A 109,596-nucleotide genomic window follows, 5' to 3' on the forward strand; every position below is an offset into this window, starting at 1 on the left:
GGAAAGAGCAATCATTTTGAAATATGCCCAGAGGGTTCTTCACAACAGACGCCTACTCTCCAGCGACAGGGACTTACCAGACTTTCCCACCCTGGGGAAAGGGCATTTTTCCCACTGGAGGCCCCTCTGGTCTTCCTGTATCATCTAAGTGGAGAAAAAAGAAAAGGCTAAGAAACACCTGTGAAGGTCACAACCCAGGGACACAGGCCACTAACAGACTGAGATGTAATAATAAGATTGTAGAACACGTCCCCGTCCCTACACTTTACCAGCACACCGACCAGGCTCCAATCTAATAAGAGTGGATTACAGCTGTAAGAGCTGAGGTGTGTCAAACTCTATTTAAGGAGGAGTTCTTAGAGAAGCCCAAAGACAACAGTTGCAGCAAACATTAAACAAAGTCAATATTACCATGAAATCTCACACTAGAAGCATATTTACCCCAGTTTCTATTATCCCATACGTCACCTAGCTTTCAATAACAACAACAAAGTTACAAGGCATGTTAAGTAACAAGGATGAAACATGTCTGAATAGACAAAGCAAGCATCAGGACCAGACTCAGATTTGACACAGGTTCTGGAATTACCAGACAGGGAATTTAAAATAACTATAATTAATATGCTAATGGAACTAATGGAATAAGTAGACAACATGCTAGAGCAGATGGGCAATATAAGCAGGGAGGTGGAAACTCTAAGAAAGAATTCAAAGGAAATGCTAGAAGTTTTTTAAAAAAACCGAAACACTGTGACAGAAATGAAGAATGACCTTGATGGGCTCATCAACAGACTGGACATGGCCAAAACAGAATCAGTGAGCTTGAAGATAGGTCAATAGAAACTTCTCAAACTAAAAGGCAAAAAAAAAAAAAAATCCTCAGTCGCGTAAGGACTTGTGAGTTTCACCCAGCTTTGTCTTGGTGAACTATTGCTATTAATCATACAGACTAGTAGGCCCTCTGATACCACTTTTCAGGATGGCTAGTCTTGTAGAAGTTTAGGTCACTGCTTCAGCTCTGTTCAGCAACCCACAGTAGCATGCACATACCCTCTCACCTGCACAGTTCTGGGAAATCTTTTACCCCAGAGCTTCTGATTAATCTATGACTCAATTAACAATAGAGGGCTAGACAGAATCTGGGTAGGGGTCCAGCAGCAGGGCCAGCACTGAGAAGAGGCCTGACATCATGCTGTGTTCCACAGACAGATTCCAGCTGAGAAGTGGCAAGTGAGTGTGAGACAGGGCCTCCATCCTGTAGAATTGATAGAGGAACAGATTGTCAGTTGGGACCAGACACCAAAAGGGGTACAAGGTGGGGGCATATTCTCAGAAAAAGGGAGAATCCAAGTTGTCAGAAATGGGCACAAAGACTGGGTCACTCACGCGACAGTTGTGACTTTCAGCTGAGTCCCTCCCATGGTGATACTCTGGAGAATGTCAGAAGCCTCCTTTGTGCCTGACTCAATGCCTTGACAGAGCCCAAAGGTCAGGGTGGACCTGAGTCTGTGGATGGACTCAAGTGCTACTGACCATGGAGGAAGGATTTGCAAACCAGGCCATGGCTGCCACCTAATCATGCCCTCCTGTGGCTGAGCTCCAACACTGACTCCTATTCTGCCCTGCCCTGTGACCTGCTTGCTCCACGGAGAGACTCCCAAGTTTTGCCCAAACCAATGCATGTGACACTTTTGATCTTCCTGGGTTTTTTCTATCCTATCATACCCCCCCTCACTCCTCCTACCATACGTGTCTGTGACGGTTACTTTTCTATGACAACTGTCTAGGCTGTGGTGCCCAGTTGTTTGGTCCAATAGTAGTCTAAATGTTGCTGTGGAGACACTTTTAAGATATAACTAGTATTTATACTCAGTAAACTTTGAGTAAAGGAGATCTCCCTCCATAATGTGGCTGGGCCTCATCCAATCAGTTGAATGCCTTAAGAGCAAAGACTGAGGTTTGCAGAAGAAGGAATTTTGCCTCAAGACTGCAACATAAAAGCCCTACCTGAGTTTCCCACTTGCTGGCCTGTCTTACAGATTTTAGATTTGCCAACTCCCACAGTTGCCAATTCCTTAAAGTAGATAGATAGATAGATAGATCTTCTAGGTTCAGTATACACACACACACACACACACACACACACACACACGCACACGCACACGCACACACGCACCTTCTTGGTTCTGTTTCTCTGGAGAATTCTAACTGATACAGTGTCTCCACAAGTTTATTGACAGAAAAGAGTTAATCTTTTTGTAATAAATGCAAACCAACAGTTTTAAGCAAAAGGAATTTTTTTTTCAATGAAAAACAATCACTTTATCCATTTGCCTGATAGTGGACTTAACAAAAATATATACACTTCATTCAACTTCGCTGCTTTTCACTAATTCTCAGCTTCACAGAGTTGCAGCAGGATGTTGCCTTCTGGCATGCCGGCATTACAATTAATGCTTATTTTGAAAGAAGTCAGTATAACTCTAGCCAACCATTTCTAACTGCAGCCAAATGAGAGCTCCTACATCTTAAATGGCTTGTAGAGGTACCTATGGAAACAATCAACGGCCATGAAAACAAGTCAACCAGACCCAATCACAAACCATTACAATGTCACTTAGCCAGCTTGTGGAGACAAACTGACGCCTCTGCTTTTTGCTCTGTTTTGATTTTTGGAAAATAAAGAAAAATAAAGGACGCCACCATCTGAGACTCTCAGAAATACGCTGGCAAATAATGAGTGTCTTCACCCTCCAAGTACCTCTCCAGGAGAGGGCTGACAGGAAGACTTCCCCCTGGCTGCCTGCTACTATTATGTCTCAAACTCTATGTTAACTGAAGTCGGCTGTGGATGGCTTTCATACTACAGCATGAGGCAGGACTTTATTTTACTTTACTTTTCCTTGACTGGAAAATGAGAGTGTTTTGATGCTGTCGTTTGAAACCAAACTGCCATAAGCTAATTTAGGAAGTTCCTGATGGGATGGGCCCTGCATCCCGGATACTAAACACCACCATGGAAGGCAAACACACGCCACACAACAGCAAGAGGACACAGATGTGTCTAGAACAAATTTCTAACATTATCCCTTTTAGCAGAGAGACTCATACTTTATTTTGACAAATTTAAGATAGAAAAATATCATAAAGTGAATATAGCAGTTGCTCTTTTTGTAACACGGTTTGGATGTGCAGTGCAACTTGAAAGGCCTAGCTTAACAGAACGGTCTCACTTCTGTTTGGGTTTCAGTTAATATTGAATTATACGTCAGCCGTTGCATTTACTTGAGAGAATACTGGACACAGTAAAACTGTTTTTTAAAAAGGTTATGGCATTCAGTAATAAATATTATAAAGCAATGAACCAAAACCACCTCTCCAATTGTTTTTATAATTACTAAAAGCCAACTTTAAACTTCATGATTAAAGCTAAGGATTCATAGTTTCAAAATAGCTTTAACATTTTCTAACAATATATAATAGAATAGTAGAGCACTTATATATTTTTTAAAAGTGAGGAAATATTAGAGGAAACATATTTCAGATGACTACAAACAGTAAACATCAGTTCAGTGTATTTAAAAACTGTCATTTCAATAATATACTCTTCCCAGCTGGCCATAAAAACTATAGATCTAACTATCATCAAAAAGGTGCCCCTGCATGTAATCTTTGAGTTTACTAAGCGCTGCCATCATTTCTACCCTCCATCTTTGTAGGGGGTGGTTGAAGGACTCTTGGTACATGCAGATATGTGGTTATGGTCATAATGACAAAAAATGTGCCAGGAGTCCGCAGCCGGAAACCCTGCCTTAATTTGTTAGTCACCTTCACATTCTTTTGTCTCTGTGATGCCTCGGCTAAACTCGCGCTAAATTATTCACACGCCGTTGCTAATTTTGTTGCTGTCAGGCGTTTCAGCTTCTTTCTTTGCTTCCCTTCCCCACTCCTCAAAGCAAAATATTGGGCGGCTCCTCATTAAAATATGTCATCTCTAACATAGAAAATAAGTGTATGTACATATATACATACATGCATTTCCTTTTCAAGGACTGGGTAACTCTTCATTTTCTATCAAATAATCTCTCTTCATGTACTTGGTTCCCCTAACTAACCTCCACACTTCCAGGTAAGTATCCTTTAATGATCTCTTGCTCACTTCTTCAGGGCTGTCTGAGATCTGCGAGCTCCCAGCCACCAGCGGGACTCCTCTGGGGCTGCCCCTCGCCTCTTGCCCACCCTGCTGGGTGGAGCCACCTGCTCCCTTCCCACCTTCTGACCCCCCATTTCCACCCTCCGCGGGCAGCTCCTCCAAGCCGAACGGCAGCTGGTCTCCACTTGGCTGCGCCTCCTCTCCCCCAGGCTGCGTCTCCAAGTCCTCGTAATTGCTTTGCTTTCTGGTTTCCAAAAATTTGGCCACGCAGTAAATGATGGAGCCCAGGGTGTTCACCACGACTCCGGCAATGAATAGAGAGGTGGGCTCCACATCGCTGAAGGCCACCATACCCACCGTGATGGTGGCGATGCTCTTCACCACCCCCACGAAGCTGGTGGTCACCGCTGAGTTGATGTAGGTGCAGTGCAGCGTAGTGAAGTTCATGGCACAGCCGATCAGGATGCAGGCCACGAAGATGCACACCATGGCCGGGTCCTTCCAGCCGGGGAAGGTCCAGGCGTGGATAGAGTCGCTGCTGGCGAAGGAGAAGATGACCAGCAGCGGGGTGGCGGAGACAGCGATGACGTACTGCGCGGTGAGCGGCCCGTGCTCCGTGTCGGCGCTCGCCTTCTGGATGAGCACCAGGTAGGCGGCGTGCACCAGCACCGCCAGCACGCCCGTCACGTACCCGATGGGGTCGCCGGTCAGGTCGCCGGCTCCTGGAGCGCATCAAGAGGCCGGAGGAGCCAGGGCAGGAAGGAAAAAGAGGACACACCGGGTTGGCAAGGGTGGGTACCCACTGGGGCAACGGCGTCTGTTGGAAAGTAGACAGGGTTCGCGCCCCAGCTCTACCCACGCTTATCAAAAGGAAGAGCCAAGTTCACTCAATGCCCAGTTCGAGGCAGGAGGGGCGTGCCTTCCCTTCCTTATCCGCGGGGGTCTCTCGTCTATCTCTATCCAAGACAGAGGCCCAGGACAGCGCAGATGCCCTCGGGGTAGGCGCTGTGGCTTTCCGAGCTGGCACGGATGTCACCCAGGCGCGTGGTACGCCTGTCGCCTCCGTGGGGCACCGGAGGAGCGAGCGGGCCCCGGCTAGTGGCTTCTAACCGCGGGCGGGCTGGGAACCGGGCGAAGAACGCCCTCCCCTCGACCCTCGAATGAAAGCATCCCGCTTCGCCAGCTCCCATGTCGCTCAGTCCTCCAAGCCCGGCCCGCACGGGTCTCAATCCAGTTGCCTCTGCCTCGCGCCCGCAGCCCCCCGCGCGGCGCCGGAGATCCCAAACTAGCCCCGGGGCTCCAGCTTGGCTCCCGTCGTCCCTCCCTACCCCGGCACCGAGTGACCCAGGGAAGTTCACGGCCCCCTCCATCCGTCTTGGTCTGGGGACTCTAGCTCCCAGGCTCAGGCGGCTCTCCCACCCCTCCCGGAGGAAGGAACGAATAAAGGGGGAAGACGGAAGGGGGAGGGCGAGAACGGAAGGGCGATACGGAGTGAGACGGGTGGGGGTCGGAAGCCAGGACGGGGGGCGGGGGAGGGGGCTCTGAAAGGGGGAGGCCGGAACCCTGGGGAAGGCTCTGCTGGGTCTCAGAAGTACCGTTTTCGAGCCGAGCGACCACGTTCAAAGCTTTCCGCCTCTCTCTGCCTCAGTCTCCCCATCTGGAAGTGAGGGCTTTGCCCTAAGTGATCTCCGCGGTCTCTGACTGCTGGGGTGGGGTGTACCGGGGGTCCGCGCGGGTCCCGCTCACCTGCCAGCGCCGCGCCGCAAGTGGTGATGAGCACGGCCGCGAGCACCCCCGGCGAGGGCGCGCCGTTCTTGAGCACCAGGACGCCGATGAGCATGGTGACCAGGGGCAGGCAGCGCTTGAAGACCACGTACATAGGCAGGCTGAGGCCGCGCAGGGACCAGAGCGTGAGGCTGGACTGCAGCGTGGAGAGCACGGTGACCCCCGCGAAGGAGCGAGCCAGGCTCAGGCCAAAGCGGGGCACAGCGATGAACCCGAGGCGCCGCAGCAGCTCCAGGCTCAGCGCCGCGGTGGAGCTGGTCAGGCACTGCACCAGGGTCAGGAAGGTGAACTGGTAGCGGCTGATGAGGAACTTAAGCAGGATGTTGAGGGAGCCCGAGAAGACCCCGTGCGCGATGGCCACCGAGATGCCCAGCACGCGGCCCCGGCACAGCTGCCGCATCGCGCCTGCCCCGCCGCACCCGGCGGTGGTGGAGCTCCGAGAGCTGCGGAAGGAGAGCGGGGAAGAGAGCCGGGAGGACCAGAGCGAGGGCGGCAGGGGAGCCCGCCCAACACCACGGCGAAGGGCAGGGGGCGCCGGCTCGGCTGCAAAGGGCAGCTCCAGCCGGGCGTCCTCGCGGCTCTGCGTCTCCGCGTCCGACTGCCCCGCAGCTCCGGGGAGGCAGTGACGGGGGCGGAGGACTCCGAAAAGTGGCAGGGGTGGGGGGCTGGTCTGAGAGGAGTGGCGGGAATCCTAGCGACAGCGATTTGTAAGTAGGTGACGAGCTGCGTTGGGTTGTGTCCCGCGCGGTTTCCCCGTCAGGGAGGACGCTCTGCGGTTGGAAGCCCCGGCAGCGGCCGCAAGCGGGACCGGACCTGCGCCCCTCGGGCACCTAGCACCCACCCAGGCGGGCTCTCGGGGCGCGGTCCTCTCTTCTCCCGCATGGCCAGCTGCTCTCGCTTGCCCTTGCTTCCCGGCTCCGAGCTGAGGGGCGCGGGCTGGGGGCTCGTGGGCACAGCTAAAGATTTTAGAAACAACTGCGTTCCACGGTCGGGCACCGTTCATTAGCCGCAACAAGTGACAGCTCCCTCAGCCCCCTTCCCCCTGAGCTGCAGCGGCTTTTCCACCCACGGTTCCTCCCGGCGCAGCCGCGGGACCCCGTTCAGCTGCCGGCCAGGGAAGGGGAAAACGTCTGTGCCAGCGGGCTGCGGGGCTCCCGGATGCTCGGGCGCCAACGCCCCAACATCGAAGGAGCCCAGGGCCCCGGGCCGCCACCGGGACGTGCTTTATTTAGAGCGGGAAGCTGGTCCCTCCCAGTCCCGGGCGACGCGCTCTTCTGACTGTGCGCCTTCCGAGGAGGGACCTGGAATTACGCTCGCGGCTAGGGGCGGGGGGAGGTTCCCGGGGGTGCCGTGGCCTCGCGGGGCAGCCGAGCCTGGGGGCGGTGGCAGGGACACCTATTCCAAGTGAGGCAAAGACGTGAAATAGGCAAAACAGCAGAAACTAAGTCCAAGTAGCCTCTACTAGTTCCGGAGGATCGCCGGGGCAACGGTTCCCAGGGGTGAGCGGGGAGAGACTGGCCGCTCTGGGGAATGGGGTGTGGGTGGAGGCAGGGGAGGGAGGGCGTGGTCCCAGGGGCGGAAAGCGGACGTAGAGCCGAGACTGGGTGCAGCTTTCTCTGGATGCCCTGGAACCGACCGCCACCTGCGGAACCGTCACGGGCCGCTTTGGGGAGGACAACCCCCACCTCCTGCCTCAACGGCCCAGGGCATGTCTGTCTCCCACAGGACTTGTGAACTGTTTACTTCTTACTTGGCTAAGAGGAAAAAGAATGAAATTCTTATTTTCTGCAGGTGCAAGACTTCTGTGTCCCTCCGATCTGAATTTCGTTCCCTGGAAAGTACTGTCCGGACCGTAAACTCGGTAGCAACAGCGGGTTCGCTCAGCAGAGGTCATCACTAAGAGTCAGCACAGTTTAGTTTTCGCGCTGCTTAAAAATTACCGGCCTGGCCAGGGTTCCTGAGCGAGGAAGAGCGCGCGAGATCGCGGCGCCCTACCTCTCTTTTCCTTCACTTCTATTACCCACCCACCCCCACTGGGATCCCAACCTTCTAACCACCACATTGCCCTAATACACACGGCACATTTCCCTGCTAATTCTTTTGTTTTCTCCTCCATATTTCCACTTCTGTGCTAAACGCAACGCTTCCAGCCCAGATGTTGAAGCCGCGATTATTATTGCCGCAGCAGCAAAATAACAGTTCACATCAGGGATTGGTAGCATCACTACAGTCCTTCATCTGCGTCAGCTTTGTGTGTGCTGGGAGCTCCCTTTGGTGGGAGAGAGCTTGGTCTCGACCAGTCCTCCTGCTGGTATGCCCAGGGCCTAGTAGGGCCGCCAGAAGTGGGCACTCAAGAAAATGCTTGCGGAATGGCCCTCTGTGGCAACCGGAAAGCATTATACTGAAAACTGTGCTTCCGGTTCCCTGGCGAATTCTTAGGTTTTGTAGCTACAAGCTATGGTTACACACTATTGGCTATTTTCAGAGACTCTGTTTTTCAAGTGTTGATGTTCTTCCTTTAGAAAATAATGAGGTTTGAAGCAACAGTTGAAATTTATGTTTACATGTGTGGTGGTATAAGCATATATTCATAGTACACTCAGATAAAAACTTGGAAAATTAATTTTTTAAAGACAGCATCAGCAAATAACACATTTCTACTTCTGGGGACTATTCCAATTAAAGGATGGTTGTCTTAAGCCATATTAAGTGAATATAAAGAATTGTCTGCACAGACCTAGTTTGGGAATGATTCATTTCTGCCAGCAATTATAATTGCTTCCATTTGTGATACTAACATTAGGTAAAAGATTTGGGGCTGATTCAGCTCTCTTACCCTTCTCATTTAGGCAAGAATATTTAGCTTAATGTTTGAAACCTACATTGGCATGAAACAGTACATTTTCTCCATTTTACTGCATATAATTTTTTCCATTAGGGCTTTCATTAAAAAAAAAAAAATTTAATACCATCTCCCACACCAGTTACTAGATAATCTCCTAAAAGAAAAATGGGAAATCTTCTAAGGAAAAATGGGAAAAATAAGAATACTATGTTTAGCAAGGTTAACTGAACATGAATGTAGATCTGAAGGTCAAAAAGCTATTTGACCTACTGGTATCAAGGGTCAAGACTCAACCTCCATTACCTTTGGAGCTACACAATAAATTCTGATGGCATTAAATAAATCCTTTAGTTCATTCATTCAACAAACATATACAGAGCTAGTATTTTGTACCAGGCAGTCTGTTAGCCACAGAGGATTCAAAGATGAGCACTCATCATCTTAGTCCTTAGGGATTCACAGGGGGAGGTGAGGCAACACAATGACACTCATGCAACAGTGGGGGCCTGTGGCAGAAACTGGAGAGTGCTGAGGAGGGCAATAGCATCACCTTGAGAAGGGTGTCCTAGAAGGCTTCCTGGGGAAGGAAATACGGTCTTATTTCATTATTTTAATTGTAAAAGTAATACATGCTCATTATAGTACATAAAAGGAAAACAGACTTTGTAAGTAATAAGTGAACATGCTGTCTTCAATATTCCCCACTCCCAGCCCCACTACACGGAGCTGGCTACTGTTGAGAGTTTGGCGTGAACCTTTCAGTTTTTCTTGTGCATATATGTATACATACATAATTCTCCCTTTAAAAAAATAAAATTAGGATATCATACACATTTGTCTATAAAAGCATATTGTGGTAACCAGCCTCCAAGAGAGCCCCCAGAGATGGCTGGCTTCCTCATATTTACACTCCTGTTAACCCCGCCCACGTTGTACAACAGTAGGTCTGAGTGACCAGTAGAATGCAGCAGAGGTGATGGCGTTACTCCTGAGATTAGTGTGCAGAAGACGGAGGCTTCCATCTTGAATTTTCTCTTTCTCTTGTATCATTCAGTCTGGAGGAAAGCCAGATGCCATGTCGTAGGGACACTCAGCCAGCCAGTGCAGGGTTCTACAGTGAGCATCTGAGGCCAGCTAACAATCACGTAAGTGACTTTGGAAGCTGACCCTTCAGCCCCAGTTGAGCTTCAGATGTCTGCAGACCTAGGTGACGGCTTAACTGCAATGTCATGAGAAAACCTAAGCCTAAGCCAAAACAATGCAGCTAAACTACTGGATTCCAAACCTCTAGAAACTGTAAGATAAATAAATGTTTGTTGCTTTAAGCTGCTAAGTTTTGGGGTGATTTGTTACACAGAAATAGATAATACACATATCAATAACAATCTGTTTTCCCATGTCAGCACAGACAGTTCTACCTTATTCTTTTAAATACTGTTCTATCATATAATCTTTCTTCTCCAGACAGGCGTCTAGGTTTTACCAAACACTGATGTAATGATTTGGAAATTTGTTCTTAGATACTTCTATAAGGATTTGGTAGGTACACGCAGGGAATCCTAGACCTGAAACTGCTGGGTCAATGGCTAATTTAAAACCTTTGTTGCCAAACTGCCTTCCAAAAAGGTGTATAATGGTACTTTCGCTTTAACCGATATTGGATATTATCAATATTTTAAATGTCTGCCAAACTAATAAGCAAAAAAAGTCTTTGTCATCAATGAGACAAAGTTCAACTAAGTATCCTTTTGCAGTATATTAAACATTTGTTTTCCTATTGATATCCTTTGTTGCTTTTATGTTTGGTTGTCTTAGTGATTTTAAAGAGCTCTTTATAAATTCTGGATATTAAATCATTTGTTACATATGCTGCAAATATATCCTTCCAATATGTCTTCTTTTAGCTTTACTAAGAGTGTGTTTTGCTATTTTAATTTTTGTGTGTTGTCAAACTTTTTCTTTAGTCATTTCACATGACTTTCAAATAAATGATGGGTAAGAATTTGCCAAGCCAAGAGCAGGGTAATCCAGGCACCTGGACTACCTTAAGCTAAGACAGAAATGAAAACCTGCATTATTTACACAGGGAGTTAGTGAGCACACTGGTGCTGCTGGAGCACAAAGTTCGTGACCATGTGGAGAGAAGCCATGCTGCAGAGAGCGGCAAGGGCTAGCCCCAGAGGACTTTGGCTGCTTGGTTAGTGAGCTTGAACTTTTTCCCGTAGACACTCCTATAAGCAGAGAAAAGGTTTACACTGAAATTGATGTAGTCAGATTGCATTTCAGATCAGCCTCCGGCAGCTGTGTTGAAGAGGATGGCTCCAAGGGTACAGAACTTGAAACAGACACATCATTTAGGACGCTGTTGTGATCATCCAGAGAAGCTAATGACGGCTTGAACTAGGGCAGTGATGTTTGGATTGAGGGGAAGAGACAGAATGGAGAAGTATTTAGGGTGTGAAAGGGATAGGACTTAGTGACCTACTTGATGTGCCTTGGACTGGAGAGGTGGGAATAAGGAAAGGAACAAGGATGGCATTTAGGTCTTTAGCTTGAGAGCCTGGGTGGACAGTACTGACAACAAATGAAAAAAGCATGTGCAGGAGTAGCCCATTTGGTGAGCAAAATGAATTTGGTTGAAAGAAAACGAGCGCAAAGGCTGAGGGAGACCCAAGTGGGGAAGGCAGGAGATTTGGGAGTAGTCAGTATGGAAGTCAAAAACATGTAAGTGGATTATCTCTTTCAAGAAGAGGCCAGTTAAGTAAGAAATTAATGAGTTCATTGCTGGAAGAGCCAAATTATAGCTAAGATATGCAGAGAACACTCACTGCCAAAGGCAGAAGGGACAGCTGGCTCTCAGCCTGGGTCTCCCTGGGGGTGATATACCTTAGGGTCACCCCAGACCCAGGGTCAGCTTCTTAGCGCTTTAGACTTGGAAACACAATTTTGCCAGTTTTCTCAGGAACGATCAGGATCTAGTCACCAGAGTGTCCCACAGCTTTACTATTTCTCAGTGGGCCAATTTCTGTTATTCCTAGGAAAAGGTGGCCACATGGCAGGACCAGATCCAGTCATAGCAGATTTCAAATTCCAGCTCCACATTTCCTGGCTGCTATGACTCCTGAGAGCCTTCGTTTCCTTGTCTGGAAAATGGGAGGGCTTCCTTGCAGGGACGTTATAAAGATTAAAGGGGATTAGATACAGAAAGCATCTCACGTAATGCCCAGATCACAGAAGATGTTCAGTGACCTGAGTTCCCCTTTCCTGCATCCACTCCTCAGTGCTGTGTTGTCACTGCAGGTGCAGGAGGAACTTGGGGAGGCAGGCAGGATGAAACCCAAGAACTCAGTTGCCAGGAGACAAATTCTAATTTTCCCAGCTAGAAGAATGACTGGTTGTCCTCTAAAGTCCAGAGGCTGCTCGGTTTGTGAATTACCAAGAATTCAAAAATCGTGTGCATTCCCTTCCAGGACACAATCCAGCTCCTTTTCCTCTAGTTTGCCAATCCTAGCTCAAGGAACTCACTGAAGAAATGTTCACCCACCCTCCTTCAGATTGAGAGACTCCAAGCACCTGAGTTAAGTATTATGAAGTTAGGGTTCTAAACATCTCTAACATCCCTGAAATAGAGGGAAAATAAATCAAGAGGGATATTAGTTTTTAAATCACAAGTATTTGTTTCAAATGATACATGGTAGGTTATTTTAATAAAATCTCTTGCATTCTAAAAGAAAAATAAGTAATTTCATTTCACTGTAAATATGATCTGGGTTAGGTATTTAAAAAGGTCTATTATAAATTCTGCCGATACAGAGAACATTCACTGTGAACCCACTTTTATTGAACTGCATGCAACACAGAACAGCTCTATGAACCAACCTAATCATCGTGACACATCGAAGGATGTGTTTGAGCAACTTGTTCCTTACAAGACATTCATGTAAAGCAGTGTCCTCTCTATGGGGGCCTCTTAAAAACAATTAGCACTGATTGGTCTAAGAACTGAAAAGAGTTATACTTTCTGTGAGACCATTCATTCATTTGACAAATATTCATTGAGCACTTTCTATGTGCCAGGCATGGTGCTAGGGCCAAGCCAGGGACTAGGACGAAGTCCTTGCCCTCAGGCCTTGGGCAGCATTGTGTACTTGACCAGACTTCCCATTTATGCTGCCAGTAGCAACTTACTAGGACATTAAGGCATATATTTTCAAGCCCACTCCTGGCTCCACTTTATGTCTCCTTTTTTTCTTGTGGTCTTGTTTTTGTGTTTTGTAAGCTGTCTTAATATTTTTTCTGTAACAAGTAAACAGGGAAATATGTAAATTAGACAATATACATATATTTACATTTATTTTTGTTCTGATTACTACAAATATATTTTGCTCTTTAAAGAAAATCTCAAAAACTTGTTAAAAATTTAATGACAATTTTTGCCATTTATAACACGCTTTATTTTAATATTATATAAAAACATAAGTGTTATGCAAAGTTGTCTATTCTACTAATTTTTCCCTTTTAACCTAATTTTTTATAGGTCATCACACCTAAAGGTTTTTCAAGACTTAGGGAGGTAGTAAGGAGGGTTTACAGCATTACTTAGGGCTTTCATCACTTAGTTTCAAGGGTAATTGCTTGAAACCTTGGTGGACCTAAGACTTTTTGCCCAGTGACAAATTTTTTAAAAATTTGATTGTAGAGAAATAGGAAGAGAGACACAGGGTCATGAGTACAATATCTAAAAATATTTGAATAAATGTAAAATACATGTAAGCTCTTAACTCTCTGCATCCATGTTCTTAAAGCATGACAGACACCAGTCCTTGAAAGAATCTCATTCATTCTGTGTATCAAGCACACAGTAGATGCTCAATAAATAACTGCTGAATAAATCAGTGATTATTAGAGCCCTGTTACTGAACCATAGGTATATCTATATTATACAGTGTTATATATATATACTATATTAGAAAAAGTAACCTTGTTGGGGGTGTCATAAAATCATAAATGATCAAGGGATACAGTTTATTGTGATTTTTATCAACAGCAGTGATTATATTTTCATCAAAAATGGCAAATTAAAAATGAAATATATCACTATCAATATAATCTATAGGTCTCTCATATTTTAATCCATTTTATACTAGAAAGGTTATATTTTAATAGATACTACAAGATATATCATAACTTCAATATTCCTTAGGATTTTAAGAAATATGGCTCATGTACCAGAGGCTTAAATAGTGAGCCAAAGTCTTTATCAGCTTCCTCAAACCTGATTCCAGAATAAATTTTTAAATTTTGAAATCTGAATAGTATATAAAAACATAAACTCTATGTTATCAATCATTTATTTCCTGTTAATCAGTTCTTCAGTCACATCCTTTGTTTCTGAGTAGAGTAGTTTATCTCAAGCAGGCATGGTAAGACAAATAGGATCATATATCTTTATTGTTTCATCCCAAGCACAGTCAGCCACCTGAAAACAAAAAGGAAACATAATCTACAAATGTTCAAAACTGGCAGAAAAGCCTAAGTCTTTTAGAGTGTAAGTAGATCATCCACCAGGGAACATCTCTTTAAATAGGAAGTACACAGGGACACGTTTTTGAAAAAAGGTCTATTTTCCCTTTTTAAGATACACTTTGGGGACTGGTTCCAATTGACTGAAGTTGCCTGTAAGGATTTCCTGCCAGAGCTACATAATTCCCTATAGGTCCTGAGATAAAGATACAGGTCCTGTTGAAAAGATACATTCCTAAACTGTGAACCAAGGCATCATACTAGCTATTGTGGGGATAAAAAAGGAGGTAAAGTATAGCTCTTGCCTTCAAAGAATGGCTCATTCAAAACCAAAAGTGGAAAGTGTTCTAATAGAGAGTCTCAGGGGAGGAACTCTTTGAATCCAACTGGGGCAGTGTCAGAAGATTTCACAAATGCTGTGGCATTCACACTGGCCCTCTTTAGGAGCAGACATGGGAGATACGGACATTCAAGTCCAAAAAGTCACATAAAAACATGAAGGGAAGATAGTTCATGGTGCTCAGGAACTGTGTGTTAAAAATTTGGTAAGTGGGGCTTCCCTGGTGGCGCAGTGGTTGAGCGTCGCCTGCTGATGCAGGGGACACGGGTTCGTGCCCCGATCCGGGAGGATCCCACATGCCGCGGAGCAACTAAGCCCGTGAGCCACAACTACTGAGCCTGTGCGTCTTGAGCCTGTGCTCCACAACGGGAGAGGCCGTGACAGTGAGCGGCCCACGCACCATGATGAAGAGTGGCCTTCACTCGCCGCAACTGGAGAAAGCCCTCGCACAGAAACGAAGACCCAACAAAAATCAATCATATTTCTGTATACTAGCAAGAAAAAAATTTTAAATTACAATCAAAACATTCATTTACAATAGCATCAAATAACAAAATACTTAGCAACACATTTGACAACAGATTGCAAAATGTCCACACTAAAACACGGCTGAGAGAAATTAAAGAAGGCCCAAATAAATGGAAAATATACCATGTTCATGGGTTCAGTATTTAAGAAGTTAATTCTCCCCCCAAATAATTTATAAATAATTCATAATCCCAGCAGGCTTTTTAATAGAAATGGAGAAAGTGATTTTTAAAGTTTAAGTAGAAAGGCAGAGGACCTAAAATAACCACAAAAATCTTGACAAAGAACAACAAAGTTATACTACTTACACTGTCTGACTCAAGACTTATCATAAAACTACAGTAATCAAGACAATGCAATACTGGAATAAGGATATACAAGTAGGTCAAAGGAACAGAACATACTCAGGAATAGACCCCACACCTGGACAGCTGCTTTTCAACAAATGTACCGAAACAATCCAACAGGGAAAGAAAAGTCTTTTCAACAAATGATGCTAGAACTGGATGTCCATATGGAAAAAAATGAACTCAACCCCAACTTCACACCATAAACAAAATTCATTTGAGATGGATGGCCCACAGACTGAAATATAAAAGCTAATGGTATTAAGCTTTTAGAAGATAACACAGGAGAATATAGTCTCAATCTGAAGGTAAGTAAAGATTTCTTAAACAGGAAGCAATAACCATAAAAATTAGATAACTCAGACTCAATCAAAAATAAAATTTTTGCTCATCAAAAGACACTGCTAAGAAACCAAATAAGCAAAACACAGAGTGGGAGAAAATGTTCACAAAACATATATCTGGTAAGGAACTTGTATCCACAATACATAAAGAACAACTATAACTCAATAATAAAAAGACAACACAAATAAAAAATTTTTTATTAACAGATAAAAAAAGATATATGAATGACCAATAAGCACATAAAAATATTCACCATCATTAGGCATTAAGGAAATGCAAATAAAAACCACCATGAGATACCACTACTTACTCATGAGAATGGCTAAAATTTTAATTTTAGATAGACAGTATCATATGTTAGCAGGGATGCAGAGCAGCTCTAACTCTCATACCTTGCTGGTATAACCACTCTTTGGAAAACTGCCCATTCCTTATAAAGTTAAAAATATACCTAGTGATTCCATTCCTAGAGGGGTTTCCAACAGAAATGAAAACATCTTCACAAAGCAATGTATGCAAGAACGTACACAGCAACTTCATTCACAATACCGCATAACTGGAAACAACCAAAAGACAGACAAAAGAATGGGTAACAAATTGTAGTAAATTCATGCAACAGAATGTTGCTAAGCAACACAATGGAGGGAACTACGGATGGGCACGACAACGTGGATGAATCCCACAGATAAGAAGTGGAGTGAAAGAAGCCAGAAACGAAAGAGTACATTCAGGAGATTCCATCATATAAGTTCTAAAAGAGGCAAAACTAATCTAAGATGAAAAAAAAAAAAATTAGGGCTTTGGTTTGTTTTGTCTTTTCAGCTGGAGGGAGGGATGGGGCTAGGGAAAGTCTGGAAAGGGGTACAAGGGAATTTTGGAGGAAGATGCAAATGTTTTGTATTGAGATGGGATGTAGATTACACAAGAGTATCTGTCAAAAACCTATATCTAAGATTTGTACATTTCACTGTACGTAAATGATACCTAAAAATAGTAAGAATAATAATGACAACAACAATAATAGCAATAATAATAATAATGGATGAGAAGTGGGACATGAGTAGAGGAATAAACAAAACAAGAATGTTGATAATTGTTGAAGCTGGATAATGTAAGTGCATTATGCTATTGTCTGCTTTCTATACATTTGAAATTTTCCACAATAAAATAAGAAAATAAAAAATGTAGATAGTAACATGAAGGATGAAGTAGCAGGAGAGGGAACTGACCAAAGTTATTTGCACTGTATTTCCCGTCCTTTAATGGTTGCAAAGGCTGAAAGTTATATAAGGGAACTCACAGTCCTGGTCAATCTAATTACCTGGCTGTCACTATAGAATACAGGAACTGCTCAGATTAATCAGAACATATTAACTCCTTATCATTCATTAACAATATCTCAGATCAGAATCCAAGCTAGAGAAAGCATTAGAGACCTTTCAAACATTTTTTATTTAAGCATTAAAAACCAGACTCTTCAAGATTTGGTTGCTACCCACTTCTTTTATTCTCACTGCACCAGGCTCACACACTCAAATCTTCGCATCTTGTTCATGTCTCTGTGCTCTTATCCTCTCACTGATTCCCTCCCCTGAATAACCTCTTTCTCCTTCCCTTTCCCTCTGCCCCTAACCTTGTTTTGCCTGGAGATGACACCTCTTTTGGGAAGAATCCGTTTAAGCATTACCTCCTCTGTGAAGTCATTCACTGTACTTATAATAATCAGCTGTGCTTATTTATTGACACATGTGTCTTCAGCTCTTTGAGGGCATGGACCATGTCATGGCCCATGTCATAACAATGACACAATGAAGATTAGCTCAAAGAATGTATTTTATAGATTAAGATTGCAGAGATTAACTTTTTCTCATAACCACACTAGAGCAGCAGAGTTGGAACCAGAACTTAAATCTGTTGAGTCTGTCCACTGAAAATAGTGCCTCACAAAAAGGCCAGCTGACACTCATCATCTGCCTAATCCTGCAATTGTAAATTTTTATACCACGGAATACAAAGATCATTATACAAATTTATCCGTCTCATCTATGTATATTTTTTTCCAAGTGCTGGGCCTTTCTGTATGTTAAGTGTCAACTATTATGGAAAAGAGAATCAGAGAAATGAGACTTAAGCTTCTAATATAAGGTATCTGTAAATTACCTTTTGAATCCCTATTTAGCACCCTTCAATCCAGCTTCTTAATTACTCTGAACTTATAACTAACAGATGTCAAGGCCACTGAATCAGCAAATGTTCATAATTCTGTACTACATTAATTGGTAATATGAGAAAGACCGAAAACTGCAATGATACAGAATTATGAATAGATTGACTCAAATTAATGTAAACACTATTTCTCCATTAACTAATTAATTAAACCCCATCTAGTGCTATAAGTTTGAAAAAGCTAACAATTAAAAAAATAATAATAAGGTAAGAAGCACTTTAGTAAACTAACAATGCAGCTCCAGATTCTCTAAGGAAGGCACTGTAGAGACTTCCTGGTAAAGAAAGGTGACCGTGTGGTTGCTGTGGGTCTCGGGTTAGGGGGCACTCATTAATTACCATCACCACCCCAATGGCCTTAAAGGCATTCTATAACTTAGGGTAAACATGGGGCTTTTTCTTTCTCTTTCTTTTTTTTAAATTTTATTTATTTATTTATTTTTGGCTGTGTTGTGTCTTCGTTTCTATGCGTGAGCTTTCTCTAGTTGTGGCGAGCGGGGTCCACTCTTCATCGCGGTGCACGGGCCTCTCACTGTCACGGCCTCTCTTGTTGCGGAGCACAAGCTCCAGATGCGCAGGCTCAGTAGTTGTGGCTCACAGGCCTAGTTGCTCCACGGCATGTGGGATCTTCCCGGACCAGGGCTCAAACCCGTGTCCCCTGCATTGGCAGGCAGATTCTCAACCACTGCACCACCAGGGAAGCCCCTGGGGCTTTTTCTTAATTTCCCATACTACCTATCTGAGGCCAGCCTAAAAGACATGTAAAAAAAAAAAAGACTGCTAAAAATAAGGGTTAACAAAAAGACCAAAAAATAAAAAAACAGATGACATGATAATAAAAAATCTGCTTTACTGGATGAGATCCACTCATTGCTTTAGCTTGTCAAACACAGCAAGGAATCTTTCTCAGGTCCCATCCTGCTTCTCCACAAACAAGCCATCTTTCCCTCCCATCCCCGGGAATGCACTCCTGCCATGAAGACTCCTTCAAGGCCAGAGTCAGCATAGAGAATGAGAAGACGATAACAGGATATCTCCTTCCTCATCTACCGAAGATCCTCTTTCTCCGTTTCAGTCTCCTATATGAGGACTCATTTCTTTGCTCCTTACCTTGCTGTCAGGAAAAACTGTGAAAGATTGCAATCAGCAAAAGGATTGCTAGGTGTTCTTTCAGCAGAATGCTGGCATTGTCCTAGAGCCCCACAGGGTTACCTGATTCTATAGGGGTCTATGCCTTCCAATGTCTTTGACTGGATTATTTTACAACTCTAAAGTTATAGAAAACTGATAGTAATCAAATGATTCTCAGCCATTAAAATTGCAAATGAAGGTTGTCCTGTGGAGATGCAACTGATGCCTCATCCTGTCTCCCAAGAGATGATTCTAATCATTAAATGTTACTGCCTTATAGATACTGACCGGTTCCGCACCTATTAGTAAATTCATTTTCACATTCAGCAATTGCCTATATGTGTTTTTTCTTCGGCTCCTTTGAGCTAGTTTTAAAATCCTTCACAAGTTACATAAGGTCTTTGACACATGTTCACACTATATTTGTATGAGATCCATGACTGCCGTTTTGAAAATTATCCTTTAACATGGCCACAGAAAAGCCATTTCATTAAAAGAACACACATGAAATGGGGATAAGGGGCCAATAATTATACTAGGAAAAAGAGGCTAAGAATAACTGCTAAAATGGGGTATGAAATTGAGCTCTATCTCCACCTTCTGACAGCAAAGCTGACAAATGCAAACAATAATGTAAGATAAGCAAATAGCATAATAAATTTACCAGTTCATCAGGGGAGATAAAGTTTTTTCTAGAACTTGACTATAAGAGAAATATATAATAATATACCTCCACTACAAAAAGCATTCAATACCAAAAGAGTGGATTTACAAGAGATACAAGTCATTCTTCACATGGCTGTTTTTAAAATAAACATCTCAACCCTCAATTGAGACAAAAGCATACTATTAAACTGTAGTTTCCTAGAGGCATTTCTATTGGGCAGTAGTTCTCAAGCTTTGGCATGCATTAGAATCACCTGGAGGGCTTGGTAAGACAGATGACTGCCATCCTCATAGCACTGGTCCTCAAGGTGTGGTCCTGGGAGCAGCTTCATTGGTACCACCTAGGGCTGATCTACAGCCTGGGGTCTTTAAACCAGGGTCCACAGATGGGCTTCAGAAAGTCCACAATGCAATATTCTGTGGGTATATACATTTTGAGGGGAGGGGAGAGAAAATCAATCATTTCCTTCAGAGTCTCAACCCCTGGCCCCCCAAAAGTTAATCCAGAGCATTCACCAGCTGAGTATTATAAATACGTAGGGAAGATTCTAATATGCAGCCAGAAATGAGCACCTCTAATATAGAACCCCTGATATACAGTCCTCCCTTAGTATCTGTAGGGGACTGGTTCCAGGACCCCAACACACACCAAAATCCATGGATGCTATAGCTCCTTATATAAAATACTGTAGTATTTGCATGTAACCTATATACATTCTTCCATATACTTTTAAATCATCTCTAGATTACTTATAATGTCTAATACAATGTAAATGCCATGTATATAGTTGTAAATACAATGTAAACACTGCAGAAATAGTTGACAGTGTGTGGCAAATCAAGTTTTGTTCTTTGGAACTTTCTGGAATTTTTTTCCCCTAATATTCAATCCGCAGTTGGTTAAATGTGTGGATGGGGAACCCGTGGGTACAGAAGGCTGACTGTATATCAATTAACAGGACTTTTGTCCTGTGCACTAACCTGGACTTCTTTGGGAGTACTTTATGTGCAGGAATTTTTTGTTGTTGACGAAAAAGAAATTTAGCATTATTCAAATAATCTTCTAAAGGAAAATTTCTCTTCCTTTCTTGAGGAGAAAGAAGAGGTTAATTTGCCACTAATACAATGGAAAACACCTTGTGCCATATTTTCACATTTTTATTTAGAATCTAAGCTTCAAATCTGGTAGGTTGATATGTGGTAGGAAGACCGTGAATTGGGAGGAGGACTAAGAAAGAAGAAACATGACTGAACTATCTTTAAAGAAAAACACTAGTCCTACCCGAAGGGTTCTTAACCAAAAGTTTACATAGCTTCCCGATATTATTCTATTGATACGTAAGCAAGTATCCAGAATTTCTACTTAAACGCATTAGAAAATTTTATTACCCATTTAAACTATGGTTAATAACAATATTTTTATTTTACTCATTTTATTTTAGATTTGTACCCTGGTGAGCTCTAAACGGGCTAAAACCCACAGGGCCAAATTAAGGAAATACAGATTTTAAAAAAATCTGTTCTAAAGGGAACAAATGGAGCAAAATCTTTCAGGCTCAGAGCTGAGCACATTACCACACTTGCACAATCAATTAGGCTCTATGCTTTATGACAACTAAGAAGAAAGTGACAGTACTCTGGGCAATATAGCTTCTGTTTTCTAACAACATTCACATATGGATGTAAACACTTTTGTACAACTAAACCTAAACAGAATCTTTTTAGAGTCAGTGATTACATGTCTTGAGCGAATCTGTATTCCTTGTGTTTTTTATATAATAAACCTTTAATAAATGCTTGTTGAATAAATGAATGAATGAATGAATCCATGTATGCGCAGTGATTTTCCTCTTCCAAATATTTTCCTGAGTAGAGCCTCAAACATGGTAACGAGCACCTAATCAGGTGTGAGGTCAGAGATCTGGGTAAAGGCGAAAAGTTTTATAGGATTTGGGGGATAAATGGAATTTCTGAGCACCATGAATACAGGTATACCTCGTCTTATCGTGATTCGCTTTATTGTACTTTGAAGATACTGTGTTTTTTATAAATTGAAGGTGGCAACCCTGCATCAAGCAAGTCTACTGACACCATTTTTCTAACATTTGCTCACTTTGTGTGTGTCACATTTTGGTAATTCTTGCAATATTTCAAGTGTTTTCATTATTACTATATTTGTTATGGTCATCTGTGATCAGTGATCTTTGACATTCCTATTGTAATTGTTTTGGGGTGCCACGGCTGTGCCTATACGAGACAACAAACTTCATCAATAAATGTTGTTTGTGCTCTGACTGCTCCACCAACTGGCCATCTGCCCCATCTCGCTCCCTCTCCTCAGGCCTCTCTACTCCCCAAGACAGGTCAATTAACAACCCTACAATGGCCTCTAAGTGTCCAAGTGAAAGGAAAACTCGCATGTCTCTAACTTTAAACCAAAAGCTAGAAATGATTAAGCTTAGTAAGGAAGGCGTGTCAAAAGCCAAGACAGGGCTTCCCTGGTGGCGCAGTGGTTGGGAGTCCGCCTGCCGATGCAGGGGACGCGGGTTCGCGCTCCAGTCCGGGAGGATCCCACGTGCTGCAGAGCGGCTGGGCCCGTGAGCCACGGCCGCTAAGCCTGCGCGTCCAGAGCCTGTGCTCCACAACGGGAGAGGCCACAACAGTGAGAGGCCCGCATACCGAAAAAAAAAAAAAAAAAAAAACCAAGACAGGCCAAAAACCAGGCCTCTTTCAGCAGTTAGCCAAGCTGTGAATGCAAAAAAAAGAGTTCTTGAAGGAAATTAAAAGTGCTACTCCAGTGAGCACACGAATGATAAGGAAGCGAAACAGCTTTATTGCTGACATGGAGAAAGTTTTAGTGGTCTAGGTAGAAGATCAAACCAGTCACAACATTCCCTTAAGCCAAAGCCTAATCCAGAGCAAGGCCCTAACTCTCTTCAGTTCTATGAAGAAATGAAAGAGGTGAGGAAGTTGCAGAAGAGAAATTTGGAGGAGCAAAGGTTGGTTTACGAGGTTTAGGAAAAGAAGCCCTCTCCATAACATAAAAGTTGAAGCAGAGGGTGTTGATACAGAAGCTACAGCAAGTTAATCCAGAAGATCAAACTAAGATAATGATAACCACAGACTCCCAATGTTTAGACTACTAAACAGGCTACTTTTGGAAGAAGATGCCATCTTGGACTTTTATAGCTCAAGAAGAGAAGTCAATACCTGGCTTCAAAGCTTCAAAGGACAGACTGACTCTCTCATCAGGGGCTAATGTAGCTGGTGACTCTAAGTTGAAGCCAATGCTCATTTACCATACTGAAAATCCTAGGGCCCTTAAGAATTATGTTAAATTGACTCTGCCTGTTTTCCAGAAATGGAACAACAAAGCCTGGATGACAGCACCTCTGCTTACAAAATGGTTTGCTGAATATTTTAGGCCCACTGTTGAAAACTACTACTCAGAAAAAAGATTCCTTTCAAAATATTACTGCTCATTGGCAATGCACTTTGGCCACCCAAGAGCTTTGATGGAGATGTACAATAGATTAATGTTGTTTTCATGCCTAACACAGCATCCATTCTGCAGCTCATGGACCAAAGAGTAATTTTGACTTCTAAGTCTTATTATTTAAGAAGAACATTCCATAAGGCTACCATAGATAGTGACTCTTCTGATAGATCTGGGCAAAGTCAACTGAAAACATTCTGGAAAGGATTCACTATTCCAGATGCCATTAAGAACATCCATGACTCATGGTCAAACTATCATCAAGAACAGGAATGTGGAAGAAGCTGATTCCAGCCCTCATGGATGACTTTGAGGGGTTGAAGACTTCAGTGGAGGACGTATCTGCAGATGTGGTGGAAACAGCAAGAGAGCTAGAATTAGAAGTGGAGCCTGATTGAATTGTGATTCAATTGAATGAACTGCTGCAATTTCATGATAAAACTTTAACAGATGAGGAGTTGCTTCTTATGGATAAGCAAAGAAAGTGATTTCTTGAGATGGAATCTATTCCTGGTTGAAGATGCTGTGAAGACTGTTGAAATGACAACAAAGGATCTAGAATATTATATACACTTAGTTGACAAAGCAGCAGCAGGGTTTAAAAGGATTGACTCCAATTTTGAAAGAAGTTCTACTGTGGGTAAAAATGCTATCCAACAGCATTACATAGTATAAGAAGTTGTTTGTAAAAGGAAGAGTCAATCAATATGGCAAATTTCACTGCTACCTTATTTACGAAATTGTCACGGCCACCCCAGCCTTCAGCAGCCGTCACCACTGAGACAAGACCCTCCACCAGCAAAAAGATTACAACTCACTGAAGGCACAGATGATGGTTGGCATTTTTTAGCAATACAGTATTTTTAAAATTAATGTATGTACTTCTTTTTAGACCTAATGCTATTGCACACTTAACAGATTACAATAGAGGGTAAACATAACTTTTATATGCACCAGGAAACCAAAAAATTTGTGTGACTCACTTTATTGAGATATTCGCTTTATTGTGGTGGTCTGGAACCGTACCTGCAATATCTCCGAGGTCTGCCTGTATTAATTAGAGGTTTCATAGGGAGCTTTCTTTTATGTCCCAGGAGCTGTTAGTAAAATACTCCTCTGCACTACGAAGCTATCTAAAATATAATACACATATACATATATACTTATATTCATCCATTTATTCAACAAATATTTGCTGAGCACCTCTTCTGTGTCAGAAGTATGCTGGAGATATTACAGTAAACAAGATGGTCCTCGTCTCTGTCCCCACAGATCTGGAGTCCAGCAGAGAGATGAGTAAGTAAATAGATACCTACAGTGCAGAGTGATGTGAACAATGATAGAGGAATGACAGGGTCTAGTAGAAATAGGAAAAGGGTCACTATAACCAAATGTGAGGAAAGTGGATGCTTTCAGGAGGACATATTATCTAAGCTGTGGCTTAAAGAAGTATGCCTAAGCCAGAGAGCCTTTGTTTGAGGGGCAGGGATACAATGGAGAGAAGGAAAGTGTTCTAGGCAGTGGAATAAATAAGAATAAATGAAGATCAGAGAAAGAAAATACCATAGGATATCACTTACATGTGGAGACTAAAAAATACTACAAATGGGTATACATGCAAAATAGAAACAGACTCACAGATATAGAAAACAAACTTATGGTTACCAAAGGGAAGAGGGAAGAGAGGAGGGACACATTTGGAGTATGGGATTAACAGATACAAGCTACTACATATCAAACAGATAAACAACAAGGACATACTGTACAGCACAGGGAATTATACCCATTATCTTATAATAACCTGTAATGGAATACAATCTGCCAAACTACTGAACCACTATGCTGTACACCTGAAACTAACACAATTTTGTAAACCAACTATACTTCAACAACAAAAAAAGAAAAAATGAAAGACTACAAGTTCTAGCTTAAAGGTAACTAAATTGCATTATAAGTCCTCTAATGAAACTCTTAATCTTTTGAGAGAGGCTTTTTTCTGGCTCCTGTCTGACTCCCGTCTAGGGTTTCTTGAAGGCTGGCTGCCAAGGCCTATCTTGTGTGACCCTCTCCCCTTGCGGTGACTGTGCATGTGGACACCACAGGGTAGGAGCCTCCAGTCTCTACATCGTCTGCAAGGATATTCAAATGGAAAATTTATTTCTTAACCTGCAAGCCCCCACTGCAGTACATTTCACCCCCATCTCCTCTAAGTTTCCTTTAATTTGAGATCAAAACGCAAACCTTTTCAATAAAACTCAAAATGAAAATTATCGACATTACAGGAAAAATCGTTTGTCAAAAAGTTTTATACTTCTTTGTTTAGGGTAAAGTTTGAAGACAGGATCAGTCTTTTTCATTATTGTTTTTAAAAGCTGCTATTTCCTAGGGTAGTGGAAAATAATTAATAGGGTAAGAGTCCATATAACTTCTATTTTTAGTTATTTCAATTTTACTTTGAACAGCACAATAGATATTTCTAAGTTTTAAGAATAAGCACACTAACTAAAAATATGAATTTCTTGCTACTACCCTAATATGTTAATTTCTTTAAAACATATAATGAAACATTCCTGAAAAACTGAATAGAAATTTATTATCTATCACTATAGCCCATTAATTTCTGAATACAGCTATAGCATATACATCATGACATTGTTATACATGGAATGCTTGAGAGCAACTGTATTAAACAAATATTTTACCATTTCCTATGTGCAAAGTATTGGGCTAAGTTCTACAGTAGACCCAAGGGTATTAAAGAAACAAATCCAGTCAATAAGGAGTTTATAATAAAAATTTATCACTGATGGATCAAATAAGACTTGTTATAAAACATCCTCAATAATAATGATCCTATAAATGTAAATTCTGGAAAAGGAAACATTATAATGAAAATATCAGACTTTAAATACATGTATAATTTAGAAAATGAATTTATATTCCTTAATTTATCAATTTTCTCCATTTTATTAAAATGTTTACACATGCCACTGATAAGGTAACTTACTTCAAATGATTTAATATGGCTGTTAATATAACAAAGAAGCCCTACAGACCCATTAAGAGATTTACTTTATTGACAAGTTTTCCATTTCCTATTTATCCTTATACTCCTTTCTCTCAATTTTGTGGACAATTGCTTTTGCCCTTGGGAAACTTGTTCAAACTACTATAATTATCTGTATGACACATGACCTCTTTAGCAAAAATGAACAAGAAAAATAAGCAGAGGGATGTAAAGAGAACGAAAGAAATCACAGTCAACTCTAAATTTTGAAAAAGCAGCCCAGACATTATGTTGCAATGTATTAAATAACGGGCTAAAGAAAATACATCTTATTTACTCAACCAGCTTCCGGAAGGAAGTGACTACAGAGAAGAACATGGTTTATTATGTTAATCAGTATGGAGTTTAAGTAAAAGTAACGAAAGTGTTGACTAACATGCTAAAAAAAGGTCTTTTCATTCATTCATTGAACATTTATTTAGTACATACATATCAGGGAGTTTGCATAAATTCACTACGTAACTCCTGACACATGGCTGGCACTCGAATATTTACTGAAGAAAAAAAAGAGAAAGGAGAGAAGGAATAGAAGACCTTGTCCAGGACTTGGAAAGGCAGAAATACTTTGCCCAGGCAGAAGTGGAGGACAGTGAGGGAAAAAGTGGCAAACGCATGGAGATCACAAATAATAAAATATAATTGGTATGAAATAGGGAGATTATATAGGATGGTTGAGAAATAAAATTAGAAAGCAACATAGATTATATTGAGTCTTGAAAGTAAGATTAACAGTTCAGACTCTACTATGGAGGTAATAAGCTGCCTCTTGAAAGTTTTCTGAGAGGACATGATGAGGATGACAATTTAACTATGTTGATTTGTAAATTAAAACTGGTACGTAATTAGTATGGCAGAAAGTTAATGGTCAGACTAGTTAAACAGCAATCACAGGAGTGACTGACCACGCGTTCCAAAAAGAGAAAGGCCTGTTAGGAGGCAAACGTAATATCTTTATAAGATGAGAAAGGCCTAAAAAAATGTCAGCCATAAGAAAAAAAAAACGTGTTCTGTTGCAAGAACATGATATGTCTGTTCATTTATTCTAGAAAGTCCCTTAGTGAAGGTATATAATTTTCTTTGTCCTGCACATCTAAAAATTTTTATTCTTCTATGTATCATACATACACACACATACTTGTTGCCATGTAAAATTAATTTTTACCATTTTATTTTCTAACTGATGATTACTGGTATCCACATGGTATTCATTTTTGTATAACTTTATTGACCTTATTGAACACTTATTATTTTTAATAGGTTTAAAGTTGATGTTCTTGGATTATAACATTTGACAATAGTATGAAGTACAAATAATGATAAAATTTTCTACCTTTTAAAAATATTTATATTCCATTTTGTTTTCTCCTATTACTAATTGGCTACAATTTTTAGAACCATGTTGATTAACAGTAATAAGGGTGGCAAACCTCATCTTGTTGCTGCCTTTAATGGGGCCATTGATATATTTCAGGTCAAGAACTAACAAAATCAGACTTGCATTATGGAGAGCTCTCCCCATAAGCAGTGCTGAGAAATCAGTGGAATGATGGAAAGAGCTTAGAGACCAGTTAGGAGATTACTGCAGTCATCCATGGCAGAGATACTAATAAATGCTTATCTAAGGCAGTGGAGCTAGAATAGTATGGTCCACGTTTCAGAGATATTGGTGAGGAAAAATTCATAAGCTTGATGCCCATTTGAATTTAGGGATGCAAAGAGAAACAAGAAAACTAGGATGGTTTCCCAGGTCTCTAGTCTGGCCCCATCATGCAATCAATTGACCACGTTAGGAATACTGAAGGATAAGTATATAATAACATCTATTGAGATCACACAGTAAAGGCAATTGGATAAATGGGTCAAGCATCACTAACATATAATTAAACGCCAACTGCAAGAAGAAGATGCATAAAAGTTAGAGGACTAAGACTTGTATATTGGAGAATATCTGCTTTTGGAAGGATGGTAAGGAAGAAACTGGCCTAAGAGATGGAGATATTTAGCAAACAGGTAAGGAAAACTGCTTAGCATGGTTAGCATTAAAGCAATAGGAGGGGAAGATTTTTCTTTAAAAAAATTAACATTATATAGCTAAAAAAAGTCTGAGAAAAGGCTAACTTGGTTTTCATGAGCTTTTACTAGTGACCTTTTGGGGCTTAACTTCAATTGAATGATGAAAGGAAGACAGATGCAGGGGCTTAAAAGAGAGTGTTGACGTTGAGAAACTAAAAGCAACAGGTAAACTACTAATTCTTGATGTCTAATAATAGATGAGAAACTGAATTTACTGGTAGGGAGGTAAGACAGTGGGAACAAGTGAGTTTTGAAAATAGAGAAAAGAACTGACTGATGGTCTAAAAACAAAAAACAAAACAAAACAAAAACCAGTGGATTATTGACCTGGATGAAGAAGCCAGTGAGAAAATTAGGAACCTAATGGAAAGGGGAAGAAGAGAGATGGAACATAAATATTTTGAGGTGATAGAGCTGGCAGAAGATATTCATTCTTGTCTATTTTAACAATAAGATAGGAGGTAAGGACAAATGTCCGAAGTGTTAATGATACTGCAGAAGGTTGAGGAACGATATTGTGGAGAATGGGTTACAAAATCAAAAAGACTTCAGAGGTAAGTTGAGTAGGACCAAGAGCCCAAATGAAGTTTTTTTGAAAAGTAACTTGTTGTGTGTCAAGTCTCCTGTTTTTTAAGAAGCAATGCTCTATAGTCTAGAGAAAGAAAAATGAATAAGAGAGTAAATGACTGATTCAGGAATGGGAGCCCAGAGGCAGCAGAGGCTAAGGCGTCAACAATTTCGGAAGCTCTTACTGCAAGGGCAGCTCATGCAGTGCAGGGGGCAGTAGACACAGGGTTACACCAAGATCCTATGGAGCTGGGCCTGGGGAAGGTTTTATGGCTGGGGGAAAACAATCACTTGTTATACAGTTTTAAGCTAAAAATTACACAATTATGAAAGCATCAAAGAGGAAACAACAGAGACTAATGCCTGAGGACACTGGGTGCTTCTGGCACGTGTTCTTTTCAACTCTAAATCTAGTCTGCGACAGATGCAGAAAATATCACCTCAGATTAAAGGCGAACAGGACACATATATCCTAACTACCAGTAATGCTAGCCATCTTCAAAATCTGATTTTCCAACCTCATACTGAGAATTGTAAAATATTTTTTCCACTGTCAACCTGTAAACCTGATATCTAAGACTGTGGGAATAGGGATCTGAATCAAAACATAAGCTGAATTTTTAAATGATACCCTAATATTTTTGCTGTTGTTTCTTTATTATTTTATTTTAATTGAGATAGAACTGCCATATTATATCAGTTCCAGGTATACAGCGTAATGATTCTATGTATGTATGTGTATACACACACACACACACACACACACACACACACACACACACACACACACATTGCTAATATTTTTTACTAAAACATAATAAAGTCAGATATACTTTTAAAAACACACCTACAGGGCTTCCCTGGTGGCGCAGTGGTTGAGAGTCCGCCTGCCGATGCAGGGGACACGGGTTCGTGCCCCAGTCCGGGAAGATCCCACATGCCGCGGAGCGGCTGGGCCCGTGAGCCGTGGCCGCTGAGCCTGCGTGTCCGGAGCCTGTGCTCCGCAACGGGAGAGGCCACAACAGTGAGAGGCCCGCGTAACGCAAAAAACAAAACAAAACAAAACAAAACAACCACACCTACAGAACTAGTTTAAATCAGAACCAAATCTAAGCATCTTCCACTGAAACAAAATGAAAAGGAGAGTACTTACCTTTGGGAAGGAGAAAGGGGTTTAAGATTTGGGAGGAAACATGAGTGGGCTTTTTGGGATGCTGGTAGTGTGTTCCATACTTAACCTAAATGGTAGTTACTCAGGTATAGTTACTTCTTGATAACTTACTGAGTTGCACACTTTAAATATGTGCCTTTTTCAATATGGATGTTACACTTCAAATAAAAATTCCTAAAAAAGGGCTGAAAGAAACAAGTTAATATGGTATAATAGAGATTGTTTCTAGAGTGGCAAAACCATGGGTAATCTTTTTTCTTTCTTCTAAATATAATTTCATCATGGGGAAAAAAGACAAATTTATTAAACACATAGATGAGATGTCTTGGAATGAACTAATAATGCCTACTTTAAAGGGGATTTAAAAGAGAAATAACTATATTCCAAAAGGAATGTGTAATGATATATAAACCTGTACCCAGCTTAAAAATCCTAAACTAAATATCCATGAACATTCAAAAGAGCAGAGTTGATACTGCAGAGCACAAAGTCAGGGATTCTAAAAATACATTAATACAGAAAATCCCAATTATACAAATGGACATATTACAGGTCTAGAATCATAAGCCTAAAATCAGAAAAAAAGGTTTCCAATGTAGAGATAATAAGGATAAGAAAGAAAAGAGAAAATGCCAGGACTATACAAATCAAGATCAGAGGGAAAAAATTCAGAGAAAATTTTTCTGAAGTGAAAGATGATTTCAGCCTGGTTAACAAGAGGGCACAGAGTATTTCTCAGCAATTACCCTTAAAGAATGACCCCAGACACTTATTTGTCAAGTTTTAAACCTTTAAAGACAAGATCTTACACTCTGTCAAAAAGAAAGAAGCTTATAATACAAGAATGTCTTTGGATCTCATTTTTCAGATCTCTAAGAATGGAGAAGCTAAAAAGAAAATTATAAATATAAAATTATAAATACAAGAAAAATCTCTTTTAAGACAGGAAATATATTAAGACATGGGAGCCCAAAAGTAATATCAGCAAAGTCTCACAGCTGTTAAGATCACCACAGAGATGACAAGTATTTGAAAGCAGATGGAAAGGTACTTTCTAAGAGGTGAGAGAAAGATACTTTCTAAGAGAATAAACTATGAACAAAGAGTGAAATTAAATTAACATGCAACAAGTAAACTTGAATACATATTTGTGAGAATAAAGGATAAATATTATATGTCAAAAATAACTTAAACTACCAACTATACCAACAAAAGGTTAATGTGGTAGGTTTTAAACGGCTACAAATCCTTTGCAGCTACTCCCAACAAGGGGTGGTCTCTCTGTCACTCTCTGAATCTGAGCTGGCCTTGTAACCTGCTTTGCCACAGAAGGAACGTTGTGTGACTTCAAAGTCTAGCCCTGAAGACACCTTGCATCTTTTGCTCTCGCCCTCCTGGAAAGCTACAACTGCTAGGTGAAGAAACCTGAACTTATCTAGAGACACATGGATCAGAAGACAACCAGTGCTGCACCCTACACATCTATGTGAGGCCATCTTAGACCACCCAGTCCTGGTTAAGCCACCAGATGACTGGAGCCACATGAGACACCAACAGAGGAACTGCTTGGCTGAGCTCAGCCCAAACTGTTGACTCACAGAACTGTGAGCAAAGAAAATTGTTCTTTAAGCCAATAAATTGTGGCAGAGTTTGTTATATAGCAATAGGTAACTGAGATAAAATAAGTGAGAAAAAAATAGGGAGAGGCACTAAGAACTTGATTCTTACTTCCCCTAGAAAGGAGTTTAATGTTACTTGGTAAAACTATACATTAATAATAAAAATAAATGTTTGGGTTAAAATGTGTTAATGTTAGATATGTTTTTTAAAAAAAACATACTGGTTGGGATCATGATCTTAGTTTGAAAGGAAAGTTTAAAGTCCAAGACACAGTATAAATAAAATGGAAAAGAACAGGATAAACTAATCACTGAAAATGTTATACAGAAAGTAACCAAATCCTAGAACTTGGAGTCAGAAAACCTCTTCTTCAAACCCCCAATCTGATAGGTCACTAAATCTTGACCTAGTCTTCTCAAAGTCCCTTACATATCTATCACTTTTAATGTCTTTTAATTTCGGTGTTTAGACCATTTTCATTTAATATAATATATGATTGTTGAAATGGGTGGATTCAAAGGTTTCCACATATGAGATCATGTTATCTGAGAACAGATATAATTTTACTTCTTTCTTTCCAATTTAGAGGCCTTTTATTTCTTTTCCTTGACTAACTGCTCTGGCTAGGACTTTCAATATTATGTTGAATAGAAGTGGTAGAAGTGAACATCCTTGTCTTATCCCTGATCTTAAAGAAAACACTTTCAGTCTTTCACCAATGAGTGTGATGTTGGCTAAGTGTGATTTTTCTATGTGGCTTTTATTATGTTGAAGTAATTGATTTTTAAAATAATCATCTCCACCATTGGCTTATTAATGATAGCTCTTTTTAAAAAATTTCTTAGAGGGCTTCCCTAGTGGTGCAGTGGTTGAGAGTCCACCTGCCGATGCAGGGGACGTGGGTTCGTGCCCCAGTCCGGGAAGATCCCACATGCCGTGGAGCGGTTGGGCCCTGTGAGCCATGGCCGCTGAGCCTGCACGTCCGAAGCCTGTGCTCCGCAACGGGAGAGGACAAAACAGTGAGAGGCCCACGTACCACAAAAAAAAAAAAAAAAATTTCTTAGAGGTTACCATAGGGTTTACAATATACATCTTGAATTTATCACAATCTACCTTCAAATAGTATTATAGCACTTCACATGTAGTAATGCCTTTAAAACAGTATACTTCTAACTCCTCCCTCTCTTCCCTTGTTCTATTACTGTCCTATATTTTACTTTTGCAAATATTAAAAACTTTACAATATATTGTACATAAATGTATTGAATACAATACTACTTTTGCTTTAGGCAGTTAATTATTTTTCAGAGTGATAAAATTAACTTAAAAAGTGTCTTGTATATTTACTTCATTTTTGCCGTTTCCAGAGTTTCTTTTTCTCTCCTTCTTTCCCTCCCTTCCCTCCTCCCTTCCTTCCTCCCTCCCTCCCTTCCTCCCTCCCTCCCTTCCTTCCCTCCTTCCTTCCTCCCTCCCTCCCTTCCTCCCTCCCTCCCTTCCTTCCCTCCTTCCTTCCTTCCTCCCTCCCTCCCTCCCTCCTTTTCTCTCTTTCCATAGTTTCACGTTTTGGTCTGGGCTTATTTCTTTGCACAGAACTTCCTTTAACATTTCTTACAGCAGAGATGTGCTCTCAGCTTTCCTTTGTCTGAAAATTTCCTTATTTTCTCTTTATATTCAAATGGTACTTTCACTGGGTATAGAATTATGGGTTCACAGTTTTTTCATTCAGTACTTTAAAAAGACATTTCATCATCTTCTGGCCTATATGATTTATGATAAGAAGTCTGCTGTAATTCTTATCTTCAGTCTTCTGGATATGTTTCTTTTTTCCTCTGTCTGCCTTTAAAATTTTCTCCTTATCTTTGTTTTTTAGCAGTTCGAGTATGGGTATGCCTTGATGTTTTGATTCTTTGTTTAAATCCCGCTTGGGCTTCTCTGGACTTCTTGGATCTGTGGTTTGACAACTTCTACTATTTTGGAAATTTTTCTTTTTTCTTTTTTTTGGCCATGCCATGCAGCTTGCGGGATCTTCCCCAACCAGGGATTGAACCCGGGTCACAGTAGTGAAATCACTGAGTCCTAACCACTGAACCGCCAGGGAATTCCCTGGAAAATTTTCTTTAAATACTTCTTCCCTATTCTCTCCTTCCTTCTGGACTCCAATCTGACATCGTCCCATAGTTCCTGGATGTTCTGTTCTCTTTTACTTCCCTCATTCTTGTTTTCTCCTATTGTTTCAGCTTGGGTAGTTTCTAGTGACCTATCTCTAAATTTACTGATGAGTATATTGAAGGACTGTATCCCTTGTACTGTACTTCTAATTTTTTTCTACTATTTTCATTTGACTCTTTCTTATATTTTCATCTCTCTGCTGAAATCCCTCATTTGTTCACATGTTGTTCACTTTTTCCACTATACCCCTTTTGTATAGCAGCTGTGTCTTCTTCCTGTGCTTTGTCACAGGTAAAACAGTCCTAGTGTCCCAACTCTCCTTAGAGGAAGGGGTCTGTCTCTCTTTGGATTTCAGGCTTCTATTTTCCCTGCCACCTCAGCTCTCTGATGGGTTCACAAGTTCTGATTTTATAATTTATCTGCCTTTTTTCTTATTTTTACAGTGAAAAGATTTTCATCTTTTTACATCTTAGGAAAAATCAGACCTTCTTCCATTCTATCTCTCTTTTTTTAAACAGATTCACCGAGGTATTGGGTTGGCCAAAAAGTTCATTCAGGTTTTTTCAGAAACATCTTATGGAAAAACCCAAATGAACTTTTTGGCCAACCCAATATAAATTAAATACCATAAAATTCACTCATTTTAAGTGTACAATTCAATGATTTTTAGTGTCATTACACAGCTGTATAACTATTACCACAATCCAGTTTTAGAACATTTCCATCACCCCCTAAAGACCCTTTGTGTTCATCTGCAGATAATTCCCATTCTCAGCTCCTTCCCCAAGTAACCACTAATCTCTCTATCTTTATAGATTTGCATTTTCTGGACATTTTATATAAACAAAATTATACAATATGTAGTCTTTTGTATCTGGCTTCTTTCACTTACTATAATACTTTGGAGATTCACCCATGTTGTAGCACTGGTATACCACATTTCGTTTATTCATTCACCAGTTGATGGACATTTGGATTACTTCTACTTTCTGGCTACGAACATTCACATACAAGTCTTTACGTGGACATATATTTTCATTTCTTTTGAGTATATATCTAAGTGTAATTGCTGAGGTGTACGGTAAATTTACATTTAACTTTTTAAGAAACTGTCAAACTTTTCCAGAGTGATGGCAACATTTTATATTCCCACCAGCAGCATGTGTGATTTTCTCCTCCTTGAACTACTCTTTTCTTTGAACTTCAAAGATACCATACTTTTATAGTTTTTCTTCTACCTCACTAGTCATTCCTTCTCAATCCCCTTTGCTGGAATTCTCTTCTCTCAGGCTTCTAGTTTTTTCTGAGCCTCTTCTTCCACATATTCTCTCCAGATAATTTCACTCTGCCCCCAAAATTTTGAAGCCATTTATATGCTAAAAATTCCCATATTTGTGTCTCTAGCCCTAAACTCTTCCCTGAGGTGGACAGCCTCTATCCAACTGCTTATCTCCATTTGAATGTCTAACAGAAGACATTTGAAACACAACTCTTGACTGTTCCTATTTGAAGTTCCTTCCTCTTCCCCTATCTCACCTTGTTTTCCAGATCCAAAGCCAAATTGATTCTTCTGTTTTTCTCATAGCCTATTTCCAATCCAGCAGCAAATCCTACGATCACTATCTCCAAACTATTAAGTTGAACCATACGAAACATCCAGCAATTTATTCTGAATCTTTCCATCTCTACATCTCTTAGATTTAAGTCACCATTGTCTTTGCCTGATTACTCCGAGATGCTCCAATATGACCTCCCCGCTTCCAATCATACCTATGGTTTATTCTCCCACAACAGCCAGAATGATCTTTAAAAACACAAATCACTGGACAGCCACGTGCAAAAGAATGAAACTGGACCACTATCTTACACCATACACAAAAATTAACTCTAGGACTTCCCTGGTGGCACAGTGGTTAAGAATCCGCCTGCCAGCGCAGGGTACTTGGGTTCGATCCCTGGTCAGGGAAGATTCCACATGCCACGGAGCAACTAAGCCCGTGCGCCACAACTACTGAGTTTGTACTCTAGAGCCCACGGGTCACAACTACTGAGCCCATGTGGCATAACTACTGAAGCCCGCATGCTCTAGGGCCTGCGTGCCGCAATACTGAAGCTTGTGCGCCTAGAGCCCGTGCTCCGAAACAAGAGAAGCCACTGCAAAGAGAAGCCCATGCACCGCAACAAAGTGTAGCCCCCGCTCACCACAACTAGAGAAAGCCCGGCCACAGCAACGAAGACCCAACGTAGTTAAATAATAATTATAAGCGTTGGTGAGGATGTGGAGAAAAGGGAACCTTTATACACTGTTGGTGGGAGTGCAAACTGGTGTAGCCACTATGGAAAAAAATATTGGAGATTCCTCAGAAAATTAAAAATAGAACTACTATATGATCCAGGAATTACACTTCGAGGTACTTATCTGAAGAAAGTGAAAACACTAATTCGACATTTGGCTCTCTCCAAGACCTGGGTGAGGAACTGCCATGTGTCACGGAGGCACATGTGTTGCCTCAGGCCACAGTCTGGGGATCATAGAGATGGGTTAATAGAAATATACGAGAAGGAAGATATCTATTTAGGGTCATTTTTTGGGTATTGCCATATTTCAATAGGTACATTACAACTTTTTAAAACTGGGCTAGGTATAATTATTTTATTAAAACATCATCTATAATAAATGTTTTTCTCAGAAAAAGAACTAGTACATTTAGAGCACATTGTATACACATTAAAGATAATGCCATTTCACCCCTCACTATTTCAATTTGTTCTCTTCTTAGATGCTGTTAAGTCATTTTCAAATAATTATTCTAATGTTAATGAGAATATTCTAATGTCTAATGAAAACATTTTAAACTCAGAATTGTCTTGAACTCCTAAAATAAAAAGAAACCCATGTATCCACTTAAACTTAAGAATACAGTATTGAGAAATGTAATCTGCTTTTTGTCTAACTTCTAAAATTTTTCATAAATGTATAACTTCTCAGTCATATTGTAGAATTTTCACATATTACTTTGTTCCATCGATATGTTGGTGTTTTCACATAGTCTGTATTATAGAGCATCTTATCACTCAACATAGTCCAGTGTTTCTGACCTGAGTTTACAATTTTCAAAACTGAAACTGCTTTTTCAAAAAACCTGAAGAATATTTAAACTCTAAAATATTGACCCTGAAGTCCTCAAGAGAAAAAAAGGGGGGAAACAGGAACTTTAGTAATTAAGACAGTTGCCACTCTTCTCGACTTTGCTCTTCATGTACAGCCTCTCTTCCAGCGTGGGGTGTGGAGATGAGGGCGACAGTCCTGACAGGGAAATGACCTGCCAGTCATCTCAAATGCTTAGCAGGACAGCTGAATCCAGGACCACACACTCTTGACTCCCACCAACCTCCGGGGACGATCCTTCCTCATTCCATTCTTCTCTTGTTACCCATTGGAAGAGGTCTACAATGTTAAGCACAATACTTCTGGGGAAGTTTCCTTTTCCTCTCAGACAAGCCGATCTCTCAAAAGGAGAGAGGTATGCCAAGTTTCTGGACACCTCTTCTTCCCTAGTATTTCAAATGCTCAAGTTTATACAGCAAAAAAGATCAGGTTTATTAAGTAAATGTACTTTGCCCTGCCCTACAGGCAAGACTCTTGTTCATAAAAGCTACACATGCCACCCGTAGAGCTATTTGTAAACTGTATGGGTAGAAAAAACATGAGGAGATTGACCCATTACCTGAGTAGGACTCTGAAGACTTAAATCTAAACCGCAAGTAAATTCTGTATGATGTTCCACTGTTTCAAGAAGAGGGTCGGGCTTTGAAAAGTTCCAGAATCTGTGAACATAAAGAAAAAGAAACAATTTAAATATTAAAACTAAAAAAATTTTATCTAAGAAAAAATAGATATTTAACATAGCAGATTTCATCAAAACATGTTCAACCAATTCATAAATGCAGAGCCCCACTACTAATGTACATTTAAAAATCTAATAAGGAAAAAATGTGCTCTTTTCTGCTGTATATAAAAAGACAAAAACCAAATGGAATTATTAATCAGCCTACCCTTGCAAAAGTTTATTATATTCCCATTAGCATACTTTGTAGGGTGGAAGCTTAACACGTTTTGTTTGTTTTTTTATACAGTACAAGGACATTTGAGATGAGAGACCCTAGAGTGTTTTAGCAATTTCTAAAAGCACTCACGGCTACAAAATGAGGATATTGCATTACATGAACTCTAACGTTTTGTGTTTTTAAACTCTACTTCATTCCTCAACAACTGACATGAAAAGACTGCAGGTTTGATTTACATTTCAACAGCAACTCAAAGTCTTTAAAAAGAATCTGTTCTCTTATGAAAATCTCTGCCATTCTGAAACTACCTTTTTTCTGAGGAACAACCTTTCTTACAGAGTCCACGTCAATGTAATTTCTAGCGTAAAGAAAAACTGAAATATGTTTTCCTGGGCCAATATTAAGTATTCTATCTATCCTCTATAGACTGGGAGTGGTAATATTTATCATAATATATCTCTGATTTCTACTGTACGGAGAAGAATTTGGCCCTATTTTCAATGCACAAAATAGTACTTTATGTCTAAAGCTTTATTTGCTCATCATCTTTATTATTTGACTCTAAACACACCACAAAAATGGCATATTCAGAATCATAGAGTCATATTCAATTCAGCTTCCCTAATGATCTACAACATGGAACACACTGAAGGTTTAGCAGATCTCTTTGAAAGAGAGTAAATACACAGAACCAACAGTCAGTTTGTTTAACCTGGTGGTATTATTTCCCTAATAAATACAGAGTCGGTCTCATTAAGTTTGAAAAGGATTGTTGCTATGGATAATCCACTGTTCGGTACCAGAGAGACAATGAAAAAATAGCTCATTTATCAGATTACTGAAATCTACACAATACTTAAAGAGAGTGATTTTACTTTTGAAAATTTTCCCGTCCAAACAAATGAGGGAACAGGCTGCAGTCTCTCTCAGAAATCATAATAGTGGTCTCCACTGTCTATGCATATTTGTTCCTTTGGGTCTAAAGACAGAAATTGTACTGAAATTTAATGTTCCAGATTTTGAATAACCAAAAGTAAATATGTAATTGTGTAATTTCATTACTTAAACATGGTTATTCACTGATTTGCATCATTTGAAACAATAATCAAATGATTTTATATATACCCACTTTGTTCCAAAAACTATTCAAAATGGTTTTAAAATGTGCATTTAATATGGCAAAAATATATAAGTTAAATGAAAAGTAAGGATAGTAAATTCAAACCTGCAATGAGACTGGTAAACAAAAATATATTCATGAAGTTGTATATACCTCGACAGGGAGGACCTTGAGACGCTAAGCTTTCCATCAGCCAAAGAAGAAAGGGAGACACGATCAGGCCCTGAATTCATAGTGTCTACATCCAAATTGCTCTTGGAAGTCTCAGAAGGGAATTCATCCTTGGGAGTTCACAGAGAAGAGACCCTATGCTTAGGTAATGAAGAGCATCCTCAACAACTCTTAAGGAAACACAGAGATGCTGTTTCATGGGCTGTTACTCATGAGTCAATGGCATCACCCCAAAGGGTAGTTTAGCAGTCCTTCTACGGGAAGGTCAATTTAATCCAGGTATCAGGTCTCTGACTTCATTTGGGATTTAGATTGTATTTCAGTAGAATGGGTTACTCTTTAGACAAACCATAAAGATTGATTTCTTTTAGAATTTTTTAGGGATAATAAAAAGCAACAAGGATTCATTTATACCCTCCTGACAAGTTCCTAGAAAACAGTTTTTATTGTTATTTTAAGCTAGTTAAAGGATAAGGCTGCACTGAGGACAGGAGGTGGGCCTTATGAAAATTAGGTTACCTAATAAGGACACATGTGTGAAACCAAACAACCCGAGCTTGAATAAGTGTGATAGGGAAAGTCACACATGCAGGAGGGCTGAAATTCTACTCAAAAAGTCAATTTGAATTTGTGCTAATACATAGCTTGATGGGCAGTCACAGCCCCACCCAGTTCCACACCACAGATTCATACCATCCTAATTTTAACACAGGAAAAACTATCAAGTATTTATCTGCATTTTGCAAAAAAAAACTCATCAAACAAAATGCATGCTAAAACTCTAAGGTTAGTATTTGGTGAAGGGAGGGCTAGTCTAGTGAATGCCATAAAAGCGCCATTGGTTATGATACCATTTCATAGCTCTGTTAGAAACTATGTAATATGCAAAGTGTACATTATGCTGCAAAAATGATGGGAGCTTCATTCCCAGCAGAATAGCTGACTAGCTGCCTAGACCAACATTCTTACTGAAAAAAACCAAAATCCTACATAATACAGAAATACAAACACCACAAAAACTTCACAAAAGCATCAGTGAGGAACACTCAGGTAAAAACTATGGAAACACTGAAACCCAGAGGAGGACGTGGAACTGGAACCCAGCTTCTGCCTTAGAGGGTGTGTGAAACAGGGAGAACCTGAGCTTCAATTTTCTTAACCTCAGAGGGAGGAGTCAGGAAAACCAGAAAAAGCAATATTAATATGAATAATTTTCAGTAAATTAAAATGTCTTATCAAAAAATATCAAGTTGAATACAGTAAATTGCATAAGCTAAATAAACTGAGAAAACCAAAAGCTGAGCACTATGACTACAAACTATAATTTGTTTTTTCATCATAAATGGCCTTTGCAATAAATAACAAAAGAAATGTATGTCTTTCTTTCCTCATTCCCACCCTCCAAGGGCAACCACTGTTAACAGTTTGACATGTACACTGCCAGAATTTTCTTATCTATCTCCGTTCAAGTGCCAACAGGAAGGGGTGAACTGTGAGGAGGAGGCGAGCTTCTCTCCAGGTTTTCTCACGACTGCAATTAAGGGAGTGGGCAAGGTCTCTCCATGCAATCTTCCTCTGGACTCCAGGGCCCCAAAGGTTCTATATATCCGAGAGCCTTCATGTACCTATCACACAAGTAAAATGGGCTCCTTCTAATATGGGAGAAGTCAGGCTACATACATCATTAAGTGGTCAAATAAGGCACATTATTTTTAAGTGAAATGTTTGTTTTGGTCCAGCACATATACTACTTGGTGCCTTTTTGTCTCTTTGCTGATGAAATCACTGACTATTTAAGCTCTCTCATGGGAAGTAAATATACTGGACAGGCCTCCAATTGATTAAAAATATTACAGAACTGTAGGGACATTTTTCATTTAAATTGGAGATGGAAAGAGAGAAAAATTCATCATACTACAATGTCTTGGTTGAGTTCTTTTTTGCCTTCTGACTGCACAATTCTTGAACAAAGCAAGCATGTAGCACTGCGTCAAATAACACACCAAAATTATTTCAAAAATTAAGCTGAAATTACTTTTTACTTGATTAAAATGTAATTTGAAATCTCTATACCAATGCTTTTGAAATTAAGCCTACAGGTGAATTCAGCAGAGGGTTTGAAATATTTTTCAAAGTTCTTCCTTTTTCTTTCCTGTTTTCAACTTGAGTTAGTTATTAACTCTTTGTGAGTCTTTCCTAACTACAAGAAAAAGATGGGGAAGTGTTTTGGCAACTTTTCAATGCCTTGCATGTACATTAATTTAAATTAGTTATTAATTAGTAATCAGATAGTAATTGTGAGGTTTTTGTTCTCACACTGCTCATAATTTAATTTTTTAGGGACCAGAAGGCATTTTAGGTCCTTTATTGGTAACTCATAGTCATCTAGTGCTTTTGAAATTTTAAGCAAATTGCACCATTGTAATTCCCTCTGTTTGCACTATTTGGGTCCAGCACTCTCTAGAGTGATGAGCAAAAATGTAACAACAGCTTCTTTTCTCATTATTTAATTACTTACTCATTCAACAATTTATAAGCCCTAGAATGTGTGAGGTATAAGCACCAGAAGCAAGAGAGACCTGGCCTCAGCCCTTCCACAGCTCACAGTCCAGTGGGGTAGACTGACACTTTTTTTTTAATCACGAAAACACAAATGTAATTGCAATTGACAAATGCCCCAAAAGACAATGCAGAGGGATGTAAGAATGAACTCCCAAGGAAGTGACACTGAGCTGAAATCTGAAGGTTGAGGAGTTAGCCAAGTGGAAAGCAGAGAAAGCAGCTTGGATTTAAGGTGGTAACAGTGAAGATTAAGAAGGGTTCATGGATTGGAGATAAATTTAGGCAGAAGAATTAATAGGACAGAAGAAATCAAGAATGATTCCCATGTTTCTGGCTTCTATCATAATACTTACAATGCTTCCATGCATTTATTTATTTATAGATCTCTTTTCCTCTAATAGGCACCAAGCTCCTTGAATTCAGGGACAGTATCCTATTTGTATCTCTTACATGTATAAAAGTATCTGTCTGACACATGGACACTCAAAGAATATTTCATGAATGGATGAATAAAAAAATTAAGTGAGGATATTAAGGACAAGAGAGATAACTAAGGCCAACCTCACAAATAAGGTAACTTTTAAATCATCTTTTGATGTGGTTCCCAAATCATGGACCAAAAACTCCTTATACCAGACATTCAGAAAATACACATTCCCCAGCCTTGCTGAGGAATTTTTTCCTGAAAATTCCAATGGGCTGGGTCTGAAAGGAATCCAGAAAGCTTTTCACAGCAAATGTTGATGCTCAACGAGCTAGGTTTGGGAATCACCATCCAAAGCAGTACTTCTCAAACTTAACTTATTTCAAGATACAGATCTGATAAATTCCCACTAGAAACAGTAGTGATTTCAGGCAGAAGGTGAGGCCAATAAGGGCAGTTGTTCTCAACCTTGACTATACTGGAATCAACTGAGAAACTTTAAAAAAATACTGACCTGTGAGCACTATTCCTAGAAATCCTGATTTAATTGGCCTGGGGTACTTTGGGAGGTGCAAACATTCTCCAGGTGATTGTAATGTGCAGCCCAGGTTGAGAATGTCTGAACTCCGCATTACCCGAGAATCACTGATCTAGACCAGTGGCTCTCAAACTTAAGTTTGCATTAGAGTCACCTGGAGGGCTTGTTAAAACCAGATTCAGAAGTTCTGGAGTGTGGCTTGAGAATTTGCTTCAGAAACAAGTTCCCAGGTGAAGCTGATATTGCTGGTCTTAAGCCCACACTTTGAGAATCACTGATCACTGGTGGTGACAAATTACTGGGAATAACCTGTTAGTATATTAACAGCTGTTAGTTCCAGCTTACCAATAATAAAGAACAAAGATGATCCAAAACTGACTCCTTCACTTTACCCAATCCATCCTCAGCAACAAAGACTGACACAGTTTACACAGTACTTTCTCATTCTCTTGTACTGCTTTTGATTAGCACAAAAACTTTTTAAGGTAGATATACAGGGTATAATTATTCTCACTTCAGAGATGAGGAGAATATGGCCAAAGAAATTAAGCAATTCATGGTGACGTAGCTAATTAACGGCAGCCCCAAGGCATGAGACACTACTGGCTTCAAGTCCAGTACATTCTACTGAAAGATGCTCCCATTCCCTTTTTCTCTAGGCCTGGACCATGCCAGGGAATCTGGAATATAGCTGGGAAGGATCTGGGACTCTTCAGGTGGTTTTGATTAACATCCTGAAAATTCAAATGAACTGGACCAAGTCAGGCTTCCCCCAAACTCCTCAAACTGCATAGAAAATTTCATAAACCAAAGCCCACACCAAGACTCCATTAGCCTGCCAATTTACATTCAAAACCAATACCCCAAGGAAATCATGAATTAGAATAAATCTGCATTCCCATGGCAAGAAGCATAGGAATTTTCCTTTTCTCTCTTCTAATATTTTTGTATGTGCACTTACTGCATCCTCTCATCTACCTTGCTGTCTCTTCCTAACCTGGGTATCACTCAACCGATCAGCTCTTTTCGTAACCTCAGAGATTCCCATCCTTTTGAAGCCACAAGCCCCTGCGTAGAACACATGAAATCATGGCCTTATTATTTTATCATCTGTATCACTTTTGGAGGGGATTAAAATAATAGAAATTGTAGAGTATCAAAACAATTTTTTAAAGAGGTAAACTTTCATTAATTAATTCAAAAATACTTATTGAGTGCTAATGCTCATCTGAATGATTAGACTGGAGAGTTATTTGTGTTTTTTGTTTGTTTTTGGAACTGGTAATAACAAAAATAAAGTTTAAAACAGAAAAATATCAATTGCCTGCTAAATGAAGAATATATGATTAATTTTGAAGAATTATTTAACAATTTTCACAGCTGACTTTTAGAACACTGAATTACAGATATCCGGAAACCATACCATATTTACAAACTTTCAGGGTTAAATATGATAAAATTCTAGACTTAAGCTTCTTTATCTAAATGAATTAATAATAATATTTCAATTAAGATTTTAATTAGGTCAGTATTTTAGATGGGCTGACTCTACTTCCTCACAGTAAACATCAAGCCCAGGAACCATACACTGCAAGGCCTAGAGTACTTTGACGAATTAAAGAAAACCATTGAAGGAAGGCTTGTTCTGGAAGTATTTATGGCTGCGATCCATAGGCATGCAGATGACTTTCTGAAGAATGCCACACCTCAACAAGAGGAGATAAAGGAAAAAAGAAAAACTCACACTGGGTTTGTTTACTGCTTACTGGTACAAACTGAAGAACCATGAAATAATTTTGCAGTAAAGTTCCAAACAAATATCTGACTAAAAAAGAAACTAAAAAAGAAATGGTAAGAACGCTATCTACTCGTGAGGTAGTTATCAGTATCTCAGGGATAAGAATAGTCTAAGTATATCTCAACTGTAACTGGTGCCAACATGTGAGTACCTGGAGCAGAAGAGCATTCCACAGAAGTACAGACGATAACGTGATTAACACGATCAGATCAGGCTGCAGTAGAACCTCACTCCACTCCTCAGTGCTGAAGAACATTAAACTCACAGCAGCCGCCTGCCTGTACTCTGGTCATTGATTAGCTCTATAACCATGAAATACTTAATGTCTTCACCTCAGCAGCTAAGCATTTGTGAATAAACCCACTCGGGTTTATCAGGCCGTGAAACGTCTGCACAGATTACAAGGATCTCCTTTGTTGAACAACTCTCTCCTCAGAGGAGGATGGATACAGTGAAGGGGGTGAGGGGAAGAAGACAGACACGAATAAGGGTGGGACAGAGAAAAACAGAGACAGAGCAGACCAAGTAATTCTGTTTCTTTTCCGGTGATTGGACATGAAAGCTTAAGGGAAAAAAAGAGGAATGATGAAGCAGGCATTTGGAGTAAAGCAGTTTCAGTAGCTTCCTTAGGTTCTGCTATACTCCTAGCCTTGGACTCTGAGGGATCCCATATTTTGAGAAATATTCCCCTTTTCTACTGAAGCTAGTTCAAGATGGTTACTGTTTTACACACACATGTGCGCACACACACACACACACACATGATCTAATAGTGAAGAAAGAAAAGGGACGATGCTGAATTTTGTTTAAGATGAAAACAGATTAATAATTGGTTTTTATTCTCCATATAGTTCATTCTATTAGGTCAAATCTCTAAGAATTCAGTTTTAGAACATTTAGTATTCCCACATTCTACACTGGGGTTTCAGGACAGCCCTCAAGGGTGAATTATTTATCCCTGAGTTCTCAGGGGACAGAGTAAATGACTAACAGCTGACAGGTAGTACCCCATTGATCTAAATAAAGAGACTGACTATGCATGCAAGTCACTAAGAGAGGAAAACACTGAGGTTCCCTGCTCTATAACTTTTTTCTTAAAAACCATAATTGCACAGATTAGAGTCCATTACTTCTACAAGGTTCATGACAAAGAGCAGTTCACCTCAGAGGCGATCACTTTCAATTCATTTAGCTGTTTCTTCTGATATTTTAGTCCATATTTTCTAAATAATATGCACACAGAATTCATTGATTATTTTCATTTTCAGATTTTATCTTCTGACTTCCTACTATGGAAGATGAGGCAGAGCAACATTTACATTAGATGTTGCACAAATATATACAACAAAATCCACTCAGTTGCCTTTTGACACTGCACAACAGACTTTTAAAATTATAATGCAAATTAACTGACAAAATCCATAAATTTTCTGTTGGAACTAATCAGCACAATTCAGAGTTCAAAGCGGTGACTTCTACTGCATTAAGCTAAGGCTTAACATTCCTCATTCCTTTTATTTATTTATTTATTTATTTATTTATTTATTTATTTATTTTTACGGTTTCCCAGAGTGGCCTTTTTTTTTTAAACATCTTTATTGGAGTATAATTGCTTTACAATGTTGTGTTAGTTTCTGCTGTATAACAAAGTGAATCGGCTATATGTATACATATATCCCCATATACCCTCCCCCTTGCGTCTCCCTCCCACCCTCTCTATCCCACCCCTCTAAATGGTCACACAGCAGCAAGCTGATCTACCTGTGCTATGTGGCTGCTTCCCACTAGCTATCTATCTTACATTTGGTAGTATATATGTCGGTGCTACTCTCTCACTTCGTCCCAGCTTACCCTTCCCCCTCCCCGTGTCCTCAAGTCCATTCTCTACAACTGCATCTTTATTCCTGTCCTGCCCCTAGGTTCTTCAGAACCATTTTTTTTTTTAGATTCCATACATGTGTGTTAGCATACAGTATTTGTTTTTCTCTTTCTGACTTACTTCACTCTGTATGACAGACTCTAGGTCCATCCACCTCACTACAAATAACTCAAATTCATTTCTTTTTATGGCTGAGTAATATTCCATTTTATATATGTGCCACAGCTTCTTTATCTATTCATCTGTTGATGGACACTTAGGTTGCTTCCATGTCCTGGCTATTGTAAATAGTGCCGCAATGAACATTGTGGTACATGACTCCTTTTTTGTTTTGTTTTGTTTTGTTTTTTGTGGTACACGGGCCTCTCACTGTTGTGGCCTTTCCCGTTGCGGAGCACAGGCTCCGGACGTGCAGGCTCAGCGGCCATGGATCGTGGGCCCAGCCGCTTCACGGCATGTGGGATCTTCCCGGACCAGGGCACGAACCTGCGTCCCCTGCATCGGCAGTTGGACTCTCAACCACTGCGCCACCAGGGAAGCCCACATGACTCTTTTTGAATCATGGTTTTCTCAGGGTATGTGCCCAGTAGTGGGACTGCTGGGTCATATGGTAGTTCTGTTTTCAATTTTTTAAGGAACCTCCATACTGTTCTCCATAGTGGCTGTATCAATTTACATTCCCACTAACAGTGCAGGAGGGTTCCCTTTTCTCCACACCCTCTCCAGCATTTATTGTTTGTAGATTCTTTGATGATGGCCCTTCTGACCAGCGTCCTCACTCCTTTTAGATCTATTTCTTCATGTGCTTGCATTAGGTTTTGAATTACACATGGATTTGATGTGATTCTTAAAGAAAAATGTTAGTACTAAATAATTCTGAAAAACATTCTGCAGTTATCAGTCAAGGTATTTAAAATCCAAAGTCTTACACATTTTTTCTAATTAATGTGTATTGTTTCATTTTATAGGAAATTATTTTCATTTTTCACCTGGCATTTAACTAGCAAAGTTAAGTTTCACTTCATCAAAAGATATTTCCAGTATGAGAATAATTACCTTAAGAATTTTCTAATTTAAACAAGTCAAATGGAAAAAATCTTTGGGGACATATCAATGAACTTGGGAGTTACTGGTTCATACCTACAAATATCTTAAGCATTACGAATATAAAGCTTAAAGAGATTTAACAGTAAAGTGCATATTACAATTGATTGTAGAAAAAAATAAAACATGTTTCTGTAACTTTAGTTAACAATCAGGATACCAATAAAAGATTCCAAGTTTTGTTCAACAGTAAAAGTTTGCAATCTAGCCATTACTGAGTTAAATACAAGAGAACAGCAAGTTTTCTCCTTGAAAAATATCATTTTCTTATCTCAATAGGACTGTCTGTTTTAAATTTGGTTTTATTAATTACTACTTCAAACATAATTAAAGTGAAAACCTCATTTAAATACAATCTTTTGCAGGCTTTTAAGATCAGAGTGACCAAAGGATATCATGTATTTTCATATAATTTAAATTCACTTATATTTATAAACAATTATTTAGTGTATCCATGCCCCGGATGCCAGGGACAAAACAAGGAAACAGATAAGTCCTACCCTGTAATCAGGCTACATGCTTTATTAACATAAAATATATTTGGTACTAAAATATCCTTGCAAAAATTAAACAAAGGTGTGAATGCAAATATTCACACTATTAAAAAAGAAACCAAAGACGACTACATTAAGATGCTTTCTCAATATCAGTGATGAAGTTTAGTGAACCTTTGCTACAAAGCAAAAAATGTGACAGAGTTACAAAGACATTTGTATCTAAGATGTCTGAAAGGCATGGAACATTAAACAACTCTTGGATCATTTTAAGAATACAGTCGTAGTTCCTACAAATATTAACAGTTAGTATCATATCACACAATTTCTTGTGGTTTGAAGAACAAATGTAGAGGAATTAAAAGCAACTATCTTAAAAGATGAAGTAAAATGATCATTTGAAGCCTGCACAGGAGCTCACATTCAGCCACATTTCTTATCTATTTACTTTAACTGACCTTTTTTTGTGAGTAAGGGGGACTAGGTAAAGTTGAAATGAAAGGTTTGTGAGACAGAGTACATATTCAGCTATACTATCTGTTTACTTTGGCTGACCTTTTTTTATGGGGAAGGGGAAGAAAAAGAAGTATCAGCTAGTGAAAATCTCTGTACTAATAATCATAAGGATCAAAAAAAGCCCATCATGCACACCAAAGTAAAGACACTTACTGTATAAAGGCAAATCCCACGAGAGTAAATGTGACAAAGATAAAAGGTATTTCTGTGTCTGCTGCTTTGTTAGGCTTCTAAATTCACTACAATCCACCTAAAGGCCATTTTCACACTTATGCAACATAATAAAGCTATTTATCTTATTTTACAATTAAACATTATAATTAAATATCACATTTAATAATTAACTTAAAGGTATTGATAGTAAGAAACATTTTCAGCATCTTATTTTACATGAGCAAATACAGCTTATTTTTCTCTCAAATGTTTTTATTTTGAATTACCAACCCACAGAAAAATTCAAAGAATAATATACTGAACATCCATATACCCTTCATCTCGATTTACCAGTTAAAATTTTGCCACATTTGCTTTATCTTTCTCTCTCTACACATACGCATATAATATACTATCTGCTGAGCTACCTAAAAATAAACTACAGACAACATGACTTGAGTCTTTTAGTGATTCTGCTTGTTTTCAGCAATTTCGATCAGAAATATAAGAGCCCTAGGCTTACAAGATGTTTTCAGGTATCAAGTAACATAAAAAGACTGGAAATAGAAGATCTAAGTTCAAGTTGGCTCTATGTGACATCAGCCAGTCTTTCTCTCTCTCTGAGTCAATTGTCTTCTGGATAAAATGAGCACACGCCCCACAGCAGTGTGGTGTGAAAATATAAGTTAGACCCAGATAACCAAAACTAAGAAGTTAAATGTAAGAACAGATATTGATGTGGAAGGATTTTCGGCATAATAAAGACTCATCTTCTCTTGGCCCTATCCCACTCAGTGTTCCGACTGCCTGAAATCCAATCCAATCGGGGCACTTCTGACACTGGAGGAAGGGGAGCCAATTCCTAACTGTAGGGACTGTCATTGCCATTGCAGGACCTTATGCCTAGTCCCTGCCCACCAAATGCCAGTATTGTCTTCCACCATTGCCACAAAATCAAATATGTCCCCACTAAGAATTACTGAAGGTGTAACTTAAAGTGTAACTAGGAAAACATACACGTTAAGCCTTAAGCCCTTTTACCTCCATATAAATAAATGGCTGAGAATGTTCTTCTAGAAGCCCATGGAGACAATGTGAAAGTTCTAGAAATCTAAGATGCACTGAAGGGAAAAAACATTCTGCCAAGGGGGCAGAAAGCCCCTGAAAGGAGAGGAGGTAGAGAATGCTTAAGTAAAGTTTACCTTTCCTTTCTAGACATTTTTCAATGAAAATGTACAGAATGTACAGAAGTTTTTAAAAAATCAATAATTATTAAGATAGCAATAGATAGCATCTATTAAGATAGATGAGCTGGATGCGCACATCTCTTCCCGACCCCATGCTTACTGACATCATATCACACAGGTAGCTTGATACTGCCCTGGTGGAGGTATTGACACCACTGAACTCCTATCTCAAACACTACACATCAGGCTCCCCCCCCACCCACCTAAAGAGCTGGTTGTTAAATATCTATCAGCACACCACTGGTCAGCCCTCACTGTGTTTTATGTTGAATAATAAATTGTTAGTAAACTCAAATGGTGTCATTCATTATCAGGTCTACACACAAGAGAAGCACTGATAAAATACTCTTACCTTGTATTTATATTTTTAGAACTCAGAGCTAGAACTATGAATGTAAAAGTTATGTACTGGAGAACATGTTGACAGAAAGTTTCACACTTGTCACTAAGAAACCGAACTCCAAGGAGGCAGGGGCCAACAAAAGGCCAGGTTGAGGCTGCCTGTTTTGTTGTCGTAAAATAAAAATTATCTTACCCTTGAAGACTAGAGCTGAAATGGGCCTCAACCCCACAGAGATGCTCTCTGTCACCATCCATTCTGGCGATAATAATAATGACTATAGTAGCAAACACTTATATAGCATTTACTATGTGCCAGAATTTGTGTATATTAACTCACCTAATCCTCACAGTAATCTTAATGCAGTAGGTACTATCGTTATCTCCATCTTACAGATGAGGACATTGAGCCACACAGTTTTAAAATAACTTGTTCAAGCTTATACAGAGAGTTAAAGGCAGTCTGGCTTCATAGTCTGTGGCCCTAACTCCTGTGTTACCCGGGAATGTGCCAACCCACAGTTGGTCCCTTCAACATGTATCTTTCATTACCCCACATCTATTTTTGTGACTACATATCTCCCACTACGCCAACACAACTGACATGCGCGGGGTTCCTTTGTGTGCTTCTATTTCTCTTTAAGCCTTTGCTTTTATCATTTCCTCAGCAAGATATTCCAAACTGTCTACCACAATGGCTGACAGATAACAGCCATTCTGTAAAATATGCCTGAATTTTAAAACAGAGTACAGCTGTATCATTTTATATCCAAAAAGGAGCTTATCAGTTGAGTTGGAAACATTAAAATTGCTGGTATGGGCAAAGAGTCTCACATCATACAAACTGTAGATGAGCACAGTTTGAAAACACTGGAATTAAAATTCACTTCATATTTTTCTTGCCAAAGAAAAATCTGTAAGTCTAAAAATAACCCTGCTATTTGGTTTATTATTACCAAAGACCACTGATTTTAAAATGTTTTAAAGGTTAGAATATTTATAAAAGTATCATGAAACAGAAGAGTGTTACTCTGTTTGAGGCTAAGCTAATTGTTTTAGCTTTAGCAATTTATGAAAGCTATATTTTTATCTGAGAAATATTTGCTACAACATGGAAGAGACAAAATGTTCTTCCTAATGAAGAAACATAATTATAGCAGCTTTTATTTTTGTTTGGCTGTCATATATACCTGGTTTCTTGATTTCTGCCTGTGTTTATGAAATGATCTACTTGGTATAAAACCAAACACTAGCATTTAGAACTCAAACCATACTTAGGTGTGGCTGATACAGCAAACACGGCTTGACAGAAGCAGCAGTAACCTAATGGAAAGTACATCGGAAGAAAGATAATATGCTAAAACCTATGATGATAACATTCATAAAAGAATGGAAATAATCCACTCTGAAATATTTTAAATTTAGTACTATCTTCAGTGAAGTTTAGAAAGAACCAATGTCTATTTTTACAGAATATACTGCCCATCAGCTGAAGAGAGTTCTGATATATTTTCCAAAAGGTTGGAATTTTTATTTAACCTAAACCATACAAAATAATTTCAAATCTGTTTTATACATTACTTTCTAGATCTTTATTACTTACTTGATGAAGCATAATGAACTACTATACAAGTAAAGGACTTAAAGATTTTCCCTATTAGATATGATAATAGATCCATGTAAAAAAATATGGAATTTGCAATTTATAAAACTAAAATATCCATCATAGTGTCGGTTTTGATATAATGCCCACCATATAAACTATTTTAAAAGCTTAAAAAAATAAACAAAATATAAATTAGCAAGTAAGTGAAAACTTATATTTGAAGAGTTTACATTACAAAAACTAGCCATACAGAATCTAGAGTGATATCTGTATAATTATCAGTGCTAAAAACTAAACAGGTTACTGTTGGTCTTATGTCTCAAATCTTTTTTGTTTTAAAATAATTTTTCTGCTACTAAAAATATCATCAATCCACTGAGATTTAAAATTCTTCAGAGGATAAATTTAACTCATATCACATGGTGTAAAAATCTACCCAAAATGCACCTTCTCTGACCTTTCTAATGAGTGGTCACCACACAAAAGTAATGAGAGACTAAACTCACACAAGGCATTAGTACAATTAAAAGTCGTATTTTCAACATGTGATGAGAGGTACAAATATGCATACATATACACATACATTCAAAAATTAAAGTTTTTCAAATCATTTTTTTCTTTTCTCTATTCATTTTCCTTTGCATAAGAAAGTCTTTGATAATCCTACATTGGAATATACGATTAGTAGCCCCAGTTACATTTAGTATGAAGATGGAACAGTAATAGTAGCTATAATGTATGTTAAAATTAAAATCCTATTTCTGGAAGTAAAATGATGTCGCTTCTATATACTGCCAGTGAAGCAATTTGGTTTAAGTTTTCTTACTCCACTTCATACTGGGAAAATGTTTACCAATTTTGTAGGAAAGAAGGAGAACTCCAGGTTTCAGACTTGACTAGAGATACTGTTCTCATTAACTGAGACAAATAATGTAGATAAATAAGCAAGCCTTGCAGAGGGAAGGAAGGGAAGAAATAAAGAGCTCTCGGTGTGAGATGCTTGTTTGGACACTAGGTGCCTGAATCCAGCATTGAGCTGAATAAGCACGCCTGAAGCTCTCAACAGAGGTCAGAGCTGGAAGAGGGGGTTGGGCATTATCACTTAGAATGGACATGTAAAAAAGTACTAAACCAGAGTCTGCCAAGTTTAAGGGGGAGAGAAAGATTCCATGATGAAGTACAAAAAGGAAGGGTCAGGGAAGATGAGAAAAAAAAAAAAAGAACATGGAATCCCTGGGGTAAGGTGTTTCAAGAAGGAAGGTGTGATCAACAATTTGAAATACAGCAGCGAGGTCCAGTATGACAGGTCCTGACAAGTGGACTGGATGTGGTATTACTGAGGTCAATGATGGCTTTTGTCAGAACAATTTCAGTAAAGAAGTGTGGCTAAAGCCAGCTGTGGGCTTAGGAGTAAATGGACATATAGCCATAAGTGCCTAGGACTATACGCTTTCAAGGGTCTACAAAAATGTCTAAGAGCTGAAAATTAAAATCAATTTTTAATTAAGTGTATATAAATTAACATTATTAACTGATAAGTTTTGTATTAAACATTTCATTCCATTTGAAAACAATTTTTAAGTTAGAGTTTTTCACTTCACAAAAATTCCTAAGTAAGCATAATTGCCAAGAAATCATAATCAATCATAAGTGAGCCACTCACTGCCAAATGACTTCAAAAGCCAAAGTCTAAAAATCTTTTCAAGATTATTAGCCCTGCTTAATCAGTGATGTGGATCCATTTTATAGATTCAAATGATATAGGGTAAGACCTCCAAGCAGAGCACCCTAGGACTGCAGAGCTTTTATGGCCTTGGTGAATGGAGCTTAAGGCGACACTAAAAGCTTGGCTAAGAAGGAAAGAAAAGTTAAAGGAAAATACAGGATAAAGGAAGAAGTTACAGGCTGAGGAGAAAGTCAGTAGAGAGTTGGAGACTGAGGATATAACAGAGAGAAGAGGTAATTTAATGGAACAAAGTGCTGAAGGACACAGAAGTGTATGGGGTTAAGAGCACTCATGTGCAAGACTTCTGAATAGCAGAGGAGGAATGGATAGGTAGAGATTTAAATAAGTTTACAGGCTTGCAGTGAAAATAGATAATCTGTGCTTGCATCCTACAATTTTTTTTTTAAAGAGAGAGATAAGGTTGTTTGCTGAAAGTGCAGGGGATAGGGTTGGCGGGGCGGGGGGGTGGCGGTTCAAGTATGTTCTCTTATGCAGTTCTTATAATCACCTTGCAAGCTTATGAGGATATTACTAATTCCATTTTACATAGTAAAGAAACCTGAACTCTAAGTTATATAGAAAAATTGCCTATTTGAAGTCTTTTTCACCTATGTTTAAGATGTCATATTACCTAATTATAATCTCAATTTTTCCAAATGCTTACAAATCTAGCTGTGATGTTTTCGATCTTGTAGTATGTCACAGAACCATGACCTAAGCCATCTCTCTCTCCCCAGAAGCACTAAACATCTATCCCCCCAAACTCCAGTCTTGCTCAGAATTCAGGAAAGAATCAAAGCCTAATTCTTAAAAGTGGAGAGAAAAAATCTATAAAAATACTGAATCACTATGTTGTACACCTGAAACTAACATAATATTATAAATCAACTATACTTCAATAAAAAGTGGAGGGAATATTAAGACGCTGAGCCAAAAATTGTAATGATTTCTGAGCATAGTTAGGTACCTACAAGATTTTAGAGTACTGCAGTTTGCATTCAAAAGCCCAGTTTTAACATATTCCTGAGTTAAACCTACATCAACAAAGGTAAGGCATTTCCCAACTGGGTGTTTTAGGATACTTAAGTATATAGATAAAACAGGGAGTGGTCAGTAGAATTAAGATCATAATGACAATTCTGAAAAGAAAGAATAAGTAGTCACTAGGTTTTCCCCTTTGATTAGAAACAGAACAGTGAAATGGATGTAAGATGTCAAAAGATTAATGCTCCCACCTCAGTTGTCAAGACTTTGGCAATCAGCTTTAAACACCAGAAAAGACTTTGAAATCCGAGAACTAGATTCTATATTCGGAAATCCCTTTTGAGCCCACAGGCGACACTATGTAAGAGAGAAGATTCCAAGTTCACTCACTCTTCATCTTGCTCAGCCTACCTGGAGGATCTCACATTACTGGCCATCCACATCTGGTTGATATCCTCACCGGCAGTTTCTCTGACATACTGCATGTTCTGGGGTCTCCTCCTGTTTTGGGTGGGCTGTTCCCTTCTTCCTTCCAACATTAATTCCCTCCTGAAGATAGTTTTTTTGTTTTGTTTTGGTTTGGTTTTTTTGCTTTTCTTTCTCTAAACTTATCCCCCTTTGATTGATGCATTCCTATGGACCAAACCATCAGTAAGTTAATGGTCTTCAAAGCCATATTTACAGCCCTAACCTCCAGCCAATGATCTAGCTCCAGAGATGCACTTTGGAAAAGACTGGAGTGGGTGGTGAACAACTGATAAGTTTTCTTCCTGTCTGCCAGGTTGCCATTTTTTGGCTCCCATGCTGAAAATTCTATAATCATTCCATACTATTTTATACAGACTATTAAAGAAAAAAACTTGTTATGGTACCCTTTTAATTGAGAGCTGGAAGACAGTGTGATTATACTTCCCAGTTTGTCTGCCTGCTTGCATTGGATCAGTCAAAACAACCAAGTTAGAGCATGTAATTTCTCCCAAGGCATTGTTGTAATTTATTGTTATTCTACACTAACAAAGTTACATAGCTTCTGCCATATCAAATACTGACTCAGAAGTAAAGGGGAGAGGAATTCTGGGTAGTTTGAAGCAATGAGGCCATGTACATCCAAACCTCTTAGTGTATCCTCACAAAAACCAATTCAGAACAACAAAAAGAACAAATAAAACTACATAAAACTCAGGCTTCAACATATCCAAACTTGTAATTACATGTAAAAAAACAAAACAAAACAAAAAAATCCCCCAGAATCCCAATGTGCATTCTCCCATGTTCCAGATCTAAGCTTTATTGGACAGCAAGGGCAATTTAGGAAAAACTGAATAGAACAGAGAAGAGCTAGGATAAGGTCTAAAACTGATTTAGAGCTACCACCAGAAAGAAAAAGCCCATCCTATGAGGGAAAATACTGAAAAAAGCCTAGCATAGAGTAGAGTACAGATTTTAAAGTACATAGGACACAAGGAGTTATTTTAGGAAGTTAATAGTTTAAAGGGAAAAGAGGATTAAAAGGAAGCAAACAATCCCAAACCATCAATCCTGTACATGGATATGCAGAACCACATAAAGTCTTAATCTATTTTTAAAAAAACATAAAAATAAAATGGATACCATAAACTCAAACATTTCACCTGACAAAAGACCACCTCAAAAAAATAAATAGCAAAGTGTAAGAAAAACTGTAATATAACATTCTAAACTGAATTAATATCTCTAGACAAGCGTCTGGGGACAGGAAGGAAAAATAATTGACCTAGATCAGTGTAGTATAATGAGAAATATATTTGATCTTGGTCTGCAGTTCCTGGCACAGAGCTCCTAAAACCCCTGGAAGTTCCTGAATGATAGGAATGTCTTCTGTTATTCATAAGGAGTCCCTTTGGAACACACCTGAGTTTATGCTAATGAGGTGACTTAGGATGGAGTCCTTACATAGTCTCATGTGATTAGAGGGCTGGAATTTTCAGCTCTATAAAAACTCTTGAACAAGGTTTGATGAGCTTCAAGGTTGGTGAACTTACCCATGTGCTGGCAGGGTGGGGCACTCCAATTCCATACAGACAGAAGCTCCTGCACTCAGGACTCTTCCAGACCTCACCCTCTGTACCTCTTCATCTGGCTGTTCATTTTTATCCTTTATAATATCTTTTACAATAAACTAGTACACATAGTGAATGTTTCCCTGAGCTTTGTGAGCTATTCTAGCAAATTATCAAACCTGAGGAGGGGCTCTTGGGAACCCCAATTTACAGCTAGTCAGTCAGAAGTACAGGTGACAATCTAGGCTTGCAATTTGCATCTGAAGTAAGGGCAGTCTAGTGGAACTGAGCTCTTAATCTGTGGGATCTGATGTTATCTCCAGGTAGATAGATTAGAATTGAGTTAACTTTGTAGGACACACCATTGGTGTCTGCTGAGAATTAGAGAATTTCTTGGTGTGGGAAAATTCCACAAACATCTGGTGTCGGAAGTATAGAGCTTTCCCCTTACAATCAAGAATTCAAAAACAAAGAAAAGAAGTGGACAAAAACAGGAAAAAGTGAAATAGAGCTAACTGGACACAAGAAAGAAATAGAAGAAAAAAGGCAAATTCATATCAGAAATGAAGACAAAATTACATGGTGCTCAAAGAATAAATTTATACAAAAATATAAGGACATCAAAGACAGGAGAAAAATAACCAAGGAATGAAAATGAGACTAAAAACGTATCAGAGAGAAAGCATCTGATATAGAAGACAAGTAAGAGAGATTCAATTTATGTTTAACTGGAGTCCCTATAGGAAAGAAATGTAAATCAAGGAGTTCATGTTCAGCTAAGCTATCCTTCAAGCATCGAGACTACAGAGAAATAATTTTAAATATGCGAGAGCTCCTGAGAAGTCTGTACCCATGAGCCCTTCTTGAGGAATTTACTAGAATATAAACTTCATCAAACTAAAACATGATGAGGAAATTTTAGCAAAAAGATTGATGATGAGCATTTAATATATTTAGTCATGTACCTAAGATGAAAACAAAATTGGAAACGAGTGGAAGAATAATATATAATATGATATGTATTACATGTTATATGTGGTATGCTCTAACAAAATATAAATAAAACAACTCAAAATTTGATGCAAAAGGGAGGGTAAAAAAAAGGAAGGTAAAATAAGTTCATCAGTTATTGTACATGCAGTAAGTAGGAGCTAAAATAAATACCATTAAAAACTCACAAACCAGATAATAAATGGTTAAATTTTTTGAAAAACAAGGGACTAATGATAAGGATAGCATTAAATCTGTATATTGCTTTGGGTTGTATGGACAATTTAACAATAGTAATTCTTCCAATCCATGAGCACAGAATATCTCTCCATTTCTTTGTGTCTTCTTTAATTTCTTTCATTAATTTCTTGTAGTTTTCAATGAACAGGTACTTCAACCCCTATATTAAATTTACTCCTAAGTATTTTATTCTTTTTGATGCAATTGTAAGTGGGGTTATTTTCTTAATTTCTCTTTCTGATAGTTCATTATTAGTATATGGAAGTACAACAGATTTTTGTGTACTGATTTTATATCCTGCAACTTTACTGAATTTATTAGTTCTAACATTCTTTATGGAGTCTTTAGGGTTTTCTAGATACAATATCATGTCATCTGCAAATAATGACAATTTTACTTCTTCCTTTCCAATCTGAGTGCCTTTTATTTCTTTTTCTTATTTAATAGCTCTGACTAGGACTTCCAATATTATGTTGAAAAAAAGTGGCAAGAGTGGGCACCTTTGTCTTGTTCCTGATTTTAGAGGAAAAACTTTTAGCTTTTTTACTATTGAGTTTGATGGCCATTCCAATGGCATTTTTCACAGAATAAAACAAACAATCCTAAAATTTGTATGGAACCACAAAAGACCCTGAATAGCAAAAGTAATCTTGAGAAAGAAGAACAAAACTGGAGGCATCATGCTCCCTGATTTCAAACTATATTACAAAGCTATGGTAATTAGAACAGTATGGTACTGGTATTGTAAAAAGAAACAGGTAGGACTACACCAAACTGAAAAGCTTCTGCACAGTAAAGGAAACCATCAACAAAATGAAAAGGTGACCTACTGAATGGGAGGAAATATTTAAAAATCATATATCTGATGAAGGGCTAATATCCAAAATATATAAAGAATTCACACAACTCAATAGCAAAAAACCAAACTATCCAATTTTAATAATGGACAGAAGATCAGAACAGACATTTTTCCAAAGAAGACATAGAGAGGGCCAACAGGTACATGAAAAGTTGCTCAACATCATTAATCTAGGGAAATGCAAATCAAAACTACAATAGCTGTTATCAAAATGATAAAAAAAAATGACAAGAAATAGTAAGTGTTGGAAAGGATGTGGAGAAAAACGGAACCCTTGTGCACTGTTGGTGGGAATGCAAATTGGTGAGGCCACTATGGAAAACAGTACAGATGTTCCTCAAAAATCTTAAAATAGAATACCATATGATCCAACAATTCCACTTCTGGGTATTTATCTGAAGAAAACAAAAACATTAACACAAAAAGATATATGTATCCCCATGTTCCTTGCAGCACTATTTACAACAGTCAAAATATGGAAACAAACAAAGTGTCCATCAACAGACGAATGGATAAAGAAATTGTGGCCTATGTATACAATGGAATATTATTCAGTCATAACGAAAGAATGAAATTGTGCCATTTGCAACAACATGGATGGAAAAAAACAAAAACAAAACAAAACAGAAAACAAGTTCACAGAACAGAAGATTGGTGGTTGCCAGAGGCAGCAGATGGGGAGAAGGAGAAGTGGGTGAACTGTTTGGGGTGGGTTTTTTTTAAGTTTAGATAAAACAAAATAAAGGGAATAAAAGCATTACAAAATTTATAAGACCAAAGGAAACCAGTGAAACAAAGAAAAAAACTTACCTAAATATAAATTTTTTAATAAAAGATCAAAAAAAACCCCCAAAGCACAACAAAAAAATACACCACACACAGAAACAATGAACAGAACATAACACACATAATAATCATAACATAAAATAATATGACAGACTTGTTATCAAACATATTTTTTATCAAGAAATATGAATAGGTTAAACTTGCATATTATAATAAAAAGATTTTTGATTTAGCTTGCCAAGCAAAACCCAAATATATGCTCTGTATGAAAGACATACCAGAAACAACATGGTTCAAAAAAAATAAAAGTATGGAAAAAGGTATACCTGGAAGATGGGAATAGTATGAAAGCAGAGGCAATGATACTAATAAGAGATAAAGCATAATTAAAACTAAAAAGCAATTAGCTGTGTCAAAGAAAGAGTCTCTTTGATGGTAAAAAGTCTCAGTTCACTAATGTATGTTGAAAATATCTATGCACCAAATAATACAGCATATGGCTTTATGAACTCAAAACTAGAAGAGATTCAGGGAGACATAGATAGAAACCCACTGATAATAGGAGATTTTAACATTCCATTCTCAGTACAAAATGGATTAAGTGGACCAAAAATAAGAAAGGATACAGAAGATCCAAATAACATAATCAATTAGTAGAGCTTATGGTTATATATTTAACTTTACAATGTGATAACAGACAATATACCTTCTTCTCAATTGCATATGTAACATTCACAAAAATTGATCATTTATTAGGTTCTCCTCCACAAAAAAACAACATATTCCATAAAACAGAATGATTAATAACAGTGTTCTCTGATCACAGTAAAACTAGAAATTATTAACAAATTTTCAAAAATTAAAAGGCACTTTCATATGGAAATTAAATAACTTCCTACTAAACAACTTTTGGGAGAAAGATGAAATACAAATAGAAGTTACACATTTTTTTAATGATAATGAAAAAAATTATATATCAGAATTTATGAGTTACAACTGAAATGAAAACTAGAAGAAAATTCATAGCCTTAAACACTTTATTAACAAAATGAAACAATAAAAATAAGTAAATTCCCAGATCAAAAGCTGGAAAAAGAAAGTAAGCCAAAAGAAAGTATCAAGAAGGAAATAAAGATAAAAGCAGTAATTAATGAGGTACTGAATAGAAAAACAGTAGTTCTCATTCATAAATCAAAATCTTGTATGCTGAAGAAAAAATAACAAAATAAACATGCCATTAGATAACTTAAAGTAGGAATTACATATATACAAAATCAGAAATGACAATAGTGAAATAACCATTGAATCAGAAGAAATTATAAAGTCATGACTCTACAGACATCCATATAAATAAATGTGAAAACCTATAAGCAAAGGATGATTTCCTAAACTCTCATTAGAGATAGAAAGTTTAAACAGACAAATTTCCATAGAAGAAATAAAGTTATCAAGAAGTACTCCACAAAAAGAACCATGCCCGGATGGTTTCACAGGGAAAATCTACCAATGCTTCAGAAACCAAATACCCTCCGTGTTGCACAAATTGTTCCAGAGCTTAGAAAATGTAGAAAAACTTCTTAATTCTTTTTTATGAAGCAATTAAAACATTGATACAGAAACCAAAAATTTAAAAAAAGAAACAGAAAAAAAACCCTATATGAACCCTGTGTGGTGTGGGATCAGAATAAGGGGTATGATTAGAGGTACACATACACATATAAGTCAATATCACCTTCAAATATTGATGTAAAAGCTCTAAATAAAATATTAGCAGGCAAAATCCACCACCACAGTAAGATAACGATACACAAAGAACAAGAGGGATTTAGTCTAAGAATGCAAGGTTGGTTCAATCCATTAATATAATACATTATACTAATAGCTCAAAAAAAAAATCATGATCATCTCCATAGATGCTGAAAAAGCCTTCAACAAAACTTAAGATCAATTCCTGACTCTAAAAAAAAAACACTCAAGAAAACTGGAGTTGATGCATACTTTCTTAGCATGATAAATAAATATATACACTTTGTCTTAAAGTCAGTATCTTACTTTTAACAAGGAAACACTAGAGGCATTTTTACTAATCCAAGAATTAAGACATCCTCTATAACACTATTTAACACTGTAATATAGGTATTTGCCAATGCAATTAGATAAATCAGTTAGGGGCATCAGAATTGGAATTGAAGATGTCAGACTATATTTATAGATGATATGATCACAAACTTGGAAAACCCTAAAGAATCAATGATCTTGGGGCTTCTCTGGTGGCATAATGGTTAAGAATCTGCCTGCCAATGCAGGGGTCGGGTCATGGGTTCGAGCCCTGCTCTGGGAAGATCCCACATGCCACAGAGCAACTAAGCCCGTGCACCACAACTACTGAGCCTGAGCTCTAGAGCCCACATGCCACAACTACTGAAGTCTGAGTGGCAAGAGCCCGTGCTCCGCAACAAGAGAAGCCACCACAATGAGAAGCCCATGCACCGCAGCGAAGAGTAGCCCCCACTCGCCACAACTAAAAGAAAGCCCGCGCACAGCAACGAGGACCCAACACAGCCAAAAATAAAATTAATTTATTAATTAACTAAAAAAAAAGAATCAACAATCTTTAGATGGTAGAGAAACAGGGAGTCTCAAACACTGCTGCTTGGAATGGAAACTGGTATATTCCTTATGGACAGGAATTTGGTAATATCTAACAAAACTATATATATTTTACCTTTTAATCCAGCAATCGCACATCTGGGAATATATTCTGAAGCTAATTCTCTAGTGATGTGAATGTATGTACTTACAAGGTTATTGTTCATTGTGATGTGAATGTATGTACTTACAAGGTTATTGTTCATTGTGGCACTGTTTATTTATAAAATATTTGTAACAAGCTAAATGCCCATATGTAGGAAACTAGTTGAATAAACTATAGTACATCTACATAATGAAGTATTATGCAGAATGAAAAAGATCTCTATGAACTGATATACAGTGATTTCTAAACTACTTTCTGAGAATTCTAGGGTAGCAAATATATTGTGAATAATAAGGATCAGGAGTTTTAAATCTGGAAAAGGAGAAAAAGTAGAATGAACCCTGTGTGGTATGGGATCAGAACTGGGGGTATGATTAGAGATACACATACACATATTAATACATAGATATACACACATACACAGTCATATATATATATTCACAAACATACATACACTCATGCTGATTTTTTTCATATATAACAATCTTAGCCTTAAGATTCACATAATTAGACTGAAGAAATAAAATTTCGTAATTTTTAAAATTTTAATTTAAAAGATACTGGCTATTCAATTTATAGCACAGGAAGATCTTACGAGGAACAACTGTCAGGAAAAAAGGCTTTTAAACAGAGCAATCAAGCTAACCTTTAAATAGTAAAGAATTTACTCATATATGTGGCCAGATCATAAAAACAAAAATATAATATTAATCTCAATGGCAAATACTCTTATGTGCCCAGCTCAGATTATTTTTATATTAGTAAGATAACATATCACCCTTCAGAAAAGCTGCAAAGAGGCAAATGGTACTTTGTATTTCACAATGAAACATATCAAAAGCCACTGTACCTTACAGTAAAATCATAGGAGCAAGAGGCCAACACGGAAGCATGAAATGGTGAAAACTACAAAAAAAAACACAAAAAAACCTTTTTGAGGTTAACTGTAATTATAACATGCTACCTCATAAGGTCATTCCCATGAACATTATAATAAAGGTCATCTAACTTAACCAATGTGGTGAATACATATTATGATTGCTATTAGCATAAGTATCAAATAAACATTTAAATGTTAAAAGTTTTAAAATAATTTTTGTGTTCTTTGTATATCACATCTAATGAAAATGATATCAAGGTCAAAAGCTGCAAATTTAAAGACAAGTAGTATTTAGTAATAAACATGTTTTACCAGGCTGCCCATTGCAATTTTATTTCTTCCATGTTTTTCTTACCAGTACTTTAATAGTTATACACACATAATATAATTACATTTGAATGCTCTTCATAATTTGCAAAATACTTTCACTACATTACCCTATTTCATTCTCAGAAGCACTGTGAAATATATATAGAAAACATTTTTTAACTACTAAAACCTGTGTGCCATGAAAAAAAAATCAGGGCACTGTGTCTCATATGTTGAGTTGTAACCAGTAAAATTTAAACTATTAACTACAATTTAGAATCTTAAAAATAGGAATAACATAATTATCTTAATGAAAAGATCAAAAAGGTACCTTTTTATCCTTAATGTAAAAAACAAAGAATGAAATTGGGAAATGTCCTTTAATAAGATGTTTTCCACAGTGACTTAGCAAAATTTACCTAAATAAAAGCTGGGAAACTAACTTAAGTCACCTTATGCCTGACAAATTTGAGGGGATCAGCAGAAAAAAGTTACCTCATCCTCTGCTGTTTAGAAAGTGGAAAACTGTCTCTACCCTAAACTTCTGAGAACATTCATATATACAATCATGTTAGGGAAAATAAAGAATTAACTCTCTCTCTGTGCAAGTTTCAACAAAATAAAGAAATCTTCCCACTGAATGAAAAATTGTAAAGAATATAATACTAAAAGTAAATTACTATAGTTAAAAAATATTAAAAGTAATAGTAGAATGGGGATGACAGAATGAGAAAAACATTTTTATTTAATCCTAAGTACTGCTTGACTACATTATTACAATTCATTCAATAATTATTCCAGTATTTTACCCAATTTTAGCTTTCAATATTCATTATCATTCATTGGATAACAAAAACATGCATAAAAAAGCATCAATAACCCATCCCCTAAACACCTTTAATATATACTTCATTAAATATATTTATATTTTTGTTCTATGTATAAAAAGAAAAGATAAAAACTTACTTTCACTCTCCTAATAGCATAGGTGTGACCAAGAAGTTCAAATACTGGTTGTCGTACATTCCTCAAGTCCCAGCCTCTCAAACTACAATCAACTGCCCCTGTCACCAGCAAATTCTGAAAACAATTCAGAGAAAAGTAAAGTGTGACATCTTTGCAATTAAGCAGTACCCAAGCTTTCCTACTACAAACAGTGTCTATTTTCTGGTATTTATTTAATCTGATCCCAGGAGTCATTCTTGAAAAGTTATATAACATTATAGAAAGGAGTCAAAATATAAATCAAAAAGCAAAAATTAGTAGGACTTGAGAGAAAAGGAACTCAATATGCTTTAGGCATATGATGGAACACTGTACACAACAGAAAAAGGCATAGGCTCAAACAGCATTGTAGATTTTCCAATCTACTTTTAGGAATATTAATAAGAACATAAGATTTTAAAAATTATACCTGACAAATGAGCCCACCCTTCTTTTCAGCATCCTCTGAGGTTTCTACCAAGCATTAAAAGGCAAGAGGCCTGCTAATTTACAAATATTTGAAAAAAGTATAAATTAAATTTTTATGTTTTTCTAATTCTAAGTCAATCACTGCTCTCAACTCTCATGGGCCATGTCTTAATATAATATGTAACACTATCTGAGAATTTATGCAGAAAGTGGTAAGTCTCCTATCTAGTCAGGTTTTATAAATTCTGCTATCTAGAACCCTAGGTGAACCCAGAGTTCATGGCTCAAGAGGCCAAGAGCTGCGTCCACACTCAGCCCCATTCCACATCAACCAGGGCAGTAATCCATTGTCTGAACATTTTTGGCTTCAATATAAGCTCATCTGAAAAAAAGCTGCAATGATTTAAAAAAAATTTTTTTAACTACTCTCAAGTATATATCAGCAACTTTTTTAGAATTCCCAAAAGTATAACACACAGTCCACAATTTCATTTTCCTATTTGGAAAATTCATGAGAGAGATTTGAACTGTAGTCATCAGCACTGAAAATTTTATTAAAATCAAGTATTATTTTGAATATGTTCTATATTTTTAAATCTATTTTATTTCTTTCTATTTAAAGAACTCAGCTGATACAATGTTCTCTTAACCTTCACTGATTACTTTAAAAGTGGGAAAAACAAGGCATATGTTATACTTATTTGTCATAGTCAACAGACTACTTCAGGTACATAAATACATTTAAACAGCATATCAACACATATTTAATCCATTTCTATTTCTAATTCATATGCTCATATGTTTAGCTGAAGCTCTGCAAAAAGTTACAAATGGACACTGCTATCTTACAGAAACATGAAGCTTGGTTAGGCTTATAAGGGAAGATAAAACAGAAAATTCTAAAAACTGATGGACTGTCAAATTAAAAATCAAGTTACAAATAGTTCAGCAGCCTCACTAGCAAAAGGAACAAAAAATGAAAGCAAAAGATGATACAAACTGGCAGGGTTAAGAGCAATAAAGTAAAAAATTACGTAAGTTGTAAAGCAGTTTCCCAAATAAACAAGTAAGGCTGCACTATTGAACTTTTGAGAATTTCTGTTTCTTATTCAGCCTGTTTTATGTGCACTTAAATCCAATTAATGCTAATGCAGGTCACTCACAATCATCAATTAGAAACAAAACGGACTGAATTTAACTTAATGGTCCATAAACACTATCAAAGTCCACATAAACAAAGATAAAATAAAATCTAAAACATTTCAACATTAGGAAGGGCTCAGCAGCTCAGGATAGAACCAGACAAGGTACCTCATTGTATTTACACCAGTCACAACTCAGAATTTCTGCCTGATGTGCTGGAACAACAGTTCTGACTCCTGTTGTCTTCACATCCCAAATTCTCAAAGTCTGATCACCTGGTGAAAGAGGAAGACTTGATCACTTTCCATCACACCACTTGGATACTCGGTACCCATGACTACAAGTCAGGGGAAAACACACCACTTTCACTATCAGGATACTGCCACCTATATATCATATACACAAATACATTGCTTTTGTTCTATAATAATGCATAAGACCTACTAAAAGTGATGAACTACAAAAAAAAGGCACAATGATAATGTGTTTAGATCTACGCAAAGCAGGAAAATCTAAATCTCACACTAAGACAAACATAGCAGTGATTAAACACACACCCAATGCATTTTTCTTCAGGATAGGAAAAGGCCCTGAAAATCTTTGTTTCTTGTAAATAAAGTTAGCACCCTATACCAGCATATTCTCTAAGAAACAAAATGGTAATAGTTTTACTGTTAAATGTGTGCAAAATCTACCAAGTTGAAACGGATAATTTTCAAATCTTAGCTTTTACATTTATTACATTTTAAAGGGCCATCCAAAGGTATATTTTTCACCTTGGAAAAAACAAGTTGAGAAAATTTGTCATTATACTCTGAATTACTACAAAAATGATTATACTCTGAATTATTATACTCTGAATTACTCTGATTACTACACATAATAGTCTAATTACTACAAAAATGATTTATATCACAAAGCTGCACAAAGTCAACCCTGATTAAGTGTTTTACATGCTGTTTGCCTTCAATTTTGTAAACTATGAGGAAATAACAATGACCAGATGAAAAACCATGAATATACGTATACCTACATCAAAATTAAATTACAAACAATAACTGATCGTGTGAGAAAGCTAGTTCAGCTTAATGAAAAAAAAACAAAAACAATGTGATGGCAGGCATAGTCTTGATTCCATTTAGTAGTTGTGTGACCCTGCAGAAGTTATATAATATCTCTGAGACTGATTCCTCATTTCTAAAAAAGAAACAGAATGACTACATGCAGGATGGTATAAGAATTTAGTGTAACAAAGTTTCTGTAAATCGTTAGCGTGGTCTCTAGAATATAGTCGATACGCTAATATGTGGTATATAAAAATGCTAAATTTTAAAAATTTCCTTTAGTTACCTACATACAATTTCCTATCATCCCAATTCTAAATCATATGTCATTTACCTAAGTTCAAGAGTTTTAGACCATTTTTTTCTGATTTCTTTGCAAGTTGTTTAAGAAAGATAAGAATGAAATTGCTGGTGGTAATGAAATGTAGAAGTTAAGAATGGGGGTTTTGGAGCTCCAGAGCTTGGTTCTAATCCAGCTCAATCATTTGGTAGCTGTTGACGTTTAGTCAAGTTACTTAACATCCTGGATTCTTACCTTCCTCACCTATGATAAAATATCCGTCTTATACAGACCCACAGACGTGAAGGACAAATTAGTGGTCACCAGTGGGGTGAGAGAGGGCAGAGGGGCAATATAGGGGTAGGGGATTAAGAGGTACAAGCTATTAGGCATAAAATAAGCTACAAGGATATATTGTACAACACAGGGAATATAGCCAATATTTTATAATAATTATAAATGGTGTATAACCTTTAAAAATCGTGAATCACTATATTGTACACCTGCAACTTATGTAACATTGTACCTCAACTATACTTCAAAAAAAACAACAAAAACAAATCTGCCTTATAAAGTTGAAATGAGATAAAGTTTTAAAAATAAAATAACAAAACATAACCATGATTAGAAGTCATTCCTGTCCCTATTAATAACATGAATAAATAATAGCTAATATTTATTGAGTGCTTACTATATGCCAAATGCTGGTCAGCATTTTACATGTACAGTCAGTCCTCCATATTCGTGGGTTCCAAATCTGTGAATTCAACCAACCATGGGCCAAAAATATTCAGGAAAAAAAAATTCCAGAAAGTTCCAAAAAGCAAAACTTGAATTTGCTGTGCTGGCAACTATTTACACAGCATTTACATTGTATTAGGTATTTTAAATAATTTGGGGATGATTTAAAGTATACAGGAGGATATGCATAGATTATGTGCAAATATGATGACAATTTATACAAGGGACTTGAGCATCTAGGGATTTTGATATCCTGAGAGGGTCCTGGAGCCAATCCCCAACAGATACCAAGAGATGAATATATTAACTTTAAAAACATCACAACAAGTGAGGTAAAAATTTTGATAACATAAAAAGTAATTTTTGTAGTAATTTACAAATGAGGAAACTGAAGCACATGGAGCTGAAGTCAGCCAGCAGAGAAGAAACAAAGGAATCAGGGCCTAGAATCAGAACCCAGGCTGCCTGGCTTCCTAGCCTGCGTGAACTATAACTACACAACGTTGCCCCCTAATGCTGTCGAAGGAGAAGTGCCACGTGATCAATGTTGGCGAAACCTTGAGCAATTATTCTTTTAATTTATACATTAATTATTTTATAAATTGGGGAAATTTTTAATAGACACACACACATAACATTCTGTCATATTTGCCCCACAATGATTTTAGAAGTAAAAGTAACAAAACACAACAGATAGCATTGAAACCTCTACTGTATTTCCAACCCCATTCCCCACCCTCCTTGCCCAAGGCTACCACAATCCTGAATTCGGTATATGCATCCCCGTAGGTTGTGTTTTGGTAATACTTCTACAACATTTTTATGTATTGATAAATATGTACTATTGTTTGTGTGTGAGATTAAAATTTTTTTATATTTAAAAAGCACCATCCTCCTACTTTACAAAAGGGTGAAAACCACTCTGATAGAAGAGAGTGACTAACGTTTTTGAATCTAGCCAAGGACAGTGGGGATGAGACGGAATGATGAGTTTGAAAGTACCAAACGGAAATGGTTCAGAATTGGTATAGACTAGAACTCCCAAAATTTCAGGGGTCCTAATTATAATCACTGTCTGTGGTCTAGCCACCAGTCAGTAGAATTTCTTTCAGAAGTCTAAGTAGCTTTGATTAAATGATCTTTCATGACTTTCCCTAACCTTCAGAGTTTACAGCAGGGTGGTGTGGATGTCCAGAGTTGGGTCTGCCCAGCAATACCCTTCCAGGAACAGCACCCTCTCTTCACCATGTGATTCTAGAAAGACCTATGGCTCAACACAATCGACTGGCCAAGGACAGGTCTAAGCAAGACCAGTCATACTATCTCATTTTCTGCCCCTGCCACAGCTGACAGGTCTAAAGTATCTACTTGGGATTTTTCTGAAGCATAACTGAAAAAATAATGTCAGTCCCTCTCTCACAGTAGAATTTACAGGTTATAAAATTGAGAAGCTGCTGGTGGTCCTGTGTTTCACTGTATGGAGAAAGCCGGCCTACAGAGTCAAGTCAACAAGCAGAGAAAAGTCCAGGTTAGAGTCAGAGAATGTGTCCGGGGGTCATTTAAGCATCCCTTCCCCTTCTGGGGTTGCTTTTCAACAAATTCTACAAAGACCTAAGATTGCTCAAGTTCTATCACCTATAGGCAAAGGCGAGCCCTTATCATCATGGAAGCAGTGAATGGAATTCACCTGAAGCTTCAAACTCTATAAAGCCTAGCCCCAGGGAAAAAGATTTGATTTGGCACAAGCCTTCCACTAAAACATAGGAAATGCCTAAATGATGTATACTTTCAAAAATTTATATGTAATATCAGGTCTGAAATCATAAAGTCTGCTATAACCATGACTAAGCTTTGTTTAAAGTTCAATGAGCTTGTGTTCATCCTAATAATTACATTCCTAATAATTACATTTTATGGGTGTATGTGAATGCTTTCAAGTACCAAAATATTACAATAAATGTGGACTAGGAGATTAAGAAACAACTAGTTAATTCTAGCAACAATATGCATGAATCTCACAAAACATAATGTTGAGCAAAAGAAACTAGACATGAAAATATAAAAACAGGTAACATTAATCTATGCTATTACAAGGCAGTTCAGTAGTCACCCTCGGGTGGGGGGGTGGGTAATGACTGGAAGGATGTGAGGGAGGCCTCTGGGATGCTCTGTTTCTTGATCTGGGTGCTGGTACACAGATGTGTTCATTGTGAAAATTCATCACATGCTTAAGATTATGCACTGTTCTGTATGTGTATTATATAATATATTGTTATATTATGTATATAATATACCTTATATATGTGTATTTCAAATTACTCTGGGACAATATTTTGGTTCTTCACCATCATATTCAAGCAATGCTTTTTAAAAACACCATGGCTTTGGTTGTCCCCTCTTGCAGTTAACTTAAAGGGCACAAAAAAGTGAGAACTGCTCTGAATGAGCTGAGAATTCCACTTCTGCTGCACACATTCGTCACTTCCTCCTCATCACTTTGTTTTCCAGGTAGGAGAGGGACCTTCTGGCCCACTAGTACCAGGACTCATTAAACTCTTTTAGCCACCAGGACATCTATATCTATATATTTTTCAAATTGTATTTTCCAGACAACTGGCCTTTCATTGTCAGCCAGATGTGATAGTGCCATAGAACCACCTGAATTACCAGCTTCTCTTATCAGTTGCAGACTTGCCACTGGCAGCAGAACCAGTGAATTTAAGTGCAGAATATGGTATAGGATGTGCTGGGTACTATTATGTCTAATTCAAGTTGCAGCGTTAAGAAACTGGGTAAGGAGAATAAGTGTAAACAGTGAATCTGAAACTGTGAAGTGAAATGAGTAGAAAAAGGATGCATATTGGGCCCAAATAATTTATTTGAAATGCCAGATGCCTATCAGATGTAATATGACTTTTTTCTTAGAGTAGAATGATTTTTTTTTTAACTACTGGACTCCACATATTCAGGCATGGCTATGATTTATGCAATTATATGGGGTCTGTAATAGCAGTAATTTAGTTTTCATGGTTCAAAAGAAAGTTACTTCATATTAATCCTCTTTATGTAAAGAGCTCAAATATTCTTCCCTTTCATCTCATATAATTTAGAAATATGAGTTCTGTACTAATACAACTTTCATGAACTAAACAAAACCAATGGCCTTAGAGAACTCTGCTAAGGAAGATCTAAATCTCTATATATTCCTCCCTTTTGGTCTGTCTTAACTTAGCTAATGATATATTTAGGTCTAGATTTGCAAATACCATACAACTTTGAAGGTGACCAGATTCTTGGAAAAACTCAAATGCTATATTCGCATATACTATCTTAAAATATAAACTGTTATAAGCAGTTGAAAGACATAATTAGCTATACATGTGCCACAGGATTCGACATAAAACTACGTCTTGACTGCCTATCATATAAACGTCTACCATTTGTAATATTTGTGAAGAAAAATATTTTACAGTACTGGGTTTCTCAACCATGAATTCTGCAGTTGAAACTATTTTTATGCAAAGATTATGGTATGTTTTATGGCAAGCTCTTGTCTGTAAGCAAGAAGACAAAGTAGGAGAATTAATTGATAAAGACCATAATATAACTCAAACTATAACCGACAAAACTGAGGAAAAAAACGAAAGAGTTCTCAATCTAAGGAAACCACTTCCTCTCTGAATTCAGCACTGAAACCATTCTGTCGTTTTTTTTTTTTAAAGAGATGAGTATATTTCTATTAAAACAAACATGCAATTTCCATTACATCAACAGAAATAAGCTATTTATTTAGGCATCTTAAACAGAGTGACACCACAGACTAGTACAGTGCTTTCCAAATTAGGCTGATCACTAGACTCAGCTGCGGTGATTAAAAAATATACTTCTGGGGCTTCCCTGGTGGTGCAGTGGTTAAGAATCCACCTGCCAATGCAGGGGACACGGGTTCGAGCCCTGGTCCGGGAAGATCCCACATGCTGTGGAACAACTAAGCCCGTGCGCCACGACTACTGAGTCTGCAAGCCACAACTACTGAAGCCCACGCACCTAGAGCCCGTGCTCTGCAACAAGAGAAGCCACCGCAATGAGAAGCCTGCACACCACAATGAAGAGTAGCCCCTGCTCACTGCAAATAAAGAAAGCCTGTGCACAGCGAGGAAGACCCAACATAGCCAAAAATAAATAAACACATACATACATACATACACTTCTCAGAGGTATCTGATTCAGTAGGACTAAGATGAAGGCTAGAATTCTGTTGTTTTTTCAAGATTCCCAATGACTCTGTTGTTGGGCCAGGTTTCAGGATCACTGGACTAGTATGTTACTACACAAGCATGCATTCCAGATTCTACCTGGAGGAAGTTACAATAAAACTCCATTCTCAGAGTTTTAGTTTCTAGACAAGCACTGTCTTAATCCTTACAGCACATATGTATGCAAAGGCCATTCAGATCTTCCTCAAATACGCCCTGCTCTCTCCACATCCCCTCCCTCTGCTTCCCACTTCTCAGCTCCTAACTCTTACTTGTTCATAAGGTAGCAGTTGAAACACTATTTCCTCAGAGAAGCTTCTCTGACCAGCCAACTTTGACAAGCTCAAGAATCCTTCGTTACGTTTCCACAGAATTCTGAGCACACAGGTTAATCATAGGAGTCACCACTCAGAGAGCCCTTACTCTGTGCCAAGCACTGTCCTAAGCCTTTTGCTCATACCAATCCACTTAATCCTCATCAAAACTCCATGATGTGGGTATTATTATCACCCTTATTTTTTAAATGAGGAATGAAGAGACAGAAGTTAAGTAGCATGACCAAAGTCACGTTAACAGTGGTGAAAGCGGAATTTGACCACAGGGAGGCTGGCTGCAGAGTCCATGTCCCTAACCACTGTGCTGTGCCCTCGTCCTCAAAGAGCTTCATGCTCCTTACCATTATTGTTGCTAGGCTTTTTCTTAGCATCTCTCTTTCCCACTGGACTATACACTCACTGTATCTTCAGTGCCCAGACACAGGTGGACATTCACTAAATATCTGACTGACTCACTGACAATGTCCCTGTCAACAATCAAAATTAACCTTAAATATGTTTTTAAAATTCTGGTAAGATGGTTATTCCCATATATTATATAATAATAATCAAAAAATTTTAGTGTTTGCTTGTGTAAGATGCTCAGCTATGTCAAAGAATATACATGTCCTATAGGAAATATACAAAAACAAGTCAAGCAAAGAAAACATGCAAAGAAGTGCACTGTACACAGCTCGGTAAGCAAATTTTCTTCTCTCTCTTGAAATGGCAAAGGCACAATGAGAGCTTTAGAGCTTACCCCAACTTTTACTATGCCACAAACCCTCCTTTTGTAGAGTGGAAGAAAAACTTTAAGTCTTTTCAACTTTATTAAGTAGGCAAATATTGGAAAAATCATCATGAAGAAATATTTCAGGAAAATGTCAAATGGTTGATAAATAAACCTTCCAATGAGTTTCCAAAATCATAAAATCTGGCAGAAAATAGCTTTACTGTATTCAATTTATTTTAAGGAACATAGGTTACAGCTCACAGGTCCAGGGCTAGGTTTTTGTCAAATCCCTTCTGATTTATTCCAAGCCTTGGATGTGCAGACAATTTAGTTCATATTGACCCCCTAGCCATCTTCTTCACCTAACCAGGATTCACTCTTGCCATTCTCAGTGTATGTAGCTGGGTACCACCCTCTCTCCCACTTCCCATTCTCAACTGCAGGAGCTGAGCCAGGCCCAAGCCAATCAACACATTACAGCCTCCTCTCCCAGGCACAGTGATTAGTTTAGGAACATCCACACAGGCCATCAGAGCCCATGAGAGAAAATGAAACATTTTTAGATGTCTGAAAAGGAATCTCCCACTTTCTCCTACTGGACAGAAACAAGAAAGGATGCAGGGGCTAGAGCTACTGCCATCTTGCTATCATGTGGTACCAGATACTGAAACCAACTTAACAGAACACAGAACAAAAGAGATAGCAAGAACAGTCTTTGAGCCCTACATCCAGCTGTGTGTACATAGCCAGGTGTAATTCTGGACATTTCAACTATGTGAGCAAACAAATTATCTTCTACCTAAAGGCAGTTTGGGTCAGAATTTCTTTCACTTTCAACCAAAGATGTGCTGGCTGGTATGACCACAATTTACATTCATTTCTAATATAACACACGAAGGTAATGTCATTAAACTGTCTCTTTTTTCTGTTAAAGCAAATGGACATTCTGTTGATAAAAGACTCTTTATATACTATCTATTTACAAAGTAGAGATACTTAAGTTTTGTAATTATACTGCTAACACTCTACAAACAGTCTTTTTTTGCTACTCAGTCTCACACACTGAATACTCTATATATAACATCCAGAGTCAATATTATGTATAATATGCTACACAAAAGGCCAATGTAATACAAAGAAGTGTGTGTGACTCAGCCTGAATAAAGGGCTAATATATACAATTCTGGCTTATTTATTTTTAACATATTTATTGGAGTATAATTGCTTTACAATGTTCTGTTAGTTTCTGCTGTGTAACAAAGTGAATCAGCTATGTGTATATATATATATTGCCATATCCTCTCCCTCTTGCGTCTCCCTCCCACCCTACCTATCCCACCCCTCTAGCTAGTAACACAGCACCGAGCTGAGCTCCCTGTGCGATACAGCTGCTTCCCATTAGCTATTTTACATTTGGTAGTGTATATATGTCAATGCTACTCTCTCACTTCGTCCCAGCTTACCCATCCCCCTCCCCGTGTCTGCAAGTCCATTCTCTACGTCTGCGTCTGTATTCCTGTCCTGCCCCTAGGTTCATCAGAACCTTTTTTTTTTTTTAGATTCTATATATGTGTGTTAGCATACAGTATTTTTCTTTCTGACTTACTTCACTCTGTATTACAGACTCTAGGTCCATACACCTCACTACAAATAACTCAATTTCGTTTCTTTTTATGGCTGAGCAATATTCCATTGTATATACGTGCCACATCTTCTTTATCCATTCATCTGTCGATGGACACTTAGGTTGCTTCCATGTCCTGGCTACTGTAACTGGTGCGGCAATGAACATTGTGGTACGTGACTCTTTTTGAATTATGGTTTTCTCAGGGTATATGCCCAGTAGTGGGACTGCTGGGTCTACTGCTGGTAGTTCTGTTTTCAATTTTTTAAGGAACCTCCATACTGTCCTAAATAGTGGCTGTATCACTTTACATTCCCACCAACAGTACAAGAGGGTTCCCTTTTCTCCACACCCTCTCCAGCATTTATTGCTTGTGGATTTTTTTTTTTTTTTCCAGTCCGCGGGCCTCTCACTGCTGTGGCATCTCCCGTTGCGGAGCACGGCCTCCGGACACGCAGGCTCAGCGGCCATCGCCCAAGGGCCCAGCCGCCCCGCGGCATGTGGGATCCTCCCGGACCAGGGCACGAACCCGAGTCCCCTGCATCGGCAGGCGGACTCCCAACCACTGCGCCACCAGGGAAGCCCTGCTTGTGGATTTTTTGATGATGGCCATTCTGCCTGGTATGAGGTGATACCTCATTGTAGTTTTGATTTGCATTTCTCTAATGATTAGTGAGGCTGAGCATCCTTTCATGTGTTTGCTGGCAATCTGTATATCTCCTTTGGAGAAATATCTGTTTAGGTATTCTGCCCATTTTTGGATTGGGTTGTTTGTTTTTGTGATATTGACCTGCATGAGCTGCTTGTATGTTTTGCAGATTAATCCTTTGTCAGTTACTTCGTTTGCAAATATTTTCTACCATTCTGAGGGTTGTCTTTTCGCCTTATTTATGGTTTCCTTTGCTGTGCAAAAGCTTTTAACTTTCATTAAGTCCCATTTTTTTTACTTTTGTTTTTATTTCCATTTCTCTAGGAGGTGGGTCAAAAAGGATCTTGATGTGATTTATGTCATAGAGTGTTCTGCCTATGTTTTCCTCTAAGTTTTATAGTGTCTGGCCTTACATTTAGGTCTTTAATCCATTTTGAGTTTATTTTTGTATATGGTGTTAGGGAGTGTACTAATTTTATTCTTTGACATGTGGCTGTTCAGGTTTCCCAGCACCTCTTACTGAAGAGGTTGTCTTTTCTCTACTGTATATTTGTGCCTCCTTTATCAAAGATACAGTGACCATATGTGTGTGGGTTTATCTCTGGTATTTCTATCCTGTTCCATTGATCTATATTTCTGTTTTTGTGCCAGTACCATACTGTCTTGATTACTGTAGCTTTGTAGTATAGTCTGAAGTCAGGGAGTCTGATTCCTCCAGTTCTGTTTTTCTTTCTCAAGACGACTTTGGCTGTTCGGGGTCTTTTGTGTTTCCATAAAAACTGTGAAATTTTTTGTTCTAGTTCTGTGAAAAATGCCATTAGTAGTTTGACAGGGATTGCATTGAAACTGTAGATTGCTTTGGGTAGTATAGTCATTTTCACGATGTTGATTCTTCCAATCCAAGAACATGGTATATCTCTCCATCTGTTTGTATCACCTGTAGTTTCCTTCATCAGTGTCTTATAGTTTTCTGCATACAGATCTTTTGTCTCCTTAGGAAGGTTTATTCCTAGGTGTTTTATTCTTTTTGTTGCAATGGTAAATGGGAGTGTTTCCTTAATTTCTCTTTCAGATTTTGCATCATCAGTGTATAGGAATGCAAGAGATTTCTGTGCATTAATTTTGTATCCTGCTACTTTACCAAATTCATTGATTAGCTCTAGTAGTTTTCTGGTAGCATCTTCAGGATTCTCTATGTATAGTATCATGTCATCTGCAAAGAGTGACAGTTTTACTTCTTTTCCAATTTGGTTCTTTTTATTTCTTTTTCTTCTCTGATTGCTGTGGCTAAAACTTCCAAAACTGTGTTGAATAATAGCGGTGACAGTGGGCAACTTTGTCTTGTTCCTGATCTTAGAGGAAATGGTTTCAGTTTTTCACCATTGAGAATGATGTTGGCTGTGGGTCTGTCATATATGGGCTCTATTATGTTGAGGTAGGTTCCCTCTATGCCTACTTTACGGAGAGTTTTTATCATAAATTGGTGTTGGATTTTGTCCAAAGTTTCTTCTGCATCTATTGAGATGATCACATGGTTTTTATCCTTCAATTTGTTAATATGGTGTATCACATGGATTGATTTGCGTATATTGAAGAATCCTTGCATTCCTGGGATAAACCCCACTTGATCATGGTGTATGATCCTTTTAATGTGCTGTTGGATTCTGTTTGCTAGTATTTTGTTGAGGATTTTTGCATCTATGTTCATCAGTGATATTGGCCTGTGGTTTTCTTTTTTTGTGACATCTTTGTCTGGATTTGGCATCAGAGTGATGGTGGCCTCGTAGAATGAGTTTGGGAGTGTTCCTCCCTCTGCTATACTTTGGAAGAGTTTGAGAAGGAAAGGTGTCAGCGCTTCTCTAAATGTTTGATAGAATTCGCCTCTGAAGCCACCTGTTCCTGGGCTTTTGTTTGTTGGAAGATTTTTAATCACAGTTTCAATTTCAGTGTTTGTGATTGGTCTGTTTATATTTTCTAGTTCTTCCTGATTCAGCCTCAGAAGGTTGTGCTTTTCTAAGAATTTGTCCATTTCTTCCAGGTTGTCCACTTTATTAGCATATAGTTGCTTGTAGTAATCTCTCAAGACCCTTTGTATTTCTGCAGTGTCAGTTGTTACTTCTCCTTTTTCATTTCTAATTCTGTTGATCTGAGTCTTCTCCCTTTTTTCGTGATGAGTCTGGCTAATGGTTTATCAATTTTGTTTATCTTCTCAAAGAACCAGCTTTTAGTTTTACTGATCTTTGAAACTGTTCCCTTCATTCCTTTTTCATTTATTTCTACTCTGATCTTTATGATTTCTTTCGTTCTGCTAACTTTGGGGTTTTTTGTTCTCCTTTCTCTAATTGCTTTTGGTGTAACGTTAGGTTGTTTATTTGAGACTTTTCTTGTTTCTTGAGGTAGGATTGCATTGCTATAAACTTCCCTCTTAGAACTGCTTTTGCTTTATCTCATAGGTTTGGGTCATTGTGTTTTCATTGTCATTTGTTTCTAGGTATTTTTTGATTTCCTCTGATTTCTTCAGTGATCTCTTGGTTATTTAGTAGCATATTGTTTAGCCTCCATGTGTTTGTATTTTTTACAGTTTCTTTCTGTAATTGGGATCTAGTCTTATAGTGTTGTGGTTGGAAAATATACTTGATATGATCTCAGTTTTCTTAAATTTTCCAAGGCTTGATTTGTAACCCAAGATATGATCTATCCTGGAGAATGTTCCATGAGCACTTGAGAATAAAGTGTATTCTGTTGTTTTTTGATAAATAAATATCAATTAAGTCCATCTTGTTTAATGTGTCATTTAATGTTTGTGTTTCCTTATTTATTTTCATTTTGGATGATCTGTCCATTGGTGAAAGTGGGGTGTTAAACTCCCCTACTTTTATTGTGTTACTGTCAGTTTCCCCTTTTATGGCTGTTAGTATTTGCCTTATGTGTTGAGGTGCTCCTATGCTGGGTGCATAAATATTTACAATTGTTATCTCTTCTTCTTGGATTGATCCCTTGATCATTATGTAGTGTCTTTGTCTCTTGTAACAGTCTTTATTTTAAAGTCTGTTTTGTCTGATATGAGAATTGCTACTCCAGCTTTCTTTTGATTTCCATTTGCATGGAATATCTTTTTCCATCCCCTCACTTTCAGTCTGTCTGTGTCCCTAGGTCTGAAGTGGATCTCTTGTAGACAGCATATATATGGGTCTTGTTTGTGTATCCATTCAGCCAGCCTATGTCTTTTAGTTGGAGCATTTAATCCATTTATATTTAAGGTAATTATCAATATATATGTCCCTATGACCATTTTCTTAATTGTTTTGGGTTTGTTTTTGTAGATCTTTCCTTCTCATGTGTTTCCTGACTAGAGAAGTTCCTTTAGCATTTGTTGTAAAGCTTGTTTGGTGGTGCTGAATTCTCTTAGCTTTTGCTTGTCTGTAAAGGTTTTAATTTCTCCATTGAATCTGAATGAGATCCTTGCTGGGTAATCTTGATTGTAGGTTTTTCCCTTTCATCACTTTAAATATGTCCTGCCACTCCCTTCTGGCTTGCAGAGTTTCTGCTGAAAGATCAGCTGTTTAGCTTATGGGGACTCCCTTGTATGTTATTTGTTGCTTTTCCTTTGCTGCTTTTAATAGTTTTTCTTTGTATTTATTTTTTGATACTTTGGTTAATATGTGTCATGGCATGTTTCTCCTTGGATTTATCCTGTATGGGACTCTCTGTGCTTGCTGGACTTGATTGAATATTTCCTTTCTCATATTAGGGAAGTTTTCAACTATAATCTCTTCAAATATTTTCTCAGTTCCTTTCTTTTTCTCTTATTCTTCTGGGACCCCTATAATTCAAATGTTGATGCACTTAATGTTGTCCCAGAAGTCTCTGAGACTGTCATCAATTCTTTTCATTCCTTTTTCTTTATTCTGCTCTACAGTAGTTATTTCCACTATTTTACCTTCCAGGTCACTTATCCATTCTTCTGCCTCAGTTATTCTGCTATTGATTCCTTCTAGAGAATATTTAATTTTGTTTTTTGTGTTGTTCATCATTGTTTGTTTGCTCTTTTGTTCTTCTAGGTCCTTGTTAAAAGTTTCCTGTATTTTCTCCATTCTATTTCCAAGATTTTGGATCATCTTTACTCTCATTACTCTGAATTCTTTTTCAGGTAGATTGCCTATTTCCTCTTCATTTGTTTGGTCTGGTGGGTTTTTACCTTGCTCCTTCATCTGCTGCATATTTCTCTGTCTTCTCATTTTGTTTAACTTACTGTGTCTGTGGTCTCCTTTTCGTAGGTTGCAGGTCCACACAATGAGAAGTTCATGCACTGCAACGAACAGTAGCCCCTGCTCACCGCAACTAGAGAAGGCCTGCGTGCAGCAATGAAGACTCAATAATGAAGACCCAATGCAGCCAAAAATAAATAAATATTTTTTAAAAAGAAGAAAAGGGAGAAAAAAGAAAAAAATTAAAAAATAATAAATTTAAAAAATAATTATTAAAATAAAAGTAATGAAAAAAAAAAGAGAGCAACCAAACCAATAAACAAATCCACCAACAATAACAAGGCTAAAAACTATACTAAGATAAACATAAAAATCAAAAACAAATCAGTCACAGACAGCAAACCCCAAGTCTACAGTTGCTCCCCAAATCCACTGCCTCAATTTTGGGATGATTTGTTGTCTATTCAGGCATTCCACAGATGCTGGGTACATCAAGTTGATTGTGAGGATTTAACTCACTGCTCCTGTGGTTGCCCGGAGAAATTTCCCTTTCTCTTCTTTGTTCACACAGCTCCTGGGGTTCAACTTTGGTTTTGGCCCCACCTCTGCATGTAGGTTGCCCTCAGGCATCTTTTGGGAAGTCTGAGGTCTTCTGCCAGCATTCAGTAGGTATTCTGCAGGAGCTGTTCCACATGTAGATGTATTTTTGATGTATTTGTGGGGAGGAAGGTGATCTCCACGTCTTACTCCTCCGCCATCTTGTAGGTGCCCCCTGCCTGACTTTGTCGCTATCAGATTTTACCTTTGGTCATGGTCAGTAAAAGGACAATTAAAAACAAAGAAAGATAATTTGGGGACCTTAAATAATAATACAAATTAATAAAATTACATGCAATAGTAAGGTAAAGGAAGTTTTTAAAATGTATCAGTAATTTATGATTTTATTTATCAATACTTTTCCAAATTATACTCATTATTAATTCTAGTTTATTACAAATGCTACCAATTAGAGCTCCTAGCAGACATGCCTTCACTGCTTCACTAGAAGAGAAGTATGTTTCAGTTCATTCTGAAGATGGATCTATTCTATACCACTAATTCCTTCCAGAGTTTGAGGCAAATACTTTGAAACTGTAGAATATAAGACCAAAGGGCATCCCTACACTAAAAAAAATGATGTTAATGTCAAACTAATTCATATCCTTACAAGAATTTTAATTGAACTTTTACTAACAGTCTCTGTATTAGGGCTTTTCACCAATAGTAAAATTATAAAATGGTCAAATTATAACCATTATGCTTAACTGCAGTCATCTTGCAGATCTGATTCACTATCAACATGAAACTCATTAGCATTTCCATTAAAAGCATAAAAATGACTAAATCAAGTTATATATGCAGGCTAAAGGGTTAGTTAATTCAAACAAGTGTGTTAATATTGCTATCATTTACTTAATACACACCCAGCCTTATGGCTAGTTGTGCCAAAGAAAGACTGAAAAAAATCAAAGAAATTTAGGCTTGGAAAAGGAAATGTGACAAGGAAAAATATATTACTGGTCCCATCCCCAAAGACTTGATATTTCAGAAAAGATCTGGTTCAAATTATGGACTGAGAAACTACAACTTATACAACTTAGAAATTTTAAAAACAGTAGGAATAATTTTATCAGTGTACCTTTCTTCATTCTAGAAAATACTATTAATTTTAATCAGCAAATAAAACATTTTCTGATTTAACTGAACCTCTACACACAGAAGTTATTATAATTCACTATTATCTTAGGATCTAAAAAAATTGCTTAATCTAAATGGGACGTACTTGTCTGTTCACAATTTACCTGAAGGTTTCCACTTCTGAGGTTCTCCAACCTAGTCATACTTCAGAATTCAGGGACATTTGGTCATTTTTAAGTTTTAGAATTAAAAAACATAACAAATAGAAAGGATTTCTGTGATATTATATTTCCTGTGGAACCCACTCAACATGATTCAACATCTCAGGGCATTGATTTAGCTTATTAGCAAGAAAGGAGCAATTATCCTACCGATTGCCTATCTTCAGAGGCTAGATAATGAAACGAGGAGACAATACAGGAAGCACTCTTCCCCTCCCCTGCTATTGTGCCTTCTCTCCTCCCCTAAATAACCACACTGTGCAAAAGACCTTCCATCCCTTTATCTCCCCTCAAATGAGACTTATACCTGGGGTCAGCAAACATTTTCTGTAATGAGCCCAACTGTAAGTATTTTTGGCTTTGAGCGTCATTCAGTCTCTGTCATAACTACTCAACTCTGCCACTATAGCCTGAAAACAGACACAGACAGACAATATATAAATGAATGGGCATGACTGTGTTCCAATAAAACTTTATTTACATAAATTGTCAGTGGGTCATTTGATTTGAGGGCAATAGTTTGCCAACTTGTGCTCTATTCTAAGCTTTCTTCTATTTAGTCTTTCCTGGGTGCTCTGATGTACTGCAATGGCTTTAGATCCCATTTATGAGCCAACAACACAATTTTTATTCATAAGGCCTGATTTCTCAGCTCCAAACTCCACCTGCTATTGACAACCCCACATGTGTGTCCCACAGGCTCAATGTGCTCTAAAACTAACTCAAGATCTTTGTTTGCAAATGTATTTCTTATCTCAGTTATGACATTACCATCCATGAATTTGTCCTTGCCAAGAATCTAGGACTTATTCTTTATTCATCCCTCTCCCACCTCTTCCACATCTTATAAAATCATCTCGAAATACCACTCAAATCAGCCTACTTTATTCCATCCCTTCTGCCACTATCATTATCCATGCCTTCATCTCTCTCTTAATTGTTCCTCTGCATCCACTCTGGCTCACCTCCAAACTATTCTCTACACGACAGCCAAAATGGGTTTTTAAAAATGCAAGCCTAATCATATCACTCCCAGGCTTAAACCTCTTCAATGTCTTCCCACTGTCCATAGGATAAAATCCAGAGTCTTGAATCCAGCCCACAAGGCATGATCTGGGCCCCTGCCTGTGATCCTGACCTCATTTTTACTACCCTTTTCCTCTTTGGCAACAGTCCCTCTGGCCCTCTTTCAGTTTCTCAAACGCATCAAGTTCTTAATTTTGAATATACTACTCTGCTTGGAATGTTCTCTCTTGCTATGCCATCTAAGGCCTCGCACTTTTCACTGAGCCAACTCCTTATTCATCCTAAATGAAAGTCAGAAACCTGTCAAGCAAAAAATTGATAGTTTTGACTACCAAAAAGTTTCAATGCTTATACAGTAAAAATTAAAATATAATAAATAGGTCAAAGGACAGAAAAAAATTGGGAAAATATTTGTAACAGACGTAAGATACAGAGAACTAATTCATAAATATAAAAAGAACTCAGGGCTTCCCTGGTGGCACAGCTGTTGAGAGTCCGTCTGCCGATGCAGGGCACATGGGTTCGTGCCCCAGTCCACGAAGATCCCACATGCCGCGGAGTGGCTGGGCCCGTGAGCCATGGCTGCTGAGCCTGTGCGTCCGGAGCCTGTGCTCCGCAACGGGAGAGGCCACGGCAGTGAGAGGCCCGCGTATCGCAAAAAAAAAAAAGAACTCATACATCAATACAGAAAAACAACAACAAACAGCTCTCAGTAGCAAAATAGCCCAAAGATGTGAACAGGTGACTCACAAAAGAACAACTACGGCAGTCAGTTGACATACTGAATGTGTTCACTAATCCTAGTAATCAAATACACAATCAAAACAACAATTAGTTGTAATTTTTCATTCATGGAATTGGCAAACCTTTAACAGATGGAGGAGACACATCCATTCACCATTTCAAGGTCCAAACCTTAAAACAACTGTTGCCTTGACACTATCAGCATTCTCATTATCAGAATAAACTGACATCATCTAGACCGGGAAAGTTGTTATTGTTCTGTCTAATCTATAAGGTGTTGCTGCCCTGAAATAGACACATTGGAAAATAACAAGTGTCATATAGATTATATTTATGTATACATTTTCCTCAATGGTCTAACTGAATCATTCCTTACATTGGAATACCCTGAGCAGATACCAGTTTCTCCTTCCCAGTATGTGTCTTCGGAGGCAGATGAAGGCAGATGAAGGCTGCCTTCAAAAAGGCAGCCTTAGAAAAGAAACTCTGCCCTTGCTTACGCCAATTAAATTGCTCACCTTTGTTTTATTTCTACGCTTTTTACAGCTTTAATTGCACTCAATACCTTATACAAATTATCTAAAAGAAAAGTGAAGCAATGTATATTAAGGTATCAGAGCTTTTAGGAAGGAAATAGTATCAAAAATCTTTCTTTAGCCAAATGTTTATTGGTGGTATATCAAATAAAAGAAACTGTTGTACCTCTTTTTCTACTTTAGATTTGTTTTAATTTTATAAACTTAAATATATAATATAAATGCATATGTATAATTCATAATATATAATTGGGAGATGTTCTCTTCCATCAAGTGTATTTAAACCTATAGTCTAAGAACTCTTTCTGAGTGGTGGTATGATTCACTCAATTCAGTTGTAATACTGGACTACAGCTACTAAGAAATCTCCACAATCAAAAATTGTTTTATAATAACAATGTTTTCAGTGGGGAAAATGAATTTGGGACAGGAGATTTTCTGACTCAAAATTGCAAAATTATTTTCCTGTACAATTTCAACAAAAGTTTTATACCTATAAGCATGTAAAACCTAACATCACTAAGCAAATTCAGCCTTTAAAGATATCTGACTTTTTCCTGAAGAATATTCCCCATTAATATTTTTAATTTTTTGAACATATATTCTGGAATGAGCATAAGAATTTTTATGGAAGAATACAAGCAAATGTTAGCAGTGGTTCTATAGGAGGAGGGGAATGAGCACTTACTTTTTGCTTGGCATGTTTCTGTTTTGTTTGAATTTCTTTACTACGTATATGCTCAAACAGGAATTATCGAGATACCATTTCTGTTTTCTCTTCATAAATTTATTTTTTGAAAGTTATAAAAGAAGCAAGAAATAAAGAGTGCTGGTATTATCTTGTCAATCACCACAAATATTTATGATTAATTAACACATTCTAATAACTGTTACTCAACCTTTGTTGTGATAAACCAACCAAAAATAAAGCCATCTAAGCAAAGCAGCTCAGTAGCTAATAAAAGGAGCTAGACTGGTTCCCAACTTTGAAAAATTTATAACTGGTTATGATCTGCCTAAGACAGACCATTAATCATTAATTAGTCATTAATTAACCATATTTATTCATTAATAGTTGTGCTTATAAAATTCACAGTATGAAAAGTCATACTGTGGCAGATATTATAATATCACTGAGAATTACTATTCCAGATCCTTAGCCACATGAATATAACCTCTAAATGCCTTCCAACATACTGTTTCCCCACTGGGAATGACTCTGCCTTCTAACCATGGGAAGAAGGGAGTGTTATTCTTGTTATCTCAGCTTCTTCTCCCCATCACCTTATGGAAGGACCCTTCCACTGAACTTGTTCATGCAAAGTCAGGACAACAGAAGGGGGACAGGATAGACTGGCAGAAAGAAAAGGTAAGAGGAGGAAAGTACAAGAGCTGTGACGGCAGGGTTACAGGGTGTGAGAAGAAGGTAAATGGCCAGGGGAGACCCACTCCAGAGCAGCCAGGGGCGAGTGAAGATGAGGACAGCTATTTAAATGACCATTTGGCAGGTGGACCAAGCTGTTTTAAATAGCACTGCAGAGAAACTGTGCAATGTTTCTCTTCAAATTATATATAAAGTAGATTGTTCAGATTATACATGATTTAGGAATCGGCCAACAAACCAAATTTGTAAATCCTTATGCAAACAGTACAAAGTGTAATTTTAAATTTCTATAAAATGACTTTTCTCTACAAAAAACATAGAGACATATAAATGTAAGTATCCGCTTTACCTTAGAATTGCTGACATGAATCAAAAGTAAACAGTTAGGAAAAAAGATCATACCAAACATATTCTTGCTATGGCTTAGTGGCAATGAATTAAAGTGACTATCCCTAAAAAGAGGGTAAATATCAAGCAAAGGAGGTTGACTGTGTGCTAGACATTTTACATGTTTCCTTATTTCATGCTGACAACAACCCCGTAAGTTAGACATTCTTAGCCCCATATTACTGATGCGAAAACCCATCACATCACCCTGACGCCCCGCAATCGGCCACTGAAGAGAGTTTCCAAATTCAATCAAGTCTGATGCCAAAGCCCTCACTTTGTCCCTTACCTCTCACCTCACCAAAAAGGCACACATTAAGTCAAAGGTTTAGGAGCAGGCCGGGCTAATTCTTACCTAGAGACTGAGAAAGAATGAAATAGTCTCAAGAGTTCAAATAGGAATGTAGTCCCTTTTCTTCTCCAAATCTAAGGTACACAGTGCCACCTACTGGGGAAAGTGAGGCCACCATTCCCTACAAATAACGCTTTTGGTAAGTGAATTCTTTACCTGAGGCTGAAGCAAAGCAACCAGGGATGTGGGGTGACCAGATCGTGCTATAAATGACACTTTCATGGCCTCTAAAGGTGCAAAGAGACTTTCCAACAGTTGGATCCCACTAAAAATAAATGAATAGATCAATTACTTAACAGAGGCAAATTCATTATGCTTTATATTACCATATATATGTATCTATATACACACACAATATACATATATATCTCAAGGATTTCTTTAAAGTCTTTTTTTTTTTTTTTTTTTTGGGGTACGCGGGCCTCTCACTGTTGTGGCCTCCCCCGCTGCGGAGCACAGACTCAGCGGCCATGGCTCACGGGCCCAGCCACTCCGCGGCATGTGGGATCCTCCCGGACCGGGGCACGAACCCGTGTCCCCTGCATCGGCAGGTGGACTCTCAACCACTGCGCCACCAGGGAAGCCCAAAAGTCTATTTTTATATAAAGCAAGATGGTATTTAAGGGGCCAAAATAATCAACACTGAGCTAATTATCAGTTTATAGCTAGAAGATTAGAAAATTTTAGATTCTAATAAATGCTTTAGTATATTTTTTGAAAAGAAAATTTACTGCCTAACTGAAAAGCAATAGAAGTATCTTCCAGAAAAGAAAAAACTTCAGTGGAAGCTTTGAGGAAGGGAATATTTGGTTCTAAGTACAGTAATGCAGACATACCAGTTTGATAGTTTGATCCCACGAGCCAGACACCACAAGCTGTTCACATCTGGTTTGACTCCAATCAACACTGTACACCTAAAAACATTTTAAAGTGTCATTTAGAATGCAAAAGAGCATCAAGTTCAATATTACATTTATCTGTTTGTAACAGTGACAGCCAGTTAGAACAACTAATTCACTTCGTTGAAACATCAAATAAAGTCCTGCAAATCTCAATATGGTGTCTGAGAAAGGGAAAGGTCATCTTGTCCGTTCCTCCAGCCTTACCCGTAACAGATAAGACTCCATTCTCCTTTAGCAGAGGATCCTACAGAATATTTCCAAAACCTTCACTAAAACAAATTATACATATTTCTAAACCTACCAACAAATCACTGTTTGCAGCACCCTGAAGAAATGTCAGAGCAGATTAGAAAGTTAGTCATCTAAAAAAGCTTGCCAGGTCAATGTTTATCAGAAAGCATTAAAATTCAATTAATATCCCTTTCTGGCCTCTCTTTGAAAAAGCTTATCGGAATGACGTGATACTGTCAGATCTCTTGGTAAACAGCTTTAGTTATCCAATGCTGCTCTCAGTAAACCACTTCAAATGAATTATATGAAAACTTATGGAAATACTTTTAATTCTGTTATTTGATACAACGGATTATATACAGATCACTACTGGAAGCTAAGTTCAACCAAATATGTGTATAATTAAACTTTACAAAAGTAGTCCTGCCACAGACCTGAGTATGCCATTAAATGTGATCAGCCAGCAGGTTATTTTGAATCTAAAAACTCTACCATATTTATGCAGGAAGCATGACTGTCTGGGGTTTGTTGTGGCTTAAGTATGGATTCCCTGTTCTCTGCTGCCTAGTGCTATGCCTAGCCATGTTGGAACCTGAGTTTAAAACAAAAAATAATTAGTAATACCGATTATGTCCTTACTTAAAACTTTGTTCATTGTAGATTTTTCTTACATTAATTTTGATTTTTTAAATACTGCATTAAGAGATTATTTATCTTGACTACTGAGCTTTTGGGGCCCCCTTAAATTACGTACTTAAATCATGCACTAAGGTGAGTGTTTCACCACCCAGTTCTGGCCCTGCTGCGGCCCATATTCTTGCACAAGAGAGAAAAGCAGCTGGAACACTAAAGAAATCATGATCCAGCAACAGAGAGTAGCTCATAAACTATACAGAAGGGTCAGCAAAATCCAAAGTGCTGCTGCAGCCATCTGTCAGTTATGGATGGAAAAAGGCAGGCTCGGAAGCAATCAGGGAAGAGCTTGAGACCTAAAGAGGTTGATTTTACCCTCTAGGCCAGGGCTCAGCAAGTTTCTTCTGTAAAGGGCCATATAAATATTTTAGGCCTTAAATACTTATATAATAACTATATTAATATATTTATTATATTCATAATAAATATATTATGGGCCATTTGGTCTCTGTCACAACTACTAAACTCAGCCTTGTAGAGCACAAAGTAGCCATAGATGATACTTAATAAATGGGCATGGCTGTGTTCCAATAAAACTTTACAAATCAGACAGTGGGCTGGATTTGGCTCTGGCCCACGAGTACTAACTGGCCAACCCCTGCTCCAAGCTGATGTGAACAGTCAAAAATAACCACAATAGGAAATGTTTATTGAGCACCTACTGTTTGCCAGATGTTGTCATAAGCACTTTACATATTTTATCTCATTTCATCTTCACTTCTGTGCAGTAGATACCGTGCCAAGGCCCAAAGAGGTTAAGTAACTTGTCCAAATCCCCACAGCTGGTAAGCTGCAGAGCTGAAGTCTGAACCTGGGCAGCCTAATCGCAGAGTCCACCTTTAATCATGATGCTAGGCTGTCTCTACAATATGTTGCATGACGGCGCTTTAAAATGGAATTTTTCAGTGACCTTGGACTGTGATATTAAGGAAATAAAACCCTGTCCTTGTTGGTATCACCCTTCACTGGAGCTCCATTTGGGCCCAGACTGATTGCATTTTGTTTTCATGAATTATCCATACCCATATTAAAGCCCCTACCTATCTATCTACTTGGTGAACCCCCGCTCATCTGTCAAGACTCAGCCCCTTTAAATCTTCTGTGAAGTAAGCCTCCCCTGATGAACCCCTCAAGCATCGAGGAGTCAGATGCTTCCTTCTGTGCACTCCGACAGCATCTTACACCTACTCCTAGTTCAGCATTTACCATGTTTTACTAAATTTAGTGTTAAATAACTGCCATACCTGCTATATTTTGGAAGAACCATCATAAACAAAACCATCTTGTTTATGCTCATTGCAATATAATAGGCACTGAAGAAACTGAGTTAAAATGATTTAACCAACCAAATTTAGCTCCACAACCTGTGCTGTTGCTAAGTAGTTATAAAGAGCTACTGTTTTCATTTTAGAGGATAACTGAACAAATACAATTAAAAGATAACATCATTAGCTCAGACTCCTCTACCTCTACACATTTCCAACATGACAGAGGACTTGAAACCTGACAACTTCTCACCTTTTAAAACTGCAAGAGGCTCCGCGGGCTCAGAGAGAACCCAGCCCCAGTGAGAACAAAAGACATGACATAAGAAAACTATGGGGCTTCCCTGGTGGCGCGGTGGTTGGGAGTCCGCCTGCCGATGCGGGGGACGCGGGTTCGTGCCCCGGTCCGGGAAGATCCCGCATGCCGCGGAGCGGCTGCGCCCGTGAGCCATGGCCGCTGGGCCTGCGCGTCCGGAGCCTGTGCTCCGCAGCGGGAGAGGGCACAGCAGTGAGAGGCCCGCGTACCGCAAAAAAAAAAAAAAAAAAAAAAAAAAAAATATGCTTATACCAGGGGGGCGTAAATTATTTAAGAAAATTATTTTAGGGCTTCCCTGGTGGTGCAGTGATTGAGAGTCTGCCTGCCGATGCAGGCAACACGGGTTTGTGTCCCGGTCCAGGAAGATCCCACATGCTGTGGAGCGGCTGGGCCCTTGAACCATGGCCGCTGAGCCTGCACGTCTGGAGCCTGTGCTCTTCAATGGGAGATGCCACAAGAGTGAGAGGTCTGCATACTGCAAAAAAAAAAAAAAAAAAAAAGAAAACTATGCTGATACCAGGGCTGCTGCCAGCTCTTCTATGTGACTCATAACAAAGTGGCAAGCATCAGGGTGTAGGACAAAATCAAGCATAGGACATACATGGTGAGGTTAAAAATGGGATAAAAAAACAAGGAAATAAAGGTGACTCAATCAACATATACTTTTTGTTTGTTTGTTTTACTGTGCTTAATATACTAGGACATGGGAAAGAAACTAACAGTATAAGCCAGGATATTGTGTTTAAAACACAAAAACGAAAACTGTAGACCATAAATACAAAAGCTGGTGGGATGGAAAATTCAGCTTGATGCCCAGAAGAGAGGTATCCTAGCAGGGCCCTGAGGGCTGGCTAAAACATCAATAGCAGAAATCAGAGGTGAAAATAGTGACCAGAAACTCCCCCAAAGACATAAACGGGGACATAAAGCACCCTAGGGATTAGGACTAGTGAACAATTGCAAGATAACACCAAGGTTTTGTGCCTCAGAACTGTCAGTGACGGTGGCATTAACAAAACTGGAAGACTGGAGGAAGGGAGATAACGTGTAATTTTAGACACAGTGAGTTTGAGGTGACAGCCTGACAGTCAAGTGGAAATGTCTAGGAAGAACAGGGTTTGGGCATTAACCTCAAGCCCTGAAAAAAGTTTACAACCAGAGAGATGTTTGGGAGACAGCTGAAAAGGGATGACTAGATTCCATTATCCCAACCTCAAGTCAAATAACTATTCAATACGTATTTATTAAGCACTTACTATGAACAAGGCATGTGGGAGGGAGAGTATAGTGTTAGACAAGACAGATAAAGCCCCAGCCTTCATGGGTCTTATACTTTAGCAAGGGAAGATAGGCTGTAAGTATAAATACACAATTTCAGGTTGTGATTTTTTAAAAACTACTAAGAAAAATAATGTAAAGTAAGAAGACTAGAAAATAATAACAAGGGCGGGAGACTAGAAAAGCACATCTCACATTAGTCTACTCTTACATCTTTTCCCTATTCCCAATTCCCCCCTCCACTCCCACTCAAATAGTGGACACGGGAAATATAAAAAGAAGAGAGATATGCAGCTATGCTTTAAAAGCAGGGTCCTCTAAAGGCCTATCTTAATGAAATTACTCTTGGTAGAGGTGAAGAAAATTAATTGGGAAACTACACAAAGAAACAAGAAAAACACTGAAGAATATTTTGTGCTGCTTTATGAAATCTGAACTTCATCAGAACCACAGTTTGAGGAGGACAAATTTTATTACTGAATCCAATTCCCAAAGAGCTCATTTTTAATCTACTGTACAGTGTTGCCCTTTTTAAGTTGGTCTATTTAATTAAAAATCATCAAATAAAAACTGTGTCCAGAATGTTCATACTTATCTGTATTAATACAAAGGAAAGGGACACTGACTTTTAATTACTGAGCGATTAGAAAGGGCTACATATTTCTTTTAATGTGAAACTTAAATTTTTTTTCATTATAGATATTTTAAAATGCACATAAGAGTAGAGAGAATAGCATAATAAACCCCCAGGTATCCATCACATACCTTCCATAATTATCAATATTTTACCCATACTGTTTCATCTGTTCCGTTACTTACTGGAGTATTTTAACATCAGATCATTTCACTCACAAATACTTCAGGAGAAAGAATGTCTTCACCTTTTACATGAGCACAAGGCCATTTTCACATCTTAGATTAACAACCGTTCCTTAACATCATCTAATACTCAGTCCATATTCATATTTCCCTGATTGTCTCAGAAACATCCTTTTATAGTTCATTTATCTGAATAGGATCCAAACAAAATCCATATTTTATACTTAGCTGTTATGTCTCTTAAGTTATTTCTAATCTAGGAAAGTTCCCTTTCCCACCTTGGTTCAGGTCCCCCTACCCCACCAATGACATTTACTTGTTGAAGAAACAAGTTATTGGTCCTATGGAATGTTCTAAATACATTCTGGATTTAGCTAATTGTTTCCTCATGGTGGTGTCCAACTTTTTCCTCTACCCTTCCTATTTTCCTTAAATTGGAAGTTAGATCTAGAGGCTTGATTTGATTCAGTTCAATCTTTTTTTTAGCTTTCTATTGTATTAGGAGGTGTGTAATTTCTGGTTGGTCCACTTTTAGTGATCCTAAGATTGTTCATAAGATGGATCACTCTTAAATTAATGGTTTTAGCATCCACAGATAACCCTTGCCTAGGGTCATTATTTCATTAGGGGCTACTAAATGGTGAATTTTTAATTCTATTATCCCTTCTACATTTACTAGGTAGAATTCTATTACGAGAAAATTTCTGCACCAATGATTTGATTACCCCACAGTGAAATTCATACAGGAAAAGCAGGATAAATGCCTTGATTCTTTACCTTTATTCATAAATTCATGATCAAAAACTTTAAATGGATCAAATATCTTTTAAAATTTTTCAGCAAACTGATAAGCCTCACTATTTGACAATGAAGACAAATTTTAACTATTTTTAAAAACTGTAATAACACTGAGAATTAGATGCTGAAATGAATATTAAACTGAGTCTATCATCTTTAAAGTCACTTTTAACTCACTCTCAACAGCACAGTGCTATAAGCCATGAAGTCAGAAACAAAATTCTCAATTACTCTTTTTTCTCCTTCTTGCTGAACTTTTTAAAATTTTCTTATTCTTCCATTCTTATCATATATTCAGCAGCAGGCTAAGCTGAAGGCATTTTATGGGGCTCAAAAGACATAATGGCCTCTGCAGTTAAATAATACAGAGAAGAATCTGATTCCTGCTTTGATGCTAAGTTTAGAAGCCATGCAAAGGGAAACTTTCCATGTTTTTCTTTCTTTCATTTCACCAGGACCTTTATTCCTTAAGGCCTAAAATATATCTAGGTCTTGGAATTTTCCTTTTTGCTTCAGTAAGTACTTGTCTGACTACCTGAAAACTGACTTGGACTTTATCCAACATTTGTTGAATATTCAACAAATATTTATTAGCTCCTCAAAACTCTATTTGACCTTAAATCAATCCTTTTAAGTGTTTCTGTATATTTGGTATAAGAGACAAACTTTAAATAAATGCTGTATTTCTCTTTAATGAAAAATGCCAAATATTTGGTATTATAATACTGAGCTTTCGATTGATCACCAGAAATTCTTTAACAATCTCATGGAGGACAACCTTTTGGAGGGTCCTACAGTTCTCTACTCATCATCCGGCTTGGTGTGGTTTGACTTTTACTAACAATCATGAGAAAGACAAGAAGTAACATTGTGGCACACAGTGATGGGGACTCCCCAACCACCAATCTCCCTTTCTCCTTGCTCACAGAACCCCAGTTTTGCCCTTCAGGAAAACTCTGTCCTTTCCTCATCCCAGGGGTGAATCTTACTTAGATGAAAGTACGAGTGGTGACTTGTTTCCCTCACAAGTGACAGAGTTACGACTGGGCATGTGATGAGATGATAACTGGAATTCTATGGAGCGTTAGAAGAAAGAAACCCACCAAGGAGAGCAGAGCGGAAAGGCAGGAGAAACCCGGGTATCTGATGACATTGCCAAGCCTAAATTAAACAAACCTGGACCCATTCCCAGCTCCATATCCTTGGTTATGTGAAATAAAAAAACTCAGATCGTTGAAAGCACTTTTAGTTTGGTTTTCTCTTATGGTAACAGCCAAGGCATCTAACTGATACAAAATGCTTATCAAAAACTGCACTTGAAAAGAAAATGAGGAAGAACAACCTAGAAAAACAGTCTGAAAAAACAATAAAATAAGTCTTCAGTTCAAAAAACCAGTTACATAATTATAGAATGATGTAAACCACTGGTTTAACAATAGTACAAGGATCTTTACAAGTGGACTGAAAGTAACCCAGCACTACAACATGGCTGAGGAAAATGCACAGCCATGTTAGGTAATATTATTAGAAATAGAGGCTCAAGATCATGGTGGCGAAGTCATATAAAGCTCAGCACTAATAAACACATTTCTGGAATAAATTAGGTTTACAACATTAAAAGCAACACTGTAAAACAAGAGATTACCCAAAGGAGTTTACCAGGACAGAGAAAGATATAGAGACCGTGTAACCTGAGGACAGGTCGAAGGAATTACAAATGTACAGTCTGGAAGAGGGAAGACTTACAGGGGGCATGACAGCTATTTTCAAGGATTCTCCTGGAAAAGAGGGACTGGACTTGGTCTCACCATGTCAGAGAAAGGAATTTGAAGCAACGGTTCGTTGATATTGAAGGCAGATTTAGGCCTAAGAGAGCAATTATCTAGCCAATAGAGCAATCAAAAAGTCAAATAAGTTATCACATGAGATAGTGAAATTCACTTTCACTGAGGTGAAGTAAAGACTGCGTGACCATCACACGAAACATTCTCGAACAGTATTTTCCAGAGTAGTAGCAGTACAAACACCATTGGTTGTACGAGAGATGATTTTAACTGGTACATACATTTTATTTTATTCGTTATATATTTATTTTCCCATACATGAAATAAATGTACATACTAAGCTATCAATTCCATGGTTTCATGAATATGTGCTGTTTTAGAATAAGTGAAATAACTATGTAAAGTTCATTTAAAGAAAAACATTAAATCAGTATCTACCATTTAATAAAACTGGATATATTATTTTATGATTTGTTAGCTACAGCCCTAGAATTTATATAGATAAGCAATACAAGGCCCAAAGATTTAAGGAAAAGAAAGAAAACTTTTGAGAGGAAAAATATTTTTAAAAAAGAAAGAAAAACATTAAGTTAATCATAATCTAAGTGGTATAAGAAAATGGCAAAAATCATGAAGGTACCACGAAAATGTCTGAATTTTGGACATGCTGCTTTGTGGGGATTTTTGCATTGAACATGCTGAAACTAAAGTTCCTCCTTTACCAAAGTTGTCTTGGTAAAGACAACTTTACCAACTTTACAACAATACCACTGTCTTGGTATTCAGTGGTTCATTTATAACTACATTTATTCAAAGAGCCTCCTTTACAATAAAATGGAGGAACTAAAATTTTCTATTATTTTCAGTCAGATCTTAGAGATATTCATTTTTAATAGCTAGAACTATAAAATGATGTCTAGAATCCTCATATAACCAGTCTATTATTACAAAATACTAACATTCTTGTACCTAATAAGCATTTACTGAGGTCTTTCCATGAGCCAGGCACAAATTTGAAAGTAAATTTGCAAGTTTTCATTTGAAGCATCTATTGCTACCTTGAGAAAATTCTTAAAACATTTAAGGTAAAATACCAAAAGAGAATGTCTTTACCATCATGTTCATGAAAAGTATATATGTATTTTAATACGACTGAAGGCCAAACTATTCCCTATGCTACCCATACACACACACAATATCTAGCACATGTAAGAGATTTAGTTTTTAAACTTCTTTGGTAAGCTCTGCCTTATAGTCAGTATTTCAAGCTCTTGCTTCCATATATTCTGAAAATCCTTAGGAATCATAGTGAAGTCCTAAAGGCAACCTTATGATGCCTCTGTGAAAAGTCCACCTACCTCTATCTTAAGGCAGAGTATGGAGGCATATCCTTCCTTACAGCGTAAAGAAAGCAATGCGCCTCTGCAGGAACCGGTGCCACGGTATACTTCCTACCGGAGGGATTTTTACTGACTAATGAGAAGCCTGACCTTTTCTCCTTTCCCAGCTCCTTAGGCTAAAGGGTACTTTATGTTTGAATAATCAAATAACAAGTGACATCTAACATGTACAAGAAACACTAAAGCTTAAACTTCTTGTCCCCTGAAGACATCCCCCCATGTTTCCACCCCCAAATGGATTTCAACCAGAGAAAAACAATCAGCCCAGAAAGATTCCCTTCCTACCTCCTGAGAGTGTTCCTTGTAGACCTGCAGTGGCCCTGTGGCTCTGGTGGTGTCCCAGAGCTGTAACGAGCCATCACCACTACAGGTGACCAAGATATGCTCATTGTTCTCACTCCAGGTCACGTCAAACAAACCATCGTTCCAGTCAAAGCTACACCAGGAAAATTAAAACAAAAAAATCTAGTTACATAGGCAGCTGAACATAAAATAACAATCATTGCTTTTTTTTTTTTTTTTAGTTTATCTCCTATTTTAACACACATTTATCTCACATGGTCTTCACAAATATGGGAGATTCGTAGAGCAGGCACTTGCCAGATTCAGAAACAACTTCAGAGAGCTTAAAAGAACAGCCCAGTCATACAGCCAGAAAACTGCACAGCTAGGTTAAAATCAGGGCTCCCAACTAGAAATATGGCGCCATTTACATGAGGACATGCTGCCACACCTGGGTGCTCACTGCTTTCTGTGTTTCATAGGAGGGAAGAACAAGCACTTGAAAGTACTAATTTAGATCAATAATTTCAGTGTTTCCCATAAATCTTTCACCTGAGCTATCAGCAGGTAGTTATTTTCTGATGAAATTTCCTTTCCTTTCTCTACCCTTGACTAACTCTGATGGAGACGTTAATGAGTCTAACAGTCACACAGACAAGACAGGCATGGGAAGAAGAAAGGGAAAGAAGCGATAATCCACAAAATGGATAATTAGTTCCTGAATGAGTAAAGCTAAAGTACATTAAGAAGAAAGCAAAGATAGGAATGTCAAACAGCATACCAACTAGCTTACATTTTTTTATGTTTAAGTTTTACAATGTATAAGTGAATACTAAGAGACAAGAACTGTAGAAGAAAAGTGACCTCATCACAAGTTCACGGCAAAAATAAGCTCTATACTATGCAAATCCTGAAGGTGCTTTTATACTACAAATTAAAACATCTTGTGGATCGCAAAGATTCAAAACTAATTCTATTAAGGTCTTAAAAGTAACAGAGAACACACAAGTTTAATAGTTAGAGTCATCTTACCTTCTAAAAAGCCTAAGCCCAGATTCATTTTGATCCAGTATTAGCAGGGTTCCACAGCCTAAGGAGAAAAATGCTGAGGTCATGCTGTTGAACCTGCTGGGGGACCATGTCAAGGCAAAGAGGTATCAAGTACTGAGTACCTAATTTTACAGTCACAAATTTCAAGTTACTTGAGGCCATGTATACAAAATGATCAGGACCGTGCTCTCCATTTCTGTCTCTCTCTCTACATTGCGTTTAATTAAATATTAAGCTTACCATCTCACCTATGCTTGGAATCCAGACACAGCTCTAACAGGGGAGAGATATTTAAGTGCATACGCTGTGGCCAGGCACACAAACCTCCCAAACAGGTGTTATCATCCCTATTTACAGGTGAGAAACCTCAGGCTAACAGACCCCAGGGATTGTGTACCTTCTACATCACACTGCCTTCACAATACATCTACAATACATTCTGGGACTTCCCTGGTGGCACACTGGTTAAGAATCTCCCTGCCAATGCAGGGGACATTGGTTCAATCCCTGGTCCAGGAAGATCCCACATGCCACGGAACTACTGAGCCTGCGCTCTAGAGCCGACAAGCCACAACAACCGAGCCCGTGCACCTAGAGCCCACGCTCCACAAGAGAAGCCACCGCAATGAGAAGCCTGTGCACCGCAACAAAGAGTAGCCCCCTCTCGGTGCAACTAAAGAAAGCCCGCGCACAGCAACGAAGACCCAACACAGCCAAAAATAAATAAATAATTTTTTAAAAAAATAAAATAAAATAAAGAGTACTGGTTCCATACTTTAAAAAATAAATTCAGCATGGAATTTTAAAACAAAATGCCTAGTGGAACTCACCACGTACTTGGTAAAATGCTGAACACAACATATCATTATCTACCAAAGAGGAATTATTTTACTAAAGGATCATCATATTTTAAAAGTTATATTTGTTATTGGGTTGAAGGAAAGAAAACTATTAAACATGACTGACTTAATAAAAACGTATCAATTCCTCTTAAGGCGTTTTTTTTTAAGGATCTAATTTAAAATATCATTACAAACTCACGAGTCTTCAACCTAAACGGTAGGCAAGTATTGTAAACCTGAATTTGCAACCACTAAAAGCTAATGGTGAAAATATTAAGGCAAATATTTCTCTCCCTCTCAGTTTTAGAAATCACTAAATCACTGTAGGACCCAACAAAAAATACTGTCGAGAGCTGACATTATGCAATGAATTTTTTCATAGACCTTCAGTGCGTATACAACAGCTACGAGATGAATTAAAAGAAAGCCCGTAAATCAAGAACAGAACCCCGCCTTTCAACCTAGTCCAGGACCAGAGACCATTAACCTGAACCTCTTAACTGCCTGCAAATGTTTGTATTCCTCCGGAGACAAGAAAAAGCGAGAAAATAACGTGACCAATTTCGTGTTGGCACTTCTGGGGAAACTCCTGGCGTCTGCTCAGGAGCATCCTTAAGACGCACAGCCGGAATGCAGCCTGTGGGGAATGTGGTCCAATTAGTGGGTACTGGGGTGACCCTGCAGACCGTCTTCCAAGAACTGTTGGTCCCGTCGGACCGGTAGAAGGGGCCCCACAGGTTCAGCCCGCTCTCCGCAGGGCCACGTGTACCTGGAGGGGTGTGTGTCACTAGGGGCAATGGTGTCGGTGCGCTCTAAGGCATAAGAACTAGGGGCACTAGGCATCTTCCAGACGCTACTTCCGCACTGTAACTGGAAAAGATGATGGACTCGACTCTAAACCAACTCCCCATACTGGACAAAGGCGGTCAGGGAGCCAGGCGTTCCTCTGCTTCCCCTGGTGTTCTTTTCTGGCGCCGTCTACTGTCGGAAGTGCTTTTGGACCATTAGAGGGAGCTGGAGCTCAGCTGGAACCCGCCCCCGCCCCGGCGGCTCAGCGCGGCCCGGCCTCACCCGCGATGCCGTAGTGCTGCGCGGTGGCGCAGGCCAGGCGGCCCGGCAAGTACGGGGAAAACTCGGCTGCATAGCCGTGGCGGCCGGGCACCCGCAGCGTCCGCACCGCTCCGCCACGCGCCGCGCTCATCCCGCCCGCCGCCTGAGTGCCTGGCCGCCCCAGCCGCCGAAGCCCTTCGGAGTTGAAGGCGGCCGGTCCGGACTCGCTAAGAGAATTAGGGATCCTAGCAGCTGAGACGGAAGTGAGGACACTGGGTGCCCTGAATGCTAGGTTTCGATTGGTCCGCAAAGGAAAGGGAATTGACTCTGACGGAGGCCATTTTTGTCTTGGGCAAAACAGATGCTTGGCGCCCGCTGTGACGAAGTGGATGTGAGGGCAGTATTTCTACAGTTAGGTGGTGATTATGACACCTTTTGTTTTTGCATATCAGCCTCCACTGCGGGCTATCTGGTTTTTATTAATTTATTGACCTTTGGAAAGACTGGCATCAGGAAATGTGGCTGATGATTACAAAATGAGACAAGTTACAGCAAAGTCTGAAACCATGCTGTGAGTCCAGAAGGCAATTGAGCGCCGTGTTGCCCAAGGTAAATTAAATCAAAGTTAAATCAGCGGTAGTCAAGCTAAGGAAAAAGACATCATAAGAAACTAACTTAAAATTTTTTTTTAATTCTTCCTATATTTATTGTATAGTAGTAAGTGCTCAGATGCCAGAGCTGAAAACGAAGGCTCCTTCATCCATTCAAATATTTACCAGGCATATACCATGTAGAGGGTGGCCATATATTGCTTATCTGCCAAACAAGACCCTTCTGCGAATAAAAGAGAGTGCAGTTAATAATTAAGCCAGGTCAACAGGTACAAACCTAGTCATATGGCCACTTTATACACCAAGTACAGTGCTAGGCACTGGGGATTCAAATGCAATAAGATATAGTTTGTGTCATCAGTTAAGTGTAATCAAAAAAATTGTAGGTTCTATGAGAAATATATAGGGGCTATTTTTAAAAGGAATTGTCAGTGCTGGAAGATGGGGGATGGGAGAAAAACCTTCAGAAAGCAAGTAATGTTTGTGTAAATGATTATAAGGTTTTCTTTAAATAGACAAGGAGATGGAGGTCATTATAGGAGCAGGAATAACAGGAGACCTAAAACAGCATAACCCATACGAGATTGTGGCTGCCAGGTATCAGCCTGCCCAGGTGAAAGAGGTATGGTGAAGAGTATTGGACGGAGAGACTAGAATATTGTATTGGTTCATGAAGAGTCTTGTGTGCAATACCAAGGGAATTTGACTTCTACTGTAATGTAAACAATGGGGAACCATCAAAGTTTTCTAATGTGAGAAATTAGATGACCAAGTTTTCATTTTAAAAGATCTTCTGGCAACACAAAACTGAAAAACAGATTGGAAATGGGGAAGCCAGTTAAGACTTTAGGAATAGTTCAAGCAAAAGATAAGAATTTAAACAAAGATTATGGTAATGGGAGTGAAAAGAGTCATGCTCTACAGTATTGTGAGATTTACGCCTAGGAGGCCAGCCAGTTTCTCACAGTAAATATCGGGGAAAAAACACTTTGTGCTTCCTGCAGGGGGAAGAGAAAAGGAACCATTTTGAAATAAACCAGCGCTTTCTGTTCTTCTTAACAAGGCCTGGTCTCAGGGAAAACTAGTTAACCAGAGCCTAACCTAGTAGGATATTTTCAGAGCCTAACTAACCTGAAACTTCCCTTGTGCCCGTTTTCAATCAAACCCACCCCTACCCGCTGATCCACCAGTGACCTGGTTTTTCCTGTTAAGGACTGCCTGAAATTCCAGTACTAGAAATGTATTCCCCGTGAGTTTTTTTTTTTTTTAATTTAATTTTGGCTGTGTTGTGTCTTCGCTGCTGCGTGTGGGCTCTCTCCAGTTGCGGCGAGTGGGGGCCACTCCTCGCCGCGGTGTACGGGCCGCTCACCACAGCGGCCCCTCCCGTTACAGAGCACAGGCTCCAGGAGCATGGGCCTCAGCAGTTGCGTCACTCAGGCTCAGCAGCTGTGGCACGCGGGCTCCAGAGCACAGGCTCAGCAGCTGTGGCGCACAGGGCTCAGTTGCTCTGCGGCATGCGGGATCTTCCCAGACCAGGTATTAAACCCGTGTCCCCTGCATTGGCAGGTGGACCCCCAACCACTGCACCACCAGGGAAGCCCTTCCCATGAGTTTTTTAATTGATTACTTGAAGACTCCTCTTTTAAAGGCAAGTAGGCTATAGGACAAAGAATACTGAGGTTCAATCTCAATTTGCCCTTTACTTTTCAGTAATATACTTTCCCTAGATTCTTGTTTCTTCCTATGTAAAAAGGAAAGGTTTCAACTGAATCAATCATTTCTAGCCAGGAGGTCTTTAAAACTAAAACAGGATTAGATAAACTAATCTAAATATTTCAAAAGCCAAACAGGAGCTGCACATTTATAATTCTGCATCAAAGGCCAGCCTGAAATTCTAATTTTCTTTGTTTTTAGGCTGAGATTATATGAATGCAGTGTGGTTACACTCATTCCCTAATGTTGATATTAACTTCTGATTGATTGCTTATGAAATCGTACTGTTTCTGGAGCTCATGAAGAAAAAAACTTTGCAAAGGTTTATAGATATTGAACAGGTTGATCTCTAAGGTTCTGTGCAGCCAAGAGGATTGAGGAATGTAGTTGCTGGCTGTCATGCACACCTTATTGGGATAATTGAAAACTATGAATGGTAGTTAGATAAAAACTATTGTATCCATTTGTGTCCCAAATTTGATGACTGTGCTGTAGCTACATAAGAAAATGCCCTTATTCTTAGGAAATACTTAGGAAGTAATACGAGGTAAAGGGAATTATAAAAAGATAACTCTTCAAATGGTGCAGAAAAAATAAATAATAAAGACAGGCACAGTAGAGAGAAAGATAAAACAAGTGTGGTTTAAAATGTTAAAAATTTGGTAATCTGGGTAAAACATATATGGGCATTTCAAGTATTATTCTTATAATTTTTCTGTAGGTTTGAAATTATTACAATTAAAAGGTTTTCTTAAGTATATGATTAAAGATTTTACTAATTCAGACTTTTCTTTGTCCAATTAGTTTGAATTAGTAAGAAATGGCTCTAATTTTTTTTTTTTTTTTTTTGCGGTATGTGGGCCTCTCACTGTTGTGGCCTCTCCCGTTGCGGAGCACAGGCTCCGGACGCGCAGGCTCAGCGGCCATGGCTCACGGGGCCAGCTGCTCCGCGGCATGTGGGATCCTCCCGGACCGGGGCACGAACCCGTGTCCCCTGCATCGGCAGGCGGACTCTCAACCACTGCGCCACCAGGGAAGCCCGGCTCTAATTTTTTAAGTAACACCTGGGGGGGCCTGTGAAAAATTCCTATACTGATGCCCACATAGTCCCTATGGGTGAATCACATACCAGAAATGTCTGTTGTGTGATTCTGCTAGGACTTCTGACTTCTATAGATTTGAGAGCATATGTCTGAGAAGAAAAACAGAAGTTTCCTCCTACTTAAGTCTACAATAAAACAGAACTCATACACTTTATATTTCAGAGCTAATCAAGTGTAAATGTCAATGGGGAAATCCAGGTCAACTATAACTCCCATCATGACTAAGTGGCATAAAGACTCAGAATACAGTGACCTAGAGCTGACCTCAGGGAGAAATCACAGTCAGATCAGGATCACTCATTTCCAGGATTCTTTGTAAGGCTGACTCGACAATTCATAAATCTTACCATTTACAATGAACACAAACCTAGGTCACTATATATATTTCATTCTCTTAGACAAATATGCACAATAGTACCAAGCTATTTCTCAGGGCTGTGTATGTGTTTATATATTCTTAAGAAAGATAAGTTCAGATAGAGAAACAACTTACCAAGTACAAAAGGAATATGCATGGTCATCTTAAAAGTGAGTATCAGACATTAAAAACCTAGTATGTTCATTACCTGCCTTGGATTTCTTAGCTCTGGAAAATAGCATATTCTTCAAAAGCTATCATTTTCATTAACTAAGAAGTAGAAACAGCACTGATTTCCTTCAAACCTGTGCAAAAAGGCAGGCATGCTTTCATGTGAAAGAGAAATCTTAGAAGTTGTCTGGCATTCTTCTCATAGTCCCCAGACTGCGTGATGATTTACGGTACAGCATTATTCACAGTAAAAAAAAAAAAAAAAAAAAGTGGCTGCATTGTGAGTCAATTCATTGCAAATAATGATGAATACAAATTTTAGCTCAGGTGTGGTTGACGATATGATTCTGAGCAAATAATTTATCTCTTCGAGCCTCAGTTTCTTCATAAAATAGAGCTTCTGAGAAGAGCAAGCAGAGCAGTGAGGGATCTGGAAGCCATATGACTTAGAGAATTGTTAAGAGTACTGGGATACCACTACACACCTATAAGAATGACCAAAATCCAGAACACTGACAACATCAAATGTTGGTGAGGATGTGGAGCAGCAGGAACTCTCATCCATTGCTGGTGGAGTACAAAATGGTACAGATACTTTGGAAGACAGTTTGGTGGTTTCTTACAAAACTAAACATACTCTTATAATACAACCCAGCAGTTGTGCTCCTTGGTATTTACCCACAGGAGCTGAAAACTTATGTCCACAGAAAAACCTGCACATGGTTGTTTATAGCAGCTTTATTTATAATTGCCCAAACTTGGAAGCAACCAAGATGTCTTTCAATAGGTGAATGGATAAATAAGCTGTGGTGTATCCAGACAATGGAATATTATTCAGCACTAAAAATAAATGAGCCATCAAGTCATGAAAAGATATGGAGGGACTATACATACATAATACTTAGTAAAAGAAGCCAATCTTACTGTATGATTCCAACTATGGCATTCTGGAGAAAGCAAAATTATGGAGACAGTAAAAAGATCCATGGATGCCAGGGGGTGGAGATTGAGGGGGTTGGAAAAGATGAATAGGCAGAGTACAGAGGATTTTTAGGGCAGTGAAAATATTCTGTATGATTCCATAATGATGGATACATGTCATTATACATTTGTCCAAACCCACAGAATGTACAACACCAAGACTGAACCCTGATGTAAACTATGGACTTTGAGTGATTATGATGTGTAAATGTAGGTTCATCAGTTTTAACTAATGTACCACTCTGGTGGGACATGTTCATAGCAGGAGAGGCAATACATGTGCGGGGTCAGGGAATGTATAGGAAATCTCCGTACCTTCCCCTCAGTTTTGCTGTGAACCTAAAACTGCTCTAAAAAATAGTCTTAATTTTACAGAAAGTCTGGTGCATTAAAAACAAACTTTAATGTTCTTAAGTAAATTGAAAAGTTTTATAATTTAATTTTATTCTCACCACTCTTCAGAGAGAAAACTTTCAAAAAGCTAAAAAAGAAAATAAAATCTCCCCTCCCCCACCTCACTAACACGGATTGCCTACAGATTTCTTCTGAAAGATTCTTTTGTTCCCTCTACACCCACTAACTTTTCTGGGTGTTCTTTAATGCTACCCTCTACGCAGGAAACGTCTTTGCTTTGTTATCCCACAAGCTCTCCATCCTCTTTCATATTCTCCCTTGAGGTTGAATACTTCCAGAAGTTCTAACTCATCTCTAGAACTTAACTTCTGAATATGAAAAGAACACTCATCTAATATCATTTTTAAGAATTGTAATTGCTTTTCTTATTTTCTCTTTTTTTTGGAGGGTGTTTTGCAGGTCATATCCTTTTTATGACAAGTTTAATGAATAAAATATTTATAAGGATAATGATTATTAAGGTTTTTTTTTTTTAATGGAAACGGCAGTGGACTGAATGTCAGGAATCTTTGTTTTATGTTTTGGGACACATTGCTTTACATTTTGGTACTCTCTTTCTCAGGTGTAAAATAAGTGTGATAGATTCTGACTCTTTTTATCTCTTAATATCATGACTCCAAGATTTGTCTTAAAGAAAAGTGATTGTAAATGAAGGTTTTTTTAATTCAAAGTAAGACCACCAGGCTGTAGCCACACTTTATTCCAAAACTTGGATTCTATATTTCATAGACAACAGAGTAACATTTCCTGTTAGAGGTGAGTTGATTTTAGGTAGCATCACAACCCAAAGCTTAATTCAGAAAGTAAATATTGCTGAAAATCATGCTCCTCAAGAAGAAGAAATTGTGCCACAAAATTAAAAGAGACATAAAATGGCCTTGAGTTGGTTTTCTTTAAAATCTTACTATTTGTTTTTAAGATCTTTATCCAAATATTTAAAATATGCAGACGTTTTCTTGTATGGACGTTTTACAACTGAGAAAAATAATACATGCACATGGTTAAAAAAATTATTCAAGAGTATATAGTGAGAAGCAGTGTCCTTCTCACTCTAACTTTTCAGTGCCCCTGGTCAGAGAGCAATATAGTGTTTACTAAAAAAAAAAGTGCAGAACAGGGCTTTAATATGCCACCATTTGTGTTTTCAAAATGTGTGTATGTGTGTAGATGTCCTGTTATTCAATTCATAGAATATCTCAAAAGAAACACAAGGAAACTGGTAATAGTGGTTGCCACTGGGAAGCAATATTGGAGACACTAGGAGATAAGATGGAATCAAGACTTGCTAGTCACTGGATATTTCTTTTAAATCTTTTAATTTTAAACCATATGCAACTATCAGTTAAAAATTCACACAGTATATCTTGGAGACCATTCCATAACCACACACAGTTTTAATCCCATGCTTTTTAACAACATAGAAGTTTCTTAATCTACTTGAAATTATGTATATTCAGTTTTACCCCAAATAATATTGCTGAGAACAGGCTTTGGAAATAAGCAGATCTGGTTTGAAATCCGGGTTCCACCCTCTCAGTTCAACTGTGGGCAAGCCACTTCAATTTTCTTCTCTGTAAATGGATATAATAATAGCCTCTAGGGCTGTTGTAAGGATTTAGTGGTCAGTTTATGCAAAGGGCCTAGTATTATGCCAGGTACATAGTAAGCGCTCAGTGAAGTTTAGATTTCTTTCTCTCTTGGCTTTTTAGTCATTTGAAAAAGTTAGTTAAATGCCTGAAATAGAAAGACAAAAGTATGTTGTTATTGTTGTTATTAACTATTTCTGTCTTTGTGTTCGTCGTAGACTTCTGCTCTGAAGAAATAAATTCTGAAGAGTAAGTGTTAAATTAAATGGGATCTAAGACCATGTACCTTTTGAAAGGAAGCTTGTTTTTTTTATTTTTCAGGTAGTTAAATCAGGGAAATGAGAGCGCATGGAGCAATTATCCAGTCTTATAGTCAGTTAAGCTATCCAATTTGAATAATTTAGGCCCAAAAAGAAGAAGCAATTTGAGACATTAAGCTAACATATAGCTTATGTATTTCATCTACTGCATTGCCACAGTTATCAAGAAATGATGGTAGAGCACGGCTCTCTGTGTTACTGTTTGTGGTGGTCTGAACTGTGTTCCCCCTCCCCCCACCCCCAGTTTATATGTTCAAGCCCCAACCCCCAATGTGACCGAATTTGAAGATAGAGCCTTTATGGAGGTGATTAAGGTTAAATGAAGTCATAAGGGTGGGGCCCTAATCCAAAAGGATTGGAGTCCTTATAAGAAGAGGAAAAGATATGAGAGTTCTTTTCTCTCTGCACGTACGCAGCAAGATAGCCATGTGAGGGTACAGCAAGAGGGTGGCCATTTGCAAGCCGGAAAAAGACCCCTCACCAGAAACTAAATTTGCCAGAACCTTGATCATGGACTTCCAGTCTCCAGAACTGTGAGAAAATGAATGGCTATTGTTTAAGCCACCCAATCAGTGGTGTTTTGTTACAGCAGTCTGTGTAGACTAATATACTAGTGAAGGAATTTCCCCCCTGTCAAGACATCTGGAAAATATGCTGTTGCTTTTGTTGGTATATATACCAGTCTTTCAATCAAAAGTGTTTCTAATTTTGGTTTTCTCAGGGTGTATGCCCAGTAGTGGGATTGCTGGGTCATATGGTAGTTCTATTTGTAGTTTTTTAAGGAACCTCCATACTGTTCTCCATAGTGGCTGAACCAATTCACATTCCCACCAGCAGTGCAAGAGTGTTCCCTTTTCTCCACACCCTCTCCAGCATTTATTGTTTCTAGATTTTTTGATGATGGCCATTCTGACTGGTGTGAGATGATATCTCATTGTAGTTTTGATTTGCATTTCTCTAATGATTAATGATGTTGAGCATTCTTTCATGTGTTTGTTGGCAGTCTGTATATCTTCTTTGGAGAAATGTCTATTTAGGTCTTCTGCCCATTTTTGGATTGGGTTGTTTATTTTTTTGTTATTGAGCTGCATGAGCTGCCTGTAAATTTTAGAGATTAATCCTTTGTCAGTTGATTCATTTGCAAATATTTTCTCCCATTCTGAGGGCTGTCTTTTGGTCTTGTTTATGGTTTCCTTTGCTGTGCAAAAGCTTTGAAGTTTCATTAGGTCCCATTTGTTTATTTTTGTTTTTATCTCCATTACTCTAGGAGATGGGTCAAGAAGGATCTTGCTGTGATTTATGTCATAGAGTGTTCTGCCTATGTTTTCCTCTAAGAGTTTGATAGTTTCTACTTTGTGACCGCCTGGAGGGGTGGGATAGGGAGGGTGGGAGGGAGGGAGACGCAAGAGGGAAGAGATATGGGAACATATGTATATGTATAACTGATTCACTTTGTTATAAAGCAGAAACTAACACACCATTGTAAAGAAATTATACCCCAATAAAGAGGTTAAACAAAAAAAGTGTTTCTAAGACAAAAACAAACCAGAGATATAGTACAAATTCAGAATTCTTTCAAGAAGTTATTTACTGTTACTCTAGCAGTTAAATAAAATGCTGTGACAGTAATTGAACTTAATCACTGTCATTTTACAAATTAGGAAACTCAGGCCAAAAAAAAGGAAGTCGGCTCTTCCACAGCTGAGCCAGAACTGAGCGTATTCCAGGTGCACAGAGCTCTTACCATTACACCCACTACTTTAGAGCCACGGGTCTCTTCCATTCCTGGGGCTACAGGGCGTGGTAAAGAGGAGAGGAAGGGAGAAGCTGACTGCACTCTCACCTTCCGCTTACATCATTAAGAGGTCAAAGGTTTAAGGACACAAACTCTTTTACCTGAACCAAATACAGGACCTCTCAGAGGAGTCCTTTTTTTTCCTCTTATTTACGAAATCAGGGAGATCTTTTTGACTCAGATTATAAATACAGTTAAGGAATCGGCAGATTATTTTGAGAACTAAGTATAGTGGATTTCACTCAGTGAAATGAGTGACAGCCCATACTCCACACTCCTTAAACAATAACTGTCTAGGTGGGATAATTAATCACTGTAAAAATTTAAAGATGGGTAGAAGTCTAATATTTAAAGTTAGGTTTTATATATATGATTTTTTACAAGGGTAAAAGCAGTCCACAAAGTACTACATATATATGATGAGTCCCCTTTATGATGCTCTAAAATTTCTCCTTGTACATCTGTCTATCCATCTATCTACCTACCTACCTACCTACCTATCATCTCTCTATTTATAGATACATACACACACATGCACACACATTATATTGAAGATTAAGATATATGTGACAAAGGCTATTGCTTATCCAACATCCATTCTCTCCTTATTCCTGGTAACAAAACCTCTAAATTGTTGGCTGCATATACTTGCCATGTTTAAAGCTACAGTTTCCAGGCTCCCTAGCAGATATCCCTTCTCTAAGTGGGTATAATTGGGCGAGGCTTCTAAGAAAGCTATTTTAAAAGAGCTGATTAGCGTGAAGTCATGGTCTTTTGCCTGCACTCCCCTCCTTCCTGCTGCCTGGAATATAGACATGATGACTGGACTACATCAGCTATTTTCTGAGTATGAGGTGATCCTGAGGATGAAAGCTATGAGAAAAGGCTGAGAAAGAACGAATAGTGAAGGAGTCAAGATCCTTAGTGACAATGGAGCCACCAATGGAGCCTTGGACTGACTAAATCTGGACCTATTTTATACGAGAGAAAAAATTATATTTTGAACCTCAATTATTTCAGATTTTTATTATATGTAGTAACTGGAGTATATGTTCCACGAGGGCAGGAATCTTTGCCTGTTATGTTCAATGGTGTATCCCAGGGACCTGAGATAGGCATTCAGGAAATATTATTATTGAGTGATTGCAGCATAATACAAGCCTAAACCCTCACTGTATCTTTTGTAATAGTGCAAAGAGTAAATTAGGAAATTTCTGGAGTTTTTCGCAATGCTAAAGAGAAGTTAAGAAAATATTGAAGTGAGCAAACACAAAACAGCTGGAACCTTGGCCAAGAGTGGTACAGGAAAATTTCCAGTCTAAGCTAAAAATAGTGTGGTCTCTCTGGAAAGGACAAAGGCTGGTTCCAACTGGGGTAAATTGTTTATGATAATCCTGACCATGGAAAAAATTCTGAGGGACTCTGTGATATTAGCCACTCTTT

The 109,596-nt window shown here is 38.3% G+C and overlaps 2 protein-coding genes across 2 annotated transcripts; both read right to left on the minus strand.

The window, feature by feature from the left end:
- Nucleotides 1-3,101: 3,101 nt before the first annotated feature.
- SLC35D3 (solute carrier family 35 member D3) lies at nucleotides 3,102-6,532 on the minus strand. Its single transcript, XM_007452046.1, has 2 exons — nucleotides 5,900-6,532; nucleotides 3,102-4,875 (listed from the first exon to the last, which is right to left on the minus strand). Exons 1-2 carry the CDS (start codon nucleotides 6,336-6,338, stop codon nucleotides 4,046-4,048), a joined length of 1,269 nt encoding a protein of 422 aa, XP_007452108.1. The 5' UTR covers nucleotides 6,339-6,532; the 3' UTR covers nucleotides 3,102-4,045.
- A 7,247-nt stretch (nucleotides 6,533-13,779) lies between these two features.
- Nucleotides 13,780-99,313, minus strand: PEX7 (peroxisomal biogenesis factor 7). Its single transcript, XM_007452047.1, has 10 exons — nucleotides 99,123-99,313; nucleotides 97,192-97,249; nucleotides 96,163-96,313; nucleotides 87,228-87,305; nucleotides 86,548-86,656; nucleotides 66,364-66,470; nucleotides 64,606-64,719; nucleotides 63,301-63,356; nucleotides 37,781-37,880; nucleotides 13,780-14,262 (listed from the first exon to the last, which is right to left on the minus strand). Exons 1-10 carry the CDS (start codon nucleotides 99,250-99,252, stop codon nucleotides 14,194-14,196), a joined length of 972 nt encoding a protein of 323 aa, XP_007452109.1. The 5' UTR covers nucleotides 99,253-99,313; the 3' UTR covers nucleotides 13,780-14,193.
- Between the last annotated feature and the right edge of the window lie 10,283 nt (nucleotides 99,314-109,596).

This window comes from Lipotes vexillifer, unplaced genomic scaffold (genome assembly GCF_000442215.2).
Source record: "Lipotes vexillifer unplaced genomic scaffold, Lipotes_vexillifer_v1.1 scaffold16, whole genome shotgun sequence".
Taxonomy (NCBI): domain Eukaryota; kingdom Metazoa; phylum Chordata; class Mammalia; order Artiodactyla; family Lipotidae; genus Lipotes; species Lipotes vexillifer.

Excerpts from the sequence above, each read along its gene's own strand:
- PEX7 (XM_007452047.1), bottom strand. The coding sequence starts at position 99,252 with ATGAGCGCGGCGCGTGGCGGAGCGGTGCGGACGCTGCGGGTGCCCGGC. Across the intron at positions 97,250-99,122 it reads GCAGCACTACGGCATCGCGG|GCTGTGGAACCCTGCTAATA; the intron begins GTGAGGCCGGGC and ends TTTTCTCCTTAG. Across the intron at positions 66,471-86,547 it reads TTGCTTTGCTTCAGCCTCAG|GTGATCAGACTTTGAGAATT; the intron begins GTAAAGAATTCA and ends CTCTTTCACCAG.
- SLC35D3 (XM_007452046.1), bottom strand. The coding sequence starts at position 6,338 with ATGCGGCAGCTGTGCCGGGGCCGCGTGCTGGGCATCTCGGTGGCCATC. Across the intron at positions 4,876-5,899 it reads TTGCGGCGCGGCGCTGGCAG|GAGCCGGCGACCTGACCGGC; the intron begins GTGAGCGGGACC and ends GATGCGCTCCAG.